Source organism: Amblyomma mixtum, chromosome 1 (genome assembly GCF_055824585.1).
Source record: "Amblyomma mixtum isolate Tamu chromosome 1, ASM5582458v1, whole genome shotgun sequence".
Taxonomy (NCBI): Eukaryota; Metazoa; Arthropoda; class Arachnida; order Ixodida; family Ixodidae; genus Amblyomma; species Amblyomma mixtum.
The window spans coordinates 220,124,998-220,268,070 of record NC_143012.1 but is presented as its reverse complement, the minus strand read 5'-3'; the positions used below and the strand labels follow the sequence as shown (position 1 = coordinate 220,268,070).

The window sequence follows — 143,073 nt, the reverse complement described above, 5'->3', positions numbered from 1 at the left end:
GGCTAAAGCATGGCATCCCCCGGAACCGTCCCGGGCGTGAAGGTAAGCGACAGACGCTGATCGCTCAAGTACCTCGCTGCTGAGGCAGACGACGAGGAAGGCGGTGCTGCGCAGAGGAAAACGCATGGCCGAGCTTCCCGAGGGCCACTGGTCGTCGCGCAGCTCCAGCAGGCGCAGAGTAGGCTCGTACTCGCCGCCAACCTCCAGCGTGGTCTACCGGACAAGAAAAGGTGGATGGGTTGTAAGCTCAGACGGAGGAGCCACTGACAAAGACTGGGACGCTAAAAGTTTTTTTTTTGGGGTCCTTGCAAGCCACAGCTCATTTCTATGCACGGTGCGGCAGATATGGTAATGGCCGTAATGCTGTATTGTTCCTAGGCTTCTGTACCGTATACCCTGTGCTGGATTCTTGACTTGAGAATGAAAAATTACTGTACAAAGCAAGCACATTTCTCTTAAGCTCCAGTTTTATTTCGCTTTTTTTTTCTCCAGCAGGGTACCAAGAGAATCGGTGCAGCGTTCGCATATTCTACGCGCTAGGAATCATTTCTGCGTTACTTACGCCGCCCTCCTGAAGCCGGCCGTTCGCGATTGAGTTGAGGCTGAAGTAGAGCACGCCGCTCATCCACTGCTTCCCGGGAAGGTTGTTTGGCCGCGGAGCGTAGTACGGCTCTGCACCAGAATGTGACGGAACAAGAATTTCATGCTCGATCCAGGATACATCGAATTATTGTTTATATCGAACAGTCAGAACAACCCCTTGAATATCCCACGCAAACATACAGCACTATTCACGTTCATAGAAATCACGTTCAGCGGAACACTGGATATATCGAACGGCGCGCCGTTGTCCTGCAAATGGCACTTCCCCTGGTGGCTATCGCTGACAACTTTTCGTGTGCGGAGACGGGTCGGATGCGCTGCTTTGGGCACTTGCTGACAGCGCTGGCGCTGCGAAACCGCGTGACGAGGTGGACGTGGGGTGTTCTTGAGGGTGGCCTTCTATCCCTCGTACTCATTTTCCACGCCACATCCCTGTCATGTGGTGAGGCTTGTCCAACTAAAGCTTATAGCGGCGGCGGTGGCTCTAGTCTGGCATGCTTCACTTGTTTCGCTGCCGATAGTTCTGTGGAAACAAACTACACATTAATAGGAATGAGGTTATTCTGTTTATAGCGTATTAATAACACGATGCATATCTTATCACAGCTAAGCAGTGCCTCTTTTCAAAGCAGCGAATGTTGCGGCTTGGATTCGAAGCATGTTAGACTCAGCAACCTCTATCGAGCAGAGCGCTGCCAACGCGCCGGCGGGCTGCACGTTGCTGCAAGCTCGTCACAATAGTGGGTGCAATGTATTGTCCACAGATAAGCTTACTTATTGCCATTTTTACATATCGCATTATTTTACATATCGGATTATACATCCGGGTTTCGCTATATTGCAAAAGATGCACAGGAAAACATCTCTACAAGGAAAAAGCACTAAGGAAGAACAGTACTACAGAAAAAAAAATGGTAAGACTTTAAAGTAGTTAAGCCAACCAGAATGTGCGACAGCGCTTGTGGCAACACCGCCTCAAAGGTAACCGCATGAAAAATTTTATCAGCCGCGATAGAGGAGGGAGGGGGGAGGGTATAGTTAACGGGGCAGCTGAGCGCGAGTTGAGCAGCGCAGTGCGATCGGCAGCGCCAGCAGTCGCATGGGGCCGGAATAGCTGAACTTCGAAATGATGTTCTCGCCCGTCTTCTTTCGCGTGCCCCGCACACTTCAGCAGCTATGAAAGGAGCTGGCTCGCGAATGGCTGAACATGTCCATGGGCTAACAAAGGGTCCCACTCAAACACGAATAGTTTTAGTGCAGGGGGAGCCTATTGGTTAGAGGGATAGCGGAATAGCGGGGTGCTGGTGAGCATGCGAATACTAATAACGCTCCCCGGGTTGTTATTCTCCGCATGCGTAGTGGAGTCACTATTTTCCTATCCCCCTAATCGATAGGGTACCCCTACTCTAAAGATGTAGCATCCGCCGCGTTGGCTTAGCGGCTGCAGTGTTCGGCTCGTGAACCCAAGTGAACGGCGTCTAAAATCTCAGCCGCAGCGGTCGCATTTCGATGAAGGCATATGAAATGGACGCCTCTGTGCTGTGCGGTGTCAGCGTGCTCTAAGAACCCCGTGTGGCCGAAATTAATCCGCAGCTTTCGACTGCGGCGTCTCTCATAGCACATGCGCACTTTCGGTCAGCTAACTCTCATTTGCCATTTAACCCCTCTAGATACCAACATTAGCAAACAGTGATGCAGCGTACAGTTTCACTGTTCGACTCGAAAACGCAGTGCACCTAACGGCGTTCTCTTTTGCTTCCTTCCCGGAAGTGGATTTTCCATTGATAAAGTTCTGCCGCCTCCTCCTGTGCTTCTAGCTACAAAATGGTCTGGTCATGTCAGTGGGGTTGGCGTAAATACGTTCCGTCTCGAGTCTTGTCACGGTCCCGATACAGGAACTGCGAAACGATGATTGGCGCCGATAACGTATACCACGCGTTTCAGAGAAGCCCACCACTAGTTTAAAATTGCCTTTTGGTGTGTATAGAGATGTCTTCAGTGGAATAGTGAACCAGTGTAGGCGCACATCAGAAAACAGGTGGGTAGTGTTAACTGTCGGAGACGAAAAGGGGTACAAGATGCGGCGCCATTCGACACGCGATTTCCTCGGTCAAGGACCCTTGTACATGTGTGTGCGCGCTTGTGTGTGCGTGTGTGAGTGTGCGCGGGAGCCCACCAGGCGGCAGGCGCCCGAAAGGGGATCCCGTGGCCGTCCCCCCGCGACCGTCCCTGAACCGGGCGGCAGGCTTTCCGGGAAGTCTACTATCCAAGGTCGGAGAGGCGGGAGCAGCGGCAGAAGAGGGAGAAAGGAGGACTCGGCTCGGCATCGAAGGGACGGTGGTTTGTGAGACGCCAAACGGAAAGGCCGTGCTTCCAATCTCTCTGTAAAGTTTTCTTGTTTTACCATTCGGCCAATTAAACCAGTTGTTAAGTTTTACCGGAGTTCCTTCATTGTGAACGAAACTAACGCACGCGTACGTAGAGCACGTACTCTCTCACGTACAATACAACAACAAACTATGGTTTGGTTTGGTTTTGTGGGAGACGCCGTAGTGAAGGGCTCCGGAAATTTCGACCACCTGGGGTTCTTTAACGTGCACTGACATCGCACAGTACACGGGCCTCTAGAATTTCTCCTCCAATGAAATTCTAGCCGCCGCGGCCGGGATCGAACCCGCGTCTTTTGGGTCAGCAGCCGAGCACCCTAGCCACTGAGCCACCGCGGCGGCAACAACAAACTATAAGCTGCTCAAACAATTTCTGATAGTCAACTGCTAGGAGCCGGGTTAGTAATAGCAGCGTCAGTTTCAAGAATTTCGAAAACGCGGTTACTCTCGGCGCTGTGGCTCAAGCAATTTTGTGCACCACGCGCCAAAAAATATGCGCTTTCAAAAAGCGCGCGGCTTTGGCGAGCGCAAAGCAACGCCTCCACAGCGTACGTCACTCGTGGCGTACGTGCCATGTACTCCTTCTGCGTGGGCGGTAGCAGCGAGCAGTGGCAAGCACCTCAGAGCGGGCGGGGCAGAGAAGGTCACGTGGCACGTTCGCCACGGCGTGGTGTGCGCAAGGAGGATATATATCCTCCTTGGGTGTGCGCTGCGGAGGCGTTGGTTTCCGTTTGTCAAAGACACGCGCTTTTTGAAAGGGCGCGTATTTCTGTCCGAAATGGTCCATTTGTTGGCCCACAGCGCCAAGGGTGATCGCGCCCTCGAAGCCTAAAAAGTGATACAGCTATTCCGAACGCCGGCTACAAATCTAATTGTAACCGGGCTCCTAACTGCAAAAGTTAAAAGTTAATATTCAGAAATTAGTTAACAATCTTACTAGTTAAATGACGCACATACTGCCCCACGTTCTTCAACACTGCCATTACTATGCCGTAAGAGCCATCTTATACCCCAAGGAAGCTATCTTTAAGATTAGTGATGAGCCTCTTTGCAACACCTGGTACACACCTCAGGCTCTCTCCCTCTCTTTAGTGCTCCTTGATATTCATTAACGGTTATGCTATCGCAGGCCAGCGAACCCACAATGCAATGCCGCCAGCATGGCATTTCCTCTGCGCACGCGTATGACTGTTTGGTGACACTTCACCGCAGGGCTAATTGGCGTCTGTAGGCAGTTTCGGGCTCCCGGATGTTACCGTATAATCGGTGTCCTGTAAATGTCCAGTGTAATAGCTTTACATTCACGTACCGGTGTAGTTGTAAGGGGAGAGCCTATTCTCGCTGGCTCCGCCCACTTCCACAAAGTCCAGGGCCAGGAAGTACCTCCTGCTGGGTCGGAGACCCGTCAGGCCGATGTGAAGGCAGGGGAATCTGCAATACAAGCGGGGACGAGAGCAGCATTAACTGTCCGCGTTACTCCAAGCGCGTGAGAATGATGCCCTGGAGTCGCGGATTTTTTTCTTTAAACATTATGTCGGCGCTAGAAATCCGCTATACCGTACAGGATGCCACCACAGGCATCAAAGGGAAAAACACTAGCGTGATTCCGGGGCATCCGGATGTCATGTGTCAGGAAGTCGCCAACTACTATCAAATAAACACGGACACTGTTTCCATACACGAGGACTGCGAACGCCCCCAACCTTTACTTTGCGTAGTTCTCTAACTTTCATCCTGTTAGCCGGTAGTAATAAATGTAGGCGGCCTCGAAATTACACGCGTGGACCAATTAAGTGGGAAAGAGCTTGTGTTTTGCTATTCTAATATCGCGCCTGCGGAAAAAATTCCCACTAAACCCCTGAGGCTCAACGTTGTAACTTCTCTCCGTTCTTCGAATTTCTCGATAAACATTAGGGGAACCACACGTTTAAATGCGCCAAGAAACTAAAAGCAAAGAAATGGCCCTACTGCTCGCCTCTTCTTTAATGGAGAAAAACTGCTCCATTCCTACTGAAACGCTCCATAGAATTATGGAAATAGGGAGCCCATAAAATACGGGAAAAAATGGGAATCCATATCTTATCTGTTTGGAGTCTATAAGCAATCCCATAATTTCTAAACGATTTCCATACAGTGTACATGACGCAATAAGGAGCCCGTAAGACTCCATACATGCTTCCTATAGCCCATGCCGACTTCGTAGGCTCCATACTGACTCCATGAAATTTATAATGGAAACGAATGGAATTACGAAACTCGTCATACGGAAACTTTTACTAGGGATGATCAACTGATTTCGAATCAAAGCTGTTGTGGAGCGAGCTAGCTGCGCGCAGTGATTGGAAATGGTGAAGTAGCACAAATCTGCGTCACCCTCCAGAGTGTGCCTTCACGCTGGCAAGAGACGGCGGATTTTTTAGGGCGCCGGTAATGGCTCCGTAAAAGTACAGGTGGCGATGACGCCCACCATACTGATACCAAAAGGCAGGCAAGTCACTGTCACCGTGATCGCGTTTGTACTGTGCGTCCGCGTGCTCTCTAAGCATGAAAAATGTTACTGCATTAATATGCTTTCAGCTTCCATTATCAGAAACATTACGTAAACAGCCGAAACCAGGGCGAGCGGGGCATTGAAACAGGCGGCAAAATTTCCGGCAGAACTGGTTTCTTTTTGCGCCAAATCTAATTTGGTCCATTTCTTGCTGTCAGAGAGTAGCTGGCTAGGCCATTCAGTCATCGTCGCAACTGTATGCACTCTTGTTGGTGGCAGTGCTTTGTGTCTAGACGTCGCCACTCATTGAAGAATAATGGGTCACACTGATAACACTGATAAAATATTGGGTCACACTGGCAGTAACTGCGTTCGACACTGGGGCAGATGAGCTATAGGAGCGTTTCGGAAGCTAGGGATCGTTTCGCAATAGAAGCTTCCTGCGATTTCCTGAGACGGCGTCTAAAGTGTCCCCGAACGCATTCACAGTGGGTGAATGTACCGTTTATGACTTTGCAGATATCGTTACAGGGTGTCTTGTTCTGCGGGATACCTGCGTCATCAAGTTCGCTAGAGCATAGTGGTGTTCTGGGCCAGTTGGTAAAGCATGTTTAAAGGAGGCGTAGCGCGAAAAAAAAAAAGACAGGGACGAGAGAGACAAGACACAGGACCAGCGCTAACTTACAACTGAAAAATATGAAGCGAATTTCCGAGCTCGAGGAACCGAGCTCGAGGTCACCGCTCGTAGGTTTGGCACGGGGCTGTCCAGCTCTCGTCATGGTGATTAGGTCGTGTTCTAGTCGTGCTAGGTCAGGTTTATCTTTCCCCTTCATCTAATCAGTTGTTGCTGGGCATGCGCGTTTGGTTCCTCGAGCTCGGAGATTCGCTTCATATTTTTCAGTTGTAAGTTAGCGCTGGTCCTGTGTCTCTCGTCCCTGTCTTTTTTTTCTTTTTTTCGCGCTACGCCTCCCTTAAACAAGTTCGCTAGAAAAGGCTAATTTAGGAAGCCATTACCAACTCGCCCAACATGATGCGTGCACGCTTCAAACAGTGGCGAGTACTATGCATGACCCGTCTTGAAGGGCGCTGCGCAGGAATAACAAATGCTGACAACTATGCTGTTATGGCGCGATATTTTTTCGCCTAGCCGGTCGGCGTCCATGTTTCGAAGCGAAACGCTTCACTACGAGGGTCGGAGCCGAGCTTCCCGTGAGCCGGTGCACAGATTTGCCAGTTCTGCGCATGCGCGAAACCGAGTGACGTCACACGCGGTGCAGGTGGCCGCAGCCGTCGCCGCCGACTCAGTCGCCTGACCTTTCGCCGCAGCCGCGCGCTATTGCGCATGTGCGCCGCCGCTACCGCTGCGCGCGCTACTGCTCCTCGCCACCGTTTGACCTTTCGATGCAGGCGCGCGCTACTGGGCTATACATGCGCTTGTCAGAGAATAGGCGCTCGCACTCGCGATGGAAGGAGAAACACCCAGACGTGGCCGTAGAAAATCTAGCGATCCAGAAGTGCTAGCTTGGGAGTTGGCCGAAGAGCAGCGAAGAAATGAAAAGCGCAAAGCTAAACGTATGGCCGAAACGCCAGAAAACCGGGCGGAACGCCTCGCAATACGGCGCCAAAAGGAAGCTGAACAGCGTCTCTTGGCCGCGTCAACTGAGAGTAGACAGATGAACGAAGACGGCGAAACATCTTCTCAATTGGGATTTGCTTTTCGCTTCTGATATCCAGGCTTAACCAAGCTAAGCCACGCCTAATTTTATCCTTATGCATCCTTCCGGCCAGGCAAGACTGCGTCATACCCTCGACTAATTTCTCACTTCTCGCGCCTTGCGTCGCTTCTATCCTGGAAAATAAATTTTCTTTGCGGTACACTTGTGCAGCGTCGATATTTACGTTGCTCGAGGCAAACTTTCAAAGTATTGGGAAAAGAAAAAAAAAATTGCCGACGATTACGTTCCTTCCTAATGCGAAATTTGAGCGCAGCTTATCGGCTTTTTAAGCTTTTCGATATATTGAGGCCAAGAAATCGAGCAAGACATGTAAGTACAATTACAGACAACTTGTTATTTTTCACACATATTCCTTCTCCAAGAAACACTCCACTAACAGTTCTTGATTGGGCGGTGCACATATCGAGATCCGCCGCCACCGATTCGGCGCTCTGATTGCCGCCGCACAGGGGGTGGCATTGGAGGAGGAGCGAAGAGCGCAATTAAGTTATCGGGAGGTCGCGGGAGGCAGCGCGTGGGCGCGTAGGAACGTTCTGCGGCGAAGAGATAGCAGCGACTTACGGATGCTGCTGACGCTGCTAGCGAGTCAGGCGAACGTGGCTCTACGTTTCGGCTTGGGATGCACGCACCGTGATCCGCTGATGCACTTCGGCAACCGGTCGTCGCCACGGAGAAATAAAGCGGGGGGGGGGGGTCACGCAGTGGCGAACGGCGGCGGGTATGCATTTTGGCTGGGGCGTGCGGGAGATGGCGCCAGGAGCGCGCGCAGCTAGAGCAGCACAGCTAGACCACCGAGAGGCGCGCTGTCGGCCCGCGGCCTGGTGCGCGGGCCGCTGGCGAACGGACCGTCACGTGAATCGGCCTTTGCGAGAGACAACGGCGACGCCGCGAAACGCAGGAACGGGCTCCAAAGAGCTGCGCTCTAAAAGTAGCAGCGACGATTGATAAAGACTTCTTAAACGGCGTCACAACTGCAATGTAGAGATCGACTTACCTGCCACCCGTGGCCACCATTATGCCAGACATGTCATCCCTCTGGGTGTCTCGGGCGTTGAAGCCTCGATTGTCGCCACAGCAGCAGCTCACCGCCGACCCATGGTGCGCTACCACCCCGGCTCCGGAGGCTTGAAACCCGTCGTCCGCTGCGCCGCCCTCGTCATCGCCACCGCTGTGCAAGAGCTCGTCGCCGCTTTGCTGCTGCACGTCCAGGTCTTCGGGTGTGTCATCACACTCACCATCAGTTCTGCAACTTTGCTTGTGGTTGAGGGCATCTTTGTCGTCGGTATCCTGCAACAGGTCTTCGAGCATTCTGTGATACGCGACGTGCGAAAGCTGATCCGTAGCACTCATTGCTTTTCGCTGGCTGCCTGCGCCAGGAAGAGACAGCCAGATCTTCTAGGTGGTCACAACAGCATCCAACCTTCGGGTCACTGTCAAACCAAGGCGCGGACTCCTGCAGTCGGTCGGCCACAGCCACGGAAACAGCAGCTTTCGTTAAGGCTACAGAATCGCGCATTCAATACAGAACAGGAAAGTAAAGCGAATTCCTAAAGTCCGGTCGGCGACATCAGAGCTCTTCCTTCAGTGCGGCAACAAGTGCGGTGGCGTCCTCCCAATAGCTGGCGCGCCACAACAGGCTTTGCCGTCGCTCACGCCGGTTTCGTTGGGATGGAATGGCATCCGCCCACTACGAGCCCGGTAAAACGTCAGCCACTGAATGCCGGACGAAGGGCTTACAGGGTCTGACGCAGGACGCTGTCAGATAGAGCAAGTTCAGGGGATTCTGGGATTGTTTCGCCGATTGGCCAAGGCACTAGAAGTATCGTCGCTGGTGGTCGCGGCAGAAATGCGACAGCAGCGCCAGCTGCGAAGTGCTTGCGTAAGCTCAAGCAGCCAGCTCTCGGATTGTGGTGGAGCAGCGCAAAGGACGGGACACAAGAAACAAGGAAAGACGTACACAGGCGCTGCATTGGTCTCGGATTGGTCTAGCCTGGCTTGTCGAGTCATGCGCCGCAGGTAGAGCTGCCGCAGCCTGGACGGAACTGGATCGGGCGGTTATCGAGAAATGCGAAGGTGTCGACAACCAACGCCTTATTAATGTCAGATGCTGCTTCCTTTCTTCGGGGGGGATTGTATGCTAGGCGCGGCGATAAATGGACGAAAAGTTGAAGCCTTACCGGCCTTACTTTCAGATAGCATTGTGATAATAAGAACAAGTGTCGGTGCTACAGCGCCCGTTACGATCACAAATTCCCCCATTCTGCGTGGCAGTTATTCCTCAACTTGATTGTGAAGGGCGGACTTAAGGGGACGCGACCGCAGTACATGTGAAGAGAAAATTACATGTGAAAATTACATGGCAGTACATGTGAAGAGTGAAAGACAGCAGTACATGTGAGACGCTTGGGCGATCAAGTTTTGCGTGCTAAAACAACACCTTATTTCACTTTCACTTCACTTTAAAAAATATATCATCGCCAGGGTATTGCATGATAGGTGGGGCTCATGGAAGTTAAAAACAGAATAAACGCAGAATTTTTTACGTAAGTTATACGAAGCAAATATTTTCTTTATGCAAGCGCACGTGTAATCTGCCCAAGGAACATAGAGGGGAAGGTGATGGCAGCAAGTTCGCAGGGAAGGCCGTTCCAGTCGCCAGACGTCCGGGGGAAGATTGACGAAGCGAATGCAGTCGTGCGAGTGCGTGGTTGTGATACTTGCTGCTGACGGCCAGTGCAGAGAGATGCGTGGTGGGGATGCGCAAATGCAGGGTTCCTGTCGCAGCTCAGAATAAAATAACTTAAGAAACAAAGAAGCCAGCAATGTGGCGAATAGGTAGGTTGGATTTCCAATTTAAAGATGTGATGGTGATACCAATAGACTACGAGGAATTAATGAATCTAGAAGCTCTGTTTTTCACTTGTTCAAGCCATTTAGCGGGATATGTTTGTCTCCGAGACCAGATGACAAGTGCGCATTCATATCTTGAACTAACTAGTGATTTGTATGCGAGTAGCGTCATATACTGAGCGGCAGAGTGGAGATGACTCTTTAAAAAGCCAAGAATTTTGTTGGTGGATGATATACTGCTCGAATTATCCGCATTCCACGTCATAACATGAAAAACATAAACACTAAGATATTTATATGATTGGACATGGCCGGTAGCAACGTAAGAGATGGTGTAGTGGAACAGGAGGGTATATCAGGAGGGTATATCAATTTTTGCATTTGTTTATATTAAGTGTCATTAGCCAGTCGTTGCACTAGGTTTGTACCTGACAGGTTATCTTGTGGGGACCTTGACTGTTTCTTTTGAGCAACAAAGGTATCAGCGAACACTAGGATATGGCGGTTCTATTACTGACGTTTGCCCCGCCGCAGTGGCGCAGTGGTTACGGAGCTCGGCTGCTGACCCGAAAGACGCGGGTTCGATCCCGGCTGCGGCGGCTAAATTTCTTGAAGGCGAAATTCTAGAGCCCTGTGTGCTGTGCGATGTCAGTGCACGTTAAAGAACCCCAGGTGGCCGAAATTTCCGGAGCCCTTCACTACGGCGTCTCTCATAGCCTCAGTCGCTTTGGGACGTTAAACCCCAATAAACCAAACCAAACCGTTACTGATGTTTAGGTCTTAAACTTAAATTAAAGGCCAAAGTGGCCCAAGGACGGATCCTTAGGGCTTGTCTGAAGAAACTGGTAAAAAGTTATGCATTTCTTTATGAAAGACAACTAAGAGCGGTGGATCGAGAATGCTTTTATCTATGCTTGTATGTCAAGATGCAAATCTTATGAATTAAGCGGTTATAAGGTACCTTGTCAAATGATTTATCAAAGTTAAGGAAAATAATGTCGAACGCTCGGGATTAACACAGATGACCCTGCTTTCTTTAGGTGTAGCGAAAGCTGAGCACACATGCGTTCTTAACTTTTGCCTCAGCTGAAATGCAACCGGCGAGGACATGCATCACATACACAAGTTGCTTTCAGCACCGAAATGCCAAAGCCACTGCGCAAACGCAGCAGGCCGCTTTAAGTGCATGTTTAATTTCTTGATATACGCGTGAAAGAAAGCAAGTCTACTTTTCAAAGCAGGTGGGGCGGCTATACGACAAACGGTTGCGTCACAATTTGGCACGAATGTCACCACACGAATGGAGTCACACGGAGGTCGGCTAGTGGCCGTTATATATAGACGGACGACATGTAGAGGATTGTCTGAAGTGGCGGTGCTCGGCTTCCTGTGTGCTTCGCATGGCCCCTTGATGAAGGCGCCTTTTTTACTTGCCATCACTTGGATGTTCCGTAGCATAGATTTGCGAGCACGCACGCACGCACGCACGCACGCACGCACGCACACACACACACACACACACACACACACACACACACACACACACACACACACACACACACACACACACACACACACACACACACACACACACACACACACACACACACACACACACACACACACACACACACACACACGCACGCACACACACGCACACGCACGCACGCACGCACAAAGCCCGGTATTGAACTCTGCAATCAAGTTCCCCTCGTCAATGGGAGCGTGATGACGTAGACAAGGGACCACAGGCAGCAAGTTTTAAGGAAATTTTAGGAAGGGAGGAAAAGCAGACCCAACAGGAATGTGTTTTGTGTTTCCCTTTAGGTCCCAGTGTTCAAGCCAGAAATGAATTAAGCAACGCCAGTTGCCATCGTGTCGCCATTGTTTTTTCGAGAAAATAGCCGCAGTAACTTTCTCACTTCTTGGTGGACACCTTAACCCCCTTGAGAGAGAAGGGAGGAAGGTGAATAAAGGTGAAAGAATAAAGAAAGAGGCCTACTGGGGTTTTTTAACATGTACTGACAACGTTGTTGTTGTTGCGACTGTAGGGAGGATGAAAAGGAAAATGCACGGGCCTGCTGACTGGCTGGGGCTGAGCAACAATCACTGCGACGTACAGACTGAAGAGAGCTGATAGATGTGAGAGCAAAGGTTGAAAGAACAGGCGCGCGTCGCAACAATCACGTCCGCCGAAGCCACTACACCGGCTGTAACAGATAACACCTTTCTCCCCCTCTGTACTGACAGCTCACAGTACACGAACCTTTAGCATTTCCCCTCCATCGAAATGAGACTGCCGCGGCGGGGATTGAATTTGCGTCTTTCAGGTGGATGGTAGTGAAAACATTTATTAAGAAGTTTGGTTTGGTTTGCGGGGTTTAACGTCCCAAAGCGACTAAGGCTATGAGAGACGCCGTAGTGAAGGGCTCCGGAAATTTCGACCACCTGGGGTTCTTTAACGTGCACTGACATCGCACAGTACACGGGCCTCTAGAATTTCTCCTCCAAAGAAATTCTAGCCGCCGCGGCCGGGATCGAACCCGCGTCTTTTGGGTCAGCAGCCGAGCACCATAGCCACTGAGCCACCGCGGCGGCATTTATTAAGAAGTGACAGGAGGTATGTTTGGACCAGCCCGTAAGGGACCTATCCTTACAAGCACTAGGTGGAGGTCCATAGTATGTTCATGTTTATGTTCATCTTTTAAGTTCCATTTTTGCTGTGTGTCACATGAAATGTTTTCACGTGGTGTTGTAATTTGTTTTTTCTTATGCCCCTCCTGCTTGGGCCAACGCTGGCCTGCAGTATTTTGAAATAAATAAAAAACCCCAGTGGCGGTGGCCGCCGCCCGGGCGCGCCCGACTGAGGCTTGTTGGGTCTGTAAGTCGTTGCAGCCGAGCATGCATGGTCCCCTCCCAGTCCTCCCGGGTTGGGTTGGGGATGGAAGGAATAGCAGGGTTGGCGGGGCAGGCCCACACCATGTGGTAGGTTTCCGAAGACACCGGTCTATAGTGCGGGCAGCAGCCGTTAAAAGAGGGGTCAAAATGGTTTAGTGCTGCCGGCCACAGCAATGTATTGGTGAGAAGGCGGAGGAGCCGCTCATTCGCCTCCTTGAGTGCTTTACATAGGCGAGGGTTAAGGCGTTGACTGTCTTGATAGTAGTTCGGAACATCTTTGAAGGTATAGATCGCAATAGAATCGGGTTCCTGATCGGGTGGGGAGGAGAAAACAGCCCGGTGAGAGAGGGTGCGGGCGGCTGCGACTGCGACTGCTGCTTCGTTTCCTGCCAACCCCTAAGGAGCAGGTACCAGTGGCTACGGGGGCACATCGGCATAGCAGGGAATCACCGCGCGGATGAGGTCGCGAGAACTGCTCACCAGGACGGCGATTTTGTGTCGATCCCCCTTTCGATACCAGACGCAGCGGGCAGGCTTCGCGCACTTGAGCGGGACATCATGATTGCCGCGTGGAATTCCGGCTAATTTTATAATTCACGTTTAAAATCCTTGGACCCAGATCTGAAGCTCCGGCTTCCATCCGGCCTATCACGACGTGAAAAACTTATCGCCTGTGGCTTGGTGTAGCTTTCACCGACCATTACTCTTTCTTGATCGGTATGCATAATAGCCCTGCATGTGCCATCTGCGGGTATGAAGAGACTACATCCCACATTCTTTGTGACTGCCCTGCCTACAGCGTCGAAAGGCGGTCTCTCAGCCGTGGGATGGAGCGGAAATGAAGATCCTCGGCCACTGGCCGCTGCGATCGTCGGCGTTGAAGGCCTCGAAGGCACTGCTCCTCTTCTTGTGGACTTCTGGCCTGCATGATAGGCTGTCACTTGAGGAATGCTAACTTTCATGTGACTTCAGTTTTCTGTTACTCTTCTTTCTCTTTCATTTTTTATCCCCTCACTCCCCCCCCCCCCCTCCCCGTGAAGGTTAGCAAACCGATTATTCTTCTGGTTAACCTGCCTGTCTTTCCCCTTATTCCTCCTCCTCCTCCTCATGAGCAGGGGCCCATATAAGGTAACTGTGGGCGGGGTCCGTATCCCGTATGCAAATTTTGGTAGATTCGATACGCTATGAAGGGATTGCAGCCTTGTTCGACGTTCCGAAAGGCGCCTCGCGAGTCGGTGATTATGTATTTTTAATCGGAATGTGAGGCCGGAAGAGCAATCGCGACCTCTTCTGCTTGGGTTGTACTGCGGGCTCTGAAGGTGAGGCCCTTAACTGTGTTGCTGTTGTGAACTACCGCGACCATGTACTATCCCCCACGGTGATGGTCGGCGTCGTCCACGTAGTATACACGTGTTTTGTTGCCATAATGTCGGGCTAGGACTTCTGCTCGTGCCAGGCGCCGACCATTTTGGTCTTCGTGTGGCATGTTGGCTGGTAGAGGTCGCACGTGGAGGGCACGTCTCCACAGTGCTGGGATTTGAAACCTGTTTTCCATGGGAGTGGTGTGTTGAATATAGAGTCGAGCAAGAAGGCGGTGACCCAACTCCGTCAGCGACAAGCGGGTGTACTGTTTTCTAAGGAGCGTCTCCCTGAGCTCCCGGAAAGTATTCACCACCCCAAGCGCCATAAGCCGGCTGTTTGAAGTAGTGATGGGGAGGTCAAGGGCACGCTTAATAATTTTGCGAAGGATGACCTCAAGCGCATCCTCCTCTTGTTTCCGTAGGTGGAGATAAGGAGTCGAATAGAGAATTCGACTGGTTACAAAGGTCAGCAGCCAAGCACCGTTACCAGTGAGCTACAGCGGTGGCTTAACTGCGTAGTGTCGCACTGAAAATATCAGCGCGACCTCTGGCGTCGTTTTGTGTCGGCGGCTTGGGGCGTGGCCCCCTCCTCCCGATGTCCGCAGTGCGAACTTGTAGAGACCTTCCAGACACGATCTTTCAGTGATCGGTAGCTAGGACATTTTGGGTCCTTATGTCGCGAATGTACGGGGCGACCCTTGGTTCCTATTCATGGTTCCGCGACCCTTTTGCGCGTATACTTCTTTGTGTCGGGGCGTTGGTACTGTGGCGCCAGAGAGGTGCAGCGGCTCTACAAGGACGGCCGCAGAGGGCTATGTACCCCATGTTGCGGCGGGTGCGTGCGCGCATGTTCGCCCAGGCGTGCGTGGACCTCGTGTCGCTGGAGGAGCACCAGTTCCTTCGGCGCTGGTCTACCCGCTTTATCGTCGTAGGCAGGGGCCGTGTTAAGGTGCGGCCCTTGCCATATTAAGTGTGGCGCGCGAGTGCGGCGGGCGTGTGTGGCACGCGTGTGTGGTGCGCGTTGTTCGTGCGGGTTGTTCGTGCGCGGGTTTTTGTGCGCGGTTTTCAACCCGGCGTGCTTCCCCCGCGTATGGACCCACTTGAACTTTCTTGGACACTTTTTGTTTTTGGACACTTACGTTCCCTGTGAGTGTGTGCAGAGGGCGACATCAGTTATAATCAGAATCAGAATCAGAATTTTTTATTAGTCAATCATGTGAGCAGTTGCCGCAATGTATCTTTATTTTTGTAGAGGGACGGATGTCCCGATTTGATCGAGAGTCCAAATAAACTTCTCTTATATGACTGATTGATTGAAAACTTTTTTGAATGCGTGGGAAATATCAGAGTCTTCGATGGTCTGTCGATTCCGGCCGCCCACTGGCCTGCGCCGCAGCGTGGGCCCTGCGAACTAGACCTCGTTGCTGGTCGGGATCCTCGCAGTGCAGATTGGCCTCCCACTGCTTGAAATTGTGATTAGGAATTCTCTCAATACCGGGATACATTTGGCAAGCCCATAACCTGTGAAAAGCCGCAGCTATTTCTCCACAGTGTGGGCTTTGTGGTTTGTAAAGTGAGGGTTAGAATTGGTGGACATTAGTTGGGTTAGAGAGTCTGTTTGTAGTCAGCGAAGGCTGTGTCCTTCCGCTTCATCTAGAGTTTTGTGAGGTGTGGGGTATGACTGTCTGGCCTGTCTGTAGGCCTGTAGGTGTTCGACGAAACTGATTAGGGGCTGTGCAACGCGTTCCTCTGCCTCGTCGGCTAAAGGGGAATCCCGGTGTAAGAGAGCTCAGCGTGCCGGTGAGCGGCATCATTCCCTCCCGTGTGTTCCGTGTATCCCGGAAACCATATGATTGAGGCTTGATTAGGAAGATGTTTTGCTAAGAGTGGAAGGCCTGATTATTAAATTAACCTGTTGTTAAAATTTCTACGCGAATTCTGGGGATATGTGAGCACATTAGCATTTGGGTTGGTAGCTAGCGCTAGCGCAATGACTGCCCCCTCTGTGTGAGTGGGACTGGACGTGCGTACTGACTCGCAGTTGAATAATTTGCCCCTCAAGATTCATTACGCCAATGGTCATGCACCCTTGGATTGGACCGGCTGCATCCACGCAGAGCTTGTCCAGGCGGACATTCCATTTCTTGTCCCGGTTTTCGGCTCCGGTTCTTCTTCGCTACACATGAAATGTCGGATGCGTTTTTCTGGGTATTTGAAGGACATAGATGTTCTTGCCGGATCGATTGAAGAAGTGCCGCCCTTTGGTCGACCGTGTATGGTACTGTGAGGTGTATCGTGTTCAGAAGGGCATGACCTGTTCGAGTAATGGCGAGGCGTTTGAGCTTTAATAGTCTGTGCCTCACAAGATTACCTTATTGTGGATGCAGGGAGAGATGATGCGCGGTGTTGATGTTGTCTTTGGCAGACCAGCACCATTTCGAATGAGAGAAGGCGCGAGAAAAAGCGGAAGCGTAGAAGGAAAGAGCGAGAGTTTGAAGAAGCGCGAGGCGGCAGCTGCGTGTGCAGAATGGTCCTGTGACTGTGGGCGCGCTCCTCCCGGCGACGACGAAGGCAGCACGAGCTACAAGGCGCGTGGGAGACTGGATGACACCAGCGACGGCTACAAGTCACAACTATTTGGTGAGGATGAAGTTGATTTTGTTTCCAGGCAGCGAGTGAAAAATGCGCTTCCTGGTTCCTGGACATGTAGGCCGACGCTACGATACCTACCGTTCAAGACAGAGCAACTGCTACGTGATTGGCACAAGGCCGGTGAAAGAAACTAAGCCTAGGTTCACAGCAACACCGGCGCAGGGAGCTGCGCCGTGCTATACGGCCCCTGGTGAGAGCAGCAACAGTCCGGCAAGAAGAAGCAAGCCTCCTCCTGCCTTCGAGGCGGGAGCTGCCGACAGCTGGACCCTGCGATGTGTCACCTGCATCAATGGCCACTAGTGGCCACTCTATGGACACACCGCTGGTGCTGGCTGGAGGTAGTGTTTCAATCTAAAAATAGCTGGCGGTTTAGCATTGAAAACTGGACTTAGTAATTGAACGCCACAGCGTCTTGCAACGCTGCTGGGGAGTCCAAACGCTATCGCCCATTCGGCGTACGTAGTAAATTGCCGTTTGAGGAAAGGAAATGTTATCTCACTCGCATATCTCGGTGGACCGCTGAAGCTCGCCGTAAGGGAAGGGAGGAAGATGGGAGTGAACAAAGGCGCCGTATTAACTAGATGCGCCTTTGTTCATTCCAAACCATCGAGCTGGCATGGCGGAGGGGTTAGCGTGCTCGCCTCGCACTCCGGAAAGCCTGGTTCGATTCCCCAACACTACCAATTTCCTACTCGGTTTTATTTATTGATGTGAGCTGACTAGAAAGGTTAATTAGGCTAATTGGTCTTTACTATTTGTGATAAAGATGAAGTGTGGCAAGTGCACTGCACGCACTCGCGCGCCCGGGAGTGGAGAAGACGACGAAGTAGGAGAATACAGATCGGCTCGACCGTATGCTACGTGTACTGTTTCATTCTCATTATCATTACTTACGATACAACATATTTTGGCGACGAGGATGGGAGGCGAGCGCGCCATCTAATGCCATCCATCATGTCTTGTCACTCACCTGTCAAGTGATGGAACTCTCTAGAATGTTCGACACAGTGTTTATGAAATGTGTAGGAACGTCTAACTATTAATGATGGTTAATGATAATTAAGCATGACTTGCACATTTCATGATACTAGTTAAAACATGGTTAGTGATAGTTAACGTCACCTTAACTAGTACACTGATTAATTAGTGTTTGTTAAGGTGCAGGTGCAGTGCACACTCACACATGCCACTTCTTAACTACTACTAATTACCAATTAGTCATTTAATAATTAAGTACAATGATACAATGGTGAAATCTCTTTATATCATGTTCGGATGTCTTTCGATTGCACTGGATTAAGTATCGATTGTGGACCCGGCCGTGCAGACCATCGCCACCGGCCGTGCTGCCAGTGTTATGGACCTTCGGAACATAAACACTTGAGTGCAGTGGGGTCGTGCGGGGACCCTGGGGCGTGCCCCGAATTCCTCTGTAAATAAAGTTTTCTCTCTCTCTCTCTGGGTATTCATTGGCATATGCCCATATAAGGCATGCATCCGAAACGCGGACACATTTGCTAACACGTCTTGGTCACGACAGTATGAGGCATTTTTTCTGCCTTAATATTCAACCAGCTATGGATAGGGACCCTCCGGTGTGCCGCTTGAATTGTGGCCACTGGTGGCCACGCTATGAACACACAGCGGGTGCTGGCTGGAGGTAGTGTTCAAATTTAAAATAGCTGGCGGTTTAGCATTGAAAACTGGTCTTTGAGTAATTGAAGAAAGAGAGAAAGAGGCGCCGTAGTGAAAAAATATTCAACCAGCTAGGGGTAGGTGGCGAGCCATTCCTGGACGCCCTTACTGAGAAACATTGACCCGAGAGGCCAGGGCAAAAAGCTTACACGACAATCTTAGAAAGAGTGATATATGTAGACTCAGCTAAGGACGCAGAAACAAAGTATCTCCCTCTGCCGACATCCATGTTAGTCCCGAGAGAAGCATTCTTAGCTTGACAAAAGCCAGGAGGTAACACGGCGTCGGCTCCAGACGCGAGATATCTTTAGCCCGTCGAAACTAGCACTCATATATCCAACGCAATACAATCCAGCTTTCAAAGAATGCGGCGATACAGTCGGGTACTGTCACATGCTATGGAGGAATTCAAGACCTCATTGAAAATAAATTACAAATTATGATCGAGACGACAATCAAAAGCATGTTCGAATCAGTTATTAAACCCATTATGGAAAACATCGAGCCAGTTCTAATCAGAACGCAAGCGCAGGAGATAAGAATTGCCCGCAAACTTCAGGAATTATCAGATGTTTCTCACAACAAGGGCGCAAAGCTACAGGGTAAAATAGGAACACTTCGCCTATTAAGCACTCAGCTAGGTCAACGACCTGAGGGCGGACCACATGATGAGACCCACGATTCTAATCCTCAGCATGGCACCACAACGCAGACCTAATCTTACCATCCTACAGTGGATCTGCAGGGGACTGAAACGGAAGATTGGTTTGTTGGTTTATTGGGGTTTAACGTCCCAAAGCGACTGAGGCTATGAGAGACGCCTGAAACGGAAGAGGGAAACATTACAACAATACATAGACTCTCATGCCCATACGCCGCAAGTAATAGCCCTGCAAGAAGTGAATATAGAGGCTAAGATCAGAGGATACTCGACACATCAAACAAATCCTTCGACATACATCTTGGTCCACAAATCATGCACGGCAACCACTACAGACTTTAAGTCAGAGAGCGACATTGAATACACCTTCGTAAAGCTACTACCGCAGCACAGAAACAGCATGGGCACCTACATACTCTGTATATATAGTCGCCCCAAACTGCACCGCGTAGCCTTTGACGCGATCTTTCTTACTGAGAGAAGCCCAAAAAGCTCCCCTAGCTATAGTTGGCGAATTTAATGCTTCTAACCCCCTGTGGGGCTACCCGAGGGAAGACCACTAGCATTCACCATTGCTGACATGGCCTTGACCCTACTCACGGACCCGCAGCACCCGACGCGAGTCGGCACCAGCATAACACGGGATACTTCCCCCGACCTCACGCTCGTCCGCAATGCCCGCAACTATGAGTGGCTCAATACGGGATAAACGCTAGGCAGTGATCACTACGTGCTCCTGACTATCTTCGAAAGTAACAAGCACAGCAAACCACGAGGGCAAGCCAGAATTACTGACTGGGAGACATTCAGGAAGGACACCAAACTAGCAACATGTTTAAAAAAAAGTTTATTTACATATGTACACATGCCAAGGTTACCAGATACATTCACATTTACAAGAACACTTGAGATTAAGCATGTAAGGCGAGCCAATTAAAGAGGTACCAAAAACATCTCTAAGTAACTAACAGGAATGGGCGATGTAAAACAGGATAGCATATATGCCTATTGATAGAAGAGCGAAAAGGCAATAATTTGACATTGAAACATTGAAAAGGAGAACTTAGCGCCAGTTTGGCCTAAAAACCAGGACAAGATGACCATTATTTACAGAAATTAATGGGCATTACCATTGCCGGAGAAACTCTTCCTCACCCAAGAAAAAGAGTTCCTCCGACAAAAAACTGATCAGCTCCCGTCGGAGACAGCCGAGAATTGGCCACACAGCGCGGCGTCGAAAGCCACTAGTGACCGCGGCGCATCGACTGTGCCATAAACTAAAAAGACCTGCAACTATTAACAGGCGAGCAAAACGGCCGCTGGGGAAGCGGCCGCGGGAGACGAAGCACGAAATGCCCTGCCCGCGGAATCCCGCATCAAACGCGCGCCAAAAGACACGGGCTACAACACAGGTGACTGTAGCGTGGCGATTAGATTCCGGGAGCGGGCAATTCGGACAGGTACTGGAGCGTAACACACCCCACCGCTTTAACCGATCACAAGTAGGGAGCGCTGCCCAGCCAAGTTTCCAGACAAAGTCACGTGTGGGAGAGGTCTGGGAGAGGTGTCGACGCTAAACGCGCCCACTGAACGCGACGCATAGGTGAGCGGCGAGACGGCGTCACAACAGGCAACAATAGCGAGCCCATAATGTCCACCACATGGTCTGCGACGATGTTGACAGCAGGTGCTACTGCTCTTACATGCCTGTAAAAGGCCACTGATGAAGCATAGAAAGCGGTAGGTTGCTCTGACTGTGGTCTATGATTAACAGGGGCCGCCGGATCCAAAATGCGTAAAGAAGGGCCCAAAAAGTACCGAGTCAAGATTCGCGCCGGAGACGCGTTTCCTAGCAGGATACTCATCAAAGCTAACAGTGAGCACGTGACGGACAAATTTGGAAAGGCAGAACCTCCTCTCTCCTGTGGTTGTCCAAGAACAGCACGGGCCACAAACTCGGTTCCACCTGACCAAAAAAAAAACTGTAGTCTGCACTCGCCTTATGACACGGAGGGGTGGTTTAACAGTGTAGCAGAGGTACCAGAAGGCACCGAGCATGACGGACTGAACCAGGTAGCGCCTCTCAAGCACAGGCAAGTCGAATGTCTGCGCTCTTCGCACACGAGCTATAATGTCTTCGACGACCGAAGACCACACACCATCCCATATGCCAGCACAGTCGTAGGCCACACCTAAAATGCGCATCTGCGTGCACCACTGCAAAGGTATTGAAGATGTAATACGAGTCTGCGTAGACCCCACAAAAAAGTAACAACTCTTCGAGTAATTAAGAGCAGCTCCAGACAAGGAGGCGTACTCACGGAAACATTTAAAGTTTCAAGCAGGCTGCGTTCTTCAGCTAAGTACAGAGTGATGTCATCTGCATAAGCAGTGACGCGTACCGCTTCGCTGCCTGGCAAAGCCAGACCTCTAATAAGGGAGTGGCGATTGAGTGCCAAGAGGAAAGGCTCTAATGCTAAGACAAACAAAAGGGGGGAGAGCGGACAACCTTGACGGACGCCACGGCGAACATCAAACGCGGTACTTTCCCGGCCATCGAGGAACAGAGTGCTTGAAATATCTCTGTACATCTCTTTAATGAGAAGCCCGGAAGAAGCTGGGAAACCGAAAGCATCCAGCGTCCCGTAAATATACTCGTGCTCTAAAAAGTCGAACGCCTTCTCTTGATCAAGGGAAACAAGAAGACCCTGTGCGCGCCGTCGTAAAGTATACGCTAGGATGTCTCGCGTTACAGAAGATAAACTATGTATTTCACGGCCTGGGATGGAGCAAACCTGGTGGCAGGAAATAAGTAACGGGAGGAGAGACCGCAGACGACGAACGAGTAATTTTGCTAGTACTTTGTAATCTGAATTTAGTAGGGTGATAGGGCGCCAATCTGCCGGACATGTCGAGAAAGGAGACTTTTTAGGAATTAGGACAATGCGGCCTCTTTTGAATGATTCAGGGAAGACTTGCTGAGTGAAGCATAATTTTAGCACTTCCGAGAAAATGGGGCCTACAATATCCCATAATTGTAAATAGAACTCAACAGGAAGGCCGTCTGGTCCAGGTGCTGAGCCTCGGTTTCATGGAGTCCGCCTCCTTGATTTCCCTTGTTGTTGGCAGAGCCATAAGGCCGTCATGGAGTTCAGTGGAAACCTGAGGCAAGCCTGCTAAAAATGGGTTTGCGGAAACTACATTGCGATCAAGTAGAAGGAGCGACTGAGTAATACTCCTGAAATGGTTATAAAACGCACTGAAATTCCTGCCACCTGGTTGGGACATAACCCCTGCGGTAGGTGTAAAGGCAGGGGCACCTTGAGGGCTCAACAGCTCTTGACGCGCAAAGCGAAGTACCTCGGGATGAGCAGTTGGACTGCGTCGACAACGCCATGCAGAAGCTGTCAAAGAGGAGGCACGTAAAAGGCGCTGTAGGCGCTCCGAAAGCTCCTCTTTCCATGCTCACACAAGCGACGAAGGCGACGGGGTGCGTTGAGCAATACGCAGCTTCGCCGTCACCACGCGCACCTCATCTGACACGCGAGCCCTAAGGGCTCGACCAGATGCGGCGCAATGGTGACGCCACTGCTCCTTCAGACGGTCCCAGTCACCAGGCACGGCCCCAACAACCGAAAAACGCAAGACCCGCGTGAGCCCTTCTTTAGTACTGGCGTCGTGAAGGATGCGTGCATCCAACCGCCACGGTCTCTGAGGAGATCCTGCAGCCGCCGGAACCGCGAGTGATAGAAGAAAAGGGCGGTGGTCTGATATGTGCACCGGCGAGGATGGTAGCGTCATTACATTGGCTGCACACACTGTCCGCGAAAGGCTCGTCGGAACATACGCCCTGTCTAACCTACTCGCCGATAACCCGCGACGCCAAGTCCACACAAAGACGTTGCCATAGAGGAGCTCATAAGCGTCCGTGAGCATAAAATGGCTGACTAGGCGGCGCAACTCGCGCGCATTTCAGCCTGGCCTACCCCTACCAGGGCCTTGCACATCAGCGACCGTATCGAGCACGCAGTTGAAATCGCCCAACATCACAACATTACGCCCTCCAAGAAAATACACATCTAAATCTTTAAAGAATGCGTTTACCAAATTAGAATGCGCAGGCGCATAAATGCAAAGAATTCAGTGGTTAAGGCACTTGTCTACTGCGGCCAGGTTTCTATGGAGGTGAAACTCAAAGGCGCCCGTGTGCTGTGCGATGTCAGTGCACGTTAAATATCCGCATGTGGTTGAAATTATTTCCGGAGACCTCCACTATGGCACCTATTTCTCTCTCTCTCTCTTTTCTTTCACTCCCACCTTCCTTCCTTTTTTTGTGGTACAAAAGGCAAGCTTGGTGCAATAAATCTGATCTTTTAATTCTCCTCTATCTGGACGTGGCAGCGGTGGTGGCTGGGCTCGAGCCAGTAGGCAGGCCCGTGCAATTTCCTTTTCATCCTTCTCCCACTCACAACAATAACAACAATAAACCCCAGTTGCAAGTTGGCGTCTGTCATGTCTGTTCTGTGCCTTCTGTGTTCTCCCTTCACTACGGCGTCCCTCATAGCCTGAGTTGCTTTGGGTCGTTTAAACCCAATAAACCAATCAACCGTTTCTTGCGCCATTACCAGTTTTTTCTTTCCTTCCCTTACGACGCGGTTTAGGTGTCCACCGAGATAAGTGCTAGATACTGCGCCATTTCCTTTCCTCGAAAACCAATTTTAAATTTTTCACTGGAGTTTCCCACAGAGCCGCCATCGTCGCTTCCGCGGGCATGGTTGTTGCGGCGCGCGTCTTTTCGTTCAATCTTTCCTGTGACGTCTCTTTCAGCGCACTCTGTCTCCACGTAACAGCGATTGGTGCTCAGCTGGGGCCAGTGGACATTGTAAAAGTCAATCTGTAGCCATGCTGGTGGCCTGAGCATCCTGAAATTTCATTCATTTGCCCACTCTACAATGTCACAAATATCTTTTTGCACATAAGTTCTATACAGCTGAAAGCTTTTTTGTGCATCGTGTCCATTAGCATATTCACTTCTGCTAACTAAGGACACTCTGTATACAAGGACAAGCACTTTACTCACTGCTGAGGTACCCGGCGCGTTTACGCACCGCCGACTCCCTCCCTAATCCTAACCCAGGCCTCTCACTGGCGCCGACTTCACACCCCTACTGCTCCCTACCATATTCTCCATAATGCCCGCTGCCCCGATCAGTTTTTTTCCTCCTGTAAGCTCTGCGGGAAACCGAGAGAGTTTCACCATGTCCAGCTCACATCCCCTACCTTCCCACACTTTCTATCCCCAACCACGCCGGAGTCATACTGGGAGACTCTCCTGGTCAGCTGCGCTGCTGCTGACCAGCGCCGCATAATTACCGACGCCTTGAAGCGGATAGCCCGCCAAGGGCTGTTCTTTTCCCTGTAAGGGCAGCCCCCTGAGGGTTGTCTCGTGCCATGTAAGGAGGGAGGGGCGACTGCCCCTCTGTATTGCTTGTCAATAAATGTTTCACCACCACCACCGATCCAGTGGGCAAACCCGTGCACATTTCTTTTCATCTTTCATCCCTAAACCGAATAAGCACATTAATGCCAAAATCTGCGCCCCATGTCGCTGATTTGGTGCCTGGGTAAACTGTTCGAGCATGTCATCCTCACCCGTCTCACGCATACATAGAATCCTATGGACTATATCCCGCATAGCATGGCAGGACTTCGAGCCCATCTATAAGCACAGGACGCCCTGCTGCAGATATCACATGCTATCCTCAGTGACATGTTAAATCACACCAGAGCAATCGTGGCAGTAGACCTCACCAAATCCTTTGACAAAGTTACGCACAACGCCATCCTGCAGGGCATCCAAGAGGTGCAGTTGGGGCCTAAGACCTACAACTATATCCGGACCTTCTTAAACGGTCGCACCGCCTCCCTGCATATAGATGATATACAGACCCCCTCCTTCACGCTTGGCAACATTGGTACCCCACAAGGGGCGGTGTTATCTCCCTTCCTCTTCAACCTCACCCTCATCACCCTGGCCAAGGCTCTCAGCCGCATTCCGCACTTAGGACACATACTTTACGCGGATGATATAACGGTTTGGACCACATACGTCTCGGATGGCGACATAGAATTGACCCTTCAGGAAGCCGCCACAACTATAGCTACTCACGCGGCAAACATTGGTCTCGAATGCTCCCCCACAAGGTCAGCACTCCTCATAATCCGCCCGCGGTGCGTCCCTACCCCCCCATCACGATCTACCTGCATGGCGCTCCCATACCGCAAACACCTACCCTCCGCATTCTTGGCCTGCATTTACAGGACACGGGGGAAAAACAACCTTACCCTGAAAGCACTAAAACAGTCCACTTACTCCGTCATCGATCTTCTTAGAAGGGTTCACATTCAGGAGCCGGTCTAGACGAAGCAGACAATCTCAAGGTGGTGCATGCCTTTGTGCTTAGTCGCATTCTTTACGCCACTCCTTACCTGAACCTCCCCTGTGCGGAAGAAGATAAGATCAATGCCCTAATCCGCATGGCTACCAAAGCAGCGCTAAACCTACCAAAGAGCACTAGCACGGACAAGCGGACGGACAGGCTTTTAAAATTAGGAATGAACAACACTATACAAGAACTTATAGATGCACATCGCCACGCACAGTACCTTCGTCTGGCTGGCACAGAAAGAGGAGGGCGTATACTGGACTCTGGGAATTCGCATACCCCCACACGCTGCCGACTTAATCTGTCTCCCGCATGTCATGCACGCCGCGCTTATCCTCAAACCTCTTCCTAAGAACACACAGCCTGAATACCATCAGATCCACCGAGTCGCGCGAGCCAAAGCTCTCCATAAAGAGTATGGCGCTTCAGAGGATGTGCCCTGGGTGGACGCCGCGTGTGGTCCAGACCGTCCAATAGCTGTTGCCATAGTCCTTCAATGCTGTTATGGTCATGAAACTTCTCCGTAACGCTATGGGAGAGCTTCATATGTTAACCGCGCCTTCCACGAGGCGGCGCTTAGAGTCCTGTGGGGGCAACGACGCGAGGAAGGGAGCGTCTCTACGGCCGCGAGTCTACGGGCGGAATGGGACGCCGGCGGTGCGGCAGCAACTATTTTCTCTTTTCACTTTGCCTTCGTTTGCAAAATAAGTACAGTGCCCGTGACGTGCAAGCCTGCCGTCTACGGAGGTACGCAGGAAAAGGCCTCGCTGTTCTGTCGGCCAAGCGACGCCGAGCAGCGTAAAATATGGAAGCGGGCGATACCCCGGCAGGAAAGCGGTGGCTTTAGCTTCGACTCCAAGCATGTCTGTGTCTGCGAGAGGCATTTTGCCCCGCGGATTTAATTCAGCCTCACGAGTTCGAGATCAACGGAGAAGCAGTGTCGCCGCAACGCGAGACGCTGAAACTCAGGACCGGCGGCGTCCCACGGATATTCGAAGCCCTACCAGCGTACTTGAGCACGAATCTGTGACGTTGTTGCATTTCAGACAGCTGTACTTTTCAATGTGCTTATGGCTTTTGATGCGAAAGCACTACTTCATGGGGTCAAACCCAACCAAGAATCTTGTCTCGCTTTGAATTTAAGGGTGCAGAAATAAAATAAATATTGCCGCGACTGGAAATTTCGAATCCCCGGGGGCGCGAACGGATGAGCTTCGCTGGCCACAGCACGAGAGCACTGTGCTATCGCAGCAACCGATCACGCCTCGTGTTGTTGTTGTTGCCTCAGAAACGATGGCACATACTCACGGTGGGAGATTGGCCAGGGTTTCATGCAGACCTAAACAGGTAAAAACTAAACTGCAACACACTCTCGCGCTGCGCGCATTGTACACCGTCGTCTTCATCAACGTTCACCTTCGGAACGAACACATCAGACCAGCTTAACCTCGATCAGAGCTTAACTTCAGTCTAATATCGACGCCAGACGTGCCTACGACCCAGCAAAGCAAAACCATGAGCCAAACACGCTTAACACATACGTTCGCACGTCTGCTCGGTTAAACCGCGTTAAACCCCTAGCGCTTTTTATTTTTTGGACATGTTTCTCCGTGATTTCTATCATTGCTCGTTTTTGGTTTATGGCCGCCGCGGTGGTTCAGTGGTTATGTCACTCGGCTGCTGTCCCGAAAGACGCGGGTTCGATCCCGACCGCGGCGGTTGAATTTCGATGGAGGCGAAACTCTAGAGGCCCGTGTACTGTGCGATGTCAGTGCTCGTCAAAGAACCCCAGGTGGTCGAAATTTTCGGAGCCCTTCACTACGGCGTCTCTCATAGCCTTAGTCACTTTGGTACGTTAAACCTCATAAACCAAACCAAACCATTTTTGGTTTATTGCGTGGCCGCTCACAGCTTGTCTCTTATTTTTGTAGCGCGATGCCAGCAGATGAGCTATGAACTACAGAAATTCAGAATTTCCTTGCACTCGTCAGCACGTCCGTAGTCAAAGCGTGACAAAGTGTAAATAAATGGCTTATGTTGCAAGAGTCTACAGCAGCTGGCTTTGCCACCTCCGAAAGTGCCAGCAAAAAAAAAAAAAAAAATTGAGATAGCACCATCAAACTTAAAACACGGTCATAACGTCTTGTTTTCGGCATTATTGCGAGTGCAGTATTTCTCACAAGGTAAACGCCAGCCTTATGCAGCCTTGTGCACTTGGATGAAAACGAGGACTCGGCCGAGACAGGCGCAACCCAGACACATACAGATACGTTAATGATCGCTACGCTAGATCTTCCAGAATGACGTTGTAGGCAAGTTGCGGTAAAAATGAATGCGAAGGCTGGACCGATGTACAAAAATCTCTTTTTTGTAAAAATCAATAACAGAATGTAAGCGCGTTAATTGTTTGCCAGAAAACAGCCGCTAACAAGGTTTACTAGCGGCCGTCGTCGGTAGCACACGGTTTTTAGTCTCGATGTCGCAGCCAAGCTTTCAGGTGATAACCAGTAAAGTAGCGTCCATCCTAAGCCCAAATACCGATCCCCAGAAAGCACAACTACCAAGAGAATATGAACCTGTTGGCCGGAAAACAGCCGCTGCGAGCACGGCTCGCACGGCGACTCGTGCCCCCTCGCCGACAGCCGCGCCCCTAGCGGCGCGCGCTGTCCCTATATGAAACTTTGGCCGGAGTTTCGTGACCAGAAAAAAACATTGAAGGACTATGCTGTTGCTTACCATCCAGCAGCCCCCCTTTCTTTCCCCCCTCATCCACTTCATAGAAACCCGCTGTACCCCAGAAGAAGCAGAGCAGAGGAAGCTGCTACAGCATTAGTCATCGCCCAGACCATTGCGGCTTATATAGTTCGGGATTCCAATACAGCCATTCTTAACTTCGCCCGCGGACTCGTCAATCCTCTCCTCTCCCCGCCTCCACGTGGCAGATATTAAGAATGTGCACCCTAAATTACGCCTATTGAGATCGTGTGGGCGCCGGCTCATTCTGGTAGTCCCGGAAATGAGGCCACCGATAACATAGCCCGACGACTTATTTGCCACCGGGATTTCTTGAGGGAGCGGGCACACACGCTCTCAGACTCACACAACAAGCACGCCTTGCCCGTCGACTTTACTCCCCTCTCCACCCCTGCCTATCCCACTCCAAACAAATTATCTGGAGGCGACCTCAGACCCGAACTCTTCCCACCCCTCAGCTTCTATCCTACTTCCGCTCCGTTCCCCCAGAACGCACTCTCTGCGGAGAATCGCAAGCCACCCTGGACCACATCCTCTTCGGCTGCCCTGCTGATCCCCCCCCGCTCCCGCAAGGACAGCCCACCATCGGCACATGGGAGGAATGGGAGGCATTCCTTGCGTCGCAGGACCCGGGCACAGAACTTCGCTGTATGAACCGGGGGCCCATGCCTTGCCCCATGTGGCCTGGACACATGCGCGTAATGTGAGGGCTATGCGGTGGCCCTGAGCCCTTGAAGGGTTCAAACTCGCTTGCGTAAAAATGTTTTTCATCCATCGTTCATTCAGTCGCAAAAACAACAGTGCCATCGGCATCGCGCCAAACATGGACCCGTCAATATGAGGGATGCCTTGGTGTGTCATAACGTCACCACACTGAAATTTTGCGTTCGGTGATGTTAAGACACGTCTCTACCTCACTCCCTGCGCGAGTAGGTTGTTGTTGTGACTGAAAGAAAAATGGAAAGTAAATTTTCGTGCACTGCATCGCACTGTACACGGGCCTTTGAAATTTTGCAACATCTAAATTCTACCGCTGCGACCGGAATCGAATCCGCGTCTTTCGGGTTCAACAGCCAAGTGCCATAACCACTGAGTCACCGTGGAGGCTGAGTGGTTATGATAGTAACAAATATTAATCATCATTACTGCCACCACTAACATCACCACTAATTTCACCATCATAATGTCTATCACCCACTATATCGCTATCATTACTGTAATGATCAACAACGTCGCTATCACTAACTGTCACTACAAGTTGTTATCAATATCACTATCTATCACTATTTTCACTATCTAATAGTAGTGATAGTCACCAGATAGTAAAAAATTCAGGGGGCACTATGGCTGCCTAAAGTGCTGCAAGGCGAAAGCGTTTCCTGGCGCACTGTTTTTATTTATTTTTATTTTTCATATTTTTTATTTTTTCTTCTTTTCTTATCTTTATTGTTTTTATTTTTATTTTCATATATTATTTTTATTTTGTTTTTATTTTTGTTTATGTCCTTATTTTTATTTTTTATTTTTCCTTGCCGTCACTTTATTCCGTTTATTTTATTTATGAAACCCATGCCTTCACTACATGCGCCTTTATTCATGCTCGAACCTTGAGCCTTCGTGGCGGAGTGGTAGCGTCTCCTCTTCAAATGCCAAAGGCTGTGCTTCGATTCCCACCCTCGGCGCAGTTTATTTTTAAGCAGTGACGCCGAACGGCGGACAAATCTGCCGACGCGTCTGTCGACACGGCTGCCGACAGCGTCTGTCGACATGGCTGCCGACAGCGTTTGCTAACGACAGTATGAGGCATTAAAGGCTTTCCCCTTAATAAATTGGCAGTGTCTTAGTTCAGCTAGGCTAGGATATACGTAGCGAAAGCAGTTTCGTCTACTAACATTTCGGTAGCGACACGCCGTCGTCGTCGCTCAGCAGCTTGGCGGCGTCTCTTTGCGCGACGTTACTCGCGTTCTTCGGGCGTCTGGGCCGCCCGCTTAGCCTTTCTCGCCTCGTTTTCACGCTGTCGGCCGGCGTAGTGTAAGGCAATACGTTTTAGGACCCCTATCAAATTCAACCTTTATTTATTCCCTGGTCCGACCATCCCTCATTCAAATTCAAATTTTCTTTTGTTCAACTTAGTTCTCAGGAAGCCATATTCTTTTCTTGTCAACGTGCCCTGCATATTTACACTGATGGTTCTTTCACTCCTTGATCGGCTGGTGCTGCATTTGTTGCTCTTTGTTGTTCCAACTGCTCAGGATGGAGAACTTAGTGATCACTACAGCCGCCCAGACACCTTTGGAGCATGCCATGGAGACCGAGAACCCGGAGCCGTCGCACAAACAAGACAAAAAAAAAAAAAAAACCGCACGGAAAAGCACAATGTGGACACCGTGAACGCAGGACATAAAACTTTGGAACTTGATTTCGCACAGTTTTAACTCCTTCGGATGCCCAGTGGTACCAAAATGGATGCTACCGAGCCAAGGGCCTTTCTACGTTCAAGGCCAGTGATTTCGCAGTCCCATTCCAGGAGACCCAGGAGACGCAGTCGCGCCGGAACTCTACACCCGAGGAAGGAGCCGGCCCTGCTAAAAAAAGGTAAGTTGTCCGTACGAGCAGCCACCACTACTACCCCTTATCCAACCCTTGACCACCCCATTACACCTCAAGAGGCGGTAAAGCAATTCATACGTTCCGCTGAATTTCGCTCAGAAATCACTAGCATGATCAACACTGTAGCTGCTGAACAACCCGGAGCGATGCAGCAACAGCTCATACAAGCCCAGGCGCAGTTAATACTCTCCATGAGACCGCAGCGGTGGCCTAGTCGTTTGAGCATCCGCCTCACATGCAGGAGGTACGGGGTTCTATCCCCAGTGCCGCCGGGTACCCACCGGGGACAAAATGGGTACAAGTTTTCCCCTGCCTCGTGCTCGGTTACTTAAGGGTGAAATGCTTGGGAAATGGGTCTTTGAATCCACCTTGAGAAGACGAAAACACCTTGTTCTATGTCGCTCTTTGGCCAGAAATACCTTTGCGCCATGAAAATCCATCATCGCCTTTATCGATACTGTCCATGACTGACAAGATAGAAGCTACGATCAACAGACGCTTGGAAAAACATGAAGCCGGCATCCTCAAGCTTTGCAAACTTGTACCTCATCAGGAATTACCTCGCAAGCAGCACGCAGTTCAACCCGCTGGCTGTCCTCATCCAGTATCTCCAGCACCGTGGCACAGAACAATAGCACGCGAAAAGGTCGGCGGCAACGCCAGTGCACTACACAAACAGAAACAATGGCAATGGAACTGTCGCAGCATACGCCGAAAACAAGCACAACTAGCCGCATATAACGCAAACTCCCCTGATCCTCCCCCGTGTCATCGCTCTGTAAGGGACTGAAACAAATCGCATTCATATCCGCGGTTATCACACGGCAGACCTTACACCACGTACGGCAATCCTGGCACTCGAATCCATGCCGTTGCTAGACCGCACACTGACAAACACGCCCGACAGCAAGCGCACTCAATATACCGCCACAGAGCTCAGCTAACCAGGCCTCACATATGACCTCACTACTCTTAACATATATAGCAATCCCAGAGATAAACGCAGAGTTATTCCGGGTATCCTGGGGTCCTTTCCTTCCTAAGAGCTCCTTGTGGTGGGTGATTTTAATGCACGTCACACGCACTGGGGATGCACCTCGGATACCCCCAAAGGTGACCTCATTTCTACCGCAATGGCTAATAGCAGCCTTGGCCTGATCACAAACCCCACCGTACTCACTCGAATTGGCTCAAGCGTCACCCGCGACACCACACCCGATCTGACATGGGCCACACCGAACGGAATCGTTAAATCTCACACGATGCACCAAGACAGCTTTGGTATTGACCTCTTTCCAGTCTCCACTACTATTGCTTACGATTAAAAGATTTTATGCGAAGCATATTAATAGAGCTACATTACAGCCCGTCGAGCGCGGCGGTGGAGCTACCATTGACCTTTAGCGTGACCACGTGACACCACGTGACAACATGACGACACAGCAGAGGAGAGATGGGCTGCCGGCTCGCGCGGTCGGCCGCGGCGGTGGAGGCTCCACATCAGAGGCGCGGCGGCTGACCACGTGACAACATGACGTCACAGCAGAGGAGAGATGGGCTGCCGGCTCGCGCTGTCGGCCGCAGCGGTGGAGGCTCCACATCAGAGGCGCTGCAGCTGACCACGTGACGCTACAGCAGCGGTATAAAGCAGAGCTTGCCTCGCTCTCCGGGCACTTAGGAGGCGGCCAGGTGTTGGGATGCCGCCTAGAAGCAGGGCTGATTTGAACGAGAAGCGAAAGCTTCAGCGTGCCACAGAGACCGATGAAGAGCGGGATGAACGTCTGGCTAAGCAGCGTGCTCAATATGCGGCTCGGCGATAACGTTCTACAACAACTGAAGAACAAAGCGAGGAACTTTACCAAGCCTAGCCATCAATACGCTTCGCATCTGACTAGGCTTAACCTTAGCTAAGCCTCAGCCATTTTTAAACCCTCGATCACAACTTCTCACTGACTGGGATAAATTGCTCTCATACCTGGCAGCTGATTCTACCGGACCCCGTACTGTCACCAACTGGACAGACCGTCTAGTGGAGGCCATCCAGTCGAACCGCAAACGCATTAAAAATACCCCTAAGGTACCGCAGGTTGATACGCATCTGGCTGATCTATGGGAGGCCCGACAGGGTCTTCTCAAGCGCTGGCGTCACCACCGACACAATTGCAAATTGAGACTCCGCATAGCCGCTCTCACTCGCGAGGCAGAAGAATACGCGAACACGCTAGCCCGCGCAAACTGGGCAACCTTTAGCAACGACCTCAAGGGTACATTAAGCACTAAACGCACGTGGTCCCTCCTACGCGCTCTCTTAGATCCAAAAACCACTAAATATCAGACACAAGTGAACACCCAACGTATAATACTACAGTTCCAAAAGGGCATCGACGTAATTGGCCAACTATATACCGGGTGTTTTTTTTAGAAGGTCCAAAATTTTTAAAGAAAGGTAAATTCCTTGAGATTTATTTTAGCCCTGGGGCTTTACTGAGAGCTACGGCGGACGCCAGGTAAGAGGCAAACTACTTTAATTAGTTCGCTGATTAACTGATTACGTTAATTAACTTTTATAATTTTTATTTTAAGGGATATGTTGTATTAGCAGAATTGGAGACCGTCTTCCAAGCAGTCCAGCCAAGAAAAAAAAATTTCACAAAAAATTTTTTTCGCGCGTTACGAAGCGAGAAAAAGTCACCCTGGTGGGCAGCTTCACACTGTAACACAGCGTCTGATGATGATGATAACAACTTTTATTTCCACCGATGTAGGAGGCCCCCTACTCCCCGTCCCTGGCACGCAGGCCTGGGGGACGGGGGACGGGACCTCCGCGACTAAAGACTGGCGAAGATACATTGGCTCTTCGCGGCTTCAGCCGCCAGGCGGACAGCTCGTTTCTGGTCGGCGGGGACCTCGCTTCGCAGAAGGGCCTCCCAGGCTGCTCTACTCTTAATATTGTCCTCAGCACCCGGGGATCCAGGGCATTGCCAAATTATATGATCGAGGGTCCCCCTCGCTCCGCAGGTCTTACATTTGTCATCTTTTTTATCGTCTAACGTGGTTTGAAATAACCAGACGGGGTTAACGAAATTTCCGGCCTGTAATCGTCGCCAGGCGATGGCCTCTGTATTGGTTAAGTTTGGATCTGGTGGTGGCATTAGACGCCTGCCTAACCTGTAGTGCACGGCGATTTCCGCGTACGTTTGCAAACGTTCGTCCATCCCCTGGGGGTCGGGTGGCTCTACAGTTACCCGGAAGTAGAGATCTTGGGCTAACATGTGGGCCGCCTCGTTACCGGGGACGGATGTGTGTGCTGGGACCCAAATTAAGGTGATCTTGCGATCAATTTTGGCTGCGGACAGAATTCGAGCCGTTTCTGGCGATACCCTGCTCTGTGAGCGCCTGTGACGTGGCTCGCTCCGCCCTGCGCTTTGTGTCAGTGCGTTTTTGTTCCAACGCGGCATTCCGTGAGGCCGCGGAGCAAATCGAAACAAGCAGCGATAGCGCAGGCCGCCGGTCCGGGCTTCAGGTGATATCAGCCGTGTGACGCAAAGCGCAGGGCGGAGCGAACTACGTCAGAGGCGCTCCCCGCCGCCGAGTTGCGGTGTGAAGATGCCTACCAGGGTGACTTTTTCGCGCCTCGTACCGTGCGTGAAAAATTTTTAATTGAAATTGTTTTTTCTCGGTTCGACTTTTTGGAGGACGATCTCGAATTCTGCGAATACAACATATCCCCTAAAATAAAAATTAGAAAAGTTCATTGACATATTTAGTTAATGAGCGAACTAATTAAAGCAGTTTTCCTCTTGCCTGGCGCCCGCCGTAGCCTCCAGTATAGCCCCAGTGCTAAAATAAATCTAAAGCAATTTACCTTTTTTTTTTAAATTTTGGACCTTCTAAAAGAAAACACCCGGTATACGCTTATATGCCCTGGTGTGCTTATATACGAATTTTCGTTCCTTCCTTGGCTTCGGGATGAGGACAATCGCAGCCGGAGAAGGAACCAAAATTGCAAAACCCTAGAGCGACGCGCGAGTAGGGCTCCCTTAGGCCTGCGTGCCGGGGCGTCCGAAAAGGAGTTTCATTTCAGTGGAAATAAAAACTTTGAGGATGATGATGTGTGCGCGCCGCGCGCCTACATTACGCTAGCACAGGGTTCGATCCCGGCCGCGGCGGCCGAATTTCGATGGAGGCAAAATTATAGAGCCCCGTGTGCTGTGCGATGTCAGTGCACGTTAAAGAACCCCAGGTGGTCGAAATTTCCGGAGCCCTCCACTACGGCGTCCCTCATAGCCTGTGTCTCTTTGGGACGTTAAACCCCAATAAACCAATAAACCATTTCGAACCTTCAGCGGTGCGACACCGTGGCTGGCCACGTGGTTGGTCTCGTGGTGCGGAGCAGCTGCCCGCTGTGCGGGGTGCCGGCGAAACCGAGTGGGGGAGCAGTGGAGAGGAGGAGAGGGGGGACAGAGTGAATCCATGCCCAGGGACGAAGATGAAGAAGAAACGCCCAGCGAAACAGAGAAAGATTTACCTGGAGGTCCCTCTCTCCAGGTTAGGGCTACCGTTATCTCTGCCAGTGTTGTTATCGTTCGGAGCGAGCGCCAAAGGATTTGCATTGAGTTCAGTTTGTGGGAATCTCCATGATTACATAATTGCAACTGGAAGGTTGATTTGCTATTTTCCTTAAAAGTTTTGGAGTTTTCTTTTTTTTCCTCAAAATGTGCTTCGTTATTTCACTTCAAATATTATCCTGTCGTTTTTCATGAATACATTCTCCAAAATTCACGTTTGGCTCCGATATTTTGTCGTCATCTTATGGAAATTTCCTTATTTATGCCACTACACCTTGGCCAATCCCCCCATGTGGGTATGGGCCTTTATAAAGAGGACGAAGAAGAAGAAGAACAGAGCGGTGAAAGGAGGTCCGTTTTGTCTGGGTTCCTGGTCATGCAGGCATTCATTCCAACGAGGTGGCTGATTATTTAGCAAGGTCAGCTCTTGACGGGCCAGTAACGCATCCCGTCCCGAATTTCAGTCTGCTGGCGATCTCCAGGTTTCTGCGGTTCCAACACATATCAGCCAGGTTACGGGATCCCTTACTAAATACTACTGATTACCAGCACTTAGCGTATAAATGGAACGTCCGTTCGTGTAAAACCAGGCAGTGCGAGGTATCAATGACGCGACTGCGGTGCAGGATTCACAGTTTAAATTTCCCAGCGAAACAGAGAAAGATTTACCTGGAGGTCCCTTTCTCCAGGTTAGGGCTCCCGTTATCTCTGCCAGTGTTGTTATCGTTCGGAGCGAGCGCCAAAGGATTTGCATTGGGTTCAGTTTGTGGGAATCTCCATGATTACATAATTGCAACTGGTAGGTTGATTTGCTAACTCCTTTACAAGTCTCGGAGTTTTCTTTTTATATTACTATTATTCTCGCCAAAATGTTCTTTGTTATTTCACTTCAAATATTCTTCTGTCGTTTTTCATGAATACATTTTTCAAAATTCACGTTTGGCTCCGATATTTTGTCGTAATCCTATGAAAATTTCCTTATGTATAGCACTATACCTTGGCCAATCCCCCCACGTGGGTATGTGCCATTATAAAGAGGTGAAGAAGAAGAAGAAGACTGACTGAGCTAGTTCCACAGCTTTCGAGTCACTCCAGGTTTCACCAGAGCTAGACCACAGCCATTTAGAACGCAGCTCTTTGGCGCCCGTTCTGGGTTTCGCGGCGTCGCTGTCGTCGTCGCCGTTGTCCGTTGTAACCAGCACTGGACACCTCAGCTGCGCTTTAAGCTGCGAAAACAACGGAGCAGGAGCTTTGAAAGGAAAGGAAAGGCGCATAACTTCCCTCTTGGAACAGTGGACACCTTCATCTTGCTTTAAGGTATGTGGCGGAGTGGCATATGCGCGCTGCATGCGTTGGCATTGACAACGTTATTCCATTTTAAGGACAGGAAATGCGCATAACTGGCTCCCTGGGTCAGTGGACACCTGAATCGCGCTTGTAGGTACGAGGAGTGATGAGAGAGAGAGAGGGAGAGAGATATGGGCTGCAGGCATTGACAACGTTGTGCCAGAAACGCGGCGCTGAAGCCATAAGTCATCGGCGTTCATTGTGTTCATTGGCGTTGGCGTTGACATTTTGCACTAAGATCATTTTGAGGAAAGGAAGTGCACATCACTGGCTCCTTGGGTCAGTGTACGCCTGAATTCGCGCTTATAGGTGCGAGGGTGATGAGAGAGAGATGTGGGCTGCAGGCATTGGCAACTTTGTGCCAAACACGCGGCGCTGAAGCCATAGGCCGTCGGCGTTCATTGCTTTTGGCGTTGATGTTTTTGCACTCCGATCATTTTAAGGCAAGGAAGTGCGCATAACTGGCTCCCTCGGTCAGTGGGCGCCTGAATCGCGCTTATAGGCACGAGGGGTGATGAGAGAGAGAGAGAGAGACAAAGAAAGAGAGAGAGATATGGGCTGCAGGCATTGACAACATTGTGCCAGAAACGCGGCGCTGAAGCCATGTCATCGGCGTTCATTGTGTTATTGGCGTTGACGTTTTTACACTCCGATCATTTTGAGGCAACGAAGTGCGCATAACTGGCTACCTGGGTCAGTGGACGCCTGAATCCATCCTGAATCGCGCTTATAGGTACGTGGGGTGATGAGAGAGAGATGTGGGCTGCAGGCATTGGCAACTTTGTGCCAGACACGCGACGCTGAAGCCATAGGCCGTCAGCGTTCACTGCTTTTGGCATTGATGTTTTTATACTCCGATCATTTTAAGGCAAGGAAGTGCACATAACTGGATCCCTGGGTCAGGTGACGCCTGAATCGCGCTTATAAGTACGTGGGGTGATGAGAGAGGTGCGCTGTATGCGTTAGCGCTGACAATGGTGAGCCAACTCTCGCGATGAACCAATAACTGCCACCTGCCAGGTTGGCAGGGTGGGTGGGGACTTTAATGTTGATATGGAGACAAAGAACCGGAATTCTTTCCACTCATGTGGGAAAAAAATCTCTGCCTCTCCCGTAACCGAGAGTAGAGCAAGCATGAAATGTTTACGGGCATAACACATTGATTGCAGATGGTACTAGTCAAAATCTTGAAATGGGTCTAGTGTTCACCGCACCACATCCCACCCCACCCCACCACACTCTCCTTGTTGCGTCGAAGCAATCGCCTGCAGTAGTGCGGGCTTACATAGGCAGCCGCGAACCGTGGCGGCCTTGTCGCTTTCGGGAGCGGCCGCATAATCATGGCGTTGTCGGCAGGGGCGAGCAGTCTTCTGCTGTGGTGTATCACTCGCAAAGCGATCGCTTTCCCCAAGACGCTTCCTACCTCTCCTTTCATCAGGCTCCATTGCTCGGCTTAAGCAGCTGTGATGGTGGCGGCATTGAAATGCAGGACGATGCAGAAGCGTACGCGGACATGAGACGCAGGCCTGACAAGAATGTATATGCAGCGCGTTCGAAACTGTCCAAGGTGCGTAGAGGTTTGGTTTGGATTGGTTTGGTTTGGTTTTTGAGGAAAGGAAATGGCGCAGTATATGTCTCACATATCTCGGCGGACACCTGAACCACGTCGTTAGCGAAGGGAGGAAGGTAGGCGTGACTGACATCGCACAGCACACGGGCGCCTCTTGCGTTTTGCCTCCATCGAAACGCGGCCGCCGCGGTCGGGTTCGAACCCGGGTACTCCGGCTCCGTAGACGGGCGCCTTACCACTGGGCCACGAAAGCGTTTTCCGCACCACTTTGCCTATGTGACACTGGTGACATCACCACTGGATTACGTCACACATAACTGATGACCAAGTAATGACAAAGTACTAATTAGTGACTAATTAATGTTTAATGACTAAATACTAACTGTCTGCTAATTTATGACGCTTAAGCTTGTGGGCAATTCCTCTGCGCGGGGACGCACAGGCAGTCACTCGAGGCAGGACTTCGTACAAACGGTTTATTCTCACATGAGGGGGCCGGTCGTCGTCGTGGCAGCTGGGTCAGGCGGTCCGTCCGCAGGGCTGGTCCGAGAGCAAGAGACCGCGAGCCTCTCCGGTCTCGCCTTATAAAGGCTTTCTCCTCGCCTCTCTCCCCCCGCCCCACCACTCGGGAAGAAGGGTTCCAGACTACCCGCGGTGAGCGGCGCGGGATTTGACTTGCCCGCGAGCAGACCCTACATCTCCCCCCCCCCTCAAACGTCCGTCCCGGGGTCCGCCAGTAGGCGTTCGACGACCTCCGGGTCCGGGTCCATAGAGTCGTCGCAGGGGGGAGGGGTGCTCGCCGGGGGGCCGCTCACCGCTGGCTGGACGGGCTCCTCACGAGCCGCCTGGGGGAGCGAGGCGCCTGGCTCCGCTGGGGGCCCTGCCGGCAGCGCCCTCCAAAGCTCCTCGGCCGCCGGGGACAGCAGGTCTGGGCGGCTGGACTGGAGGATGCGGAGGGCCGCCTCCTCCGGGCTGCCCCTCTGCAGTGGCGCAGCGGGGGAAGGCGCTGCAGCCGCCAAGAGCTTTTCGCCGCGAAGGGGCTGCGCCTGGTCCCGCCACCTGGACCGCGCGCAGTATGAGATGGCCGCTTCGTTGGCGACCGTGGTCCAGGTGGCCACGTGCCGCAGGACCCTGGGCCGCTTGGGTTGCGGCTGCTCGGCGGCCGAAGCGCCGGCTGGGTGCTGAGGGGGGCCCTGCGCCTGGTCGTCTCTGGCCCTCTTGCGTTGGCCTGCACCACTGGGAGGTGCTCTCCAGTGGTTAGGCATGTGGTTTGGCGGGCGGTGGGGGCCACCGCGGCCGTGGAACCTGCGCCACTCGCGCGGCTCCTGCCGCCAGCCGGGTGGCGCGCCTTGATGGCGGCCACCGTTCGACGGTGGTCTGCCTTGCCTTCTGGAGTCCGAGCCACGGGCGTCGGTCCGCTGGAGCTTCCTAGAAGACATACTGAGAGGGCGAGAGCACTGCGAGTGATAATTGATCGAGAGACACGGGTGCTACCTGGTCCTCAGGTTGTAGCGTCGGTTGCGAACCGCACCGCTACCTGCTCGTCCTCCCGGGGGTGAGATCGCCGCATCGCGCTGATTTTCCACCGCTTCGCAGCCATCGTCCTTGCGAAGGTGGAAAGCCTTCAAATCAGCGACATGCACCGGACCGGCGGTTTCGCCGTTTGTCAACAACCGCAACTGGTAGGTGAGCGGCGTAGTCCGTGCCGTAACTTCGTACGGCCCAGCCCACTTGTGCGCTAGCGACGCGGCGAAACCGCGCGCTGCGTTACTAAGTGGGTGCGTTCTCTTGAGTACTAGGTCGCCCGTGTTGAAAACGACGTGACGGCGACCTTTGTTGTACTGATCCGCCTGCTCCATGCGCGCCACATCGAGGTTTTCGCGGGCTGCGCGCTGCGCTGCCTCCAAGCGCTCCCGGAGCCTTGCCGCGTACTGCGAAAGCGGAGGGGGCGCAGGCCCCGCCGCGTCGAGTAGGGCATTCTCTAGCGGAAAAGCGATCTCTCTCCCAAAATTCAAGTAAGCGGGTGTAATACCCACTGACCTGTTCACGGTTGTCCTTGTAGCGAACGCCAGTTCGGACAGCCGCGCGTCCCAATCTCTGTGCTGCTCGGTCGTCGCGACCAGCATGCTCTTCAGATTTCGATTCACCCGCTCGGTTATGTTGCTCTGAGCGTGGTAGGGACTCGTTCTCCTGTGGCGGATTTGAAGCGCCCGACAGGAGTCTACAAAGACTTTGCTTGTGAAATACGAAGCATTGTCTGTAATCAGGTCGGAAGGGAAACCGAAACGAGTGAAAGTCTCCAACAGTTTTTCCCAAATTCGTTCCGACACAAGCTTCCTAAGGGGGAAAACCTCAACCCACTTGGAATAGTGGTCCGTTATTACCAGGATGAATTGGTTTCCGCGCGCGGACCGAGGGAGGGGTCCCATGATATCGCACGCGACCACTTGCCACGGGTAGTTGCTAACTACCGCCTTCATCATGCCAGCGGGCTTGCCCGCCCGAGGCTTGGCTACCTGGCATACCGGGCAGGTACGGGCGTATCCCAGCACATCCTTTCTCATGCCTGGCCAGGTCGCGACACGGCATAACTTGTCGTAAGTCTTACTGCCGCTGCCATGGCCTGCCAGCGCTGAGTCATGGAAGTACTGCAGGAACCGTTTCCGCAACCTTCTCGGGACCACGACTCGGAAAGGGGATGCTATCGCCGCTTCCTCGTCAAGTTGGGGAATATAGCGGAGCAGCAAGCCATCATCGCCCAGCAGATACGCGTCGTACTTGCCCTCAGCGTTCCCGGTGCAAGCTGCGCTGCTCGCAAGCTCCTTCAGCACCCGCTGGCAAAGACCGTCTGCTTTCTGGGCCTCGATCAGCTCTTCTCTACTGACCGCTACTCCCCAAGACAGATTTCTTTCTGCCTCGCTCCTAGGCAGGCGAGCGGTCGCCGCCACGAGCTGCTGTGTTTCCCTTCTCTCACAGCACAGTGCGGGACCTTTGTCCGCCTCCTCCTTCTCCAAACCGGGCGCGACACTCTCGTCCGCCCTCTCCTCCTCTTCAACAGCGGTGACGCCGCTTTTTACAAAGCTGGGCTGCGCCTCTGAAGCGCTTCCGCCAGCATTCCATGGTGCGCGCGATAAAGCGTCGGCCACCTTGTTCAAGCTGCCCCGGCGGTACTCGATGGCGTACGCGTAACGTTGCAACGTCAGCGCCCATCTCGCGAGTCTGCCTGCGGGGTTCTTTAGCCTCTTCAACCAAGACAATGCCTGATGATCTGTCTGCACGGTGAAGACCGCTCCGTCTAGGTACATGTCGAACTTCGACAATGCGAACATGATCGCCAGGCATTCTTTTTCGGTCACGGAGTAATTCCGCTCCGCCGATGTGAGCGTGCGACTAGCGAACGCGACAGGGCGTAGTTTGCCCTCGTGTTCCTGCAACAAAACAGCTCCAACACCGTAGTCACTAGCGTCTGTCTGCAAGACAAACTGCTTGTTCAGGTCGGGGAGGCGCAGACTAGCGGTATTCGCTATCGCGCGAGCCAAGGCAACAAATGCGTCACTCTGTTCCCTGCCCCAGACCCACTTCGAGCCTTTACGCAACAGCAGGTTCAGCGGCCTTGCAAGCTCCGAACAGCGCGGGATGAATTGCCTGTAGAACGCAACCATCCCCAAAAACCTCTGCAAGCTTTTCACATCCATGGGGCAGGGGTAGTTCAGAATTGCCTGCAGTTTGTCATCATTCGGTCTCAGTGTGCCATCATCCACGACAAAGCCCAAGAGGTTCACTCTCTTCGATGCCAACTGCACTTTCTTTGGATTTATGGTTAGACCGGCACGTCTCATTCTATCGAGAACGGAATTCAGGTGAATGAGGTGCTCCTCGAACGACTGTGAGAATATCACAACGTCGTCGAGGTACGCCATGGCGTAGTTGAACCTTGCATCGCCCAGCACGATGTCCATCAGTCGCATGAACGTGCTCGGGGCGTTAGACAAACCAAACGGGAGTCGAGTAAATTCGAAGAGCCCGCGGTGGCAGGTGAATGCGGTTTTCTCAATGTCACCTTCGGCCACCTCAATCTGCAGGTACCCTCTGCTTGCATCTAGGACTGTGAAGAACCTTGCGTTCCCTAACGCGTACATCACAGCCTCGATCGACTGAAAAGGGTACGCAACCGTAGGCGTCAGTGAGTTGAGCTTACGATAATCAACACACAACCTGACCGATCCATCTTTCTTCGGCGCTAGAACCACTGGGGACGCCCAGGGACTTTGTGAGGGTCTCACCGCACCGGTGTCAATCATCTCGTCTAGGGCACAGTCGAGAAGCTGCCTCTTATGCGCACTTAACGGCCTCGGGTTACACCTGAAAGGGCGCGTATCACCCGTCTGAATCTCGTGCTGAAGCAGGTCGGTTCTGCCCGGTTTCTCCGTGAAGCAATCCGAAAACGGGAGTAAAGTTTCCGCGAGCCTTCGGCGCTGACTACTGGGTCCTGAGAAAGACGCAATAATCGCTTCCAACGGGCCACCGTCTCTCAGCGTCTCGAGGGAGCTCACCTGCCTTTCTGTCGCACAGGTGTGGACAACCACCTTTTGTGCAGGACAGCCGGGCAAGGATGCGCTTTCGAAGGGAATGAGGGGGGCGAGCTGGCTGTAACGATAGCCATTCTCCCCCATGTCGAGCACAATGCCTTCGCTCGAGAGAAAATCCCTTCCCAGAATTACTGGTATCGACAAGCCAGGCAGATAGACGAAGCGATGTCTCCGCTTTCTGCCGTCAAAGCGCATCGTAAGACGCACTGCTCCCTTTGCCTTTGCCGCCCCAGCTGCTAAGCTTAACGGGGTTTCGGCCGGTCTGACACGGATGTTACCTATGCGGCAGGCCTCGTACACCTCGTCACCGACCAGTGACAGCGTTGAGCCCGTGTCTACGAGTGCGGAGTAGCATCGACCCGCTAACTGCACTAGCATAAAAGGGCTTGAGCGCGGAACGACTCCCTGAGTTCTACAGGCGAGCGGGACAAAGGCCTCCCCGTCGCCGGCGCGGGAGTTCTTTTCCTGACTAGCGCCTTGACAACCATGAAATTCTCCCGCTGACGGTGAAAGGCCGCTGCCACCAGACATCACCGCCAGCGCCTGGCGTTTCCCTGCATACGCCTAGCTTGGCATTCGCGTGCCACGTGGCCGGGCTGGTTGCAATTCCAGCAAAGCCGGTCGTTGACCCGCCGCGTGGACGGAGGACCCCTCGTTCCACGAAGCGGTTGGGGACGACTCTCCCCTTTCTCCGCGCATTCCTGACGCTCGCTCCGCGCGTGGCCTGTGAGACCGGCACGACGCCGCTGCTCGAATGCGTACGGGTCAAGCGCGCGAGGGACAACAGGGGGTTCCGCCTGATTTTCCACGGCCATTACCTCGGCGCGCCGAGCCCTCAACTCGCATTCTCGGCCTCCATCCCATGCGCATCGCGGTTCTAGTGATTCGGCCGGCCTGGGGGGCGGCCGGTAGCGCAGTTCGGCGAGTAAATCCGCCTGCACGGTCTTGGCCTCCTGCGCCAGGGCCTCGAGGTTTGTAAAACTGCGGCCCCGCAGATACGGCTTGAAGCGTGGATGGCACTGCCTGATCACACGCGCAACCTGATCTCGGTCGGTTGCCGTCGGGTCTGCCCTCTTGTACAGCTCTTGCATTGCGCGTACGTACTCGAGGAGGCTTTCCTCTGGGTGTTGGGTGCGCAACGCGAGCTCATCCAGCATCCGGCGCTCATAATCAGGCGGCAAGAACTCGGCGCGGAAACGATCTTTGAAGTCCGCCATCGACTGGAAAGTCGGCTGGCAGCGCCTCCATCTCGCCGCGCTCTCGACGAGTGCTACAGGCAGGACCTGCCCTAGCACTACGTCATCTGGGGCGCCCAGAGCCGTCTGGTAGTCCTCGAGTTGTTGTAAAAACTCGTGGACTGATTTCGCGTCCGTGTACCCGGAAAAGGAGGGGACCTCCATATTTATCCGCGGGCGCGATGCTGTCGCCGATGCTACCGATGCTGCGGCCTGGTTGGCGGCAGCCACCGAGCCGAGCTGACGGGCTAATGCGGCAAACATCTCAGTCACCTGCCCCATTACGGCCGCCGCGTCGGCCGTCTCACTACCGGCTGCCCCGCCATCCAAAGCCGTGGCTGAAACATCCTTTCTGGGAGGCATAGTTCGCGCTAACTGTCCGGCCGCACCGGCTAACTGCTCATGGCAACAAGAACATTCACATACACAACAATCTATCTACAAGCACGCGGAAATACACAACAGAAAACGCCCGAAAACTACATAAATAACACAAAACCCCTAACAAATTTACAACACTACGCAAGTCGCTACCCCGCGAACATTCCGCCTGACCCGCTCCTTAACCCTATCGGTCCGGCGTGGCCCTGAACAAAGAGGGCCTGCCACGAGTCTGGCTGCACATCCCAAAATCGGCAGAGAAATCGTCCACAAGATGTTAATTAAAGCCCCACGTTGGGCGCCATTATTTGTGGGCAATTCCTCTGCGCGGGGACGCACAGGCAGTCACTCGAGGCAGGACTTCGTACAAACGGTTTATTCTCACATGAGGGGGCCGGTCGTCGTCGTGGCAGCTGGGTCAGGCGGTCCGTCCGCAGGGCTGGTCCGAGAGCAAGAGACCGCGAGCCTCTCCGGTCTCGCCTTATAAAGGCTTTCTCCTCGCCTCTCTCCCCCCGCCCCACCACTCGGGAAGAAGGGTTCCAGACTACCCGCGGTGAGCGGCGCGGGATTTGACTTGCCCGCGAGCAGACCCTACAAGCTTCGCCTTTAGGAGTGGAACGCGACAGCGTGTTGTATCGCTGCCAGGCACTCCACGGAACGCCACCACCCGTTCGGCGCGATGCCTTGCCCTTTGAACGCAACGCTTTTTGGTGGAAGGAAATTACGCAGTCATTCTCTACCATCTCGGTGGACACCCGATCCGCACCGTACAGGAAGAGAGGAACGCCACCACTCGTTCGGCGCGATGCCTTTTCCTTTGAACGCGACGCTTTTTGGGGAAAGGAAATTACGCAGTAATTCTCTATCATCGCGGTGGAAACCCGATCCGCACGTACAGGAATGGAGGAACGCCACCACCCGTTCGGCGCGACGCCTTGCCCTTTGAACGCGAGGCTTTTTGAGGAAAGCAAATGGCGCAGTAATTCTCTGTCATCTCGGTGGACACCCGAACCGCATCGTAAAGGAAGGGAGGAACGCCACCACTCGTTCGGCGCGATGCCTTGCCTTTTGAACGCAACGCTTTTTGAGGAAAGTAAACGGAGCGGTAATTCTCTGTCATCTCGGTGGGCACCCGAACCGCACCGTACAGGAAGGGAGGAACGCCACCACCCGTTCGGCGCGATGCCTTGCCTTTTGAACGCAACGCTTTTTGAGGAAAGCAAATTACGCAGTAATTCTCTGTCATCTCGGTGGACACCCGAACCGCATCGTAAAGGAAGGGAGGAACGCCACCACTCGTTCGGCGCGATGACTTGCCTTTTGAACGCAACGCTTTTTGAGGAAAGTAAACGGAGCGGTAATTCTCTGTCATCTCGGTGGGCACCCGAACCGCACCGTACAGGAAGGGAGGAACGCCACCACCCGTTCGGCGCGATGCCTTGCCTTTTGAACGCAACGCTTTTTGAGGAAAGTAAACGGAGCGGTAATTCTCTGTCATCTCGGTGGGCACCCGAACCGCACCGTACAGGAAGGGAGGAACGCCACCACCCGTTCGGCGCGAAGCTGCCGGCTCTTGTATGCCGGTCCTGTCGGAGGGCTTAGAGAGTCTCGTTAAATCTCGTACGGTGTCCGGATGCTCTCGTTTCAGCTCCGGGATGTGTTGGAATTCAGTTCCCGGATGAGTGGAATTAGTGCCCGGATGTTGGCGCTCGGTTTCGGCGTGACTTCACCACACTGCCGACAACGGAAGCTAAAAGCATTTCACGCTTAATATCCCGTTCCCCTCGCTCGTAACGCCTCCCACGTCTGTGACAACCTCGCGAAATACTCGTATATACCTCTTCTCTTCGAACCAGGCATTGGTGCAGGAAGTCGAGCATATATTTATTACTTCTCCGACCACAAAGCTTCCTTGATGACAATAAAAACTGTTATTGGAGTGTTTCTTGACGAAGGAATATGTGGGAAAAATAACGGCTTGCCTGTAATTGTACTGACGTCTTACTCAAATTCTTTGCCTCAATCTATCGAAAAGCTGTAACAGCTGTTATGATGGGCTTTAATTTCACATTAGGAAGTCACGAAATTGTCGGTATCTTTTTTTAAGGAAAGCAAATGCAGAAACGCGCTGTAAAGGAAGGGAGGAAGGTAGGAGTGAAAGAAGGAAGAGGGAAAGAGGAGCCGGATCACTAGCCGAGCGCGCTAACCACCGAGGCACAGCGGCGGGCTAAACTTTGGCTGGTTCACTATAGCTGGTTCTGAGAGAATGAAACACGCTTAACTGCCTCAATTTGTGGGCGGACGCCTCTGCCTAAAACACTTGAGTATCTGTCCTCGCTTTGGCGAGCGCGGCTTCGGCCGCTTATCTGATTTTTTCAGCAGCGTCCGCTCCGGCGGACGCAGTTGTTGCTGCGACGCGCGTCTTTTCTTGCCTTTTTCTCTTTCCTCTGATCTCTTACCTCTCCTCTATCTGCACGTGGCAGCGGTGGTGGCTTGTCTAGAGCCAGTAGCAGGCCCGTGCAAATTTCCTTTTCATCCTTCTCTCAGTCACAACAACAACAACAACGCCTCTGCCTACTCACGGCGCGTTTGAGGTGTCCACTGGCCCCGTGACCGAGTTGCACGTGCTACTGAGAATCATTAGACGCACACACGCCGCAGAAGCCCGGGGTGTGCGGCTAGAAACTCTTTCGCACTAAAGAAGCGCCTGAATCCAAGACGGTCGAAATTAATCCTAAGAATTCCACAACGGCGCCTGCGATAGCCACGCGCCACAGCATGTGCCGGATATAGCAAAAATATAAGATGAAGAAATATTAGTATAGTAAAAATGAAGTAAAATAAGTATAGTATAATTAGTGTACTATAATTTAATTGGTTGGTAACAACTTTGTTTATAGTCGTGCAGAGTTTTCGCCGAAGGGGCCTTAGTTAAATAATATCCGTAATTATGTAGGATGCATCATTTGTATTGATTCTTAGCCACCTGGGCGGAACGCATCCGAGACAATGTCTATTGCGTCGCCAGTATATTTTCGTAATTTATATGTTATTACGTTGTACGTCATCATACACTGTCAAAGCACATTCGTTCCGAAGTAGGGCGAGGTCAGAGGTTTTTTTTTGTTTTTTTTTTTGCACACGAGCCCTTGCACTCGATTACTGTTGACGCGACGCTTAACGAAGCGCGGATTCGCTGTGCTGGTTGCAATGCGTGCCACTCTAGCGGCGTTCGGAAGAACCATCTGAAGAGGCGTCCTTGGCTCCTTCAGGGGTCAAGGTCGTCTCTACCGATTCCAGCTGCCACATCGACTCCGTCTCAGCGCTCTGTCTCACGAAGTCAGCGCTTCACTGTCAACGCGAGGCTGCCATGTCCGTCACAAGGAGGGAACCAACAAACACGCCGTGGACGCGGCGCACCTCGACATCGCGTGCCATAGGATGCCATAGTGCTTGATGCCGGGTTCCAGCGTTGGAGGCATCAAGTGGACAAACCTCAGGACGACGTGCGTGTTTTGGAGCGGATTCCCGGTGGTGGTTGCCATGCATGACGGTGTGGACCCAACTCAACGCGGACGCGCTGCTAGCAGTGGCAAGCCTGTGAACAGCAGCGACGATAATGGCGGCGGTGTGACGGACGACGAGTCGGCCACCGGAGCCGCGGCGGGGTGTCGCAAGTCCCCAGGGAGCTGCTGGTGTGGGGATGGCCTCGGATTCAGTGTGCGACACACCCGGAACGACGACTTGAGCGGCGTGGTGGTCATTAGCGGGGGCAGGTCAGTTAGTCTTGCTTGCAATTTATTCTTCACGTATACTTGCGCGAATTTTGTTAACTGATGATGTGAACGCGGCAGGTCGAAAATGTAACGAAGCGAAGTATGCACCGGTGCAGTTTTGTTTTCAGCGAACGCAAAATGCGTAATTCGTCTAGTGTGAATGTATATGAAGGAGATGCGTGGGGGCATGCAGATGGGCTTTTCCTTGATAAAAATGGTGAATAGACAGTCGATACACTTCTTATAGACTGTATTTCCTTGCTATAGACATTTCTTATTGTCTGTTCACAGTCCATAGTCTGTCTATAGACAAAAGTCTACCAAAAGTGTAGGCCCATAAATCTATAAATTCTCTTTAGACTTTCTGTAATATTTGTATTGTGTATAGACTGTTCACTATTTTTTGTCTGTAGACTCTATAGACTGTCTAAAATATTTTTGTAAGAGTTACACGCAAAGGGATGGACAGTAAACGCTGTGCAACCACCCTCTCTGACGCCCGCAATCGAACACTCTTTTGTGCTGGAGCCATGCCTTACTAAGTCGGCTTTTCCGCTGCTTATCTGCTTAGCTCCGTATATTATTTATCCTGAAGGTTCACAGCTTTGAAGGTGCACATATCCTGAAAGTTGTTGCTGTTGTTAGTGGCTATTTATTATTAACAGAAATAAAAATGGAAGGGAAAAGTTTCGCTAGCCGCGGCATCTGCCATCGAAACCTGAAGCATATGAGCTGCGGCAAGCGTGAATAAAAGGACAGAGAGAGGACGGGGATAGCGAAAGAAAGGGGGAGCGATAGAAGAAAGGATAGGGGTAGGGCGGCAATAAACACTATGTACAAATACAGGATATTGAAATAGAAAAGCATGTGCACAGTCTGGTTTGGTTTGGTTTCTGGGGTTTAACGCCCCAAAGCTACTCAGGCTGTGAGAGACGCCGTAGTGAAGGGCTCCGGAAATTTCGACCAGCTGCGGTTCTTTAACGTGCACTGACATCGCACTGCACACGGGCCGCTAGAATTTTGCCTTCACCGAAATTCGGCGGCCACGGCCGGGATTGAACCCGCGTCTTTCGGGCCAGCAGCCCAGCGCAGTAACCACTGAGCCACCGCAGCGGGGCCACGACCATTTTGTGTAGCGCAGCGAACTAAGCAGTAAGACCACGTGCGGAAGAAAGTGGCGGATTAGGGTTACAGTATACAGGGTATTTCACCGAAGACGCGGGTTCGATCCCGGCCGCGGCGGCTAGAATTTCTTTGGAGGAGAAATTGTTGAGGCCCGTGTACTGTGCGATGTCAGTGCACGTTAAAGAACCCCAGGTGGTCGAAATTTCCGGAGCCCTTCACTACGGCGTCTCTCATAGCCTTAGTCGCTTTGGGACGTTAAACCCCATAAACCAAACCAAACCAAACCATTAATTACACAATTAAAAAAAAAGGCTATTTGAGTTATAAGAGCGCTTTTTCTGCATAGCATTTGTCAGCAATGTAGTACATGAAAATACAGCTAAGGTGTGCTAAATATAGCAGGATGGTTAACTAATAACAAACAGTTAACTTTATAACCACTACTATTGGTTTCCTTCATTACTGATAGTCGTGCACCCCACCCTAATTAATATCGATGTCTGTTTTTAGAATTTCGAAAACGTCCTTTACCTTCTGCGCTATGGCCCAGCAAAGTTTCGACGAGTTCCGTGCGCTGGAGAGGTTGCTTTGCCTGCAAGCTTCTCGAAATCGCATGCATTTTGGCGCAATGTAGCCGAAATTTGTTGGGCAACAGAGCCCAGGGTAACCGTGTTTTCGAAATTCTGAAAACTGATATGAATATTACTTACAGGGGGTAGCCACACGCCTCTCAGTAATTAGGGACCCTAATTGTAATAGTTAAAAAGTTAACTATTTAATATTAGTTAACCAGATTGCTAGCTAGCACGTATTAGCAATATTCTGACATACATCAGCCCTGACAATGCCATGCCGAAAAAAGCGCTTTTCTAACTCAGAAAGCCTATTACTAGAAATAGTGTGTAGTCTTAGGTGAAACACCCTGTATATAGACGAACGATTTGCTCCTGGTATGTGTTGTGAATGGCCTCGTCGCGCTCGCCGCTTCGGTGGCTGGACGACGGCTGTTGCGACACCTTCTATTCGGGACCATCTCTTGGTCTCAACAAGGACGTTCGCCGACAGCACTTCGCCTGTTCGGGCTAGTTAAACTTTCGCTTAAAAAAAAAAACAGCGGCAATAGAAATGTCCGCACCTCCCGCAGTTTGAGCCAACTCTTGGAGTAGTTAGAAATCGAAAGTTGGTTTAGTTTATTGGGTTTGACGTCCGAGAGCGACTCAGGCTGTGACGGACACCGTAGGGGAGGGCTCCGGAAATTTCGACCGCCTGGGCTTCTTTAACGTAAACTCACATCGCACAGTACACGTCCCTCTAGAAATTCGCCTCCACCGAAATTCGACCGCCGCGACTGGGATCGAACCCGCGTCTTGCGGGCCAGCAGTCGAGCACCACAATCACTGAGCGACCTGTAAAACAAACCTTACCAGAATTCCCTAGTTTTACTTTAATAGTTTTCTACTAGTTACTCCTGGGTTCACTTGCATGATATAAAACCCAATCAGAATTCTCGATACGCAGATTCCTGACAAGGACGTATTTCCGGTAGGAGGGGATTTGCTTCCCTCCCTCCAAATGAGCTTTCTTCACTTCCTCCCACCACGACTCTTGGTGGTGGCGGTGAAAAACAATAATACATTTAATATATAAATAATTACCATTATGTACTTACATTACAACCATTAAATAATTACACCACCATTAATTACAGCAACCAATACAGCAAGTAAAAACGACAGTTGCAACAATAGTAATTACAACAACCAATAAATAATTACACAGAGGTGATTGGGGTAGGGCCCTATTGGTCCCTTCCCCCCCCCCCCCCCCCCCCAACGCACAATACTAGGTGGAGCCCCTATTCCGGGGCCCCATTGGCAAGCAACGCCGCCCGCGTCCGTTGGCAGCGCTATTTTTGGGTATGTCCTTTTTCCCGATACAAGAAAATACTTTAGGCCCCTCCCCCGAAATTACCTCCGCGATTATGCTTCCTCGCTAATGCGTTTGACCAGCGCAGCTATTCGAGCTTTTTCTATCTGGCATCAAACGAAGACTCCACCGGCCGCCGCGGTGGCTCAGTGGTTATGGTGCTTGGCTGCTGACCCTAAAGACGTGGGTTCGATCCCGGCCGCGACGGTTGAATTTCTTTGGAGGAGAAATTCTAGAGACCCGTGTACTGTGCGATGTCAGTGCACGTTAAAGAACCCCCAGGTGGTCGAAATTTCCCGAGCCCTCCACTACGGCGTCCCTCATAGCCTGAGTCGCTTTGGGACGTTAAACCCCATAAACCAAGCCAACCAAACCAAAATTGTATTTAAGGAAAGTAAATTACGCAGTAACCATCTCACGTATCTCGGTGGGTACCCGTCATACGTTTGTAGAGGAAGGAAGGAAATGGGAGTGAAAGAAGAAAGCGAAAGAGGGGCCGTAATGACGAAAATGAAAAGTGTATTTGAGGAAAGGAAATTACGCAGTAACTGTCTGGTATATCTCAGTGGACACCTGTCATCTGCTTGTAGAGGAAGGAATGCATTTTGAATGAAAGAAGAAAGAGGAGCCGTAAAGAAGAAAATGAATTTAAGGGAACGAAATTATGCAGAACACGGTGAGTTCCACTCGGCCAGCTGTGGCTATCGCGTCACTCCAGGTTCAACCAGAGCTAAACCACAGCCAATTTTTTCCCCTCCAGGGCGGCAAGAGTGCATTGCCAAAGATTATGATTGAGATCCACTTCTTCGTTAGAGAGCTTACACTCATTTTAATATCGCTGATAAATCATTGACAAAGAGTCAGGCCACCTCTTGGCGCCGCCTCCAAACTCGCACATTCCCGAACCCGGTTATGTGTAGTCTCTATCAGTCGCTACAAAAAAAAAAAAAAAATTAGGGTCGGGTTTAGTTTAAGCCCACGCATCGCGCGAATAAAGCCTTGGCTTATACCTGTGTGTTTTTGTGTGTGAGAAATCCGACGTAGCCGCCCGTTCTTTCACCACTATCTTGACATCACGTTTTTGCGTTTGAATACTATACGGTTAACCAAGACCAGCAGTTGATGGCGCCTTGCGAGGATAAGACTGGGCCGCTTTTGCGCGTGTCACCATGCGGAGCTCGTCTGAGAGTGAGGGGTGAACAGTTTGTGTATTCCTGCGGTGGCACTCATAATAATGCTCTTCCTGTTATTGCTCGCGTCGCAGGTTCCCTTGCCTTCACATCGGTCTGGTTGGACTCCGCCCCGACGTGAGGTACTTTGTGGCCCTGGACTTCGTGGAAGTGAACAGCGTTGATGAGTCATCCTTCTACGAGTACACGGGTATACCAAGAGTATCTATCAATAGAATTACACAGGCCAAGCCAGGCCCCAGTGTTGCTGTAGAATGTAGACTGCTTTGTGGGCGCTGCTGCGCATGCCCGGGAATCTCGTTGCCGTTTTGAGCGTGTGCTCTTTGTTTATTCCGTATAGTCCGCTTGCGTTGCTGCGTAGAGATAACAGAGGTGTTATAACCTCGAAGCAAACACATAGACTAGGAGTGCAGGCCGCCATGTGAATACGGCAATGGGGTCTTTGTCAGGGCTGTCTCTAGGGTAAAAGTGAGTGAGTGAAGAAACTTTATTTCCGCCAGAAGAAGACCCGTGCCCCTCCGGGTCCGCACGCAGGCGTCCGGGGAGGGGCAGCGTCGCAGCTGGAAGACTAGCAACGGTATAGTCGCGCAGCTTCTGCTGCCAGGCGGGTAGCGTATCGTTGTATGCTAAGGTCGGCACTTCTGAGTATGGTCTCCCATTCCTCTGCATTATTGATTCTGCCATATCCTGGGGCACTGGGGCATCTCCATAGTATGTGTTCGAGTGTAGCGGTATGCCCGCAGAACTCGCACACCTCCGCATCCTCCCTCGTGTCACCTCCTGTCCAGCTCCTCCAGAGCGGGGATGCGAAGTTTCTAGCTTGGAGTCTTCTCCAGTCATAGGCCTCAGCCGAGCTAAGCGATCTATCCGGAGGAGGATAGATCCTTTTGTTCTTTTTCTGAATGTCTGTGATGCTATTAAAGGTATTGGTTTCCTCTTTAGTGCTGAATTCGTATGAGGTGTCCACGGCTCCCCGAGGTAAAGAAGCGCGAGTAGATGAGAACGCAGCAGCCATACGGCTACTAAATGAGAAAATAGATAAAATTTCCGAGGCAATTCATGAACTTGCGCAGCAGTTTCAGCAGTTGAAAAAGCCGCAACCGCTACTCAGACCAGCCACCCCGATGGCAATCCGCAAAGCAGGTGACCTTAGCGACTCTGCTGAAAACATCTCTGAAGAGATGAGCGTAGACCAAGTTAGGCCTGCCAAACGAAAGCAGGATGAAACGATAACAGTTGAGAGCCAAATTAAAAGGATAGTAGCAAAGGAAAATGGAAAAATGGAGAAGTCATTCGAAGAGCTCAAACAGCACGGGGCCATCCTCGGCGCTAGACTAGAGAACCTCGAGTCGGTAGTGTGCAGACAACTCGAACAGCTGACGAGGCACATCCAAGTCATAGGCCAGGCCTGTAATGTTGACATCCAAATTGATGGCCAATAGCACGTCGAAAATATGGCAATGGAACTGCCGCCATCTTGCCAGGAAACGATCGCTATTGCAACAGTACATCCTCAGCCAGGACTACCCGCCTTTAGCAATTGCAATGCAGGAGACGGGAGGGAACTAGAATATATCGGGATATAAGGGGTACGCTGCTAAGGATGGCAACGACACCAAGGTAGTAACGTATGTTAAAAGCAACATCGCGGTAATCCAACACGACATTGGAAACCAGGAAACGGAGACAGTATGCGTAGAAATTTTAACTGGAAAAAAGAATAGGGGTAGCATATTCCTTCTAAATATTTACAGCCCACCAAAAAAGATGAAAGTAAAATTTGGCCCCATATTTAGAAGGGCAGCTAAACTCGCGGGGAAAAACCCCCTGATCATAATGGGCGATTTCAACGCCCGGCACCAGGAATGGGGTTACGTAAGCAACAACGCCAAGGGTCAAGCCCTACTGGATGATATAGTAGCATCCAATTTCTACATAGCCAATGACATCTCCTGTCCCACGAGGACTGGTAACAGCGTTACAGCGGACACATCTCCCGACCTTACGCTATGTAGGAACGCTGGTATTGTGAAATGGCGGAACCGACAGGAAGATTTGGGTAGCGATCACTTTCTGCTGGAGCTCGAGCTCAACAGAAAAGTCAGCGTGAAACCTACAACCTACAGGCAAGAGAAGCTTACGGATTTGTATAAATTCAGAGCTATCAGAGAAGAACATGAGCATAGTGACATAACCTGTATCCAGAACTGGACGGCAACGCTGCTTGAGCATGTAGAAAGGGCAACTGAGGAGGTTCAGGTAGATGACTCCCAAGATAGAATGGACAGCAGGCTCTTCAGCATGTACAAAAGGAAGGAACAGCTAAATAACCAGCTGAAGCGCCAAAGGTGGAACAGAAACCTAAGGAGGGAAATAGCTAGACACAATGTAGAATTAGAAAGGTATGCTCGACAGTTGGAATCTCAGAGATGGGATAATAGATGCGAGGAAATGGAGAAAAGCATGGGAAAATCTAGTACATGGCAGTTGCTCAAATTTCTTATAGACCCAAATAAATCTAAGACGGCTATGAGAACTGAGCAAATAAAAGCTAGGTATAAGTTTAATGGCACAGATGAGCAACTTATTGACACGCTCAAGTCACTGTATATTGCTCCCCATGGGGCCGCTAAATATGACGACTATAAGGGACAACCAAATGAGGAGTTGGATGCCCCCATATTAAGAGCCGAGGTCAGAATGGAACTGCTGAAGCTAAAACGAAGGTCAGCCCCGGGGCTCGACAGAGTAGAAAACAGAATGTTGAGAAATCTGGATGAAGAATCAATAAATAGCCTCACTAGGTATCTCAACCAAGTGTGGAAAGCAGGCGCTGTCCCCGAGGAGTGGAAGAAGGCCAAGATCACGCTTATACACAAGCAGGGCAAACCTCCGAGCTTGGAGAACCTCAGGCCGATCTCACTAACATCATGTGTAGGGAAACTGCTTGAGAAGGTCATCCTGACCAGACTGACCAAATACATGGAGGATAACGGCCTCTGGCCAGATGAAATGGTCGGATTTAGGCCTGGGCTCACCACCCAAGATACAATGCTAAGACTCTATGGAGATATAGTAGATCAGCTGGACCTCGGCAACCTGAAGGCGATCTTAGGTATAGATCTTAAGAAAGCCTTTGACAATGTCAGCCATGACGCCATCCTTGATGGGTTAAATGAGATAGCTGTAGGAAAAAACACCTATAACTACATCCGATCGTTCCTAAGGGACAGGACTGCTATCATTACCTTTCAGGGCATCATATCCGATGAGTTCCCCATGGGATGCAGAGGAACCCCACAAGGGGCTGTCCTCTCCCCATTTCTCTTTAATCTGGTAATGAGGGACCTTCCCCGCAAGCTTAGAGAGATAGAAGGCTTAAACATCAGCCTCTACGCAGATGATGTAAATGTCTGGCTAAACAAAGGAGGCGAATCAGAAATGAAAGAAAAGCTACAGAAGGCAGCGGATATCATTAACGAGCATGCGAAATGCGTGGGTCTCAGCTGCTCTCCGCAAAAGTCTGAGCTATTTGTAGCAATGAGCAAGCGCAGTCAAAGGATACCGGCAATCGAGGTTACACTTGAAAATAGAACGATACCAATTGTCGAGGAAATAAGAATCCTAGGCATGTATATTAACAGAAAAGGGAAAAACAAAAGTACGCTAGACAAGCTCAAAGCGCAAGCTGAACTTGTCGTCAGAGCCTTCAGAAAGGTATCTAGAAGGGGGGAAGGACTCTCAGAGTCCAGCAAACTAAGACTCACGCAGGCCTTCATCGTTAGCAGGATATGTTACGCAACCCCATTCCTGAAAATAAACAAAACCGAAGAAAAGGCATTAGACACAATCATCAGAAAATGTGTCAAACGAGCGCTAGGGCTGCCCATTTCCACGTCCAATGATATACTGGAGAAAATGGGCCTGCATAACAATTGGAGAGAACTGACTGAAGCGGTTAGAACATCGCAAATCGAAAGGCTAACATCCACACCCGCAGGAAGGAAATACCTAGAGCTAGCGAAATGGGCAACCGTAGATAGCACAGTGAACACCAGAACAGATCTGGGAAGAGAAATAAGAGAGCATCTTATTATCGCTCCCATACCTAGAAACATGCATCCCATCCACGACAAAGGCAGAAGGAAAAGCAGGGTCGCACAGCTGACTGCTAAGCTAGGCAAGATGCCACAGGGAACCGTGGCCTACACTGATGCCGCGGTAGGCACGCTAGGAGACACCGTCTCCGTAGCCGTCGGGGACTCAGGCAGAACGTTACGCGTTGTAAGACACCTTGACTTAAAACCCCTTGTGGCGGAGGAGGTTGCAATAGCGATCGCTCTAACTCAGCCAGGTACCAAATACGTAGTAAGCGACTGCAAAGCCGCAATTAGAAATTACAGCAAGGGACGCATCCACGAAATGGCGGCTAAATATCTAAAAGACTTTATCCCAGCCCACAATATTCTAATTATCTGGACCCCAGCCCACTCGGGTCTGGTTGGAAACGAGGCCGCCCACAGGCTAGACACCGCCAGGCGAGGCGCCGGTAGCAGGTAGGTCGGTTAGCTTCGCGAGTGTGGTCTCCAACCCAAGTAAAACTCTAGGGTAAAAAAAATAGCAGGTGGTTTAGAAAGGCTAATCGCAGAATACAGTGCAGTAGCACTGCTTACTGCGGGCACTTAAGCTCCTTACATGCGAAAGGCATTTGACCTGAAGACCTTTAGCATAAAGACCTTTACTCGAAAGGCATTTACCACGAAGGTCTTCACCCTAAATGCCTTTACCACGAAGTCCTTTTACCTAAAGGTCTTTACCCAGAAGGCATTTACCATGAAGCCTTCCCCTAAAGTTCTTTACTCTAAAGTTAGTCTTTCATCTGAAGGCCTTCCCACTGCCACCCACCTGGCAGATTGTCCACAACTCGGCCGGCAGCTGGGCCGCCCGTCACCAAGCAGGCTTCATGGAGATGCGTATGCCTGAGATCAGAAAATGCGCCCATAGTAGTGCTACCGTTCAAAAATTACAAAAAAACGGAATAGGATTTGGTTTAGAATAGGTTACTACACAACCCCTGAATTTTTTCTCTGGTTGGCTCCCGCCGGAGTGGCTTGGTAGCTAAGCCCAGGGACGCGTGTTCGGATTCTGGCCACGATGGAGGTGGCTGAATTGCTTATTTTTTGATGCAAGGATCTATGGTATGAAATGGGAATGAAAATTATTTCACCACGCTGTTTTGTTTCCGCTTGTTTCTCTGTACGGAAAATTTTCTGGTTTTTGTTATCTTCGCGTTTATATGCTTATCGCACAAAGTTACTGCGTTGCAGCAAACGTGTTTCTTTTTGAGAGGGCTCCAAAGTCAGATTTTTTTTTTCTGTTTGCTTGGGAGGATCTGTATCGCTGTATTGCGTTTAATGTAAATGTGCATTTAATTATTCCTCTGTCGGTGAATTCATGATGGACTCGCTATTTGCGCACCACTGATGATCTGTTAAAGCACCTCTTTTGCTGGTTTTGTTCATTAAAAAATCCGGAGCCAGCAGTTTACGCGACTTCAACGATCTACTATAAATAATGTTGGCGTAGTTGCCTGAAACAGCCTTGCCCTAAATGTATTTCTGCGCCTATGTGCCTCTCTGGCGGCGCCATTCGGGCCCTGTTCGAATACCTCACAGCCGTAAAATGAACAAAGTTGTGAATTATTGAAGCCCCCAATGTATCAATACAGCCCGACTTTACGCATGTCTATCGGTGCTCCTTTGACAGGTTAAATTCTTACGATCCGAATGTTACGACAGTGGTTGTGTGAAAGCATGTTTTCGATAATAGTACCGTTTACGTTGTAAATATTTCGAGAGAAACTGTTATTTAGAATTCGTTATAGCAAACAGTTAAACACTGCGGTGGGATGTTGCTCTAAAGGTTCCAGCAATTAACGGTAAGCAGTAGGTCTGCGATGTGCGATCCTGACGCTGGCCTGTAAACTAACAGGCTTGATGCGCACCAAAGTCACCGTGTAGATCCAAATGTTTTGAAGTCTTGTTTACTTCGCAGTAAAAAAGTACGCATATCTTTCGTTAATGTGTTCACAAGCTTGCATCAGCGCACGCTGGAAACTTTCATGAGTGTCCGAGAAATTCAATTCGGGAGAGCTGTTTGAGTCCGCCGGGTTAGCAGCCGTGAATACACTTAGTAGCGACGTTGCTTTTTATCTTTTCCCTCTGCGTTACTGTGTGTGTGTGCCTAGCCATGAGGAATAGAACGGGAGGTAAAGCTCCTTGTTATCTCCGTTTTGTCATTTTCTGAGATGTGACGTTAACGATCGTGCGCCTGACCCGTCGCAACTTTTCGCAGAGCCTTATTTCACGCCGCGGCCGAACAACCTGTCGGGGATGCAGTGGATGGCCGGAGTGCTATGCTTCAACTTAAACTCCATCGCCAACGGAGGACTGCGAGAGAGCGGTGTACGTATGCTGGCACCTCGTTTGTGCCCATTCGGAACACCTCAGTGAGAAATTTCTGCGCGAATTTCTTGTTCAAGCTGCCGGGCTTCGAATGACACGAACGGCCGGAAGGGGCTACGCTTATTTCTACAATACTGGCCACAGTATTCTATAGCTCTCAGTGGCGGGTGGTTCGTGTACACTTGCGCAATGTTTCGCTGTAGTGGCGGATGTGTGTGACGGCTGGTCTACGCTGCTCCACACGATGTTCGGATGAAATAGGCCTGTGAGGAATTTTTTTTTTTTGCGTTCGGCACTAACGCTTCACCATCCGAAACGATTTCAGAGACAGCTCTCGGGGCGAAACCTGCCAGGAGCGTGACGCTGTGGACAATGTATTGCGAGCTCTTGTGTAAATTGCCCTGCTCTGAACGTTCACTCATGTCCCGGAGACGACAGTAGCTGCAGTTGCCCACGTAAATGAACAAAGAAAAAAACCTCGTGGTCGCGAGTAGACGTAAGCATCAAATGCTTTGCATTACCTGTGCGACACATTCTAGATACTGAACCTCGTTGCAAAGCAATGTTTCATCTCGGCAAAACACGAACATTAGGCTGCAACGCCACTTGGGAATTCTGCCTCTGTTCACAACGGGTTGCGCGCCGCGCCGAAGGATGGCGCCATGGCTCCGCACGAGAGCGCGCAACGTTCCAATTTCTCTAGTTTCAGGGGGCAGACCGAAAGGTAAGCCAAAGTTCGTGTAGGTTCGCCTTCGTGTTCTCTCTTCGGTTAACTTCCGGTTCGGTACCGCGTTCTTACGTTCTGGCGCAAAGGCTGCCCGCGGCGCGCCGACAACAGCAGCTAAAAGGATTTCGTGCTTAAAAAAATTGCTTAAGGTTTAACTCTTCTAAAGCTGGTTATAGGAAGCGAAAGGGAGGGACATCCGTGGGGTGGTCAGATGTCGCTTGCTGACGACCTTGCAAGGTCCCCTGCGTAGCGTCCGAGATGGTCGAACTTCGCTCGGATCCATGGCGAAGCGCGCATTGCCTAGGCGAGCGGTGCGCTCCTCTGTCAGAACGCGTGATTGGCAAAGCGCGCGGCCAGTCACGCGTTCTGACAGCGGGAGAGCGCATGCGTGGCGGCGGAGAGAGCGCGCGCGCCGGCGGCGGAAACACGTCGGCGAGTGACGTGGCTAGTCACATGGTCGAGCCAGCGCCGCTCCGGAGCGGCTGAAGGTCGCTGAAGGTCAAAGCGACGGTGTCGGCGAAAGTCGCAGAAAAGGGCATGGTAAAGCTTTTGCTTTAAACCTGCGTGCTGAGCGAAAGTTTAGTGAACAACTACTAGGCCAGGCTGCATCTTTTCATTGTTTCGAGCGGTCTGATGGTCGCGCCGGATTTGTGTTGAAAGTGGTGGCCAGCACTTCTCGAGATGTCCACATAAATATAAGAGCTGGTGCACTCTACACCGCATTTCGGGCTTCACGTGCGGCGCATTTTTGCAGGGTATGACACATATGCGCTACCTGTGAGCAAAAGCAGCAAGACATGGACGGTTCAGGCGACCACCGACGGCGGAGCCAAATTCATTTGGTTGGAAATTTGAGTGTAGAACTACAGTTTGTAACAATTATTTTCGACGTTTGAACTGTCCTAGCGACTGTTTTTGAAACATTGGTTATATAGGGGTACGATTAATATCCGTGCTTTTGTAAACAAAGACATTTGCTGCGACACCAAGCAGACGTAGAAAAAGAGAATTAGAATTACGTTGATATTGTTGAAGGGAGCCTTTTAGAGTGGACATTGCGTATTATGAAAAATATTATCGCAACATTTCTTAGTAGAGATAATTTTTGGATGAATCTCGGCTGCCACACGGGATACGCACCTCCAGTAACCGGAGCTAGCAGTACCGCTGCCTCCAGTGGGTTTGCTATGCCACGTTGCGTGTGCCACCGGACAGCGGTCACCCTGGCCAGTCTCACTTGGCAGCAAGTCCTGCGAAGGTGATGAAGAAGGGACGATGTCGCCCGGTTTGCGGCTCCCGTGTATATGGTCGGGTTTGTAGCCGCGCTTGCAATCTTGCCCCCTCATAGCTGTTCCCTCCCAGCGTTCGAAAGGCGCGTGTTGGTCGCTTTCTTAGTGAGTGTTGATATCGGGCCATGGTCGGAGGATCTCATTTAGGACACTTCTTTAGAGGCTTGAAAATCCCTCCTCCCACTTAAGGAGTTCGCATTGTAAGGTGCCGGTGTCTCTAACTCTGGTCTTTAATCCGATGCAGTGGTGATGGTCTTCCACTTATTGTTCCCATCGTTGCCCATCATACCTTGTTATATTTCTTTGTGCAGAGTAGCAAGCCAGAGAATCATAAATAAGCCCTTAAACGAAAAATCCTTGCTCACTTCGCTCCCCATTTTTCACTCCTACAGGCCGTCCTGAAGATTGGCTGCGAGTACGAGCCCACGCTGCGTCTGCTGGAGCTGCGCGACGACCAGAGGCCCTCGGGAAGCTCGGCCATGCGCTTTCCGCTTCTGGGAACCGCTTTCTTCGTCGTCTCACTCAACAGCGAGGTACTTGAGTGATCGACACCGTTGGTACCTTCTTGCATGTGATAACTCTGGACAAGTGATGCATCTTTGCTTGAATGCTGAAGTGGATATGGTGACTGCTTAACATGGGGTCAGGCAGTTCGTTATGAAAAACAGCGTGAAAAATACGAGGACCAAAAGATGCGAACACACTACGAGAGCAGCGAACGGTCAGTTCACTGCAGTGGTTTCTGGCAGGGTGGAGGAGGAGTTAGTGAATGAGAGCTGATGCTAATGAATGGGGTGATAGTGAATGAGTGGAACAAGGGTGGTTATTAGGTGCCACCAAGTTAATTATTGGGCGCTGTAACGTCCACGCTGAGTAGGGCGAGATGAATCAATGGGAGGCGCAATGTTTGGCACTGGAGTTAACTAGGATAGTTAATGGGCGGCGCAGGCCTGTTAATCGGGTTGGGCAATATTTGTTACTGAACAGTGTAGATCGGTTGCAGGGCTGCGCTGGATAGGAAGCCAGGTTGTGCAAGATTGTGGTAGCTACGTTTCGAGCCATTCTACTGCCCTGAAGGCAATCTAAATTACCTGCAATATAATTTTTGGAGCTTATGACTGTTGGGAAACGTTAGACATTACCAGTGTACACGGTTTCCTACGCTAGCTAAAACTTGACATCGCTGTTCTGTCAAAAGAGAGTGCGACTCAGGTGGACTTCAGCCATTAGGAAATATGTTTTGTAGGGACGTGCTGCAGGTAGGTTCGAGGTTGCACGAGCTGCATTTGCCCGCAAGGGAGGACTGAATGTGTGGGGGTTTCGTCTCTTTTTTTCTTCCCAAATGTTGCTTACCAAACCCGCATCACCAGCTCTCCCGAGGTTATGGGACGATTTTTCTCTGACCCTTACGTGTCCTGTGTGTACCCCCGGTAGATCTTCTTCGTGGCATTAAAATTAGGGCCAGTAAAACTCACACGTCGCCGTATTACTCATTTGACGTCAATCGTTTATATCACGTTGTCACGAAGCCATTTGATTTAGCGTTCCTGCTGCCCACGTGCCTCTATAAGAGCAGATTATATGACAGAAGTGAAGAGTACACAATTATGTTCGAAGGAAACCGGACACAAGCAGTGTTGCAGCCATGCACTCATCAGCATTAACAGGGTCAGCTACAGCCAAACAAGTGTGAGGTGATGATGTTGACAAATGTTTATTGCGCAAGGGCATCAGTGGCCAAAAGAGTGCCATGGAACAAGGTTTTTCTTTTACTCAAGGTGCGGTCAAAGGCCCAATTACCAAGCATTTCACCCTAAAGAAGCCGAGCACCAGGCAGGGGAAATCTTGTACCCATTGTATCACCGGTGCTTACAAGGCGGCACTGGGGTTCGAGCCCCGCACCTCCCACATGCGAGGCGGATGCTCAAACGACTAGGCCACCGCTGCGGTAAGGTATGCTTAATGTCACGTCTCAAGCTAATATGCGGCCCCCGTGGGCAGTTGCGAGGCAAACACGAATTGACCGGTGCGCTGTGCGTGTGTCTAAAGCGAAATGAGATCACATAAGCGCGTCACCGGACTGTTGCACGTCCGTTGTTTGATTGGGCGGCTTTGTGGGTTCTTAATTCTTTTTGCGCTTGCACCCTTTCGACAGCTTCCTCTGGTTTTGTTCTCAGGGTTGCCTGGGCGGAATTGCTTGGTAAAAAAGATATTGGTTGTACCTTGCACAGACGAAACACGAGCCATGGCGCGCTTTGCTTAAGTTACTCTTGGACCGTTAAAAATTAATCCATCATTATAAAGACAACATGACAAAAGATGGCGGCGCGACACACTGGTCGTGAGCTTGTCATACCAGTCCAATCTTTGCTCTATCACTGCCTGAGCTTTTAGGACACATTTTCTAGACGTATCTTGTGTGTGTCCGCCATTTGCATCGGCAATATCAACGCTATAGCGTTACTGGCGTCGTTACCCAGTAAATCCGCCGTCGGCGTTGTCGGCGCTGTGAGCAATAAGCAGGGTGGCTCAGGCAGCCACTCCCAGAGAAGAAACCTATGTGGGCAACCTCGGCCACGTGACCCTGTGGGGTCATCACATCGTACCCACCGGATTGTGAGCAAACTAAGCACCCCGGCAGGTGGCAGTTACAAACTGCAAGAGGTTGCTCGCAAAAAAGCAACTTGGGTTGCACAAGGCCCATCGCAGGGCAGTGACGCATCCCTTAGCCGCTGTACCACTGCTCAAGGAGTGGTATGAGGACTTCCAGGGACACATGCATGCAAAGTTGTGAACGACCAATTTCGCACATATGGGCATTAACTCATTAACTCTATCGCTTCGTATCCTTAGCGTGGAACTTAAATGTCCTCTCCAGTTCTTGCAGGCTATGAGTTGCATTGCCTTGCGAGTATATTTCCATAAGGAGTAATGTGATTTTTAGCTGTTAGCTGCTCTCGCACACATCGCGGAGCGCGTGCAAGGTGCGCAGGCTTCGTTGCTATACTTTGAGCACAAAGGTTTTTTTTTTTTTTTTAACACAGCGGTTCATTTCTTCTGTTCTTTCTCGCGACTAGCCTGAAGCCAGCGGCAACCTCGAACTCTTCTCTCTTCGTAATTTACCGCAGGTCCGAACGAACAGCACGGCACTCTCCAGCGAGATCTTGCTCGTCCGTAGATCCGAAATGTCCAGGTGAGCGCCACGTTCCGATCTTCCCGGTACTCAACTGAATGCAACTATAATAAAGTGATGTGGACGGCGCTGTTAAATTTAGTACAGAAACTGCTGTATAGATGGTGCTACCCATTCTGCCTGCATGTGCGTATTTTATTTCCCGATAAATAGAACTGCGACTGTGTCCGCGCGTGTTTTACATTTCTTTTCCCGGCTTCTGCTTCTTAGAGCGCGTCATCAAACTTAACCGCGGTGCACCTAGCAGAACAGTTAGCAGAACACACCAGTAATACTTTGTTTTTACCGCTTCCACTATGAACTCTCCTGCCCCAGTGCCCTGAACTCAATGCTGATCTTGCGCACTGTCCCTCCTACTGCCCTGTCGCTCTTTAGTCCCCGTTCAACTCCCCCCCCCCCTTGCATCCTTCCAAGTCCTGGTGCGCTGGAGATCCCGAGGCATTACGCTTACAGGGTGGAGAGGTTTTATAGCGCATTGTCCCGACCTCCTTCAACAAATGCGTAGTTACCTGATCCTCACTCACGTCTTTTCCCTTCTGCATTGATGATGATGATGATTCCCTCAGGTTTAATGGCACATACCCACGGCGGGGGATTGACCAGAGCGCATGCTTGTAATAACTTCTTTACCGTCTTCTTTGATGGCTGGGTATCCAGCTCCTCCCGATCAGTGCCTCATCACTAGAATCATTACTGTTTTGTCGTCTGTTCAGACCTGTTTGCAATTCTTCGACCACTTTAACTTCCTTATCTGTATTCGCAGTGACATTGCCCCTCGGGTCTATAAGCAGTTACAGTCGTCCACAGACCTGTCTATAGCGCTCGAACGGCACACTAGGCTGTACGCATCGGCCGTTTACGAGTGGCCTAGGGCGCGAAGCAAGACCTTTCCGTGCATGTACATTCCCATGGATCTTGTTTAACTCCTCATGTCTTTGAAGGCTATAGCAAACTGTGCAGGCAGCGGCGATTATCGTAAGCGCCGTTCGCACGTTATAAGCAAGTGTGTCGACGACTGTATAACTGATTTCCTACCGTGCAGAGTTTTCTCCTGATCGCTTTTAGGATACCTCCGTCCTTTGGACCGTCCTATTCAAATTATACCTACTGATGCCATTTGCCTCGCGCTGATAATTAGGGTTGACAGTTCTGCCAGCCCTATGTGGTCAAAGTTTTTCATGCTTTCTCACTTCTTATTTTTCCAGTACCGTGTCTAGGTACATTACATCTACTTCAGTTGCACGTTAATAAGGTGGATTGGTGAGCTATTTGGTTCTTGATCGTATACTAGAGCAGCAGAAAGTGAACAAAGACGTTGAAGATACATACAGGAAAGGACGATGCTCGTCCTCCTCTGTATGTTTCTTCAACGTCATTGTTCACTTTCTGCTGCTCTATTATATATTCAGTTGCATACTCCGCCAATATATTTGTGAGATTACCATTCTTTGCTCGAACACTAAGGTCGTTGTTCATTAAACTGGAATACTGAGAGCTGCTGAATTTCTCTGATGGCTAAATCGTTTATGTGCTCGCTTCCCACTACTTTCCTATATTCCCCCTTGAAATCTATGCTAGTCCTAGCCTTCGAATCCTTATGGCTGCTACATCTCGTCTTTCTTAGCACCTTAAAATTCTGCACGAGTCCTGGATAAGCGCAAATACGAAATAGATTTCATTTTTAGTCTCGCCTTTCCATGTTCTTTCATGTTCACTTCCGGCTTTCCCGTTTGCAGAGGAAGGTGTTCATGGTTCGCGAACTATTCCGTTCTGCGAGCTCTACTCATAGCTGCAGCTTCTTAACTTCGTTGGCATCGCAGTCGCCCATCGTGAGTGTGGCAGGCTTATAAAAGAGACCGTTTAGTCCGGAGGGCTGTCGATGGTTGCGTAGAACTAGCAGTCACTTTTCCTGAAGCACCCTTACTTCCTGGGCACTAATCTATAAAGACGTAGAATAATAGAGACTTAGGCGAGTTGGTACTTGTTTTTTCAGTGTTCTCATTGCCTATGGGCTTTAAGACTGTAATAGCGTAAGTTACTTCAAGGTTTCATTTGAGGCGTGTAACCATGGGCATTACGATTTTTCTTATTTGTACTTTGCGTGTCGACTTCCAGCGGTTGCTTACTGTAGGACACAGACCAGCCAATCGCGAAGAGTTCGCTCGTGGAGATGTGCAGTGCTTCGGTTGCTTTAAAGGTCAACGCCGTGGCTTGTTTAGAGTCGTCTTGCGAGATGATGCATACGGTGCATGGCGCATTTTTTCCAGGTATTGAGCAGCCCGTGCTAACTTGTATTTCTTCTGCTTGTCTCTGTGGTTAATCTCTTGCGACCGCATCTCTTGCTTACGCGAGTTTTTGGCTACTTATTTCGGGAGGCATCTTTAAGATGCCGGTGCCCGGAAACCTCACGGTGGTTTCAGAAGCGACGTTCTATGTCCTCTGCTTCGTCTGTGATTTGCTTCTCTTACCAATGCAGTTCTTTTCCTGGCTTCTTTTCCTTGGACATGGGTCACCTTTTTCGGCGACTGCCGCGGTAGGTTCCAATAGCCGGAGTTTCTTCGTGCTCTCTAGTCTGGTATAGCTGGGTAGTTCCGTGACGGCTCAGAGTAGCTCATGGTATAACACCCGGGGTTTGTCGATTTGCTTTTGGGTTGAAGTATATTTGCCCCCCTATAAGTGAGTCGGGCAATGAGTGCCGTTCTCCCAAGTATTGTTGTTATTATGGCGCAAGTTCCTCCCCTACGATTTTCAATTCTCTTCATGAGTTCGAGACCTTTGCATGCTTCTCGCTGCCACTTCTTCGCATTTCTCTTTCTGGAAAGGTAGACTCCGAATACTTTGAGGATCCTGTCTCCGAGCTCTTGGATGGCTGTCTTAATCCTTTTCACGGGTCATCCTCTGATGGCCATTATGTTACTCTTTTTCGGTTGATAGGCTCATGCGTGTTGGTGGCGGGGTTTTCTGTAGCCTTAGTAAAGCTATTTCTAGTGCGCTGTTCGCTTTATCTGTGGTTGGTGCCTTAGTATTCCAGTCCCACCCAGAGTTTGACGTCATCTACGCACACACTTCGTTGGCAGCCTGACGCCTCGGGTGACTCTGTCGCAGAGAATCGGGCATATTATAGCTTCCTGGGGAATTCCTTTCTACTTCAAAACAAGCTTCAGTCTTCGTTCCCGTCTATACTTCGATCGTCCTCTTCTCGAAAATGTTAAATATAAAGTTGTACATTCTGCAGTTCAGGAATGCGACCTTGAATTAGGGCAACATCACTTCATGGTCCACATAACTGAGAGCCGCCTGCAAGTAACAAGCGACCACAGTGACTTATCGTTTGTGTCGATTTTCTCGCTCGCGCTCATTGAGAAATCTTTGCGGGAGCGAAATGCTGTCGTGGGTCCCAAAGTTAGGCCGGAAAACCAGTCTGGTCAATGTGAAAGCCGGCATTTCTTTCCTCGGGGTGGAAGCTCAGTATGCTTGCCACCTACAGAAGAATGACGGGCGAGTTGGTTCATGACTAGTTGAAACGAGACGCGCGAGTGCACGACCTCCTCCCGTCGCAGGGCTGTGGCGGTAGGAGGCTCCCTTACGAGGATTGCTTTTACGTTAGCGAAATACAAGTTGAAATATCGCCGGGGCCTAAATTGCCGCTGTCGTGTTTCCATTTACTGGTCTGCCTCGGTTATGTCCGAGTTGGATGTTGTGTGCTCTTTATGGATGCTAACTCTGACCTCTTCTACTCGAAGTATCTAACTGGTTTGAGGCGTGCGTCTTTGCTCTCTCTGAAAAGGGCCTGTCTCCCTTGGCTTGCAGGGCGAGTACCACATGAGAAAGTCACGAGCATTTGTCTCCTGTCCGATCGCGGTCGCGGCGTTCGCATTTCGATTGAGGTGAAACGCTAGATGCCCGTGTACTGTGCGATGTCAGTACATGGTAAGGAACCCCAGGTTGTCGAAATTATGTGAAGGCTTACACTATGGCGTTTTCATTGCGTAAATCGCTTCGGTACGTTGAACCCCATAAGGAAGAAAAAAGAGCAGTCGCCTGGGAATGAGTTTGTCCACCGGAAACATAAGTTGGAGGTCTTGTATTTATTGTAGAAATGCTTCTCTTGCTTTACTAGAATCGGGTCTTACGTACATAGAAATCATTACTTGAGCCTTAGTTTCAGGTGTTTCAGGATTCTTATCGCATTGGCTTCGCATTTTCGGTCACACGGCATCGCTGTGTGGAGCTGTGGGTGCACAAAATCGTGTCGTATCGTATAGACCAGAATTTTGAGCCTCTCCCGGGCGCGGCCATTTTGCACCGACTGGCGCGCCGCGGTGCGGGCGTTTCTTTGGGGACTGCGGGGCTGCGGCAGTTCCGCGGCCGCGCGTGCATATAGCCGCGCTTCGGGCGCTAACAAAACATTGTCGAGCATACTTCCGCTGCGCTGGCTGTGTTGCAGGAAGTATTTACGTTATCACAGCGATAACATTGAGGCGTTTTAATGACATTTAGTTTGACATTCACGTGAATTGTGCCGGCGCTTAGAACGCGCTCGTGCTTATATCGAATTCCGTCTTGGTGCTCCACCGCAAAGAAACTTTTTGTTCAATATCAAGCATTAGGTGTGCGGCTAGCATGCAGTTCCAATTCCCATGCACTCTTATTCCTTCCTGCCGGCCGGCCATAAGGCCCCCCCCCCCCCTCCCCATTCCACAAACAGGGCTTTCTTGTCGCCGCGCCAGTTTATCAACAAATTACCGCTGTGAGCTCAACTGAGTCGCAGCGCCAACAGAAAACAAAGTTTGTCATGGTTTATGCAACTTGGTGCATAAAAACGTACTTTCGCTTAATTTATCGAAGCTTGAATAGATACGAGCTGCTAATCCAGCTTTCACTAATTCTGAGGTCCGAAGTCGCGTTATTTTATTCAGGAGCTCTCGCCGCGTGTGAGAGCGTTGCGTAGCCGTTTGGCTAAGTGTGGAAATGTAATGAAATCGCGCATATTTTTCTATGAATAAGGTAGATACCGCACCGCTGCGGTGGCTCAGTGGTTACGGCTCTCGGCTCCGGCCCAAAAGACGCGGGTTCGATCCCGGCCGCGGCGGCCGAATTTCGATGGAGGCGAAATTCTAGAGGCCCGTGTACTGTGCGATGTCAGTGCACGTTAAAGAACCCCAGGTGGTCGAAATTTCCGGAGTCCTTCACTACGGCGTCCCTCAGAGCCTGAGTACCTTTGGGAGGTAAAACCTTAATAAACCAAACCAAACTAAGGTAGATACCAACAGCAGAAAGATACTATAGATAAACCTTTACCCCTCAGATACCTCTGACACGCGTGCGGAAAAAGCAGCGCTGAAATCGGTAGCGGTCGTGCTTACAATCCTGTGCATGAAATGTGTTTAATGGGAACAAGAGCAAGCTCAGCGCAAGGATGCCGAACACGTACTGGTGATCGAAAACACGCGCTCCGTCGGGACAACCTTCAGTCTGCAGATCGCCTATCCAGTTACTATTCCACTGAGTCAAATCAATAGATCTCCATTCTTATGTATAAAATTATCATAGATGATATCGCACGTAAAAGGCGACAACAAACGACACGACAGAGCAGAAATCTGCTTAAAGTGCCGGTTTCCAGTCCGTACACTACCTGGTCGACTACCCTCGGATGTCACGTTAACGAGTAACTGCGCACAAGATAACCGCAGTACTGTCTGAAAGAGGGAAAATGTGAGTAGTGACGCACAGCACACGCCCTCATAGGTTATCTGATGGAGCACAGCAACGGCAGAAGCGAACACGTAAACATGCGTTCTACGCGCGGCGCCGGCGCGACCCGCAGTCCCTCGGACCGCGCGCGCCGACAGATGGCGACTGGTGTCGAGAGTAGGAGCGCGCCCGCAGCTTGCGTGCGAGGGTAAAAAAATCTGGTCTATAGACCAGATTTTTTTACCCTCACACGCAGGCTGCGGACGCGCGCCTACTCTCGACGCCAGTAGCCATCTGTCGGCTCGCGCGGCCCGAGGGACTGCGGGTCGCGCCGGCGCCGCGCATAGAACGCATGTTTACGTGTTCGCTTCTGCCGTTTTGTGCTCCATCAGCTAACGTATGAGGGTGTGTGCTGTGCGTCACTACTCACATTTGCCCTCTTCTAGACAGTGCTGCGGTTATCTTGTGCGCAGTTACTCGTTAACGTGACATCCGAGGGTAGTCGACCAGGTAGTGTACAGACTGGAAACCGGCACTTCGAAGCAGATTTCTGCGCTGTCGTGTCGTTTGTTGTCGCCTTTTACGTGCGATATCATCTATGATAATATTATGCATTAGAATGTAGATCTATTGACTTGACTCAGTGGAGTAGTAACTGGATAGGCGAGCTGCAGACTGAAGGTTGTCCCGACGGAGCGCGTGTTTTCGATCACCAGTACGTGTTCAGCATCCTTGCGCTGAGCTTGCTCTTGTTCCCATTCAGAACATTTCATGCACAGGATTGTAAGCACGACCGCTACCGATTTCAGCTGCTTTTTCCGCACACATGTCAGAGGTATCTGGGGGGTAAAGGTTTATCTATAGTATCTTTCTGCTGTTGGTATCTACCTTAGCTTGGCTATGAGGGACGCCGTAGTGAAGGGCTCCGGAAATTTCGACCACCTGGGGTTCTTTAACGTGCACTGACATCGCACAGTACACGGGCCTCTAGAATTTCGCCTCCTTCGAAATTCGGCCGCCCCGGCCGGGATCGAACCCGCGTCTTTTGGGCCAGAGCAGAGAGCCGTAACCACTGAGCCACCGCAGCGGTGCGGTATCTACATTATTCATAGGAAAATATGCGCGATTTCATTACATTTTCCACACTTAGCCAAACGCCTACGCAACGCTCTCACACGCGGCGAGAGCTCCTGAATAACATAACGCGACTTCGGACCTCAGAATTAGTGAAAGCTGGATTAGCTGCTCATATCTATTCAAGCTTTTATAAATTAAGCGAAAGTACGTTTTTATGCACAAGGTTGCATAAACCATCACAAAATTTGTTTTCTGTTGGCGCTGCGACTCAGTTGAGCTCACAGCGGTAATTTGTTGATAAACTGGCGCGGCGACAAGAAAGCCGTTTGTGGAAGGGGGGGGGGGGCTTTATGTCCGGCAGGAAGGAATAAGAGTGCATGGGAATTGGAACTGCATACTAGCCGCACACCTAATTCTTGATATTGAATAAAAAGTTCTTTGCGGTGGAGCACCAAGACGGAATTCGATTAAGCACGAGCGCGTTCTAAGCGCCGGCACAATTAACCTGAATGTCAAACTAAATGTCATTAAAACGCGTCAATGTTATCGCTTTGATAACGTAAATACTTCCTGCAACACAGCCACGCAGCGGAAGTATGCTCATCAATGTTTTTTTAGCGCCCGAAGCGCGGCTATATGCAGGCGCGGCCGCGGAACTGCCGCAGCCCCGCAGTCCCCAAAGAAACGCCCGCACCGCGGCGCGCCAGTCGGTGCAAAATGGCCGCGCCCAGGAGAGGCTCAAAAATCTGGTCTATACTGCCGCTGGGGAAATGTTCCTATCCTATGCGTGGCCGAATTGCGTGGTTTGCTGATGTGATCCTCTGTAGGCTTTGTGCCATTATCTGATCATAATTTTGTGCTCCTGAATGAATGAATGAATGAAAAACTTTATTGTACAACAAGTGTTCTTTATCGAAGAGTAGGTGGAGCCCTCAGTCCAGGGCCCCAGCGGCCTTTGCAGTCTTGCAAGCCCTGTCGATCAGCTTGAGCTGCTCTTCAGGCTTCGAGCTGGACAGCGCAGCCTCCCACTGCTCCGGTGTTGGTGTGTTGTTTATCGGCACTGCCTGCATTTTCTGACAGGCCCATGTAACGTGGTAAAGCGTTGGGTGTTCACCGCATAGCGGGCATTTGTTGGCATATGTGGAAGGATAAATTTTGCTGAGTAAACTCAGATTGGGGTATGTATTAGTCTGCAGTTGTCTCCAGGCAACCGACTGCTCTCTACTAAGGTCTTTGTGGGGAGGAGGGTAGGCCCTACGGAGGGCTCGTTGGTGTTCTAAGATGGCTCCATACCGTCTAGTGACTGCGTCCAGTTCCCCTTCGGTGCGCGCCTCCCGGTTGGCGTATCCTCGGGCATTGGCGTCCGCACATTGGTTCCCTTTGACAGCCTCATGGCCTGGTGTCCACGTGATGAAGCAACTCGTAAAAGTGATCGTCCTCGCCTTGAGTATGTGAATGGCTGCAGTGGATATGCGTCCACTGCTGTATCTTCTGCACGCCTCTTGCGAGTCTGTAATGATGTGTGCATGGGGCTCGTCACTCTGCTGGGTGATGGCGAGTGCAATTGCTGCTTCCTCAGCCTCGAGGATGTTGTTGGTTTTTATCGAAGCGCAGTTGATTTCCCTGAGCTGGTGATCCACCACGCTGGCTACCGAGCCGTATCGGTGTCTGTATGTTGTTGCGTCAACGTATAATACGTCTTTTGCCCCGGCGAAGCTTCTTTCGTGGAATTCAGATCTTGCCTTTCTTCTCGCCTTATGTATATCGGGATGCATGTTTTTAGGAATCGGGCTGATCTCAATGATCCTCCTGATTTCATTTGGAACGCTCTCTGTGCTATTGATTTCTTTCAAAGCGTCCCTCATGCCGAGCAACCGCAGCGTGTTTCGGCCTGTTGCGGACAGTACCAGTCTTGTTTTCTGCGCGAGAAGGTGGGCCTCGATATGTTCTTGTACTGTGTTGTTTATGCCCAGTTTAAGGAATTTCTCCGTCGAAGTGTTGACCGGCAGTCCGAGAGCGCATTTGTATGCTTTTCTAAGAATTGCCTCTAACTGCTCCTTTTCTTGCTCGAGCGGTGTTTGGTAGGGAACGCCGTATAAGATCCTACTGACCACGAGGGCCTGTACTAGCCTACATGTGTCTTCCTCCTTCATACCTCTTCTTCTGTTGGAAATTCTTGCAATCATCCTGGTGATCTGTGCTGTGGTATTTGCTAGCTGTCTGACCGTGTGATCAATACGACGGTTGCTTTGGATCCACATGCCGAGGATCTTAACTTTCGATACTTCCGGAACCTTCGTTTCCCCTATGTAGATATCTATGGAGTTTTGCAGATCATACCCTTGTCTGTAGACTCTGAGCACCTCGGATTTTTCAGGGGAGCATGCGAGTCCACAGTGTCGGGCGTATGCGTTGACCGTGGCTGCTGCTCGCTGAAGAAGCTCTTGTTTTTCTCCTAAGGATCCCCTTGTCACCCAGATTGTGACATCATCTGCGTAGATGGCATGCCTGATTCCTTCAATTTCTTCAAGCGCCCTTGCTAAACCAATCATTGCAATATTAAAAAGCATAGGTGATAACACAGAGACTTGCGGTGTTCCTTTTTCGGGGGTGTTGAAGGTGTCAGTCCTGATGCCTCCTATTCCAATGGTAGCGGTTCGGTTAGTCAGAAAGGCTTTCACATAGTTGAATATTCTCCGCCCACAACCCAGTTTGCTAAGCCCCTCCAGCACAGCCCTATGACTGACGTTGTCGAAGGCCGCTTTAAGATCGAGAGCGAGCAAGATGTTTTCTCCATATTTTGGAACGGTAGTAAGCACCTCCTCCTTGATCTGCAGGAGAACGTCTTGTGTCGATAGGTATTTTCGAAATCCAAACATAGTGTGCGGCATGAGTTCGTTGTCCTCAAGGTGGGTCTGCAACCTGTGATGCACAACTCTCTCGTACACTTTTCCCAAGCATGATGTTAAGGAAATTGGTCTAAGATTTTCCAGGTTTGGAGTCTTTCCGGACTTCGGAATCATTACTATTTCCGCATGTCGCCAGTCGTCCGGGAGGGTCCCCTGTTCCCAGTGTTTATTGACGAATTCTGTGAATCTTTTGATTGAATTGTCATCCAAATTTCTTATCATGGCATTAGTGATGCCATCCCTCCCTGGTGTTGTGTTCTTTGTGGCGGACATCACAGCGTGTCTGACTTCTTGTATGGTAAGGGGTTCGTCCAGAGCGGGATTCGCTTTGCCCGTGTATGCCAAGCTGCTGTCGGCGTGTGTTGCATTGCCGATATAACGCTGCTTGATGTTCTGTAGTAGTTCCTCGTCAGTGCCTTGGAACTGGTGCGCTATCCTTTGGGTCGTCTTACGAGTTTCGGATTTTGTCGTGGTTGAGTCTATGAGAGCCCTTAGCAAAGCCCATGTCTTGGCCCAACCTAGAGTCCCCTGAAGTTCGTTGCACTTTTGGTTCCAGTCGCGCCTCGAGAGCTCCGTCGCATATTCTTCGGCTTGTCTGGTGACCTCAGCGATCTTACGCTTGAGCCGCCTATTATGCTTTTGCCTTTTCCACCTTTTTAGTAGGCCCCGTCTGGCGTCCCAAAGGTGTAAGAGATGTTTGTCCACCTCGGGCGTGTTGGTAGTGAGGGCGACCTTTCGGGTTAGTTTTTGCCAGTCTGTCTTGATTCTTGCGACCCAGCCTTTTATGTCGGTGATCTCAGCGTCTTCAGACTGTGCCCTCGATTTCCTATAGGCTTCCCAGTTTGTCAGTCTAGCCTGGCCATGTTGTCTCCTGATCGGGAGGGTTTCTATAAGAAGGCGCAGGATGCAGTGGTCACTGCCTAGAGTTTCGCCGTCGTTTTCCCATCTTGCGTGCCTTACCCCTCTGACAAATGATAAGTATGGGCACGAATCTCGGTTGATGCTGTTCCCCACTCGCGTGGGTTGGGTGTGGTCAGTGATGAGGGTGAGCCTTCTACGATCAGCTTCTCTGGCTAGATCCCTGCCTTTCTGGGTTTCCCGAACGTAGCCCCAGCTTCTATGCCAGGCATTAAAGTCCCCCAGAATAACGATACCGTTCTTGCCTGCTGCTTCTTCTGCTTTGCCTAGCAGGTAGCTGAAATTGGCTTTCCTCTGGCTTGGCGGGCTGTACACGTTAAGTAGGAAGGTGCTTTCTTGGCTTCTCTTTTGGGTAATGATTTCTATAAGGACGTGGTCAATGTCCGTTCCGTCGATGTCGTGTCTGATTGCGGTGACTGCTTTCGCAACCAGCGTGGCGACCTTGCTTTGCCCCTGCCCCTCGTAGACGGAGTACCCCGCGAGAGTGAGTGAGCAGCCGGTTTCCTGTAGGGCGATTATGTCTGGCGGAGAGGTGCAATTTGTGATGTGTTGTTTAAGAAGACCCTGCTTTCGGCGGATCCCACGGCAGTTCCACTGCCATATTTCGAGGGTTTCGAACTTGACCGAGCGTTTACGGTTGCTCGCCATACTGAGATGGCCTGTTATAGGGTTTTCCTCTGGATTTCATGGCTGTGAATTGTACTAGACGCTCTCTATCCTTGCGCGTCTCGTCTTGGATGTTGGAGATGAGGTTGCTAAGATTTGCCAGTGCATTGTTAACAGCAACCATGGCAGTTGTAAATTCCTGGCGCCCTATAGTTGTCGCGTGATCTTCATCTGTTTGCGGCTTAGTGTTGTTCTGCCCTGTTCTTTGGGCCTTTAGTTCGTCTATCAGATCGTTTAGTTTCTGCCTCAGCTCGGCGTTTTCTGCCCTGAGCGTCTGAATTATTTGTCTTAGCTCTTGAACTTCCGCGTTAACTTCCCCATTAGCGTTGTTGCCTATCACTGTTTTCTGTGTGTTTGTGTTTTTTGGAGCAGTGGGAGAGGTAGGGAAAAGATGCTCTTTCCAGCTCACCCTGGTTGCTTCCTCCTTTTTTGGTGTGGTCTTCTGCTGCTGCTTCTTTTTGGTTTCTGGATCCTCCCGGGTCCTGGACGCCGATCTCGACTTTGAACCTGATCTCGATGCCGATTTGGACGTGGATCTCGAACTGGAGTCCTCGCTGAACCAGCGCTTCCGGGCCCGGCCGCGTCCGCCGTTGTCTCCGCCGCCTGGTTCCTCTTTTTTTCTCGTCCTTGGTCTCGGTTTCCTGAGGCGCTCCTTGCACTCCTTTGCCCCTGTAGGATGCGCTTCCGTGCATAGCACACACCTGGGCTCGCAGGAGTGTCCGTCCTCGATCACTGGCTCGGTGCATTTAGAGCAGACGACGACGTCAGGTGTCGGGCACACGTCCGCCCTATGTCCGGCCTTTAAGCATATATAACAAACTTGCCGCGATGATCGATAGAGGTAGCAACGTATCTCGCCGCCGTAATAACAGACGTAGCGCGGAACGATCTTTCCCTCGAAGGTAATGACCGCGCTTTGGGATTTGCCAAGCATTCTTGCATAAAGTATTTTGACTCCTTGGGTACGTACCCGAAGATGTGAGAGTTGTAGGCCTGTATTTGCCGTTTCTTTTTGTGCTGATTCGTGTGTGCATTTCGTGAACCTGTTCTCTCGTTTCTTGAGCGTAATGATCTTTCGTCTGGAATCCATTTGCGTGACTGTAGTGATGGCTTGTTGGCTGGGTGTGCGCATATTCCGTCCGACGTTCTCGTTGTCTCTGTCACTGCGCGCTGCTTGCAAGCTTCTTTTTGGTGTTAGCTGTGATTCGTTCCTGGCTGCTGCTGCTTTGATTGAACTGTGATTTTATGCGAAGCATATTAACGTAGGTTTCGGGCCTTCGCGCGACGCCCGGCGGTGGCCACCATTGACCTTCAAGTAGGTCACGTGAAATGACGTCACGTAATGACGTCACACCGGCTGCAGATGGGGCCTCATATCGCCATGGAGGTAAAAAAACTAGGAGGGAGTGCGGTCAGCCTCTGCAAGCCATCCTCCTCTGACGCCGCTGCCGAGGGCCCTTTTGCGCACTGACTCATGGGAAATAGGCCCTCCTCCACAGTTACCAGACTGCCAGCCAGCTGTGCTTTTTAGTGAACGTCCGTGCTCCGAAGTAGCGCAGCGCCTGTGTTGCAGCTTTGGCGGAATGCGTACCGAGCTCGAGGTTGTCTGAAGGCTCCGCGTCTCTGTTGATTACACTCTTGAGTTTTTGGGTGCACTGTAGAAAACTGCGGGTAAACTGTTCATCAAAGGGTGCGGCCGCGACCTCGTCACTGTTCAACTGTGGTTCATAAAGAGAATGGAGAGAAATTCCTTTCGTCGTTATACACACATACGGAGCGTTTATTTCAGCGCATGCTAGCAGCGGAGAACTCGAGAGTAGGTGAAGAAACGAGCCTCTAAAAAAGGGCGCAGCGGCTTCCAGAGCGCTCACGGCGGGCGGACGTGTTGAACGAGCGCTCCGGCGCGCTGCGCAAGATTCTATTTCTCGGGCAGGCGGACTTCGGCCCGCCCATGGGCCCTCCGTTCTCCGCTATTCTCGAGGCACAAGTCGTGCCGAATACGCGCGCGCACATAGGCGGTTCCGACGTGAAATTCAGCAGGGAAGTATTTCTCTCTCTCTCGCTGTCGAGAGAGAGTGCCGGCGGCTTTACGTCTGCCCCTGCGCGGGGTCTCCCGGCCACTGCGCACAATCACTTACAAAAAGAAGTAAACTGTATGTATACATAGCCGCGCGCTCGTAGCGTCCTGTCTCGGACTAATCGCGCGCGCGGCACACTGCACTAGCGGCCGGGGTGGGGCGCCCGGCCGCGTATACCGTCGGGAAGTCAAGCCCGCCTGCTCGATGAACGCACAGAGGCTCACCACTGTTCTGTCACGGGTATAGAGGCTAGAATATCACGGGTGCGCGCAGTGCTGCGCGGCCACAGGAGCGCTTCGAGACTGTTCGGGATGATTCCCAGCGCCCTGCAGGCCGCGAGAATCTCGCGACGCGGCACTGCAGAAGCGGCACAGCGAAGGAGCATGTGCTCCAGTATCTCCACTGCGCCGCAGTCAGCGCACGCGTCGCTCGGGGATGGTGGCCGCTGCGGCGAGCGAGCAGTTTGCGCTCACCACGGAGCCATCAGTGAACGCAAGCAGATGGTCGCGCAGTTGCTCGTACAGCAAGAGAGCGAAACCGAAACCGAAATCCGGCTAAGAGCTACCACTGCCTTGTCACGTGAGGGCCTATTTCCCATGATGCTTTCCATTATATTTTTTATGACTAGGCTTCAAGATTGTGACGTCATGGTCCCTCCTAGTTTTTCTTCCTCCATGCATATCGCGCCGTCGGTCGCCTCCCGGCGGTGGCCACCATTGACCTTGAAGTAAGATCACATGATGTGACGTCACGTGATGACGTCACATTGGCTGCAGATGGGGCCTCATATCGCGCCGTCGGACGTCGCCCGGCGGAGGCCTCCACGCTTCGGTTCGGGCCGTCGCGCGCGACGCGGCGGCGGCGCCACCATCGCTGCACGACGTGATATGTGACGTCACGCCAGGGATGAGGCGGCGCGCGCCCGCCGTCGCGTCAGTCTCTGTCAGTGATGCCAACCCTAGGGATTTATCCCTAGATCTAGGGGTTTTTTCTTTGCTTTAGGGATCTAGCGTCTTTTTGTGAAATCTAGGGATTTCGAGAGGCCATTTAATTGTTACTTACGATGGACTAATGACAAGCGTATCTGATTATCTTTTGTTTCGAAAAGAAAAAAACTATGAAAAATGCTAATTACTGCTCCTTTATTTTTGGTTTTCTGCCGAGCCGAGAGAGGGCGACAGCAGTTCTGCAACTCGAAATTATCGGCTGCTGCGCGGTGAGGAAAAACGAAACCATGCGACTTTCAAACTGTGTAACGTGTGTGGCATCTCTGGCGCTACGAGTGACTGCTCCTCTGGGAAAGCCAAAGTTGAATTTTGACTTGTAGTTTCTCGATCAACGTGCTACGTTTACGCTCACCGCTTACCTTCTTCGTGCAAACGTGCTGCATGTCAGATGGCAACTTCTGGACCAGGAGACTTTGAGGAAGGTGAGCCAAGCAGAGAGAAAGCGAAAGCATACGACCAAAAATATTTGACAAATGGGAAGCTGATCCAAAGTACAGAGGGTGGCTGTCAGCCAGTAAAAAAGGGCCCTTGTATTTTTTCTGCAAAGCATGCAGATCTGATTGTAAAGGGGGAAAATCAGAAATCGACCGCCACCTTGCAAGGTCCAAACACGAGAAAAACGCTGCAAGCTTACAATCGACCCCCGCGCTGACATCCATGCCTTCAATAAGTGGGCAAAGTCAAGTGGACAAATCTGTCAAAGAGGCTGAAATCAGAATTGCCGCTTTTATCACAGAACACAATCTGCCCTTTAATGTCATGGGGCATTTAGTTGATGTTGTCAAGACGTCATGTAACGACTCGCAGATTGCAAAAAACTTAAGTTGCGGCCGGACAAAGTGCACTGCCATTATAAAGAATGTGCTTGGAGAGGACAGTCGCGAAGAGCTCTGTAAGCTTTTGCGCAAACAGAAGTTCTCTCTTCTGGTGGACGAATCTACTGACAACGCAACGGTGAAGCACCTGTCGCTCGTGGCCCGAGTAATGAACGTCGACGGCTGCATAATGGATGCGTTTCTGGACTTAGTGCCAGTCAGTGATGCGACTGCCAGCGCTCTGTACACTAGCCTGAAGGCAGTGTTTAGTGCTGCGGAAATTCCGTACGAGAAAAATTTGATTGGTTTTGCTGCCGACGGAGCGAACGTGATGATGGGCGCACACCATTCAGTCGCGTCGCTGCTACAAGGAGAAATTCCAGGCATCTTCATAATGAAGTGCGTATGCCATTCGTTCCATCTGTGCGCCTCGTACGCATGTAAAACACTGCCAAGAGGAGTTGAGGACCTGGCACGCGATGTTTTCAACTATTTTTTGTCGCCGAAGCAGACATCTGCATTCCAAGAGTTCCAGAAGCTTGCAGAGGTTAAACCGCACAAACTGTTGCACCCAAGCCAAACAAGGTGGCTGTCCCTCCAAGTTGTTGTGACGCGCTTGCTCGAGCAGATGCCGGCCCTGATTTTGTTTTTCAAGAAAGCAGCCACTGAGGAACGCCTGCTTGCTGCAGAAGCCATTTTAGAAAAACTGACTGACCCGTCAACGAAACTCTACCTCGAGTTCCTTGAGTACGTGCTGCCTTGCTTCACTAACCTAAACAAGGAAATGCAGTCGGAAGAAACCAGAATCCACTTGCTCCATGAAAAGGTTTCGGCCATGCTCAAATGCTTACTCGAATGCTACATCAAGCGAGACTACTTGGAGGCCACGCCGTTGTCCGATGTGCGATACAAAGACCCAGCAAAGTTCCTGCCATTGCACGAAATTTATCTCGGAGCAAAGCCAACTGCCGCACTAGCCGGGAACGCACACGGCTTAAACGACAACCAGGTTCACAGCTTTCGGCTGCGGTGTTTAGCGTTTTTTATTGAAGCAGTTCATCAGATCTACCTGCGGTTCCCCATGAAAAATGAACAGATGAAAAGTCTTCGAGCCCTGGACCCGAAAGTCGTCGCGGGCAAGACAGTACCATCAATCGCGTCGCTTGCTGTCTCCTTTCCGTTGATCATAAAAGAAAACGAAATGAACGAACTGGACAGAGAATGGCGACTTCTCCGTAACATGGAGCTGAGCGACCACGCTGACTTGTCTGCGAGCCAGTTCTGGCACAAAGTGTCTCAAATGGAAAAAGGAGACGGATCACAAGAGTACCCGCTGCTGTCAAGTTTTATGAAGAACCTTTCGTGCCTACCACACTCCAGCGCTGCTGTCGAACGTGTATTTTCGCAAGTCAACCTGTTGAAAACAAAACAGAGAAACAGGCTCTCAACGGACGCTTTGTGCGGCTTGCTGCACGCAAAAAGAACATTGATGGACAGCTGCTGTTATAACTTCAAGATCACTCCTTCTCATTTGAAGAGGATGAACAAAGACATGTACGATGATTAAGGGATGAAGGTTGTGTGCGCGTCTTAACTCCTTATTTGTGTGCCATATAATATCCTAGAGAATTAAGAAAGCTTTCTGTACGCATCAGCATCGACACTGGACGCGTGTTTACATTATCTCTGCATACAGTATCATTTGTGTCGTACGTGTTTTTGTGTAACTGGAGAAAGTGCTTCAGTGCTGCAGGGTTTTGAAAAAAAAAAAAAACAGTTGATCGCATTCTCCGCGTACGTGAGACCACTTCGTTTCATTCTGCTGTGCAATAACAAGAAAAAAATCATATTCTTAGTTGTGAGGAATCATTTTCAGTTTTTGTAATTACCAACCCTATATCTGTATGATTGCTGTATAACTATAACAAGATTACATTTTTGAGATATGTCAGTTTCTCGTGATGTCATTTCTTTCACGCCCTTACTACTATTTTACGATCTTTATTGCGACTATGATTAATAAAGAACTGTGCGGTGAGATAGTCATTTCTCCGTTTCTGAGCGTTCTGTGTGAGGCGAGAAGGGGACTTTAACGAATTCAAACATTTCCGTCTTTTTGTCTGCCGCTTGAAACAACGCTTAATGTTGTCTGAATGAAATAGTTTGCTGTGTTTACGGGGCTTAGCATACGATGCTAGCTGTGTGAATTTGTGATATCAACAGCATTTCTTTTTCAAATGGCTGCATTGGTTCTTTGCGCGTAAAGATAAGCCTGCTAAAGGAGCAGCTCAAAAGCCAGTGCCATGAAACAGGAGTAGCCTGCTCGAAGTTCACTTGAGATTGAGAGGGAGTCGCCAGAGTCGTTGTTTCTCTCCATCTCTCCAGTGACCCATACGTGCCTGTAAAGCCCCAGGGGCTTTAGGTGTCTGTTAAAGCTGGCGCCATCTGTGGAGCCTCTATGTAAGGTACATCTATAAAAGATAAAGAAAACGCTACAATCGCGGTTAATACGCTTTTATTTATCTCTGACTAAATGTATTACAAATGGCCGAAGGAGTGAACCGCGCTGAGACTTTGTTAAAGCTTAAATAATCACATTAACAAAGGCTAGGGATTTTTCTTCAATCTAGGGATTTTTGGGGGTTCAATTTAGGGATAAAACGTTGTCCTGAGTTGGCATCACTGGTCTCTGTGCCCGCAACCGCGCCAGCGTCTTTGCGCCGGGCGTGTATGCGGTCAAGATGCCTCCAAACGCTAAGGACATGCTTCGCATCCACTGGGCTTAACCTTGATAAGCCTCCAATTTTTATCTTAGGTTTTGCTTTCCGTTTACCGATCTTTTCCAATTTAGTCTGACATTCCTTTATTCATTACAGCCTTTTTTTTTATTTCTTCCTTGAGGTAGGATTCCTCATTGCAATCCTCCGCCTTGCACGGCTCTCTTATTGTGTCGGCCCTAGTGTCGACCGGGCGTTGACAATGTGCTTGTTATGAGAGATGGCGAATAATCGAGAACGTCTTTAGCGAGCGCTGTAGCATGGGAAGTTACGGAGCTCGCGCTGCCCTGCTACTGCGTGGCCTTTTCAGTTTAGAGACGCTTTTTGGGCACACTTCCGGCGTAGCTATTTGGCCTCTGGCGTTTTAGCGGACAGAAAAAGGTGTTCATTTGCATTAACCGTCTTTCATGTGTTTCGTGCAGCACGAAGTGCAGATTTCTTGAGTCGGGCAGTGTGTTTACATGTGTCCCCCTGGACTGCATCTGAAGCTTTTGTATCCTGCTGCTGGGTACATGTTGAGGTGCTATCAGATTACTCTGGGACTGTCAACGGAGCGAAGTACGTCGCGGCCCTGTCCGAGGTACCAAATATTTTCACGTGATTGATATCAGTGGTTTTGCATCAGACGACCAGTTTGAGCAGTTCTCTTGCCTCACTCGTGAACATGTAGCATATTCTGATCCCTCCCTTAGTGACATTGTTATTGTCACAGAGCAGGATCTTTTGCCTACTATTACGGGGTAGTAATTTTCTTGATCAGGCATAGCCTCCGAAGCTGTTTTCACAGCATACTGTGATACTTGTCGAGTTCGCACGGGCGTCAGTCCCAACGGTCTCGTAGGCGAAGAGCTCCTTCATGCTTACATCTTGCATGGTAAACGCTTGTTGGTGCTTTTTAGAAATTAAGCTCACCGAAGATGTCCGTAGGCCGAGTTAACGCCGGACAACGCTCGAGATCCTGGCGTATTTCTTTCTGCTGTAGCTTATCTTATTTTCCAGTTGACTAATTCGTCGTCATCATCCGCGAGAGGCGGCGGCGCATCCACGCGGAGTATCTGGTAGCCTTCCAACGTTGTTTGTTCTCTGTTGGGTAACATTCACTTAGATTGTGGATCTTACGCAGAGTCCTTCGTATGACGATATGGGGTTAGCGGCGCTGTGGAAGCTCGCGCTGCTTGGCTTAGCCGGTGTGGCGGGAGCTGTCGCCATTCTTACCCAACAATTCTGGGTATGAATGGCTCATTCCGAGGTGCATGAGCCATTGATTGGACTTCGTTAAGGGGAAGCCGAGGGCGTGCTTATAGATTACGGGGCGGTTCATCTCTAGTACGTTCTCGTCACATTTCCGCAAGTGGAGATAGGGTGCCGAATAGAGTATCCAGCTGGTTAGGAATGCATTGTCCAGCCTAAGGGCGTCTTTGCATCGTTTCCAGTTTCTCCACTATATTCGTATTTTTGGGTTGCGATCAGCAGTTTCTCTCAATGCCGCAGGCGGCGTGACAGTCTGTTAACGGGTTCTTGTCGAACGCGATTACCAGGCTTTTTTACATGTTGCCTAAGTGGCGTTTTACATGGTGCCTAAGTGGCGTTTCAAACAATGAACTCTGATAAATGGCGACTTCCGCATTGCTGCCATCCCAGCGAGCTTTGTTATCTCACTGAGCTTAACCCAAAATGGGCTTGTACTCTTACACGTGCTTGTTTAATGGACGCCCTCTTCGAATCAGTATAAAGTGCTATGAGCTAGCGCTATCGACGTTTCAGCGCAGGAGAGGACAAAAGGTGTTGGAATCATTTTCTTCTGTGATAATTGGTTTCATTTGTTTACCAGGAATGTTTTTTTTTTTTTTTCAATTTGTGGGTTATCTGTGTCAGAGTTCATTTCTGAGTTTGCTCTCGCTACGAATGTCACGCTGCCTGTCAACACTGGACTTCCACTTGCAGTGACGATGCTTTCCCAGATTCTATTTTGGCATCCCTGAAGCGCGAACTCATGGGAAAAGGCCTAGTTTCAAGGAAAAGCGAGAATTTCACATTCAAATTCTAGTTTTGACGGCAAGGAAATGAAATCACGATAAAACAAATGTATACTATTTGTATATATTTGCATATCTTATTATGTGCAAAACAATTATCGGGAATAATTTTTTTTTACATCTTTTGGCTCTCTCGCCTTTACAGTACCTCAGCTTACACCGAAAAAGCACGAGAGCCATGTACCATGAGCTGGTGGCAGCCATGAGTTTTAGCTGTCAACATTGCAACCGGATGCGTACCGAAAACAGTACTGTCTGTGGTAGTGGAGTGCGGCAGCTTTGTAGAGTTGGCCCAACCAAATTGCTTTGTGCATTTGGCGTTCTGCTTCTGTCAAAAGTCGAAAAACACGGCTCAGCTGGGGGGGGGGGGGGGGGGGGGAAGCATTTTGAAGCAGTCCAAACTCCTAAGTGCTCCAAGATATCAGTGTACATTAAATGTGAAGTGGCAGCAGTCCTGCACTAGATGTTTTTGTTAAAACTTACGAATGGCTTTAAGTGCTCCAAGATATCAGTGTACATTAAATGTAAAGTGGCAGCAGTCCTGCACTAGATGCTTTTGTTAAAACTTACGAATGGCTTTGGCGCAAAAATAGAGAAACATTCCTTATGAAAAAAAGAGTGCAGCTATTAGATCCATGGCCTGTCGCAGCGCGCTACGTGCCTTGCTCGAACAAGTTCGCTTCCGTTCCATTGGTCACTGATGACAAGTGTATCTAGAAAGGCTTCCCTGCGGTGGGAACTCAGTGCGCTTTTCTTTTTGCTCTCTCCAGGGGCCACTTCTATGGGGCGGCTAGCACCAGGGTTCGCTGCAGTACGCAACAGCCTCCGCAGCATCCCCACGCTGAGCAGCAGAGCTCCCCGCAGCAGTGGTTCTTTTCCCGCAGCAGTGCCGCATACCGCAGCAGCTCCTTCGAGGCCACGTCCACCACGCTGCAGTCCGACCGACGGTGGCTACTGGAGCAGCGCGTGGTGAGTGAACTGTCACCGACTCCTGCACAGGGCCGGAGTATAACATTGCGTCCGCGCATTGCGGCCAGCAGCTGAGTGCTGCTGAGAGGGAGGGCAAAAGGGAAGCGGGCGCGCCTTGTTCAGTCAGCCGGCTATTTGGTGGAACGACGCGGTTACGAACGCTCCGCCCCTGTAGCCTTCCCTTAGTTGCCAAGAAAAGCTTCCACTCAGTATAGCGTCATCGCACTTTGCTTGTCAAAACAGCTACTGGCGGCATATCTGATTTTTGTAGCGAAAGCTACGCTAGGCTAGCAGAAGCGCGTTTCGCGGTGCCCGCCAGAGGCCTCTACTGCGAATGCCCCGTTACCATGGCAACTATGACGCCGCAGTCGCTGCACTGCTCATGCGCAGAGTCGCGCCGCGCAGCTGGGATTTAAGCCGGAAGCGATGCGCTCGCTCCTCAGACGCGCACCATGCAAGAACGAGAGGGGCCTTGCTCGTCACGGCAGCAGTACAGCCCGCGTCAAATTGAGTCTTCCGATCCAGAAGTCGTCGCATGGTACAAGGCCGGCCGAAAGCGTCAAAACGAGGCGAGAAAGGCTAAGCGGGCGGCCGAGACGCCCGAAGAACGAGAGGAACGTTGCGCAAAGAGACGTCGCCAAGCTGCTGAACGACAGCGACGGCGTGTCGCTACCGAAGTGTCAGTAGACCAAACTGCTTTCGCTACGCCTAGCTGAGCTAAGCCACTGCCATTTTTTGGCGTTCATTACCTTACGAAAGCTCCATTTTCTGTGCAACTGCCTTCTTTGTCACTATAACACGCTAACCAAGCGATACACATCAAGTTAATTTTGTTCTGATTGCCTTTTCCGGACAAGGCCCCGAGGAGAGAGCGAAGTACAACGCACTGCGCGGGATTGCTATTTGCTTCCCTGTATGGTTTTATGTGAAGATGATTTGACCAAGAGCTGTCGAGAGCTCCCGTTTTGACTTTTACGAGGAACATATGCTAGAGACAGCTACTTGGAGAATTCCGCAGAGCCTATAAAAACACAAGCGCAACATCATAGGACCTTCTTCGTTTCTTGGCCATATCACTGCACCATTGCTGTGGTTATGCAATCCCAACTCTCACGAAACCTCTGTGCAGACTGTCCATGTTTAAGTGACACTGGTTCACGTGCCGGTTAGAGAAAGAGCGGCATCCTTTAAAGGCGCGTAACGATTCGATAAAACAACTATTATATAAAAGAGTGACTGCGTTACTGCAAATCAGAAACTCATGACAGCATAGCTGCGGGCGACGACTCGCCTTGGAGTTGATATAAACTTTAATAGTTTGTCCTTCATGAAGCGTTGTCTCTCTTTGAGTCTACATCTATTAGAAAACGTTCCGAAAGTCCTTTTAATAAACAGCGCATGCTTTAAAAGCATAGCTAAGCGCTCGATGATCTCCAAAGCAGTGTTGAGGCAAGAAAGAAGGCAACTTCTCAATGTTCATTCAGGAGCGCGCGTTCTTGATGCGCGAGGTTTTTGGAAGCGGCCGTTGGTAATTCGGTATACCGCCTGCATGGAAGTTTTGCGCCCTACGTTTGGTCAGAAGCACTGCACAGAGGAAAATGTTCACTATCTGTAAATATCTGGCCTAAGCATGTGGTTTAGATTTATTACAAGTAGCGAACAGCTTTTTTGCATAGGATATACCAGCTGTCATGGCACCGGCAGTGGAGATCTGAAAGAAAGAGTCCCAGTGACTGGCCTGCTATAAAAAGGCACGAGGTTAGCTTGGTACTTACCGCCGTACACTCGAGCCGCCAGTTCGCCGCCTTGCCAAAGTACGCCCCACCTGTTGAATTATCCAGAACGTCTATAGTAAACGAATCAATAAAGCACGCATAACGCTATAAGCATAACGCTATAAGCTCGAGCCGTCAGTTCGCCGCCTTTCCGGAGTGCGTTCCACCTGTTGAATTATCCACCACGTCTATAGTAAACGAATCAATGGTCGCGTAATCCCATGCTGCTCCCGCCCGAGGTTCGTCGTTATCTTGGTTATACATTATCAACCTCAAATCGGCTGTAAAATCTTCCTGAAACCCGACGGCGCAGCTTGAAGTTGGGTACCGAACAGAATTTGGGGTCGTACCCCAACATATGCCTGTGTGGCTGGGCCACTTATCAAACCTCCAGATCGTAGACATAATCTTGTGCGCATGTGAGTCGGTTACATGTACTCTTATACCTTCCATCTCCTGCAGGACATCACACAGGCGTCATCACTGCCAATGCAGCAGCGCGGGGTTTTCCAGCAGCAGTCGAGGATCGTACTGTTCGACTTTCCCAGCGAATGCGGGAACGGAGGCTCGTGCCCCGCGGCTTACCGCCGTCCAGCGCCTCCTGCGTTCTGCGCGGATCACTCGAACGCGGTCCGGGACTGGTGGCTACCCAGGGTGCCGCCGCCCATACTGGCAGCGCCACCTGTGATGCGCGTCGGCTGCGGCTTCATGATGCCACCTGCAGGCCTAGACCGGGTGGCCGTCTCCAGGCCCAGCGCGACAGTGACGGACCAAGCTGCTGTGCCTGGTGTGCGTGATGCGTCGAAGGATTAGGATGCATTCAAAGACATTCCAGAGGACATCTGAGGACGTTTTTTTAATAAGGGCTAGCCGAGCGCTGGCTTCTTGAACGCTGCTTAAATGTGTGGCGCAGATTTATGCTGAACAAAGCGAGAGAAAACAAACACCTGACTCTTCCTGTCATTTACCGCCGCGGTGGCTCAGCGGTTATGGCGCTCGGCTGCTGACCCGAAAGACGTGGGTTCGATCCCGGCAGCGGCGGTCGAATTTCGATACAGGCGAAATTCTAGAGGCCCGTTTACTGTGTGATGTGAGTGCGCGTTAAAGAACCCCAGGTGGTCGAAATTTCTGGAGCCCTTCACTACGGCGCCCCTCAGAACACGAGTTGCCTTCGGACGCTAAACCCAGGTAAGCCAGATATCCGCTAGAATTCGTTGAATTGGAGGATAACGCCAAGAAGTGGCCAGCAATTTGCAGTCCGCGTATTGTGACGACATTCCTATTGCAACGTAAAAACCGATCGCATTTGCGGACCTGCTCACAATGCGTTAAAGTCTTGGTGTGGCACCTCTATCATACCACTGATAACCAGGTGAAATTTAAAACAAAAGGGTTTAAATTAACCAGCCCTGTTACGACGTTGTCTCAGTAATTTCACGGTAACGAAAACAACTTGTGTAACAATGCGTGATGCCATAAAAGTAGAAATATCACTTGCCGTGTGCTTGTATATCAGGTTCAACATCGGTACCGGACTTACTTCCGTGCGCCCATCATCCCCAAAATAGGTTGAACATATCCGAGAGTGCGCAGTTGGCACGAAGACGTTCCCGTTTACTCAGGACGTCTAGTGGCAATTTAATTCCTGGTAGACGAGAAAGTGGTGCGCTGTTTCGTTCCTGTAAGATCCTTTACCAACTCGCCCACTATGCTATGTTTAGAAAGTGGTGTTGCAGAAACTTGTCAAAAGCTCATTGGGACTGTCTTTGCAGGCTTCCCGCAAGCGTTTTTGGCGACCCCCTTCAGATTTCTTTGGTTATTCGTGTAGTCAACAATCCCATAGTGCTGTCCCGACGGCCTTGCAACTGAGAACGGCAGTTATAAAGGGATACAAATCTTTAAAATGGCAAACGTCTGACGGAAAAGGCTGACAGAGCGCGACTGCACAGCCCACTCGAGACTGGCAACAATGGAACGGCGGAGGCGGAAATGGGTGTTGACGCCCAGTGGTTCAAATTAGAGAGCATTTCACTCCTTCCTAGCTTGCCTTCAGTAAAATGGTGTATAGGCTGATGCACAACTCAAGGGGGAAACGGAAAATGCTGCTAAAAGCAGCTCCTACAGCCAATGGAGGTGACCGATGTCATGATGTAATGGTTAATATCCTTTAACCTGGTTAATGGCCTTGCCAGTTATCTTGCATGTCGCGCTAGCCTTAGGCGTGCGCAGGGTGCTCCATTGGGGGAGCCAAGTATCACCGCAGCGCGCTCCCCCCCCCCCTCCCGCGCCATGCAAAGATGAGGAATTGTTACAAAACATTTATTTCAATCTGATGAAAATGCAAAAATACATAATATTATTGAGCAGTATTTACTTTCATATGTATTAGCGGCAGAAGAAGGCAGTCCTTGCGCCGCTGAGCAGAGGTAGGCGCACTCACTCACGAGTGAACTCATATCGCCTGACTTTTACTGAGGTCTGCAACTGTGAGTGGGGGCGAGTGGATGTGAGTGTGAGGTGAGGGTGGATATGAGCGCCAGTATGAGTTAGTGGATGTGACTGGCCAAGATGTGAGTGCGAGTGGATGTGAGTGTGAGTAGAAATGAATGTTGAGTGGACATGAGTGATGAGGGAATGTGTGTTGATGTGAGTAGCAGTGAGTGGGTGTGAGTGGTTGTTAATAGACGTGAGTGGCGGGTGGACGGGACTGCGAAGCTTGTCGCGTGCTTCCCGACGGCGAAATCCGCTTAACTATTTTTACAATGTTGACAGCTGAGGGAAAAAATATTCACTGCCGAGGGCGCTCGAGGCAGCGTAAGGCATCATGGTGGTGTCTTTGGAGAACTGAAGCAGAGGATTGCGCTGGAGCAAGGGCGGCAACCTTTCGTAGCTATTCGCCGTAGTCGTTCATCGTTGGGATGGGCGCAGACCCTTCGCGAGTGCAATGAGCCGCTACGAGTTGTGTCAGACCCTTTGATCGAATTTCGCATGGGCACTGCCAGAGCGGTAGATATTTCTTGTCACGCCTTCTACACGGCTTGAGCTTATATACGCATAGGTACAATGCTTGCTGCTGAAGAGACGACTGTCCGCGGCTGTGCAATAACTAGCATAAGGTGGAGTCTCGAACACTGCAGTGGACGCTTAGGTTTTTTTTCTGTTCCTGGGAATGTGCATTGTAGAGGTCTACTGTGGCCGTCAGGCACGGAGACACGGTCTCGCCAATGCTATTCGCCGCCTGTTTACAGGAGGTATTCCGGGGCCTGAAATAGGAACAATCGGGGATAAGAGTTAATGAAGAATACCTAAGTAATCTGCGATTTGCTGATGACATTGCCTTGCTAAGTCACTCAGGACAAAGCATGATCAATGAGTTAGGCAGGCAGAGCAGAACGGCGGGGCGAACAGTTAACATGCAGAAAATCCAAGTAATGTTCAACAGTGTAGCAAGGGAACAGCAGTTCGCATTTGGTGGCGAGATGCTGGGAGTAGTAAGATATGTCTATTTAGGACAGGTAGTGACCGCTGATCCCAATCATGAGAGGGATAATTTGGTTGGTTGGTTGGTTGGTTTATGGGGTTTAACGTCCCAAAGCGACTAAGGCTATGAGAGACGCCGTAGTGGAGGGCTCCGGAAATTTCGACCACCTGGGGTTCTTTAACGTGCACTGACATCGCACAGTACACGGGCCTCGAATTTCTCCTCCAAAGAAATTCAACCGCCGCGGTCGGGATCGAACCCGCGTCTTTCGGGACAGCAGCCGAGCACCATAGCCACTGAGCCACCGCGGCGGAAGAATTAGAATGGTGTGGAGCGCATATGGCAGGTTCTCTTAGATCATAAATGGCAGTTTAGCAAGATCCCTCAAGAGAAAAAACGTGGAGGCGAACAAAGAGGGTTCAGCTTAAGTTAAGGACAACGCAGCGAGCTATGGAAAGGAAAATGATAGATGTAACGTTAAGAGATGAGAAGCGGGCGGAGTGGGTGAGGAAACAAACGCGGGTTAATGACATCCTAGTCGAAATGAAGAGGAAGAAATGGGCTTTGGTAAGACATGTAATCCGAAGGCAGGATAACCGCTGGTCCTTAAGGGTAACAGAGTAGATTTGAAGAGAAGGCGAACGTAGCAGGGGGCGGCAGAAAGTTAGGTGGGCGGATGAGATTAAGAAGTTTGAGGGGATGCGGTGGTCGCAACTGGAAAAGGACATCACGAATCAAGCGCACGAATCGAGCTACAATGTTCAAGCGTTCAGTTAAGGACGGAAATACGAACTGCCTGCGACAGAAGCCACGGCCGGGAAGGGCAACGACTGCCAACGCACGCGCCTGCTCTAATGACAGGAAGACGGGCAGGAAAGACCGCTGTCCACCTTGCCCCATTGTCGCGTCACCTTCCCTCTCATCTTCCCGCAAAAGACAGCAGGAAGAGACTTTCAGCATAGCGAGCACAGCGCATGCGCAGATCTCCCTCCTGCCGCCAGGTTCCTGCCAGATGCGAGCACACCTGCTGTGTCGAGGTCATATGCGCAAGCGCAGAGGCGGCGCGCGTTCAGCTGTAAGCGCTTTCGATGGCGGTATCCGCTATAGTGAAGTTATCTGATGGTATACGCGAAGTATGCGTCCTTCTCCGAAGGCTGCAAGTACTAACAAAAAAACAAAGACAGAAAAGAAGGTAATTGAATTTGAACGCGAGTACGCACTTCCTGCCGAAAGAGGACTTCGACATGGCCACATGCGCGCCATGATGAAGCCCTGGGCATGACATCCGCAGTTTAGGTCGGAGCCGGGTACGACAAGCGGATGAGAAAAGCGCGCAGTCTGCACTCTTCCTGTCATTAAACATGTAGGCGCCAATTATCGGTGTGCAAGCGCACCTATACGTCTCTGTATTATGTCTCTGAATCGTGACACGTCCCTATCTGCCCAGCCATCTGCCAGGCGCACAGACTTCCATCCGGCGGAAAACAAGCGAATTAGAAAAAAAGCACAAATTTTTCTTGCGAGCGCACATCCACCCCTTACAAAAATTTTTAGTAACATTCTTTAGAAAGTCTTTCGACAATTGTTAATAGAACCTATCAACATTGAATAGAAAGTCTTTTAAACGCCTTTGTACCTTGTAGTAACAACCTGTCAACCGTCTTCCGACAATTGGCCACCGATATCCAAAAGACTGAAGTACATAGAAAGTCTTTATACTTCCTATCATCCCCTTATCGAGTTTGTATACACTTCCTACTGACCCCTTACCGACAATGTCTACCAACACCCTATTAACGGTCTTCCGACAATTGGCCACCGTTATCCAAAAGACTCAAGTACATAGAAAGTCTTTATACTTCCTATCATCCCCTTATCGAGTTTGTATACACTTCCTACTGACCCCTTACCGACAATGTCTACCAACACCCTATCAACGGTCTTCCGACAATTGGCCACCGTTATCCAAAAGACTCAAGTACATAGAAAGTCTTTACACTTCTTATCAACCACATACCGACAATGTCTACCAACACCCTATCAACGGTCTTCCGACAATTGGCCACCGTTATTCAAAAGACTCAAGTACGAAGAAAGTATAATTCCTACATCAACTTTTGGAAAAGTGTATGTTAACTACACAGTACAACACTTTTACCAACATGGTTTTATCACTTCAAAATCATTTTGTGAACACTATCCTGGAGTGCTTAAAGAATAATAGAAGCAAAATGCAAATTATTACATTTATTGTGCACAAGTGTACATACGCGCTACAACACATGCATGATGCATCAAAATATTTTATGGAGAACAATAGAGGAACAGAATATTGCCTTCAGCACGCTTCCCCTCAGTTCCCTCTGAGTAACAATGACTGACACACAGCAATTGAAAAACATAACAGGTTTTAATTCACGATGTTTCGGCTGGAGGACCAGCCTTTTTCGAGTATAGTATAGCATTCGAAACAAAAGCTGTGCGCTTCAAATGCTGTAGTACACTTGAAAACGACTGGCCCTCCAACCAAAACATCGTCAATTAAATCCCGTTAGGTTTTTCTTACATATATACGAGGTGTTTCAGGGAAGACTAAGTAATTTTCAAAAAACAGGTATCTTGAGATGAATGTATGGCTTTTTCAGCATAGTATTACCAGTGTTGGCAGGCACCAGAAAACTTGTGAAGAGTCTTACGTAATAAGCTGGTTAGCTAATTTTTATTAATGAACCTTTTCACTATCAGAAACTTTGTTAAAACATTAAGTTGGGCTAGTTGGTAACGGCTTGAAGGAATCATACTCTTAGCAGTAAGAACACACACAACACCAAGACACACACACACAGGACACCCGCTAGACTTCAACTATCTTTACTGGACACTTGTACGACATAAATATGTATCACTGAGCACACGCAGGTGCCTCGTCATCGGCATCAGGTCTAACTACGCCCTCCCCTCTCCTCCAAGGCATACGGTTGCGCCGACAAACAATCCCTTTTTCTGCCAATGCCAGGGAGGGAGTGCTTACACACATGTCACCCGCCTCTTGAATACGAAAGGCCTGGGAGCCGAGAAAAAAGAAAGAAAAATTATCGAAGTCTTTCGTATTCAAGAGGCGGGTGACATGTGTAAGCACTCCCTCCCTGGTGTTGGCAGAAAAAGAGATTGTTTATCGGCGCAACCGTATGCCTTGCAGGAGAGGGCAGGGCGTAGTTAGACCTGTTGCGGATGACGAGGCACCTGCGTGTGCTCAGTGATACATATTTATGTTGTACAAGTGTCCAGTAAAGATAGTTGAAGTCTAGCGGGTGTCCTGTGTGTGTGTGCGTGTCTTGGTGTGTGTGTTTCTTACTGCTAAGAATATGATTCCTTCACTATCAGAGTTAGGCGTCTAGTTGCCATTAGAGATTTGTAGCAGTTACATGCACTGGAGGGGTTTCTTTCCCTGTGTGCTTTCAAAAGCGCATGTATTTTCGCACGATGCAGCCAAATTTTGTCGAGCCACAGCGGCGAAAGTAATCATGTTTTGTACATTCCAGAAACTGATATGGCTACTACGAAACACTGGCTAAAAGTCTCTAACTGCAACCAGTTGCAAACCTGTGTTAGTTAAAAAGTTAATTATCAGAAATTAGTTAACCAGCTTACTAAATACACCTCACCGGCTTTCTGGTGTCTGCTAACACTGGTAATATTATGCAGAAAAAGCCATATTTTTGAAAACTACTTATTCTTCCCTGAAACACCTGGTGCATATAAATACTGCTCACTTTCCTGTACAACACAGAAACGAAATAATTTCTTCTGTAACATGAAAGTTCCATGAGCCACATAACAAACCCGTGGAAAAAAACTGCATGCATACACACACATCTCTCCAAAACAGCTAAAAAATCCCACACAGTGAAACAATGCTTACACTGTCTTAAGACCAACATTAAAGGCTGCAAACACTAGCGAATTAAAAGTCAAACAAATGCCAAACATATGCTAAATGTCCCCATGGATGTAGATATTAAGCTATGAGCTGATTTTAATAAAAATGCATCAGCACAGAAATGCTTAAGCGACTTTGTTGGTGAACTATCCTGACACTTGTCCTCAATATCAGGCAGCCTGCTTGTTGTTCATCATCATCATCAGCCTGACTATGCCCACTGCAGGGCAAAGGCCTCTCCCATGCCTCTCCAATTAACCCTGTCGTTACTTGTCTGCATCACCAGTGGAAGAGGTAGCGTCCTAGTGATGAGACGTGTGCACGAACAGGTAGCCTTCTCCATGGCAGAATGCAGCAGCAAGAGAACTGCACAAGAAAACATTCAAAGTATACAGTTATAGTAACTTCTAATAGAATCAAACATGGAGCAGCAACAATCAGTTAAATGTGCACTAAAATGCAGCACTCCGAGTGAGTTTGATAAGGCTGCTGAGTAATAGCATAAGCAGCAGTCACAAGACTAGAACTAAATGTAATGCGTCCTTGAACAAGAAAAAGCTATAACATGCTGTTGTGTTCAATTCTGCCCCCACATTCGAAGACTGAATGATATTCACAGGAACTGACATTAACGTGTTACACCTAATTAGGCAGGCTCGAGACAAGGCGGTAGGTGACTATGGCATAGGTTCTAGGAACAGTAGGGGAGAGTTATTAGTAGAGTTCGCAGATAGAAATAGTTTACAGATTATGAATACCTTCTTCCGCAAACGAGCAAACAGGAAGTGGACGTGGAAGAGCCCCAATGGTGAGACTAAACATGAAATAGACTTCATACTGTGTGCACACCCTGGCATCGTAGAGGATGTGGAGGTCCTCGGTAAGGTCCGTTGTAGCGACCACAGAATGGTAAGGTCTCGTGTTAGCTTAGATTTGAAGAGGGAACGGAGGAAACTGGTGAAGCGAAAGGCTATTAACGAGTTAGCATTAAGAGGGAAGGTAGAGGAATTCAGACTGTCGCTGCAAAACAGATTTTCCGCTTTAACTGAAGAAGACAACCGCAGTGTTGAAACAATGAATGATAATCTTACAGCTATCGTTACAGAGTGCTCCGCAGAAGTAGGTGGTAGGATGGTTCGACAGGATACCAGCAAGCTATCTCAGGAGACTAAAGATCTGATTAAGAAACGCCAAAGCATGAGGACTTCTAACTCCACAGACAGGATAGAACTAGCAGATCTATCAAAGTTAATAAATAAGCGCAAGGTAGCCGACATAAGAAAGTTTAATGTGGAGAAAATCGAGCATGCTCTAAGGAACGGAGGTAGCCTAAAATCAGTGAGGAGAAAACTGGGCATAGGTAAAAACCAGATGTATGCGCTAAAAGACAAACAGGGCAATGTCATCAGCAATATGGATAAGATAGTTGAATTAGCCGAAGAATTCTACAAAAATCTATACAGTAGCGAATGTAATCATCAAGTTACTGAGGGAGGCAGTCGAGCACAGCAATGGGACGTCCTGCCAGTAACGAAGGAGGAAGTAAAGAAAGCCTTAGGAGCAATGCAAAGAGGGAAAGCAGCTGGTGAGGATCAGGTAACAGCAGATTTGTTGAAGTACGGAGGAGAGATTGTGCTACAAAAACTAGCCACCCTGTATACGCAGTGCCTTGTGACCTCGAGAGTTCCAGAAGCTTGGAAGAACGCTAACATTATCTTAATTCATAAGAAAGGAGACGTCAAGGACTTGAAGAATTACAGACCAATCAGCTTATTGTCCGTTGCCTACAAGGTATTTACTAAGGTAATCGCTAATAGAGTCAGGACAACCTTGGACTTTAGTCAACCAAATGATCAGGCAGGCTTTCGTAAAGGATACTCGACAATAGACCACATTCACACTATCAATCAGGTGATAGAGAAATGCGCAGAATATAACCAACCCCTATATATAGCCTTCATTGATTACGAGAAAGCATTTGACTCAGTGGAAACCTCAGCTGTCATGCAGGCATTGCGGAATCAGGGTGTGGAAGAGTGTTATGTGAAAATATTGGAAGATATTTATAACGATTGCACAGCTACTATAGTTCTCCATAAAGTCAGCAATAAAATTCCAATACGGAAAGGTGTCAGGCAGGGAGACATGATCTCGCCAATGCTCTTCAATTCCTGCTTACAGGAGGTATTCCGGGGACTGGAATGGGAACAGTTAGGGATAAGAGTTAATGGAGAATACCTGAGTAATTTGCGATTCGCTGATGACATTGCCTTGCTAAGCCACTCAGGACAAGAACTGCAAAGCATGATCAACCAGTTAGACAGGCAGAGCAGAATGGTGGGGCTAAGAATTAACATGCAGAAAACCAAAGTAATGTTCAACAGCCTAGCAAGGGAACAGCAGTTCGCAATTGGTAGCGAGGTGCTGGAAGTAGTAAGAGAATATGTCTACTTAGGGCAGGTAGTGACCGCAGATCCGGATCATGAGAGGGAAATAACTAGAAGAATAAGAATGGGGTGGAGCGCATATGGCAGATTCTCTCAGATCATGATTGGTAGCTTACCAATATCCCTGAAGAGAAAAGTATACAACAGCTGTATCCTACCGGTACTCACCTATGGGGCAGAAACGTGAAGGCTAACAAAGAGGGTTCAGCTTAAGTTAAGAACAATGCAGTGAGCTATGGAAAGGAAAATGATAGGTGTAACGTTAAGAGATCAGAAGAGGGCGGAGTGGGTGAGGGAACAAACGCGGGTTAATGACATCTTAGTTGAAATCAAGAAGAAGAAATGGGCTTGGGCAGGGCATGTAATGCGAAGGCAAGATAACCGCTGGTCCTTAAGGGTAACGGAGTGGATTCCAAGAGAAAGCAAACGCAGCAGGGGACGGCAGAAAGTTAGGTGGTCGGATGAGATTAAGAAGTTTGCGGGGATACAGTGGCGGCAAGTGACAAAGGACAGGGTTAATTGGAGAGACATGGGAGAGGCCTTTGCCCTGCAGTGGGTGTAGTCAGGCTGATGATGATGATGACCAAATTAGGCTACCAAGAAGAGATATTTAGCCATTCCAGTCATATGAAGATAACATGCAGGCCATAAAATATAAAAATTATGTTGTGTTTCTGATTTGTCTGCACAAAACTTCAGGCAGCTTTTGTTTTCAAAAGTGATGGCACAAAGACATTGCAATATAATGCACATGTTGCTGTAGATAATGTATCATTTGGAGCTATACCAGGTGTTAGGGGAAAATGTATGAACAAAGAGTACAAAGGTGAGCAAGTTCGTCAGGGCAAGAGTGGCACACTCTAAAGCAAATGAATCAAAATATTAAGGCACACACTGCGTCAGATACAATACTTGTAAGTAAAGCTGCATAGAACTACAAGCGATAAAAGCCTCAGAAACGTGCCCCTAAGGGAGCAGCTGGACTGGTAGTTTTTTATTTGTCCCGCAGCACATCCCTCTAGTGCTGAGGCCTGCTCATATCTGTTTAAGTTAAGAATACAAGGGAAACAAGCAAACAAGTGTTCCAAAGAAGATAAAAATGTGCACTTAGGTTGTTCTTTAGGAAATTACCTGTCACTAATTGCAGCAATAAATACCTCGAGAAAGAAGATAAGTTATTTACACAGCTTACTACAAACCTTGATGGCACGGGAGAAAGGCAACATCAAATGCATCGGTTCAAGTAAAGCCAGGGGTCTTGTTAAGGTCACAGCAATATTTGTTGACTTAGGCTCAGCTAGTGTAATGCAATCAGTAACTGAAAGTCGGCATGAATAAAAAAAACAATGCACCAATACTCAATTCCAAATGCATTTCAACTGTACAGTGCAGTCAGTTGTGACAAAGGGAGTGTGAAAGAAAACCTCAGCAATGCTCATGACATCGAATAAGCACCTTTCTTCTGTACAGCTAAAATATAAGCTTTGCAGGGTTTCATGTAATGCAAGGATAAACTGGTAAGGTATCAATTATTGATGCTAGCAACAAATATGCTTCTAAAGCAGAGTGCTCCACTTGAACGCCAATATTGAATTATGCATTGCCCGTTAGGCCATGCCTATCACATCACTGGTTCACTTCAAACATGTCATACCTTGTAAGAGGTAGGTACTGCTGAAGTAAACCTATAAAATTTATTTGCTGCTTTTAGACTGCTGTATAAAGGTCATGAAGCAGATAATTGTTTTAATTTGGTCTATACAGTGGTCAAGATTTCCAAGCACGAGAGGCATGAGGGAAAAAACTATAGAAAGCATTTCACACTATAACACAATGCACTTGACTAGGGGAGTGCTTTCATGACGCCCGCAATATCTTTTCCCTTTCTCTTGGTCCTCTTTTAAAAGAAAAAAAAACGAAAGAGAGAGGGAGCCTGGACCAGAAGATTTTTGGGAGGCTAAAAAAGACAAGGAAAATATACCCACTTGTCTACCTATCCTTTTACAAGTGGCACATGCTTGATATCCAGTGTCAATGGCTGATAGGCTGAACCAGCAGGTCTTGATGTCATTTGCCTCTGGTTGAGGTAGCATTGGCTCGATGACAGATGAAAGCTGGTGCAAAAGTAGCGTGATGATACCGGTGGAGCAGCTGTACAGGGCTTGACTGCGGGTGCATTTGAAGAAAGGCTGCATTAGAGCCATGCTTTCATAAACATCACAGAAGCCACATCCCATTAAAACCTCTAGCTGTTCAGTCCAATGTGTTCATGAGTGGAGGCTAATTATTAATTACCTATGCCTCCAACAGTTAGCAAAAAAATGGTTTACAAAGCTTGTCATACTTTTCTTAAAGCTATTATTCGCGAATCACGTTATACTTTTATCGCTTCAGACTGAAAATGGGGGAATGACATAAATGTAGTGAACGTAAAAAAATAAAATGACAACAGCCCTTCCATTGTGCGATTACCTCAGCTGCACTGCAATGGAATGGTTCTGCTATTTTTAATCGTCGTTTCGTTGACCAGAACTATCAAGAAACACAGCACTTGATGTGACTGCGACGTAGAACGGGCAATGCTCCTTATCCAGTAAACACTCAGGCAGCAGAATCAAAAGACGCACGCCGCTACAAGCACTTTTCGTTCTTATGGTCTCCTTTTCACGCGCTGCTCCTGTTCAGTCGGAATAACGAATCAAGCAGCACCCCATAGTTCTCGGCGTGCAACCAAATTCTATCACATAACTCCTGCGCCGAGGAGCTGACGCAAACAGCGTGAGGCGGCGGGTTAAAAGTTGCATAGTTGGCAAGCGAGCGTGTCAGAACACCTTCTCTCTGCAAACGATCGCGTGGTGCCCGCATTTTGCACCTCACTGCGAACAAGACGTGAAGACCAACCCAAATGCATTCGCAGCCCTCAATCATACCCCCGACACATCGCAGAAGTCATTTTCCAGTTCTGTACTTACATTTGTCAACGTTCACGGCAAGCCGTTTCTTCTATCGGGCATCGGGCGCCGGCCGCTCTCGGCGTGGTTGCGTGCAGTACGCCAGAGCAGTTTTTGAGCACTGCGTGCGCGTAAGAACGTCTTCCGCAGCACTGGAGCCATCTGTCACCTTCCGAGTTCAGTCACACTACCACAACACTAACGAGGCCGCACATTTAACACAAACAAACTGAAGAAACGCACCCACATCACAACCGTCGCACCCCGCCAACAAAGAGTCGTTTCAGCGTCCTAAAAAAGATAGTGTAGCGCGCGGGCAACATGAGACTCGCAATCCGCCGCCAGCGAACGGAAAGGTGGCGCTAATGTCGCCTAACTTTACACGCGTTAAAAAAAGAATTGATAAAGCCCTTTTTGCCACAAACTTGTTGCAATAAACGACAAAATATTCTGTTTCAATTACAAAGTCAGCAAATTGGAATGATTGCGGTGAAAAAATGCGACTACTCACAACCATCTGTTTCTGGCGGCGCTGCGAACGAAAGCTTGGAAAACCGGGCAGCATGCCGGGCAGCTACAGGCGACGCATCTGGGGCCAGGAAAGCCGCAGCCGCTGCACGGCTGCACTGTCTGCCTAGTTCTAAGGCTATAACTCAGCTCCCCGTAACTGCGTCGCAGAATAACGAATGATGATGATGTTGCCAAACGCTACTGGTTTCGGTTTTTATTTTCGCATATTGTGTGGCTTAGCGTACTCTACACAGCTTGGCTCATGGGATTTAGTGTACGTGTGTGTACCTAGGGAACACGAGCGTTCGCACGCCGCTCTAGCGTGACGCGCGAAACTTTCAATGCTGCGCTGCAGCATCGCCTCTGTTTTGTGTGTGTTTATATCACGTCATTGGACACCTTGCACGCTCTTTGCTCGAGCGAGCCCCGCCGACAGTCGCGCTACCGTAGTCTTTTTGTGTGCTTCCTTGATTGCTTTTTGCCTCTGCCTTATGCGGTCCTCGGCTCGGCCTCACGTCCGCTGATCGCAGTAAGAAAAGGCGAAGAATGAACACATGCTTTCGCGCGTCTACTCCGTATGACTACGTTAAAACCCAACACTTTATTCCAGGATTCCTTAGTCATTGCATTACGGGAAGATAGAAAATACAGCTCTCACCACGTTTTCCCTCGCCACAGCTTCGTACCGTGTTTGCGTTGAAGGAGATGCAAGTGAAGATGCGGAAGAGGCACTGCGCCTGTGCTTTAGCGGTGCTCAAAGTGGGGGCTGCTCTCACCCTAGCTTTTTCCATACTGGAAGCTCCTCTGTGGCTCAGTACTACCGAAAAATGTAACAAGTCAAGAATGAGGGCTTATAGTGCTCCAATTGCCGTGCACCTTCCTCATGCAAAGCCCTTGTTACCGCAGTTAAGTACAGCGGGCCGCTGTTACCTGTTTTGTTTCTCTATACTTCTCTTTATAGTATCGGCCACCGAACATGAATAAAAATTAATATTGCCGTGCCTGAAATTTCGCATGTACAGTCGCTGAGGAACGAAGCAACTTGAGTTCTCGAAGCTGTAAGCCTGCACACGTTACACAGAATTTACTCAGAGCGCTAAGCGGTGCGGCCCTTTTCACGCGGGGTTTTTCAGTCCCGTGCGATCAGCCATTGCTGGTCGCTCGAGGAGGAGGGTAGTGCGAGGGTTTAAATTGGGCGCTCCCACGTGGAGTGGCATAGTGTACCGGGCACTTTTGCATGGCGGGCAGTGTGCAGGGAAAGTGTGCTTGCGGTGCAGGTTCAGGAAGCTGGTGATATAATTTGGGCGCCATTTGGGCTAGCGAGAACGTGTCATTCAATGAGTGTGGAAATACATCGGTGCAATGCTAAACTTGAATTTTTTTGTAGCTCGCAACAATAATCCCTCTGAAACCTCAGAGCGAAACGCTCTTAATGCTAGTGTGTTTTAGCACCGTCGTACGGCACATCACTGTTCAATTGCACGTTAAAATATGACCTATCAAGAATTACAACAATAGCAACACCAACGTGTTTCGAATTGGCAGAGTTGTTGTACAGCTCTGCTGAAATTCTTTGTTAGTTCTGAAATGTTAAATCTGTTTAATGACTGCCTGAGTACAGAATTTAAGGACGAATACGCAGCAGAAAGCATTGTTTTCGTGTAGAATGAGCCATCAGCGAAACTGATTCGCTGTAACGAAGTCATCATTGCGCTTATGTAACACAATATGTCACTAGCTCCTATTTTTTCTTAAAGTTCTTTTAATTTCCTTGAAGTGCGAGGCAATAATACTTGAGTATTCTATGAATTCATTCACTTTGTACCAAAATTATTTCGTTTGCTGGTAACTTTTTTCGTAGACTTTATACAATCAAAAATTGTCACTAAATGTCTTCAATTCAAGGCACGTTTCTGAATTTCGGGATAAATGTTCTGTTATGAACTTTGCCCTTTCCCCGCACTCGAAAATGCGAAAGCAGTAAATCTAGTATTGAGAAAATTGAACTGAAATTTCTAAAAATCCACAGCGTGCTCGGCTATGGGAATGTGATTGCAAATTTTTGTTTCGTCTTCAAGGTTATAGTTAAGTTGCCGGTTTGAAGTTGTCGGCTACAGTACTTGATTATTTTAGGCTTTTATTTGTTTATTCGCATCACCAAAATGCTTTCTCGGTTCGTAGTATATTTCTATTGACAGCCGTATATAAGCAGTAAGAAAATTGTATCAACCTTCTATCAACAAATGTTGATAAAATATGCCCTAAAAAAAAGTGACTGCAAAAGTTTGTTTCGTGTTCAAGGTTGCTTTAGTTGCATTGACATGTTAGGCTAGAGTACTTAATTAATTTAGGCATTTATTCTCATTATAAAACGTTCTGTCGGTGTCTATAGTATGTTTCTACTGACAGCAGTACATAGAAAGCAGTAAGGAAATTGTATGAACTTCCTATCAACGAATGTTAATAGAATATGCTTGGCTAAGGGAATGTGAGTGTAATGTTTGTTTCGTGTTCAAGGTTGTTTTCATAGCTTTGAAGTGTTCGCCTACAGTACATGATTTGAGGCATCTATTCGCATGACCAAAAATGTTTTGTCACTTTCTAGAGTATTTCTGCTCACAGCAGTCCGTAAAGAACATAAAGTATTAAAATGGAATATATCTTCTGTTTTAAAGCGTTTTCCCATATCCTGATTACATTCCAAACGCATTTGCTGCGAATAATGTTGGTCGCTTTTCGATATAGTGAAATTGTTGACTAGCTGCAACAGATTCCACCATGCAATCAGGTAAGATGTCGTCACGATTATGCGAACAAGATAGTGTTAATCACCTCGAACACCATGCAGTTTGTTCATTTACTTCTCTCAACGTGTCAAACTGCACCCAGATTTTCTAGTAACTTTCTATTGACAGGAGTAAATACAAAGAAGTAACAGTCTACCAACTTTGTATTGACAAAGGTACATAGAATGTAAAAATTATTTTCTAGTAACTTTCTATTGACAGGAGTACATACAAAGAAGTAACTTCTATCAACGTTGTATGAACAATTGTTGATAGAATGTAAAAGTTACTACAAGGTTACTAGAGTCAATAGAATGTTAATACAAATTCTAAAGAAAGTTGATATCCATTTTTGTAAGGGACCATCGAGGAACTTCGGATCGTGTTATTCCCTGAGTCATGAAACGCAACAATAGCCCGTCTTTTGCCCGGCTTGTACACTTCGCGGTGAAAAAGTCTGATTTTCAGATTTTATTATCGCTATTTATACTACCACTTCCAAACAGGATCCGGTGCAACGCACCGTTCCTTGTCACGTAAATAGGTCGATGGCAGCGTACTAGCAGCCAAGGATCTCAGCCTGATGCCGCAGGTAAGCAATGGCCGCCATGCATTTGCAGCACGAAAGCAAGTCAGGCCGAGATGCATGACGGAAATATATATTTCGGGGACGTACACAGGAATCGTTGCATTTATCAAATAATTGAAATTTTGAAGCACGCACGAACCCGTACAGTCGGGGACAAAAGTTCCCGGGCCACGTGTTCCTCAAACTAAGCTTATAGCTCTGTAATCAGACAGCGGCTGGAGACCGCACTTGTGGAGATGAAAGAACAAAACTTTTAACTTTTACCTCCTCAAGTGTGGTCTCCAGCCGCCGACCAATAGCAGAGCTATCGGCTTAGTTAGAGGAACACGTGGTCCGGAGAGCTTTGTCCCCGACTGTACATGTAGAGCCATGAACAGAATTTCACGAAAAATGGAACCATTAAAGAAATATTTATTACTGCGATTGACTCACACGATCGTCAGAGCCGACCAGAAATCTTGCTTGTGCATCACTCGTTGCCATAGCAACTCTGACGCCAAGCGGCAAGAATAAGGCCCGGGTGACCCCTGAAATTTTACCGTGGCTGGAGTTGGACCGAAATCGATGCCCAACTATAATTGAGCGTGCCTGGCGCGCGCTTATCAACAGGGCGCATCATTGTGGAAAAGAAAGCATGCCACCAAAATAAGTTGTCTATACTCCTTTAATAGAGAGATCGGCTTACTATCGGCTGCCCTGGTTGGTTGATTTAAAACGTTACTTCCCTTTATGTAAAACTGAGTTCTGTTCGCGTCTCAGCGCGCCGTACCATTTTTATATTTAGTAAGTCACATCAAGCACAACAACCCATCCCTTGTTCCTAAACGATTTGGAAGCCTTTGACTATGCCTTTCCAGAAGCCACTCGCACTAACCAATGAAGGCGACAGGATATGTTATTCGCTTCGTTCAGAAATTTCTGCGTGACCGTAGGATGTAAGTCCGCCTCGTAAAATACATTTAGCAGAACGATGACCCTGTCTCGAGGAGTGCCGAAAGGAAATGTGTGTTTTGAGTCCTATGGCTCCGTCGTCCATTCCCGGAAGGAACGATGCTTTTTTCCTCCTATGCCGAGACAAGGAACATGTCGAAGAAAGAAGACGCTGTAATGAGTGACAAATTTAGCAATATTTAAATGTAATAAAACTCGGTAAAATCATGTAAGACAGCCGCCGCGGTGGCTCAGTGGTTATGGTGCTCGGCTGATGTCCCGAAAGACGCGGGTTCGATCCCGGCCACGGCGGGTGGAATTTCTTTGGAGGAGAAATTCTAGAGGCCCGTGTACTGTGCGATGTCAGTGCACGTTAAAGAACCCCAGGTGATCGAAATTTCCGGAGCCCTCCACTACGGCGTCTCTCATAGCCTCAGTCGCTTTGGGACGTTAAACCCCATAAAAAAAAAAAAACAAATCATGTAAGACAGTGCTGGTTGGACAGTGGGCAATGTAATAATTATTCTCCTGAAGTTTTACTAATCAAAAGTGAGGACAGTAAGGAATGTTGAGTGAAAAGTAAATAATACAGAGTCAAGTGAAAGCAAAATTAACCTCAGATTTCATAGTATAAGCATATTACAAAGAGTAGCGTGTGCGTGATATATTGGACATGGCTCCAGGCAAGCGAATTAATGTTTCGACATATGCCCGGACGTCCTGGCAGTGACAAAATAAATTCAATGTAATTTTCACATCGGTTTGATTTTAGATTCAGCACGACGATCTATTTATGGACTGTGGGTTACAAATTAGCGGGCCTATCAATCTCCACTGTGCGTACTGATGCGTTAATTCATTTATTCATCTTGACATTTAAAGCCATTTTGTTCACTTGTTTCTACCAAGTGCTTTTCTGGCTTCTGTTTGCTATCACCTCTGATATCATCAAGGTGAGCGGGAAGCATATTGCACGCAGACATACTTTTTCACCGGCCACAAATACAGGATAGCCAAATATCACCAATTGTATTTAGACGCGGATAAGCTCGACAGTGGTCTGCAGTGGTGGTATAGTGTTTTGGACATCCGCCTCGTATGCTAGAGGTATGAGGTTCGATCCCCAGTACCGCCTGGTGCCCACCGGTGACGCAATGAGTACGAGCTTTCCCCTTGCCTGGGATCTCTGATCCAACTTTGAGTAAAGCAAAACACCTTGTGCCATTTCGCTCTTTGGCCAAAGCAGCCCTGGTGCCATATAAATGTCAGCATCTTCATCAGCTCGAGAACACAAGGATAAAAGAACAATTCGCACGGATAATTTCAGACATCTTCATTTCACCGTGCAGTACAGCAGCTGGTTACAACCGCACACTCTGTTGCTTTGGTTTGTAGGGTAAAAGGCAAGGTGTTTCTTGACTTTGGTTCCATCACCCAGGTGTGTCAGCACCTGCAGGTATGGTTTCAATAGCGGCTTTATATCTCATTTAGACACGGGTTTGATCGCGGCCGCGGCCGTTGCATTTTAAAGGAGGCGAAGTGGTAGAGACCCGTGTGCTGTGCGATGTCAGAGAAGGAAACCCATGTGATCGAAATTATCCGGAGTCTTCGACTACGGCGTCCCGCATATTCTGAGTTGCTTTGGAATGTTAAACCACAGCCAAAAAATTTTAAAAGAAAGCAGCATTATGCTAAAATGATGGACTAAATTATATAAAATATATAAACTATATTTTATTTCCTTCTTCCCCAGTGAGTACAAAAAAACAGCGCTTGAATACAGGTTAGAAAAATGCAGTGTGTTTACTTAAAGGAAAAGAGAATTTTATGTACATTTTTTACCACGATGGAGTTAAGGGTCCGTGTCGCACAAAAATTGGCGTTATTGTCAGCGTCTTTGGCTGTGAGACAAAATTTCACTAGAAAATCCTAAAGAAGCAAATTAGGGGGCAGATAGGCCACCTAGGTCACGTGACCTTCTGACGTTACACAACCTGCCCACCTTGGCAGGTGGGAGTCGTTGATCGGTCGCATGAGGTTGCTCGCGAAGAGCAGCCTTAGCCTCACAAGTCGCATCGGTGGCCGAGTTTAATACAGCTAACATCGGGGCAGTGGCGCATCGCTTAAAGGACAACTGAAGAGGTTTCAGGATCCGGAGTCCTTAGAAGGACCGATAGTGTGAAAGCTGAAGGTCAAGCATGCGAAGTTATTTTGTGCTAGCATTCAAAACGATGACGAAATCGCAGAATAAATATGCGGCGTTCAGGCTTTACCGCAGCGCACAGTGGCGGGTAGGGAGCGAGATGATGACGTCATCAACAACGGCGGTGTGTTTCTAATGTTAAATTCCAACGGAAATTCTGGGTCAAGTTTTTCTCCTCTGTTCGGAGCGACCGTATTCCAACGGCAAAATGGGAGCGCGAGTTATCTGTTACAGTGGCAGATCGCGATCAGGTGTCGATCCCGGATCGCCCCGTGGAGCAGCTATATTTGCTCTGCCAAAATCGGCAGATTTGACTGGAACCCCGCTTCTGCTTCCTGTCACGGCCGGCTGCGGCTGCTTCCTTCCTATCGTCGCTACGCGGTTATCCTAGCAATGTACAAGGAACGTTTTTTGCCTCCTTTTTGGATTGTTATCCACGTTCAGCATCATCTCAGCCGAAACGCGCAGTGGTAACTCTCACAGATGCAATTATTTTTCGCTTTTTGTTCGCGTCCGCATAGATCAAAATCACTGCTTAAATAAAACAATGCTTTTTACACAAAAATCGTTATAATCTGTTCGAGCCTCCCGCGCCTTGTAAAGTCATCATCATCAGCCTGACTACGCCCACTGCAGGGCAAAGGCCTCTCCCATGTCTCTCCAATCAACCCTGTCCTTCGCTAAGTCAAGCATCTTTGTAAATGCAGCAGCGATCTGATAATTTGGCCCGTGTTATCGCCAAAGTTTTGTGGTTTGGGCATCATCTGACGAAGAAAAAGCATCGTTGCACCTTTTGTGAACGTGCGAGACAGTGGCGGCAAGGATAATAACTTTGCATTCATAGATCCCTGGGAGTCCTCATACCACTCCTGGCGCCGTGGTACAGGAGTTAAGTGATGCGCCACTGCCCTGCGATGGCAGGTGCTGCCACCGGCGGGGCTTGTAGGACCCAGATTGCTCTTTCCGTGCACAATCTCGCGACCAGTCATTAGTAGTAACTGCCACCTGCCATAGCGGGCAGGTTGTGCAACGTCATAAGCTCATGTGACCTTGGACACGCACCTGCCATTTAAGTTGCACCGGGGATTTTTCGTGGCCTTTGCGCTCACGACCGACGACGCAGACGACGACACCGCTTCTCTGTGACATGCGGCTCTAGATGCTGCCGCGCTTAAAAAAGAACACACAAAATTTTCTTAGAAAATAGGTGAATGGAGGGAATAGCCACTGGTGTGTTTAGAATGGGATGAACCTGTGCTTAAAGTGGCATCATCACCTGGTATAAACGCCAGTTTATTTCTTCAGGGGGCGGAGCATACTGTGAAAGATACGCAAGTTACAGCACATCCCCCCCCCCGTCGTAGAAACGTGCACGCTGAAACTGTATTTCCCTTTTCTCATTTGAACCGGAAACCAAATAATACTCCCCACGTACTGTGCGATGTCGTTGCGTGTCAAATAACCCGACGTGTCCAAAAATTATCTAAGGGGCCTCTACTACACCGTCCCTCATAGCCTGAGTCCCTTTAGGACGCTACACCTAAACCAAACCAAATGCCTCGGTGCTGTCTTGGCGATGACTTTTTCATTGTTAGGCCTGCGTTAAATAGTAGCCTTACGCGTTAAATGGCAAAGCTGCTCCATCTATTCCGGCGTTGGAATTGCTGAAGTCCCGTTGGAACTGCTGGGAAAGCCCGTGCAAAGAAAATTTGTACTAAATAAAACGTTCGAATGAAATTTGGATTAAAATTTCAGATTGGAAGTTGTTCGTTCAATGTCAGTTACAGCTTCAGTATCGACGTCAACTTCCCCGCTATTTCGGGGGTGATGTTCGGTTCAGATTGCTGAGAATGAGAGACAAAAGCACGTCATTCTTGATACGCCCCTCAAACGTGTGTTTGCGCGGATTCGACTGACATGTAAGGATGAACTGGAATTTTTTCGCCGTATTTGCTGAGTTTTTGGCAGACCTTTTTTTACTTTATTTTGTTTTGCTTTGTTTAGAGAAATTAATATTTCAATGGAAACTTCTTCAACCAGAGTGTTTTAGCGAGACTTAGTTAAATATTTATTTGAGAAATGTTCCGCTGTTTGATATGTTTTGATGAATTTATGTCTAATAATGGCGACCTCTGTCCGATAACACTTTTCAATTTAGGATTGCGTGGTCCCTTTTCGTACAAGACCTCTGTGCGTTGTTTTACACGGTAAATTCTGTTTGCTTTGTTGATTAGTTCTATTACTGCCTTGCTTGAAGCATTATGTGTTTGCTGTGTGCTCTTTTATTAATTCTGTATGTAATGTTATTTTAGTGCTGAATTTGTAGTTGCTGCATTCTGAATTTCCTACGTTCAAAGTTTATTTTGTTCTGGAAATTGCACTGTTTCCGAACAAAGTAAGGGTCTAGGGGCCTAGTCAGGTACACAGTACCTTTTGTCCCTGATCCTTTAGCTTTCTGTACACAGATAACTAAGAAAGAGAGAAATAAAAAAAAATTAAATGAAGGTGACATTTTGTGCTATTTTCTCCCACTTGTATGATTGGCCTTTCCGAAGAAACATCCGGCGGAAGTGTCAGCGTTCCTCCGGTGTGCTTCCCTGCTCGGTGCAGCCTGCGGTGGCAATTTGTGGCTTTTTCATCGTGCGCGCTGCGCGTATATCCGGTGTTGTGAGATTCACTAATATTTCGGTATTTTCGAGAATTCGATATTTTTTTTTCCAGCGCGAAGCCACTGACCGAGGTGATCTTTTTTCAAAGAATAATGCAAAAGAAAATAAATACCTTCATTATTCCTCTCTGCTAGGGTGGCTGAAGTTCAGGCGTAAAAGCAAAACTTCTCCCACTGATAGCCCATCCCACATGAAGCTCTTTTTTATCCTGTTTTCACAGCCTCTACTCGGCAAGTAGAAAAGACAGAAGCAAGCGGAAAGATTCCTGCTTTTTCCCCACGGCTTACCTTCCAGCGCATCGTCTAGCCCTGGGAAGCACCGCAATAGGTAAAGTTTTGCTTATATTCGTGCCTTCCGTCTGGTAATTGCTCAATGCCACAAAAAGCTGAGGATGATTCATTACTCCATCAAATACCTCAGGGCAAAAAGATGACAGTAAGTGAATTGATGAAGGGTGTTGCACTGTGCGGATAATTTGCGCTTCATGCCGGCCCGTCGACGTCCCTGCGTGCCCTGTGGCTGCCGTGTCGATCTGGCGGCTGAACCCTGACATGCATGGGAACCCTTCTGACACGAGCCCTTCCTTTTTACGCAAGCCATGGCTAGCCGCTAGCCTACAAAGGTGGCATCACGACTTAATACAGCAGCATATTTAAATGTCAGAAGCTTTGTTAAATTAGCTTTGATTTAGTTGAAGCATGATAAGCGAGACTTAACACAGGATGCAAGAAAATATGCAAATTTACAGACGGTGTGCACACGCCCGGTCTTAAGGCCTGCTCCCTTCCTTCAACTTGTGTGACCAACTGGACCCGACCTGAATTTGATTTAGATTTCGCCTATACCATGTCAGGGCAAAATGCTCATGTACCTCGTCTCTGGGTCTACGTCCGGAGCCTTAGGGGCTTCAGAGGTGTTAATTGTTGGGCTAGTTGGTACTTTGTGTTCGTCTGTGCTCGTTATGTTTGTGTTCATCCTTGCATGTTTACTGTGTTCGTCCTTTCCGCCCTTCCTTCTGTGTGTCTTCGTTGGCCTGGAGCCGTTGGGCTGTTATTCTAAGAACATGTCTTTAGGGGCTGCCGGGAAAGAGTTGTGTCATGTGGCTCGTGGTGCTATTTCTCTGCCGAGCGAAGAAGCAAGCAAATGGAACCAACTAGCCTCAACCATAAGAGTGCTAGCGCCTTAGCTTTGTTTGAATGACTACGGCTGTAATGTGAAAAAAAAGGGAGGGCAGTGCTTTTCTAGGCAATTGTTTTGAAACACCAGATATGTTATTTTTTCTTAACAAAAAATTATGAGAAATCCTGATTGAAGTTACTTAGTTATCGTGAGGACAGCGAATTCGTCGCGTACGTATGCCTTCTGGACATTTTAGATTTCTATGCTCTGGGCGGGCTATACCTGGAACTCAGCCGTGAAAGTAATCCGAAGGATTTCGGATGCATCAAAACTTTTGATTAGGCAAAGGAATGGATTACTTTTATCTCCAAAGCTATAACTGATACTACACTGAGAGACACTCGGAATTATGCGGTTCTTAATATTGGTGAAATTATAGAAATGCTAATTTGAACTATTTCCATGCATCACACTGGCAGGTGGAATGCTGAATGAAGGCTTAATATTAAATACAGGAAACTACATCGCGTGAAAAAAAAAAAAAATCTGCGAGCGTTCGATTAGCTACCGCAAGCACTAATTCACTGCTGTTAAACCTTTCAGGCATTATTTACACAACTGTGGGCTCAGGGAATTTTTCGGGGATTGTGCGAGCAGCTATTTCTTTGCTTTAGATGACTTTAGAGCCGTTCATATCACAAGTGGGCTATTTTTTTATGTTTGAAACGATACGCATAAACAACGCCTCTGATAACAGCGAGAATGTTAACATATCTTTCGACATACCGGTGCAGGCAGGCTTTGCTAGTCATGACTTCGTTCTTTTTCTGCCTTTAGTGGAACATATGTATCTTTGAGAAAAATTTGCCTTGTTTTCCGATCTCTCCGGTATTTATACGGCAAATTTGGTCAGATGAACAGATATCTTTTTTCCTCTGGTCTTTCGATCTTACAACTGCCGATTATTCTAACCCTCGGCAAAACGTTTCGTACACGCTTAAAAAAAAATAACCACTGATGTTTTTGGTTGGTTGGTATATGGGGTTTAACGTTCCAAAGCGACTAAGGCTATGAGAGACGCCGTAGTGGAGGGCTCCGGAAATTTCGACCACCTGGGGTTCTTTAACGTGCACCGACATCGCACAGTACACGGGCCTCTAGAATTTCTCCTCCAAAGAAATTCCAGCCGCCGCGGCCGGGATCGAACCCGCGTCTTTTGGGTCAGCAGCCGAGCACCATAGCCGCTGAGCCACCGCGGCGGCACTGATGTTTTTCATTGTAAACGTGAATAACTTGCTGCCTTCAAAGTGATCGGGTTGCTTGACAGAAAAAAAAAAAGACAAATGGCGAGTGGCGCTTTAGTTAATGCACTTGTTAGAAAACGACAACGTTTTCAATTTATAGACGCTTTCGATCCTTGACGCTTTTTTCGTACGAAAGGCCATGCACTTGAAATGCATTCGTTGCTCGTTTCCAGATAACTGTTTACCTGCTGCTGACTCTGCCATTTGCTTCTGCTCGAGATTGCACTTGAAATTTTGGTTTGTGCTTTGGTGTATGGGGTTTAACGTCCCAAATCGACTCAGGCTATGAGGGACGCCGTAGTGGAGGGCTCCGGAAATTTCGACCACCTGGGGTTCTTTAACGTGCACTGACATCGCACAGCACACGGGACTCTAGAATTTCGCCTCCATCGAAACTCGGCCGCCGCGGCCGGGATCGAACCCGCGTCGTTCGGGCCAGCAGCCGAGCACCATAACCACTGAGCCACCGCGGCGACTTGAAATTCATGCGTCGCATCTGCAAGGGCGCATCGAGGCTAGCGAAAAGGCTTGAACATTTCAGGGCAGCACAGAGCGCTACGGATAGGAAAACCATAAGGGTGCCGTCATGACACAGAAAGGGAGCATATTCGGTCAGGGAACAAACGGAAGTTAATGATACCGTTGTCGAAATCAAGAAGAAATGGTCATGAGTAAGGCTATAACTCGAAGGGAAGATAACCGATTTCTCTCAAGGTAACGGAGTCTAGCTCAAGAAAAGGCCAACGTAGCAGTGGCTGCAGAATGTCAGGAAGGCGGATGAGATTAGGAAATTTCTGATGATAAGGTGGCCGCAGCTGGCACAAGACGGAATTAATTACCGAGATATGAGTTGCCTTTCTCCTCGAGCGGTGGTTGTTTGCAGGGTATGCACGACGGAACACCATGCTGATTTAATTTTATTGGCATCCTGCGGGTGCTTGAATACTTCTGCTGACGGCTAAAATCGTATATTTTCAAGAGGAAGACTTATCTTGTCCTATCGAAGGATTCATCTTTTGCGGCGAGAAATGCTTCATTACGGTTGGCGTCCACTACAGCGCAGTTTGGATCAATGGCGTACAAAGTGATCCGTTTTATGCCTTCCTCGCAATAATTCGTTTGATTTTGTGCAGTTTTCAGGAATACGGGAGTGCTCCTGGTTTGCGTCGCTTAGCTTTGCGGTCTATTCCGATTTAATGGGAGACGTCCAATTTTACGGTGTGACTAATTCCGCAGATATCTGACTAGATTTTCGAGCATGTTATATGTTCTAGGCTACCTCCTACACATATCAGAGGAAGCGGCTTCTCTATGATTCGGTGGACATTTGTTCCAATACTATTCGAAATTTAGACAATGTATGCCTTTGGAAACGACGATAGTTGAGAGCCCTTTTTGAAAAAAAAAATTAAAACTCCAATGTGTTTTACTCTGGAGCTACAAATAGAACGGGGACTATAGGCAGTATTTAACACTATGTTGATCAAAACAAAGCACTATGAGGTTAATTACATTGTGTGTCGGGTATGCAATAGCTTTAGGTAAGCGAATGTTATCACAGGCCACAACGCACGTGACATGGCAGGTGCCATGTCACGTGACTTGTTTACGTCATAACTGTGTTGACCAATCAACGAATTTCATAATGCAGTTAAAACTCAATCTAACGAAGTGAAGAGCCGCCACGAAATATTTCGTTACATCGGGAAATTCATTGAATCAAGGAAGGCACTCTTTCCGCCCATCTAAATCTATAAACTCGCAATGTAGCGGCACCCAAAAGCTACCACGGCTTTGTATTTGGCGACAACCGCACCTGCGCGTATGAACTCTTCAAGAAAGCGGCCCAATGTGCTTGTGCGTGAATTCACCGTCTGGTAAAATGGGTTCGAAGCCAGTTTGGGAAGCACCGCCCACTGCCGAATCCTTGTTCCCGGCAGCGGTGCAGCTTGCAGCCCCATCAAAAAAAAAAAAAAAGACCCGTGACTTGGGCGACTAGGCGTTGCTGCTGGCACGCTGCCAACAAGCTGCGAGACATCCCGCAAACCATAAGTGAGGAATCACCTCTTTTTTGCTCATTTATTCCCGGAAAAACATCTTTAAATAGAATTTAGTCTAAAGCAACATTTCACAGTTAACGGGGTTCCAGAATGGGAACTTCGGTCCGTATATTTACTTTAACCGAAAAAAAAAACAGCCGTTTGTTTGTTGTCATGCAGCACGTGGCGGCATACCCAATGAACTGTACGGCTATAGCAGTGGCGAAGAAATAGCATTCAGTTCTAAAATTAAATTTGCTGTAGCGCATATCCTTGTTTGTATTTTGTTCCCGGTATTGTATCACCAGTGAAATTCCATGCACTGCAAGGATGCTGAAGGTGGAGTAGCTAATTTGGTTACAAAACCCGCGAGTCTGCGCTTCAAGGATATGTATTATTCTTTAAGGATCAGTTTATAGACTCACACTCCGCAGGCTCCGTCGGAACAGTCAATTTTGCCTTGGAAGAAAGCCTTTTATGGAAAGTCGTGGGGAGCTCATCAACCAGAAATGTTGAAAAACAACAGAGAACAAACTAATGAGAGCTGGCGTAATAAAATCACCAGGATGCACGCCACGGGATGAAAATTCCTCGCTGGCTTTGAATACAAGCCGTACCATGTATCTTAGGTCCTTAGGGTTATGGCCATGTGCTTCGAACAATGAGGACAAGTAACGATGAACGTGCTGGAAGTGCAAACTGTTCGGATCGAAACATCTACCCTTCGATGGCGTGACAGCGATCACCGTTACGCCACGACAGATCTACACAGCACACGCTTGATCGTAGCAATATTATCGCGTTCGTATGTGGGAAAAAATATCAGTGATTTTGCAGATATGTGTCATGCACATACTCGTTATAATTGATAGATGCCTCATTGCTCTGGTCGCCATGGTGGCTCAGTGGTTGTGGTGCTCTGCTCCTGACCCGAAAGACGTGGGGTTCGATCCCGACTGCGGCAGTCGAATTTCGATGCAGGCGAAATTATAGAGGCCCGTGTATTGTGCGATGTCAGTGCACGTTAAAGAACACCAAGTGGTCGAAATTTCTGGCGCCCTTCACTGCGGCGTTCCTTATAGCTTGAGTCGCTTTGGAACGTAAAACCCCAATAAATTTCCTCGTTGTTCGTTTTTGCATTTGCTCATCCCGTTTAAATAGTTCCTAAGGCGTGCTGATGGTTGATGAGACGACATAAATATCAGCTGCCCTCAAATAGCAATAAATAGAGTGCTACCAACTAGGACTATGCGATTTCTATCACGTGGCTTTTAACTGTGTCACTTGTTTTAACTAAGTCATTTGCGGGTGCTTAAATTGCTTTGGCTAATTTTCTTTAACCGCGTCATTTGCAGTTTATTCGAGATCTTTAGTGTGAGAGGTGCAGAATGCACGTTTCTAAAGTTTACTGCGTCCCATGCTTTCAGGAGTGCTTTGAATATTCAATAATGTTTATCCGGTGGGCCTATTTAATTTAACCCGATTTTCTTCCCGCCTTCTTATTCGCACCTGCGGCACAGAACTTGGCATGGCGGCCAAGAAGCCCTACTTCACAGTGATCGACGGCGTACAGAGGTGTCCCAACCTCGTGGAAGAAGTTTTCAGAAAGAACATCCAGTTCAGGGCTCAAGAAGGTGACGTGGTGCAGTGCTCGCACGTCGGATGTGGCACCAAATGGCTTCACTACATCATCGCGCTGATTCTCAGGCGAGGGGAGCCCTTAACCAGTGCGCAGGAGTTCGGCCGCTGCATACGCTCGATCGACCACCACAACAACCTCGGTCAATGGGTGCCGGAGGTGTTGCCTATGCGCCTCTTCATTACGCGAGTGCCTCTCAGCCGCGACATGATGAGCGTCGATGCGAAGTACGTTTGCATCGCCCGAAACCCCTGGGACTTGTGCGTATCCTACTTCCACAGGGCCCGAGACTTGAGTGCCTACCGCTTTCAGGGCGGCACCTTTCAGGAGTTCTTCGACGCTTTCCTCCAGGAGACCTTTGGACTGACAGGGTACATAAAGTCTGTGAGCGCTGCCTATGCCCTGAAAGACGAATCCAACGTGTTCTTCGTGACTTACGAGGAGCTGATTCGGAACACTGCAGCCGTGGTCGTGACGCTCGCAGCGTTCTTGGGAGAACGCTACGGCCGAGAGTTGCAACAGGATAAGTCACTTGTGGGCAAGATTGTAGAGAACTGTAGTGCTCAGAGCATGAGGGATCTGCTGGTGGGGACAGTGGTGCAGAAGCCAGGCGTGGAGGCCGGTGATAGCAAAACAGGATACCAAACCGTCAGAACCGCCACGGTGGGCGAGTGGAGAAAGTTTCTCACGGCGGAGCAGCTTAGGCGCATGGAGGCGAAGATACAAGCAACACCGGAAGCAGAATCCTTCATGCACCTCTGGGATGACATCAGGGCTGAGACGATCGCCGCTGCCCAGCAGGCGTGAAAGGCAAGCCGCTCTCTTGTGCCAGGTATGCGGTAAGAAAATAAAGAGCATCGGTGGCATAAATAACGAAAAATAAAAGAGCGTGTGCGTCGTTATCTTCTTTCTATGCTGTACATTCAGAAATATAAAGATATTTTACTTTCAGAAACGCTCAGAGTTTGTAGAAATCATCATGATAACTCGCTTAAAGCGTGTGCAAAACATATCGTGATATTCTGGAAGTGTACAAAGCAGGTATTATTGAGGCTGCAAACACATTTTTTTTTCAACCAAGAGCAAACAAGTGCATATGCTGCCGCAGGTGAGCATTTTGACCCCTTTTTACCTTGCATGGTTAGCTTCATTTTTTTGCTAGAGTTGAAAGTAATACAGCGCTCGTCTTTGTGTTCTTACCACGTCTGCATCTTTTTCGCGCTATCTACAGTCATCCATTTTTTGCAGCTGCGGCACATTGGTTGCTAATGTTTTAAAGACCTGTTGTGACAACTTCCGTTGGATTCATCGCGCTGTCACCCTAAGCCGTGCCAGGGTGCTTTTATTTCATATACAATGCTGCTAGTTTCATTACAAGACCATAGCAGGTGGGTATCAGTCGAAGGTTTGTTCAGAATAAAAAAGCGAATTCATCTCAGACTCATTAGAAATGAAGAAGTCAAGAATTCTACCTCTAGTAGGCAGGTTTAAAAATTAACATGACTGCGAGGACTTTGTGAGAACGCAAGCGTAAAATGAATGTGACAGAATAGTAGATGATATTAGAAATCAGGCTAGCAGGCAGAATATTTTAGAATAGCAACAATAAGAAGGTGTTAGTACAAATAAAAAGAGCACCGCAATATGCAGAGGACACACCCGTACTAAAAGAACTTGCGTAGAAATGGGCCGATAACTGGTTACACTATCGACTGGTAGGATGAAAGACAATGCCAGCGTAACAGACTTTCCATTGATTCAAGCCTTGAGCTGAAGGAAGATGGTAAATACGAGCTGGTGGAGTATGGATCGAGTTGTTTGCATTCGTGTATGACTAAAAAAAACATTAACACTTGAATGTGTTAGTACGTTTACATATCAGTACATGTTTATGCCATGTTTGGCCTGGCGGCGAAAAAGGAAAAGTTTGGCATATTTATGTTGTAGTGACCGTGTTTAAACAGCAGTAAAGTCTTAAGGCGGCCATTTAGACGATAAAGACAGAAAGTCAGATGCTGTTGCGAGGTTGGTAAAATCATCAGTGTGCTTGTGTTTGTTATGGACGAACAGTGCTGCTACGCCTTGATCTTTATCAGGGCATGTGGGTGATTGTCTGAACCAAGCAGTAAGTGGATATTCTAACACCGCCCTTATAAACAGAGTATAGCCAAAACTTTCAGCGCTTTTCAGGAAGCACAGTTCCCAAGGAGAAAGAATTCGGATTCAAATTGATGTATTGATTCCTCGTACAAGCGAGAGGAGGCAGGGTCTAAAGGTTGCGTGAAAGCCTGACAGAGGTCCCTGCCCCCCTACACAGATTCGGCACCGTGTATCTCACAATATTACACCTTGTAACAGTAACAGCTTGTAATTACACACGCTAGTAGGATAAAAAAACACATCAAATACAGACAGTGATATACGGCTACAATCACTTCAACCAAGAAAATTTGAACTGAAATATTCATACATTTGAACACAAAACATTCCCATCCGTTCGGCACAATTTGAACAAAATTTATGGAATACCTATGAGCAATTGCGATAAAATATTAAAGCAACGTACAGAAATGGCAACACACAATAGAGACAAAAATAATGAAAACAGCAGGGCATGCTGATTATTTACCGAGAGGAATACTTAAACCCACTTTCTGAATTGCCTGAAAGCGCACATAGGATGAAAGACGTAAGAAATAAAACACCCTCAGTAGCTATTCGGTTCAAAAACACAAGTTCTCCCGCATTAACATGCGCTTTATCTCCTTTTTGAATTTGTGTTTAGAGCAGCTGAATCTACTACTTCCTGATCTTAATTCATTATTTCGATTTTTTAGAAACAGTACTTTTGCTTTCCGTAATTTGTTCGTATGTTGGGCGTCCATATTTCTTTCGGCCTGAGGGAGTGACTTTGAGTGCAGCGTTTTTTAACCACCATCCTAATTTCTTGTAAGGAACGCAGCATTTTCAAATAATATACTGTTTCGGCTCTTAGCATGGTGTACTGGCTGAAAATAGGCGCTGTCCGCAACCTCACATCTGGGCCATAAAATCTGTAGGAGGTTCAATTTTCTGTAATAATTCTTGGTCGTAGTGCCCATACTAAAACACCATTAACATTCGTAATGGTTTGGTTTGGTTTGGTTTATGGGGTTTAACGTCCCAAAGCGACTAAGGCTATGAGAGACGCCGTAGTGGAGGGCTCCGGAAATTTCGACCACCTGGGGTTCTTTAACATGCACTGACATCGCACAGTACACGGGCCTCTAGAATTTCTCCTCCAAAGAAATTCTAGCCGCCGCGGCCGGGATCGAACCCGCGTCTTTTGGGTCAGCAGCCGAGCACCATAACCGCTGAGCCACCGCGGCGGCTGTTTGCCTCCAGTAAAAGGCCAGAGGTCAGAGTTATGTCTACGTATCTATTTTCAGAGGTACAATAAATAGCAAGCTGTTAATAAAGTAGACGATGCCGCATGTTTCTTCTTTCTGGTTTCTGTTGCGAAAGCAGATTTTTGAATGACTGCTTTAATTTCCAGAGTAGTGCGGCATGCATTCTGCGAGTATTTTAAAAAAAGGAAAGGTTGTCTTCGGGGATGTTTATTGCTTAGTACGGCAAGCAGTAGTCGGCGAAACGTTTTATGCGACATGCCATATTTTTTGGAATGTGACTGATGAATGCTAAGAATAGCAGTGATCCACGGACGGGATGTTTATTGCTTAGTACGGAAAGCAGTAGTCGGCGAAACGTTTCTTGCGACATCCCATATTTTTTGCAACGTGACTAATGAATGCTAACAATAGCAGTGATCCGCGGACGAGTTCCTGGGGAGCTCCCGATTTAACGGCTGCTGTTCTTGATGAAGCATATTCGAAGTGGTTCGGACGGCGCGAAAACAACAAAGACAAAGGAGACACGAACAGAACAGGACGGGCCTCCTTTGTGTCTCCTTTGTCTTTGTTGTTTTCGCGCCGTCCGAATCACTTTCAAGATATGAACCAACTAGCCCAAATCAAAGTACTTCTTGAGCATATTCGAAGGCTGGGAATTGTGGGCGGTTGGCTGAATAATGTGTGACCCATACCCGAGCTTCACCATCTCCATAAACATTGCGAAGGCTTATTATAAGCTTTTTGCGGTGTAGGCCTAACCTTGAAATGCTTTGGATAGGTTAAGTATTAAGTGTAATACTTCTAGCTCGCGTTGTCGGCACTCCACAAGTGAACTTGGCACCAGAATAGCTTGTGTATACTATCCTAAATTCTCCTATTTTTATCTTACATAATCTATCGAATCTATCCCATCCTACTTTATTCTGTAGCTGCCCGGTGGCTCAGTGGTTATGGTACGTGCTTTGCTGCTGACTCGAAAGACGGGGGTTCAATCCCAGTCGCGGCGTTCGAATTTCGATGGAGGAGAAATTCTAGAGGCTCGGGTACTGTGCGATGTCAGTGCACGTTAAAGAACCCCAGGTGGTCGAAATTTCCGGAGCCCTTCACTACGGCGTCCCTCATAGCCTGCGTCGCTTTGGGACGTTAAATCCCTATAAATCATACACCATCAACCGTTATTCTGTCTCATGGTATTATATTTCACCCTGTACTATCTAATCATGCCCGAAGCTAGCGCTGCGTGTCCGAACGCACTGTTCGCCTGTAGATAAAGGTAGCAACATCAACGCTACGAAGCAAACTGGAACTGCTCCCCCGTGCACTAATGCTGCAGCTGCGGGCATTGCGTCGATTACTGACTACTTCTCCCATCCTGGCAGCCAACAGTTGGTTCTCGCTTATTCTTCGATGTTTCTCAGCTCGGGTTACTTACACAATCACAAAACCTCTCTCATATATGCTAGTTAGTTCGTGACAAGTGACGAAGCATCGGCTGCAAATACTCGGCTGGAAATTGTCATTTGCTACCCGTATACTTCGGGAGCCTGCACTTCACTGGCAGGGACAGCTCGCCATCGTAACATGGGAGGAATGGGAGGCCCTCCTTGCGTCGCAGGACCCGGACACGCAACTTCGCTGTGTGAACCGGGGTGCCAGTGCCATGACCCTACGTGGCCTGGACACATACGCGTAACGTGAGGGCTGTGCGGTGGCCCTGAGACCTTGCACGGTCCACACTCGCTTGCATAATAACGTTTTCCATCTTTATAGAGATTCTGCCTCTACAGTGGTTATTGTGCTCTGCTGCTGACCTGAAAGACGCGGGTTCGATCCCGGCCGCGGCGATCGAATTTCTATGGAGGCGAAATTCTAGAGGTCCGTGTCTGTGCGATGTCAGTGCACGTTAACAAACCCCAGGGTATTGAAATATCAGGAGCCCGTCACTACGGCGTCCTTCATAGCCTGAGCCGGTTTGGGACGTTAATTCCCCCCCCCCCCCCCCCCCCCCACACACACATACTAAGAAACCAGACAATCTTTACAGCGAGCTTGGCATCGCTGACCACGGTAGTCGCGTCAATCATCCAAACTGCAGCAGCTATAACTGTTTCTTCTGCCACTATGGCATTACCGGTTTTGATGCTTGCAGCCATAATAAGGGTCTCTTTCCCTTCGTTACCGATTTCAGCGCCGCAGATTGAGATTTGGATTGGAAAACGTTTATTGTCAGCACTGTTTATTGTGGGCACTATACTAGCGGGCTTCGCGCCCATGGCTCTCGGCGACCTCAATGGCCAGGACTAGCGCCACGGGTTTGAGCTGGCCAGTATAGCCTCCCACCGCCCTAGAGAAGGGACTGGCAGTAGTTCCGCCGGTGGCGGCGCCTTTTTGCAGTTCCATAGGATGTGATCTCATCCGACTGTCTCGCCGCATTCTTTGCCGGTTCGATTGTATTGCGTTCGATACATGAATGCTAGTTTCGACGAGCTAAAGAAGGCCAACGTCTGGAGACGACGCCATGTTACCTCCTGAATATGTCAAGCTTTCCTTTGCAGTTTAAACTGATTAGTATAGCCGTGAAAAGATATGAATTAGTTTCACGTGAAATTCGGGACTATTATAAATCTCCGCAGACGGAGAAAGCTAAAGAACGTCATGTACCTGAGGTTGGCACCCTCCGTGTGTTGGGCCTGCACATCCAGAACGATGGCAAAAACACCACTACCCTCACGAAACTCAAGCAGGTTGTAGACGCGATATCGCACCTCATCCGCAGGGTTTCGGGACGTCGTAGAGGCATGAAGGAGCGCGACCTATGTCGCCTCATTCATGCCTTCGTCCTCAGCCGTGTGCTGTACACTACCCCATACTTACAACTATCCGAACATGACATAAACGCTTTGGATGCATTGATTCGCAAGGCATTCAAAGTAGCACTTCATCTTCCCCTCAACACACCCACAGAAAGATTACTAGGCCTGGGCCTCCACAACACGATCGGGGAACTGGTGGAGGCCCACCGACAGGTCCAATACATCAGGCTCACACAAACTTCCACAGGTCGGTATATTCTGGACTCCCTCGGCATCAGAATACCGGCCAACGACCCAACCCTCCTCGCCATCCCACAACCCCTTCACCAGGAGCTTCTCATTAGGCCGCTCCTGAGGAATATGCACCCGTCCCATCATGAGCAGCGCCGCAGAGCCCGTGCGAAGGCACTCCATCGAGCGCACGGCCCCGAGCCGGACGCCGTATGGGTGGACGCTGCCTGCACGGGTGATGAAGCGACAACAGCTGTGGTGGACTCCAGCTGCGGTGGACTCCTCTTTATCCGCCCTCCTCACACTACCTCTCCCTCCAGACACGTCCCCAGAGGCTGCAGAGGAAGCCGCCATTGCACTAGCTATCACTCGCACGGAAGCCCGGTATATATTAAGTGACTCCAAAACAGCGATTTTAAATTTGCTCGAGGCCGAGTTCATGTCCCTGCTTTTGGCATACTGGACTCGCCCGATGCACCCCCGCCCCGCCATATGGAGCTGATATGGGTGCCTGCGCACTCCGGGAATCCCGGAAACGAGGCTGCCAACCTTTTAGCCCGAGGTTCTTGAAACCGGACTCAGGTGGCCTCGGATCGGGGATTCATAAAGGAGCTGACCCAGGCATACAGAGCCTCACGCCAGCTCTACCCCCCGCCCCACCCCTCCCTAGACTACAGTCTGTCGTACTCTGGCGTAGACTACAGACACACACTCTCCCCTCACCCCTTAACCTAGCCCACTATCATCCATCCTTTCCCACTCCCGCATGTGCCCTATGCCCAGAACCCTTCGCTTCTTCCCTCCACATCCTTTCCCTCTGCCCGACGGACCCTCCCCCGCGGGACCTAGAGAACCTCAAGACCTGGGAGGACTGGGAGACCCTGCTGCGCTCGGAGGACCCGGCCGTGCAGACCATCGCCACCGGCCGTGCTGCCAGTGTTATGGACCTCAGGAACATAAACACTTGAGTGCAGTGGGGTCGTGCGGGGACCCTGGGGCGTGCCCCGAATTCCTTTGTAAATGAAGTTTTCTCTCTCTCTCTCATGTAGAAATAAAGTTTTCTCTCCCTTTCTCTCAAGTAAGCTTTTTGCCCTGGTATTTTGGGTCAATGCTTCTCAATAAAGGCGTCCAGGAGCGGCTCGCCTCCTATGCCTAGCCGGTTGAATCAATGCTAAACCGGCAACTATTTTTTGATTATAACACCACCTCCAGCCTGCACCAGCGGTGTGTCCATAGCTGTGACCAGTTGTGCCAAGAATGCAGCCGACACAACTCATGGTGCAGTTGTCGGCAGCTCCAGCCTAGAAGGCAGAAGGCTTCTTCATGCCTGACAATTGCTGCTCTACCTAGAGACCGTATAGCATGGCGCAGGTCCCTGCGCCTCTGCTGCTGTGAACCTAGGCTTAGTTTCTTTAATCGGCCTTGCGCCTGTCATGTAAGAGTTGCTCTGACTTGAACGGTAGGCATCGTAGCATCGGCCTACATGTCCAGGAACCCGGAAAAACATTTATCACTCGCTGCCTGTAAACCAAATCAACTTGATTCCGACCAAATAGATGTAACTTCTTGCCGTCCCCGCTGTCATCTCGAGCACCACGCGCCTCGTAGCTCGTGCTGCCTTCGTTGTCGCCGGATGCAGCGCGCTCACCCGCAATCACGTGACTATTCTGTGCACGCAGCTGTCGCCTCGCACCTCTTGAGAGAGAGAGAAAAAAAAATTGGCTGTGGCTTAGCTAAGGTTAAGCCTGGATATCTCGAAGCGAAAAGCTGCGGCAAGGCGGAGGAGGAGCCGCGCATGTAGTGAATACGGTGCTCTCTTAGAGGGTTGCTTTAGAGACGTACTGTGGCGTGCATTCCTTTCGGGTGTACACCAAGATATGAGAGACAGGCATTTCCTTTCCTTAAAACCAATTTTCATATCATTTCATTTTCCTTCAGCCCCTTACGGCGCGGTTCAAGGTATCCACCGAGATATGAGAGAGACAGGCGTCGTTTCCTTTCCTTAAAACCAATTTTCTTTTCATTTTCCTTTCCTTACGGCGCGGTTCCGGCGCGGTTCGGGTGAACACCGTGACGTCACGCAGTTCACGCATGCACACCTGTGGCTTTTTCTGACGCCGGGGCCTACGCTAGCCTCGGTGTTGACTAGCCTAGTATTCTAGCTGCTAGTATTCTACGACAGACTGCCACTGATCCAACACCCAAAAGAATCATTTGGGCTCCTGGCCACCTGGGCTTCCGAGGTAATGAGGCCGCTGACGCGGTTGCCCGAGCGCTTACTCACCGGGCTCCTCATCCGAGCTCTTCTGGCTCGGAGACTAACCAGCCGCTGCTGCGATTCAGGGAAATATTAACACATGATAGCGACAACTACCGCCTTTTTCCCGGTCCCAGCAAAGGGGCTGAGTAAGACGGAGGAGCGAACTTTAAGGCGCCAGCAGACAAGTACTCTACTCTGTCCTGCAATCATAAAACATTACGATCCGAACACGGATGGGCGATGCCCGTACTGTGGGGAGACCTGTGATATCTTCCACATGGTGTGGGCATGTACTCAAAATCCCCACCTCCCCCCTTCCCCTACCCCTTCCAGAGAGGCATGGGAGACTGCCCTCCTGGTGGTGAAGCTTTTCGCTTCACCACCAGTGAAGCTTTTCGCATCAAAAAACTTTATTATAACATGGATTCGGGGCACGCCCCTTAGTCCCCACACGACCCCAGTGCACTCAAGTGTTTATCTTCCTAAGGTCCATAACACTGGAAGCTCGGCCGGTTGCGATGGTCTGCACGGCCGGGTCCTCCGAGCGCAGCAGGATCTCCCAGTCCTCCCAGGTCTTGAGGTTCTCTAGGTCCCGCGGGGGAGGGTCCGCCGGGGAGAGGGAGAGGATGTGGAAGGAAGAGGCGAAGGGTTCTGGGCATATGTAAGGAACCAGCGTCACACTGTGGCTACAGAAGACGCACGGGGTGGCGGACGAAGAAGAAAAAGGGAAGTGAGACGTGGCGAAGAGAACGCGAGGGAGAGAGGAAAAAGAGCGCGGTCGGCGACGGACGTGGACAAGTTCTCTGGAATCTAGACGGTTACCTTGCTAATGTTTTATTATTTATTTATTTATTTAATTTTTCACACATCATTTCATTTTTTTTCTATCCCCCGTTACATTTATTATTATTATTTTCATTCATTTATTTGTTAATCAACTACCTCTGCTAGAGATCTTGCTGAGTCCAGCTCCTGCGTGCGTTATGCTTGTCCTGTTTCTTTTTGGTCTTTCTGCTTTCTCATAAAGATTCTCTTCCCCAGCATTCTGCTATTTCTATTTATTACTTAATTTATCTATTTATTTTTCTCCGGAAAACAAAACCAATCAAACAAGCAAAAAATCTCAAAAACTCTCTATGCACCCCTCTTCTTGGCCGATCCCCCTCTGTGGGTATGCGCCATCCCATGATGTGAACAACAACAACAGCTGGCTCCCCGAGTTCCCAGGCTTGGGCCTCAGCCGCAGACGTCCGGGCCAGCAGACTTGGACAGCCGTCGTCGAGAGCCTCAGCCACCAGACCCAGTCGCCACTCTCCCCTCCTGTCCGACAGCTTCTCGACACGGGCAACTTCTGGCATCTCCGCTGCATACCCGGGCTACCTGACCTTACCCACAGGCGTGACTATTTCCTGCGGCAGCGTTGAGGCCGCCGTAGACAACGCCGTCAATCAACCTTGCATCAACACTGGGACGCTGACCCCTGCCTAAAGACAGCGCCGACGCCCAGCCACTCCTCCTCGCTCGACGCACCAGGCTCATCACTGGTGCTCAAAAGAAACTGGTGTGCCTTTCCTTTTAACTCTCTTCCGTACCTTTCGCGAGTGCTTTGTTCTGTTTTCCCGTTTTTTTCCCTCTTGTTGCTTTTTCTCTTGTCTCTTTCTTTTCATTTCAATACTTAAATTAGAGTTTCATTTCCTCCAAATGCCGCCTCGTTTATTTCTTGTACTTTTAATGCATGCATCTTAACGCGTAAATTTAGCCTGCAGTCTTTTCCCTCAAAGCATAAGGCGCAGGCAGGAGCTGGGAAGGAAGGATGATAGTGGGCTAGGGCAAGGGGTGAGGGGATAGTGTGTCTGTAGACTGAGCCAGAGTGGTGCGTGTTTGTTATCTAGGGTGGGGTTGGGCGGGGGGAGAGCTGGCGTGAGGCTCTGTAGGCCTGCAGCAGCTCGCTGAATGCGTGCATGCGCCCCTTCGTGAATCCCCGATCCGAGGCCACCTGAGCCGGGTTTAAAGAACCTCGGGCTAAGAGGTTGGTGACCTCGTTTCCTGGATTCCCGGAGCGCGCAAGCACTCTCAGTTCCAATTGGCGGGGTGGGGGTGCATCGGGCCAGCCCAGTAAGCCTAAAGCAGGGACATGGACTCGGGCTCGAGCGCAATTTAGATTCGCAGTTTTAGAGTGAGTTAAAACGTCCCGGGCTACCGTGCGGCTGGTAGCAAGTGCTATGGTGGCTTCCTCTGTAGTCTATGGGCAGGTGTTTTGGGGGGAGGTAGTGTTAGGAGGGTGGACGAAGAGGAGTCCACCACAGCTTCTGTCGCTTCATCACCCGTGCAGGTAGCGTCCATTCATATGGCGTCCGGCTCGGAGCCGTACGCTCGATGGAGTGCCTTCGCATGGGCTCTGTGATGCTGTTCATAGTGGGACGGGTGCATATTCCTCGGCAGAGGCTTGGTGAGGGGCTCCCGGTGTAGAAGTCTAGGGATGGAGAGGAGGATTTGGGCGTTGGCCGATATTCTGATTCCGAGGGAGTCCAGACTACACCGGCCTGTGGGGGTTTGTGCGAGACTGATGTATTGAGCCTGTCGGCAGGCCTTCACGAGTTCCCCGGTCGTGTTGTGGAGGACCAGGCCTAGTAATCTCTCTGTGGGTGTGTTGAGGGGAAGATGAAGTGCTACCTTGAATGCCTTGAGGATCAAGGCATCCAAAGCGTTTATGTCGTGTTTGGAAAGTTGTAGTTACGGGGTAGCGTACAGCGCACGGCTGAGGAGTAATCCTGGCAGTCGACCTCACCAAAGCGTTTGACAAAGTTACCCAAAGCGCTATCCTGCAGGGTATCCAAGAGCTGCAGTTGTGGCTTAAGACCTACTACTCTATCCGGGCCTTCTTAAAGGGCCACACCGCCATCCTGCATATAATTATATACAGACCCCCTCCTTCACCCTTGGTAACATTGGTACCCGCCATCGGAACATGGGTGGAATTGGAGGCCCTCCTAGCGTCGCAGGACCCGGACGCGCAACTTTGCTGTGTGAAGCGGGGTGCCAGTGCCATGGCCCTACGTGGACTGGACTCATGCGCTTAATGTAAGGGCTGTACTGTGGCTCAGTGGCTATGGTGCTCGGCTGCTGTCGCGAAAGACGCGGGTTCGATCCCGGCCGCGGCGGTTGAATTTCTTTGGAGGAGAAATTCGAGGCCCGTGTACTGTGCGATGTCAGTGCACGTTAAAGAACCCCAGGTGGTCGAAATTTCCGGAGCCCTCCACTACGGCGTCTCTCATAGCCTTAGTCGCTTTGGGACGTTAAACCCCATAAACCAACCAACCAACCAGATCTTGCACGGTCTAAACTCGCTTGCATAATAAAGTTTTCCATCCATCCATCCTCCACACTTTACTCTTACTCAGGAAAGCGTGTTGAAAATTCTTCCCCTGTTTTCATTTTTTTTTCGACCAGAAATCAAATATCGTTCTAGCTTTATGTTTTACTAAAGAAGGAATAAAAACGATCTCTTCGTCGAGAGTAGGTGCAAGCACGAAACACACTACAGGAAAGGCGTACCGTAATCGAGGACAGCTTGTAGGTGCTGATAGCAGCAAACGAGTCTTGGGGGGAGTCCCTCACAGCCACTTTTCTTTCCTTCAGTTCTTCTTAACGGGTGACAGTGGCTTTCTTTGCCACTTTTTATGCATGACGACACGCATGACCAGCGCTCGCCTCGTACCTTAAATGAGATGATGGTTCCGGAACCCAACACCAAGGCACCTCTTTCTTTCTTTCTTTCTTTCTTTCTTTCTTTCTTTCTTTCTTTCTTTCTTTCTTTCTTTCTTTCTTTCTTTCTTTCTTTCTTTCTTTCTTTCTTTCTTTCTTTCTTTCTTTCTTTCTTTCTTTCTTTCTTTCTTTCTTTCTTTCTTTCTTTCTTTCTTTCTTTCTTTCTTTCTTTCTTTCTTTCTTTCTTTCTTTCTTTCTTTCTTTCTCTCTCTTTCTTTCCTTCTTTCTTTATTCCTTTCTTTCTTTCTTTCTTTCTTTCTTTCTTTCTTTCTTTCTTTCTTCCCTTCTTTCTTTCTTGCCTTTTTCTTTCTTCACTTCTTTATTTCTGTCTTTCCTTCTTTCTTTCTTTATTTCTTTCTTTCTTTCTTTCTTTCTTCCTTTCTTTCTTTCCTTCTTTCTTTCTTTTTTTCTTCCTTTCTCCAATCGTTTCCGTCTTTCTTTCTTTCCTTCTCTTTTTTTTTTCTTTCACTCCCTCATTTATTCGTTTCCTTAAGGCGCGGTTCGGGCGTCCATCGATATATGCGAGACACTTACTGCGTCATTTCCTGTCCTAAAGAAGATTCTATTGAGCACGTGCCGCACAGAACGCTGAATGCCGCCGTCACCGCCTGCGCCGAACACCCATTGTGTATTGGGAAACATTTACCATTTGCTTTGAGTAACAAGTGGATTAGTTGATCTTGCTAGGTGGCCGTCAGTGGAGACTGGCGGGGCCCTCTTGGGCTCTTGTCACGACCTGCACTTCTTTCTTCAGGTTGCAGTCGAGCAGGAAACAAATAAATCAGAGCCGGTTATTGGCCATGTTCGCGGATTGCGACACGGGACGTGTGGTCTATGTAGGAAAACAGGGGACCCTCCAAGTTTATCGGTACCTGTGCCTCAAAAGTATCAGGGCAACGTGGACCTCGCGTCTGCATACGTTAAGTCGCAAGTTCGGACTGTTAGAGCAGGCTGTGCACGAGTACAGTGAGGAAAGTGCCCGCGAGCAGTGCCTTTAATGGCAGTTGCCCGTGCTGTAGTGCGGTGTCTTCTGACACCTGTCACATGGTGTGGGCCTGCTCCTCCAACCCCGCTATTCCCCCCATCCCCAACCCAACCCGGGAGGACTGGAAGGCGACCCTGCTCGGCTGCCACGACTTACAGGCTCAATAAGCCTTAGTTGAGCGCGCCCGGGCGGCGGCAACCGCCACTGGGGTCCCATACTAGGGACCTCCACCTAGTGTTTGTAAGGATCGGTCCCTTACCGGCTCATCCAAACATACCTCCTGTCCCTTTTAATAAATGTTTTCACCACCACAACCCACTCTTCCGCTGTATCCACAAGACCGCCTACATGCACCCTCAAGACCGCCCGAGCACCAGAAAAGTTGTATGGCAATGGTAGTGGGAGTGCGCTGCTCTTTGAGGCGCGAGCTGGAGCCCTTCAGCGGTGGCTCAGGCGGCGCGGTGTCGAAAATCTGGTCGTCTGGTGAGGAGCAGGAGAGCGCTGAACATGTGGTCATTCATTGCTCCCAGTTCTCGCCGGAACACCCAGAGGGCAGCACTCTACCCGAGGCGCTGAGCTACAAGTAAAATTTACAGTGTAGGGTAGCCTACTGGGCATCGCCTGGTTAACCTCCCTGCCTTTCCATCCATTTCTCTCTCTCTCTCACTTGAACTGAGGATGAAGAAGAGACTATTGAAAGCGCAACCACAGTTGAAGGAACGAAATGCACAATATCAGACTTGTTGTCTGCAGCAAAAAGCTTCAGATTGAGCCAAGTAGGATCATCATCATCATCATCATCAGCCGGACTACGCCCACTGTAGGGCAAAGGCCTCTCCCATGTCTCTTCAATTACCATGTCCTTTGCCAGTTGCGGAACCGTATCCCCGCATACTTCTTAATCTCATCCGCCCACCTAACTTTCTGCCGGCCCCTGCTACGCTTGTCTTCTCTTGGAATCCACTCCGTTACCCTTAAGGACCAGAGATTGTCTTGCCTTCGCATTACATGCGCTGCCCAAGCCCATTTATTCTTCTTGGTTTTGAATAGAATGTCATTAGCCCGCCTTTGTTGCCTCATTCACTCTGCCCGCTTCCGATCTCATGACGTTACACCTATCATTTTTTTTCCATAGCTCGCTGTGTTGTCCTTAACTTAAGGGGACAGGGTAAGGAAAAAAATCTGAAAAAAAATGAATTTTTAGTTTTTTCTTAAATATGAAAGTACATTCTTTTCTGCATCATTTGATGTATCACACTTCATTGCGTGCAATTTATATCAACCTGAAGAAGCTATCTGAAAGCAAAGTGGTAAGCGACACACCCCCTTTATGAGCGGCGTCTTTTCTGCGCTTTTACTAAAAACTAAAGAAAACACGAAATGTTCCTAATTTTAGCTGAAAGAGAAAGCGCTCTGGCAACCATCCAAGCTCTATGGCAACCATTCAGAACCCAAACGAGTCCTCGAAAAACGTCGTATGGAAGCGTGCTTCAAAAAATGTCTTTGTGGGCATACAGGCAATGAAGATTGCTGTATTAGATACTGTTATGACCTTCAGTGATGCTGTCATCGCAATAACCAAAGTTCTTGAGTTATGCGGACTAAGTGCGGGCAGCAACACTGTCATATCTGCTAGTAAACAGGTGCGTGGTGGGAGTCAAAGTGATGTTTCTTGGGATTGATGGTGGTTGCTAACGACATACAGCCACTGCGTCCTCCCAAAAATCACCCCTTCACTGAAGTTACCCTGGATGCGCTCGGTGCTATGTTTGGAGAGCACTAGAGCCCACAGGTCAAACGCCTAGTCTTCGTTCACCTTGTCTCCATACGAAATTTCGCTACTGGTCTTTTTAACCAGATCCACAGGAGCGTGTGCCATCTAGTCACTTTTCTCCATCTCGAACTGTCTGTTATTTCCCTGTATTGCTTTGAATGAAGCGAAATGCGTTTATTTATGACAAAGTTTGGCATCCGTAGGAATATGTGGTCTTTGTGCAACTCGAAAAAGAATCAAAATTACTGCTAATAAAACAAGGCAAGACACAGAACTAGTAGTTCGACAGTCTACTGAGAATGTATTGTGGACGTTTCAGTGAGGACTTAATCCTTAATTGAAAATAACCAGTCACAAAAGACAAAGGACAAGAGAAGGAGTATTCACGCCACAACGACTGGACTACCAACTGAGATTTATTAGGAAATACACTTTTAGAAAGACAACTGAACACTTTTTCTCTTGTCCTTTGCAATTTGTGACTGGTTATTTTCAATTTACAATGTACCAACTGGCCCGCATTTCATCCCTTCTGCATACTTAATCGTTGCAGCGCAAAAAACGAGGACAAGACGAGAGCACAGACATGGAGCTGAAATTACAATTGATATTTATTAATGGCGCACCAACATGCCCAAGTTTCCATCTTGTCTCCGGAGAGGACAAGCGGCCCTATGAGTAAAATATACCTTTGACTATTCCTTCAGAGCAGCTGTCAAAGTAATTCGCAATTTTTAAACTGATGCAAGCTAAAGAGACAACTTTCAATCAGATTTTAAGAACATTATAAATATGTCAATTGTGTAAACACCTAATTGCAGTAAAAGTCTCTTTTGCTTTTTAAAACTGAATAAAGATGCCCAAAAATGCTCTCGGCTTAGGTAAGTATATATCACTAATAAGAGAAACATTTAACAGTAAATGTCTGTGCACCGTTATAACTGTTTCCTTAGTTTTTCGCGACTAGAAAAACGAAAATACTGAACAGCTAAAATGCATTTCTGGTTTTTCTGATCCAACCTTTCTTGAGCAGTGATACTGTGAAGATACAAAAATATCTATGGGACACATACGCTCCGCTTTTAGGCTAAGACGCTACCACGTTAATAGGTTCCGTCAGCGATTCCTCTTTCCCACGTCGACACGGACACTGTTTCTTTTTTTTTACGATCACAGTCATTACACGAAAGACCATATTATGGCTCTTTCTTCGTTGGCGTTGCATAACCCTCCTCGCAGCGCTGCCCATCCTCCTCCGCTCTAAGAGTTTGTTCGTCGTTTTTTCCCGTTTTTTTTTTGTTTACTTGATGTTTCTATTGCACTGATCTGAGCACCTTGTTTGAATTATTCGTAGCGGCGACTTGGGTTTTCTGAAAATGCTTGCACTCCTTACTTTGTACCAGAGGGAAATATGTGTGCAGTTGGCCTACTGATTGCCACAGTCCTAGAAGGAATGCATTCAGCTCTGAAAAAGTCTACAGAAAGAATAATGATGCTGCATCTAGTTTGTTTCATTCCTGCTGCATTTGCTCAAAGCATAAATTAATTTTTTGCCTTTTCCCTCGAATGCCAAATACAACACTTGCCCGGCAATTCCTGAACGTGGAAACGTTTTCGAGGTATCAGTGTGAGTTCAACGCGGGAGAACCCAAGTCACCGCTACAAATAATTCATACATGGTGCACAGATCAGTGCAATAGAAACATCCAGTAAACAACCGAAAACGGGAAAATACGACGAATACACTCTTAGAGCGAAGGAGGACGGGCGGCGCTGCGAGGAGGGTTATGCAACGCCAACGAGGAAAGAGCCCTTATTATTACATATAAAGCCCCGCTTAACCATGCCGTACCAACATGCCTGCTTAGCCTAGGGGTTGGCAGTGTGACTCACAACCCAAGGGTCAGTGGTTCCATTCCCAACTAATTACCCCGACTTGCTTATCAGCGCAGTTCATTTACTTCATATACTTCGATGCCCTAATGAAGTTTGAGTAATGTTGCATTATTATAATCATCAGGTTTTTAATGTTTTCGTCAGTTTTCAAATCCGCCAGTTACCGCTTGTACCAATCCGGATATTTCGCTCACGACTGTCACAACACCGCCGGCGGATTTTCTGCATAGCGGGACTCGCATGCCATCGCGTAAAATTAACAAGAGGTGAATGAGAGAGAGCATTCTTAAAAAAAAAAATGCCCATGAAACCGACTCGTGGCATCCGCTTTCGTTTCTGCAAATAAGAACACAAATATTTTGTCTGCCTTTCTTCTTCTTCCGCGAGAGCACAACTCTTTCAAACAGGGTGACCACACTTACCCCTTTTCTGCCTTAACTATTCTCTCTACTTCTAGGTGAAATCGGATTCGGTGTTCGAGGTTTCTTTCGCCATGTTACCAGAACAAAATTTAGCGTTTTAGTGCGCCAGCACTTTTAGTGGCGATTCCCCACATTTAGCCGTTGTGTGTTTGTCCGTCTGTCTGAAGTCGGTTTTATCGGAGGCCGCTCACCTGCCTGCCATGTCAGGCGGTAGCTAATACAATCTTGAGAGGCTGCTCGGGAAGAGCAACCTTGATTGCAACCCAACCCAAGCAACCGAAGTCCGACCGATGGCAGAACCTTGTACAGAAGGGCAGTGGCGAAACGTGGAGGCTAACAAAAAGCGTTCAGCTTAAGTTAAGGACAACGCAGCGAGCTATGGAAGGAAAAATGATAGCTACAACGTGAGACCGCAAGCGATCAGAGTGGGCGAGGGAACAGACGCGGATTAATGAAATCCTAGTCGAAATGGGCTTGGTCAGGGCTTGTGATGCGAAGGAAAGATAACCGCTGGTCCATTAGGGTAACGGAGTTGATTACAAGAGAAGGCAAGCGTAGCAGGGGGCGGCAGAAAGTTAGGTGGGCGGATGAGATTAAGAAGTTTGCGGGGGTACGGTGGATGCAACTGACGAATGACATGGTTAATTGGAGAGACATGATAGATGATGACGATGATGCATCGCTTAACTGCTGCACAACTGTGCCAGGAGTGACAGGAGGGCTCCAAAGAACCTATGAAGAGAGAGAATGACTGATTCCTCATATATGCCCGTTAAACCATCATCCCTATCCGAACAAATGCAATCCATGAGCTCTGGATCTGAACACCGGAATCGAAGGTAAAACCGAATCGCTGCTGCACCTAATTTGCATTTTCCCTCACTGCGGAAATCAACCATCATTTTTTTTTTATGGTACGTAGAGGCTCAGCGACACTACTCACGTTTCTGTTCTCATTCTATCACGAGTTTCGACATTGCTCTCTTGTACTGCAGGCAATACTTTACTGTGACAAGGAGTATTACCTCTTCTAAAATAAGGAGCATTAAACACAGGCACTCGAGCACCGCACGGCGCGCTGGTCGCGCGTTGTAGCTATTTTGGGCGTATAAGCTGCATCGATTATATATTGTCGGGAACAGAAGCGATACACACAGGAAGGATAATGGAGCGGTAAAAACGTTCTGCATCTGACAGCCAACACGGCCCGGAACGAGAGGCAATAAATTGCCCGTGATGATGCGCTACTTCAAAGAAGGTTTCAAAACTGGGTAAAGAGACTCTCACTGATGAACGACTTCCAGTGACCACATAGAGGGCATTTTAAGCTCGCCATCGTTACTTATAATCTAGGTTGAAGGTTTCATAGTTTTTCTACAATGTATTCTGGCTACTTGATGGTGGTTACTGACGATTAATGAATTAAACTTGAAAAGCAAGCTTTCAACGAGGTTGCATTTTAACTAGGCAGCGATCGATATCTAAGCAAGTGAGGGGTTCCTAGCAGGTGGCAGCGAGAGACACTCTCATGTTAACTTTGGGATTCTGTTTTTTGAACTCGTCCTGGTTGACAGCAAGAGCAATATAGGACACCGAACACTATGCCAATAAAATTACAGGATTTTACACCATCTGACTTTTTTTTGTGTGCTTTATTAATCTTCAAGTTCACGGGGAACCTAAATGCTTATTATTTTCGGCCAGAAAGCTAATGCTGCATGTTCAATATTTCACACTGCCGCAACACGCTCAACTATCGCTTTCTTATTTTTTCTTTAGCGTACGCGTGGGCTAAAAAGAAGTGCACTTTTTTTCTTGTTCCATGTGAAACAAGCGCGGTAGACCGATACACAGGTGAGCAAGCTTGTTTACAGCATTTAAAGGAAGCGAAAGTTTAAAGCAGGTGCTTAGTTTCGCAGATAATATGAGAGCTCTAACGCAGCCGTATAGGCAAAAATACCGCGCAGGCAGATGTGCCTTCCCGCTCGCAAAGAAACACCGTCGAAATATCACTTCTATACGTTACGCCGCGCACCGCTCTAGTGCTCAAGACAAACGGGCTTGCATCTGTGCATTAAACCAACCGCAATTACGGCCAATAATATTGTTTTCTTTTTTGATTTATGGGTATATTAGTGGTGATTTTTTGTTTTCAGGATGATGTACGTATTATTAAGCATCTTCATATTTATATATTGCACCTGATTGCTTGCCTATTTTGTTTGTATTTTTGCGTTTTGATGATCATCCCCATGCACGTGATAGCCTTGTCTGAGGGTCTTTTGGGGTATGTTGAATAAATAAAATAAATAAATAAGTAAAGACCTCTGTCTGCGCCCCAAGCAGTTTTGACGGCTCCTGAAAACAATTGCCCTAGCCACAAGGTTTATTCTAATCGCGGTAGTTCTTACCAGATTTGTACCATGTACCGAATATGCATGCAGCATCGGCTATACCCGAGGTAGTTTTCTCCACGGAAACAACTTGCAGGAAACGAGCAGTTGGACCATTTGAATGCATTGAAATTATTTAGTACTCGAAAAATCCTAAAACATGCACCATCAAGGGTCTTCACCGTGAAATCAATCCGCCCAAGTTGGATATTACTTTACGCCGCGTTTTCATCGGAGCCGCTTCTGTAAAGGCATAACAGACAGCTCGACATCGGGATCGAGAAATGTCCACTTTAAAGTGTACCGCTAGTAAATATGTCCTGGCTGCGACGCTATCTTCGAGCTGTGTTCGCGTTAAGTTTAAGCTTCGTCATTGTACTGCGAAAAGAGCACACTACAGCCTTTAGGGCTCTGCTTATGGTAGCCTGCGTAGCATGTTTAAAGCGATTTTCCCCCGCTTTCTTTCGAGGAATAGACGCGCCACTACTAGTTACGCGCAAGCTGCCCCGCCGCAAAGGGGTTATCTCGGATGCTGTCGGGGCTTACCACTGGAGGGCGCAAATACACGCACTGCGTCGCTGCTTTGAAGTTGGTTTCATCTCCCTGTGGGGCACAGTGTTGCGTCTTGCCGGCTGGCGTCTCGAGTGAAAGACGTCAGCACCAGGAGGACTTAATCTTACTAAAATAGAGTCTCGTTCGTGCTTTATGGGGGTTTAACGTCCCAAAACGATTCAGACTATGAGGGACGCCGTAGTGAAGGGCTGCAGAAATTTCGATCACCTGGGGTTCTTTAACGTGCGCTGACATCGCACAGTACACGAGCCTCTGGAATTTCGCCTCCATCGAAATTACACCGCCGCGCCCGGGATCTAACCTGCGTCTTTTGGGTCAGTAGCCGAGTGGCATAAACACTGAGCCACCGCGGCGGCACTAAACTTGAGTCGATTAGGAGCAAGTTTTTGTGGGGGAAAGTGCATAAGTACACATACATTTTATTCAGTGTTTCCACCAGCACAAAATCCCTGATTACTTATCTTCAAAACACTGCTTTGCATTCATTGCGGTGGGATATAAAACATGTACTATACTCAGGGACAGCTTTCTGTGGCTACGCAGGGGAAGCTAGGAGCCCACGCCGCCAGCTTAAACGCTTATCTCTCTCACTCGTGAGCGCGTGATAAGAGCGCACTTTGCGGAAGCCTCGTGCCTCACCGTCTTAGCTTCCACTGCATAGTCACAAAAAGCTGCCCTCGAGTATAGAGAGCTCCTTGTAACTCAGAAATAATGGCATCTCTTCTTTGATTGATGCAACACTTGCGTGGCGATCTTCAGGCGCGTCCCTCTGTCTAGGATTCAATCCGCTGTTATCTCGTTTTCGCCCTGCACCTACGAACATCGCGCTCCTCGACATTTTTGCTTTTCCGCACATGACAAACGGGGGAGCTTGATTGTTCAGTTTTTATAGCGGAATGGATATCACAGCATACACGATGTTTCACGCAGCTTGAATCAAGGATTTAAAAAATGTTGGGCATCAGAGCTTGGTTGAATAAGCGACATATTGCTTCCGACCTTGTGGTGCTGTTCACAACATTGTCTAAATTTGACCTAATTAGTTATTATCTATGAATTTTTATGCAACATCTTTATTCTTCAAATTACAGTCACGCGCGTTTCGTTAAGCTGTAGAACGATTTAAGGAACAGCCTATCCAGTTACTTGTGGCAAAGTATCCCTTAAGTTGTCGTTTCTCCAACATTTATACAGAGCGCGCGAAATATGTGACTGCGCTTATGCGCTCCCATGTTCCTTTCAACAGTGAGCGGCGGCCGCTCAGTTCGACCGGCTGCACATGAGACAAATTAAGAAAAAGAATCCTTTTGCATTCTAGGGAGAGGCCACTGATGTCTTAAACGACTGGAGCTAGAATAAGGATTATCTGCGTGGCAGAGTGGAATGTCCCGCTTGGCACCAGGTGCACCTGGTTTTGGGCCGGTACCATCTAGCGGTCCAGCACGCCTGAAGCTCGCCGTAGAAAACAGTGAATACTGTGTTCGTGAGTGCGGGCGTTAATTTATGCGCGCGTGTGTGCGTACAAGTAAGTATTGATGGTTGTGTGCCTGTGTATGCAAGCGTGTTGTCTTGCAGCGAACTGACCCAGCCTTCCGGTCTGCGTGTATTCTTTCCCAAGTGTGCTCCTCTTGCCAACATCAGATTGAATACCATTACGGCTGCCCCGTGCTAGAGGCACGATCGAAGCGTACCGCTATAAGACCGTTTGCGTGCAGCGTGCCTTTCGTTCTGGCTTGACACGTACGCTTGCCGGTATTTTGCTAGTGCTTATTCTCGCATCGCGTTGCTGCACTTCGAATGGTTGTGAGGCTTTTGGTTTACCAAAAGAAGCATGTCGCTCAGCCTTTCGCATTTTTCATGCTCTAAGCACAAGAACTGCTTGCTTTGATCGAGAAGAGTCGCCTCTGAAATTTGCATACACGTGGAAATCCCCTTCTCTGTACTGCAGTGCACTTTTAGAGGCCAATTGCAAAGAAAATAAATTATTGTTTCGAATCGGTTGCTAAAATGATAAAATATGGAAGAACTAAACCGCTGAGATGCAATATTGTGAAATAGGTGAGATGGATTGAGTAGTGTTTCTGCTTCGTGTTTGCATAAGCAGGGTCTCCTAATGAGTTTTTTTTTTCAATTCAAGATGGCTGAGTAGCGCTTCAATTTCAATTTCTTTGTAGTGCATGTCTTGGTTACTTGTGTCATATAGCAAGCCAAGCGCTATAATACGTGCCTTGCGAAAGCATTACATCACTAAAGGTAAAACGAAATAGACCGACAAGAGATAATCTCCAAAGTTGTTCCTTTTATCTTCGCGAAGGTTGAGACCAAACCCCCTTTCGCCGATATAAAGACATTATTATTTCTCTCCAAATTACAATACCTTCCTCACTCCGTCTTTTGGCTGCGTGGCGACGAAATGTTCGCGCAGAAGTGCGTTGCAACCTTGTGCAAGTAAACGGGAATGTTATGTTATCAAAGAGTATCAGCGGGAATATCAAACGTAAAGCTTCTGCGCATGCACTGTTCCCTAGAAGTAAAGCCTCAGGACATGAGTAATTTGTTAGCCAATCGTCATGCCGCATACAATCTCGTCTTGTAAAGAGCTCCGCAGGCGTTACAGTTTGCGTCCAATAAAGTGCGAAAAGGTAGCATATGGATACACGCTCAAGGATCTCTACCACCATTTCGTTTCTTCTTAATCCCGCGCAGTACTTTCACTGCCCCCATCCGCCGGCGAAGCCCTTAATGATGGACGTTTGTTTTAGAGCGTTGCTTCAAGATATCCGAGGCAAGGGTTAAAAAATGCCATGCTCGAAGAAATATTACGCGCTACTCTTCTACTACGCTATTCCAAGGCACTTGTTCCTCTAGGCATTGTTGTATACCACGGGACCTTTCTTTTGTACCTAAAAGTTTCATAGCTATGTGTACTAAACACTGATGGTTGTTCAGAAGTTCTCCGCTATAGCCCGCAGAAAATATTCAGACCACCACAGCAAGTTGCGGCGTCCGCTCAAAGCCTCTCCATGCAGTTGCCGTATTTCAGTCAATGTTGTCCCGAAATTAAAGGAAGTACCTCGCGAGTAAGGGGGACCTCGAAAAGCGCTCTTTACGCTCCCTTCGGGCTATGTGCCCTCAAATGAAGTTCAACCGACGAGAGTACTAGCATCGAAGCCGCAATTTCAGTTTTTTTTTTTTTGTGCACAGCTGCCTCCGCCGTGCTCGTTGCCCTTATCTTTGCTTCAGGCGATGGATAAGAAGGGGAGGAGGACTGCGCCGACGGTTTCGCTGAGTCTGCCCGGTGCATCCGAAGAGAAGATGGCGAAATTCTCGAAGTGTGACTAATGAGCTCTCTTCTTTACCCCGAAAGACACCGACAAGTCACCGCCATTTCCGCACCGTTTACAAGAAAAGTCGCGGAACAATTTTCAGTCTCCGTACGTGCCCTTAATCTTTCTCCGCTTAAAGTTTAACTTTTCACTTTCATTGCGTATCACAGTGCGTCATTTGGAAAATGCCATCTTTCATTGCATATCACAATGCACCATTTGGAAAATGCCATAGAATGGCAGACATAGAACAGGGGGTCAAAATTTGTTGCGCCACGCGGAAATATCATTTTCAGGCTGATAAAGGAAAAAGATTGAGAGAGAGAGAAATGAAACAATTTGTACCGTATCTCGGTATCTTGTTAAGATCAAAACAAAAGCGTTTTTTCTTTTGCAGACGGAACAAATCTCCCCAGAAGGCGCGATTCTGTTTTTCGTAAGTTTACCGAACAAAAAAGAAGTGGTATGTAAGGGTATTGACAACGTGGAAACGCTAACCTAAATACTCCTCTGTGATGTAGTTTTTACGCAGGTGCAACAGTCAACAGGTGCAACAGAGGGTCACTTATTTAGAAGGAAGGGCAGAGGTGTTTGCCTGGGGTGGTTCTCTCTCCCATTACTGTGCCTTGATAAAGGTGGAGAGGGAAAGGAGGGTTACGCTGGATAACTAGCGTGACAGAAGACAGGTGGGAATACATCCAAGAGCATCGCCAGGTTGTCAGATCGCTACAGTGTGTCGAGAATCGCGCTGCTTAACCGTTTGTAATGCTCTATATGTTTCAGATAAACCTTTTGTAGAAATTGGGGCTTCATAAATTAGAAAAGAGCAAAACAGTATTTTTGGATCAATTACTGACCATGCACATAATTTAGCGGCGCTAAAAAATGTGGGTAAAATATTTCCCGGGGACAAAAGTGGGACAAAAGTGACCTCGGCGCGTCGTTCAGAGGAACACGAAAAAATAATTTCCGTAAATGAAGTAACGCCTTAGCTCTCACTGAACCGTTAAGTATTTGCGCGTTGAAAATGCCAGTGTCTTTTGTAAGAAGGTGCGAAGCACTGGATGCAGAGTGGGACGCGGTAGGCTTCAGACATATTTGGTTGAGGCTTGCTTCTTATCAGTGAAGTAGCGGCGGCACCCTTTTCTTTAGCTGCACTGGCGGCGGTGCTTAGTGTAAAGGCAGCGCCCCATTGTGTTTTTCCTGAATGCCCCAGCACTTTCGCCATGTCTGAATGTGTTGGCATTGATTAGCGGTATGAATCGAAAATACATGAAAGTTGTCGGCTCTTACGCACCGATTCGCTTGTAAGTCTAGTATGTGATTACCGGTGTATATATAGCGCTCACGTTTTTCCTAAAGACTGCAGGTATTGATTTCAAGAAAGGAAAAAGAATAAACCTACCAGGCAAGTCTGAGAACAAGTAAAGCTGACTGTGTCTGGGAAAGAGCCTGGCACATGCTTGACACCCAGCAGTGTTTACTGAAACTGCTTGCTGTCTTCCTGACAACTCTAGATGATATATGGTTTTGCATAAACAAACATGATGCAGAAAATTGCGCAAAGGAGACAAGGAAAATGGACAGGACGACGCAGACAAGCGCTAACCTGCAACTAAGGTTTATTGCTGAATGCACGCAATGCATGAAAAATATGAAACAAGCACGTCGCCTCAGGAGCCGAATCAAAAGTTAAAAAGGAACCTGTTTGTCTCATGTTTTTCATAGTGCCATGTATAAATTGCGAATATTCACCAATAAACCTCAGTTGCGAGTAGACCCAGGTTACTCTTCCCGGGCAGTGGTTTTTTTTTAGATCTCCCCGTAAGCCACCTGCCACAATTGGTCGGTGGAGACTTAGTACAGACAAACCTGGTCCTGTGATGACACTTCTCTTCAGCCACTGGGTATGGTAAAGTCACGTCGGTATGGAGAAGGAGAAGTCACGTTCCTCCAGCCAATAGGATTTCTTCGTTCTGGTGACGTTGACGACGTCACTGCCGGCCAGCCAATAAGGATTTCTTTGGACAAAGCCGGTCGGCACCGTGTTTTTGCTCTGGTGAGGGTTATATGTTATCCGCACTGTCTAGCCTGTGGGATGACTGCATGCAATGAGCACCTCTTCAGCGGAGATGCATACGTGTGCACGCACTATAGTAGTGCATTGTATTCTCGAATGAAGACACAAGTAGGCCGCTGCCAAGTGGAGATGATTCAGTTGTAGCTATATATTCCAGAAGAACACGGAGTGCACTTATCCGACATACCACTGGATTTTTACTGTTTTAGCGGGGTAGCGTAGATGCTCCAGTTCTCAATATAATCCGGCGTCGCCGTCGGCATTGTGAGCACAAAGCCCACCTGCTACATAGGACATGGTAGAGAGAGGGTGCGGTAGATGGTCCTTGGCGATCACAAAATGAACAAGGGAGGGGAAAACCTCAGTTTGCTAGAGCCAACGTTTCGACAAGGGGACTTGTCTTCGTCTGGGTCCAGACGAAGACAAGTCCCCTTGTAGAAACGTTGGCTCTAGCAAACTGAGGTTTTCCCCTCCCTTGTTCATTTTGTGACTGCTACATAGGAGGAGGACGAAAAATGGTACCCTGGTAACAAAATGCAGCCTATGGCTCACAGTTCCCATCGAATGCGGATAAAAATTCAGGGGGGCACTTTGTTGACCTAAAGTGCGTTGAGGCGAAAGCATTAAGCGCAGTGTTGCTGCTTGTGTCACTGATGCGTGGTTAAGATGTTAGGCTTCACCTCCAAGAGTGAAATGCGACAGCGTCTTGCAACGCTGCCAGGGAGTCCATAGAACGCCATCGCCCGTTCGGTTCTACGCCTCGCTCGTCGGTAAATTGGTTTTTGAGGAAAGGAAATGTATCTGTCTGGGATATCTCGGTGGACACCTAAACCTCGCCATAACGGGTAGGGAGGAAGATGGGAGTGAAAGAAGACACCGTATTCACTCGCCTTTGTTCATTCTAAACCATCGAGCTGGCATGGCGGAGTGGTTAGCGTGCTCGTCTTGCACTCTGGAGACCGGGGTTCGATTCTCTAACTCGACCAATTTCCTACTCGGTTTTACTTATTTATCTGGCCTGACTAGAAAGGTTAATTAGGCTAATTAGGTAATGAAGCAATTAACTAAACTCAGTCCCACTTACTTGGAGCATCACTATCAGATCCCTTTAATTGGTTGCATAGTTACTATCCAAAGTACAATTGGCCCCGTTTGAAACTCGCGCACTGTGACGTCAGGACCGTTTCGACCAATTGAAAAGCGTGACATTTCTATCGACAACTCCTGCTTACAACGATGAGGCATTAAAGGCTTCCTTCCGCCTTAACAAACGACTCCAAAGCGGTGAAACCAGCAGGCAAACTCAGTCGT

General features: G+C 49.0%; 4 protein-coding genes and 2 long non-coding RNA genes across 9 annotated transcripts in view; 2 read left to right on the top strand and 4 right to left on the bottom strand.

Annotated features, from left to right (window-relative positions):
- LOC149370952 (uncharacterized) overlaps nt 1-28,919 on the bottom strand; it is a 35,911-nt gene extending 6,992 nt beyond the window's left edge. For 2 of the 3 annotated variants that reach the window (XM_089563914.1, XM_089563923.1), the window contains exons 1-4: nt 8,212-10,640; nt 4,300-4,421; nt 563-672; nt 73-213 (exon numbers count right to left, since the gene is read on the bottom strand). In XM_089563914.1, coding sequence (XP_089420040.1) covers nt 73-213; nt 563-672; nt 4,300-4,421; nt 8,212-8,567 — 729 coding nt within the window. In that variant the 5' untranslated portion in view covers nt 8,568-10,640. Of the gene's footprint in view, nt 1-72; nt 214-562; nt 673-4,299; nt 4,422-8,211; nt 10,641-25,707 lie in introns of those variants that run through there. The other variant, XM_089563931.1, reaches the window with a different exon arrangement.
- A 1,096-nt stretch (nt 28,920-30,015) lies between these two features.
- Nucleotides 30,016-40,813, bottom strand: LOC149370951 (uncharacterized). Its single transcript, XM_089563936.1, has 2 exons — nt 39,116-40,813; nt 30,016-32,860 (listed from the first exon to the last, which is right to left on the bottom strand). The coding sequence occupies exon 1, from the start codon at nt 40,066-40,068 to the stop codon at nt 39,340-39,342; it is 729 nt and encodes a 242-aa protein (XP_089420062.1). The 5' UTR covers nt 40,069-40,813; the 3' UTR covers nt 30,016-32,860; nt 39,116-39,339.
- A 6,667-nt stretch (nt 40,814-47,480) lies between these two features.
- On the top strand, nt 47,481-88,192 carry LOC149370949 (uncharacterized). Its single transcript, XM_089563890.1, has 7 exons — nt 47,481-48,610; nt 52,926-53,041; nt 59,206-59,315; nt 61,724-61,864; nt 64,460-64,524; nt 85,275-85,473; nt 87,711-88,192. Exons 1-7 carry the CDS (start codon nt 48,291-48,293, stop codon nt 88,059-88,061), a joined length of 1,302 nt encoding a protein of 433 aa, XP_089420016.1. The 5' UTR covers nt 47,481-48,290; the 3' UTR covers nt 88,062-88,192.
- LOC149370950 (uncharacterized) lies at nt 87,110-88,078 on the bottom strand. The gene is made up of 3 exons (XR_016286427.1): nt 87,695-88,078; nt 87,249-87,298; nt 87,110-87,184 (listed from the first exon to the last, which is right to left on the bottom strand). It is a non-coding gene; the product is annotated as an uncharacterized LOC149370950 (long non-coding RNA).
- A 111-nt stretch (nt 88,193-88,303) lies between the features above and the next one.
- LOC149370947 (sulfotransferase 4A1-like) lies at nt 88,304-116,665 on the top strand. Its single transcript, XM_089563900.1, has 3 exons — nt 88,304-88,436; nt 109,975-110,081; nt 115,737-116,665. The coding sequence occupies exon 3, from the start codon at nt 115,745-115,747 to the stop codon at nt 116,660-116,662; it is 918 nt and encodes a 305-aa protein (XP_089420026.1). The 5' UTR covers nt 88,304-88,436; nt 109,975-110,081; nt 115,737-115,744; the 3' UTR covers nt 116,663-116,665.
- LOC149370948 (uncharacterized) lies at nt 94,044-100,360 on the bottom strand. 2 transcript variants are annotated; one of them, XR_016286422.1, is made up of 3 exons: nt 100,089-100,360; nt 99,102-99,305; nt 94,044-95,035 (listed from the first exon to the last, which is right to left on the bottom strand). It is a non-coding gene; the product is annotated as an uncharacterized LOC149370948 (long non-coding RNA). The 2 variants fall into 2 exon arrangements; XR_016286420.1 differs by having other exon boundaries at nt 99,102-99,282.
- Nucleotides 116,666-143,073: the final 26,408 nt, after the last annotated feature.

Bases quoted from the DNA above. Each gene is read 5' to 3' on its own strand.
- LOC149370949 (XM_089563890.1), top strand. From the start codon at position 48,291: ATGCCGGGTTCCAGCGTTGGAGGCATCAAGTGGACAAACCTCAGGACG. The intron at 48,611-52,925 runs GTCAGTTAGTCT...CTCGCGTCGCAG, and splicing joins GTGGTCATTAGCGGGGGCAG to GTTCCCTTGCCTTCACATCG. The intron at 53,042-59,205 runs GTATACCAAGAG...AACTTTTCGCAG, and splicing joins ATCCTTCTACGAGTACACGG to AGCCTTATTTCACGCCGCGG.
- LOC149370947 (XM_089563900.1), top strand. From the start codon at position 115,745: ATGGCGGCCAAGAAGCCCTACTTCACAGTGATCGACGGCGTACAGAGG.
- LOC149370951 (XM_089563936.1), bottom strand. From the start codon at position 40,068: ATGTCTTCTAGGAAGCTCCAGCGGACCGACGCCCGTGGCTCGGACTCC.